The sequence below is a fragment of the Aquila chrysaetos genome, chromosome Z (assembly GCF_900496995.4).
Source record: "Aquila chrysaetos chrysaetos chromosome Z, bAquChr1.4, whole genome shotgun sequence".
NCBI classification, from domain to species: Eukaryota; Metazoa; Chordata; class Aves; order Accipitriformes; family Accipitridae; genus Aquila; species Aquila chrysaetos.
The window spans coordinates 71,946,271-72,070,457 of record NC_044030.1 but is presented as its reverse complement, the minus strand read 5'-3'; the positions used below and the strand labels follow the sequence as shown (position 1 = coordinate 72,070,457).

Sequence of the window (124,187 nt, the reverse complement as noted above, 5' to 3'; positions counted from 1 at the left end):
ATTCCAAATGAAAAGTTTGAAGTTCACAGCTAATTCAAGTCTTTCAGATTTTACTGCCTAAAGTTATAGTCCCTTTGAATAATTACTCTATAATTATAAAACTCATTAGTGGAAATTGACACATTTAGTACATGTTTAATTGTAGAACAGACTACTGTAAAAAATATATTTTATATATAAGTGTTTTATAACATTTCAGCTATGACCATTTTCCATGGCAGTCTTCACCCTTGTCTTCTTCTTACTCTTCATCACTAAGTGAGTAGAAAAGAGAATGGACAAATGGGTTTGAGGTCTGCCTAGCACACTTGAAATTTTCAGAGTGAGGGGAGTTAGGAACAATAAATTTTACTTTCCTCCCATTTCCAGCCCCCCGGTTTAACCACAATGACAACACTAGCAGAACATAAAGGCACAGCCTGTGAGGGCCAGCAGCAGGAAGCACAGTGCCGTAATGGCATCTGGAGCATTATCAGTAGCACAGTTGTGAATAATTGCATTAATTGCCTTTAATTACACTCTGTGACCTGAAACAGACTGCTTCCAAGAAACATGACACACTACCAATCGTGATGGATTTAGAAAGTAACTTGAACAAGTATATGGCTAGATCTTTCTGATCAGAGCCGCAGCTGGAATGACAGGCGTGTACATGCGTATTTGTGTGTTTGTTTTACAGGTCACCCACAACAGAAGCAGAGGAACAAGAAGCAGTTCCTTCTTCACATAGGAAACCCTCTATAAAGTATTCCCAGAAAAAGGGCAAATCTGGAAATGGTACTTTGCTTTCCTTTCCCTGGGACTAAACGTCACCTCTACCTTCTGCCATCAGTGTCCCTACCGCTACAGAAACGCTTTAGAGACGGCTGGTTACACCACAGTTGCTGCTGGATGGTAATATCTTTGCCATGGGCATAATGAGAGTTGTAAGTCATCACAGCTTTCCACAAATCCTGAAAGCAATTTTGTCTCAAAGTCAGATTGTCCCCTTTTTAGTTACAGTTCTGCAAACATGAATACAAATTTACATTTATGTATTTTTGTGGTGAGGCAATTCTGTCCAATGCTGGACAGAATTTACTGCTGAAATCCAAAAGTCAAAGGAGGAGTTGCATTAGAAAGGCATGATCTCAGCTCTCCCCCTAAGCCTTGGGATGGACCTAAATTCCTGGTCCAGCATCCTGGCAGCAGAGCCAGGAGCTGTGGTTGTAGATTTATCTGATGATGCTTTTTAGGTGTACACATGCCTCCATGGCAGGCAGACAGGCTCCTGAAATGGCTCTGCTGATGGAGCCGAGATGATTGTTTCTCTGTCAGTCCCTGTGTCCTATAGTGGGATGGAGTTGGTGGTGTTGCCATGCGATCTTTACATCACTCACCTGCAATTATGGGAGCTGCGCTCTTCTCCATGACTCAGAATGTTTTATTCATGATCCATTTATGGTAAGACAAAGCACAGGGGACTCTGATGGTACTGAAACTCCTTTGCATGCTAATGGCTAGGTTTACAGCTGTGGGTCTCTAATTCTCATGCCTTACGCTGACATTTGTGTGTCTGAAGGAGAGTTGCATGCCAAACTTTCTGCAAGTCCGTTTACCTGCATGTGACCTGCATACAGAGCACAGCTGGCTGTGCAAATTTAACATGCATGCCTCTGTATCCAAGGATAACTGCGTGCATGACTCCTTAAACACCTGTATGAAGATGGGAGAAAAATTATATCCTATGTCACATGGCTCAGGCAGTCATTCTGCCAGACACCCTCCTTCTCAGCCATCCCACTGAGCTCCTTTAGAGTGTGTGGGAGACCCTCAGGCTGACCCAGCTCCCAGCTTGACTGCATCTGGCAGCCTTAATCTCCTGAGCTGCACTACAAATCCTTGCATATCCAGGAAAATAAAGGGTGATCTCCATTATGCCTACATGATCTACTCACACTGCTAAGTCCTCTGTAGCAGCCATGGGTGGAAACTCACACTGTTAGACTGATGAAGAGGGAAAACCAACTCTTTCCTTGCTCCCTGCTGTGGATGTCTATGCAGTCACAGGCTGTCCCTTCCCCTGCCCAAGGTGTCAGTAGGTCCCCAGTGAGTAATTTTTGAGTTTATGATCTTCAGCCTTACCTGTATTAACACATTCTGAGGCATTCAAGAGGTGGATCCAGTAAGTCATACTGTGATTTTGTTGTAAGTCTGTCACACAACTCTTAGTTTTACATTTTTTTTTAAATTGTCTTAAAAATGTACTGCAGAAAGCATATGTACGTACTTACTTGTCAAGGAGCCTGATGGCTGTGTTCAATGGCCAACAAATACAACAATCAAATGACAGCTCTACCGGGGTCCACATAATTCTTTTGACCTCTTGCTTGCAAAGCGAATAAAAGAACTCCAAATTCCCTAAGCCACCATTTACAAGTAACTGAGATCTTGGCTTTCCAAGAGGTTTTGAAAACAACAACATTGCGCTGGAACCCAGCAGTGAGTCTCTGTCTCCCTCAACTGTCCTTGAAAATCCCAGCCTAAGGTCTTGCTCCTGTTCCCACTGAAGTGATTAAATTAATGACATTCAAGATACAGCAGCAGAGGGAAGCGTAGTCCAGACAACCAAACACAAAGTTAGGAACTATAAATTACAACACCCAGTCCCATGCCTTCTTTTCTATGGATTATGCCAACTCACTTACTTTTCTTGCCCTTTTCCTCTTCTATTTTCAGACTCAGGGGTTTATTCACCTATTTAAAAAAAAGATTTGTTGACCTCTAAAACCACTACACAATCTTCAAGTTACTAATTTTCTTGGATAAGGACATCACTGACAACCAGCTCTGCTTCTCATCACACATTGCAGCACAGCCGGGCGCAGCCTGGACTCCCCTCTCTGCTCCCTGCTGTCCGCATGAACTCACACTGGAGAGAGAAGACAGCGCTGTGCAGAAGCAGGGAACTTGCCAGAAGGGTTTTTGTTCTGCACTTGTGAGCCACGAGGATGCAGGATGGAAGAAGGCTGCTGATGGAGGAAGCTGGTGAAGATGCAAGCCCACACTGCCCTCCGGGATTTAACTCCACAGGAAGGCAGTCTCATGACTAACGCACCACTCTTGGGCCCCTGGTGCGTCAATGTTGCTAACTGCAGGCATTTTGAGGCTTGGTTTTTCACCCACATGTTCTCCACTAAATCCTCCCATTCCCAGTGCTTGGGCACGGAGAGCCCTGGCTTCCAGCTTCTGTATACGTTCCCGGTCCATAACCACCCCAGCTGTGACACTCACCTTTGCTTGTCCAGTTTACAGTGCAGCAATGACCTGCTGGTCCCGTTCTCTCCATCCCTCCATCCATCTGTCCTTCCATCCCGCCTTCCCTACATCCACTCACCCACCCTGTTTGCACAGAGGCTTGGCAGCATTCCAGGCTGCCCTGGTTATGGCTTCTCCTGCACAGGCTGCTCCAGACGGCCATCATATCCCTCTCTGCTGAGGCACCACAAGCTGCTTCACAGCCAACCAGAGGGGCATGTAGGTGACTGTGAAAGCAACACCCCAAGATAATGGTTTTGGCTATACAATTTCCCATTTCAACCTTTGAAGTCAGACTTGGTGAAAGAACTTGGAATGAGCCGAACACTTTGTGCAGCACGAGCATATTGCAATCACCAAGACCCCTGGTACGTTACACGAACACTTGCTTAACACCACCTTTGCCCTGTAAAGATACTCATAATGAGAAGTTTTTCAGACTGCTAATGATGGCGGGCCGTGTGAAGAAAGCTGACCGCACCACTGCAATAATTTAGCCCAAGGGAACCTGTAGAAACAAATTAAGCAACATATATCAGGGATTTGCCTTCTTTTTTCTGCTATTCAGACCAGCCAAGAAGGTCATGCAAAATATCTTTCATTTCATTAAAGGAAATTTAAGTCATTAATGTCCAGCTGACACTGTAGTGTTAATTCTGCTCTGCAGAGGTAAGAAAATGGCCAGTGACCTGAATTTTTTAAGCTGCATAAAAACAGCACAGTGCAATTACAATGCTACAGCCATGGTTAGCTCCATCTCTAGGAAGAGAGGCTATTTCTTCAGACAAAAATTAGAAGAGGTAAAACTTAAAAGCAAGGTCATAAGCAGAATATTGGGAAGAACAGTAAAGGACTCTTCATTTTGAAATTCTTTTGATATTTTGTGATCATAGTGGCTGGAGGTTTTTTTAATTTAAAAAAAATTAAGAGCAAGTCAGGTGAGAAGCTTCTCTTATATGAAATGTTAGAAAGACTCAGTGAGTGTAACAGAAGGTGAGTATGCAGAGAAGGAATTAGTACGGTGACTAGATCTGGAAGTTTGGAGAGGAAGATGATAGCAAAGAGAACTGTGTTGTGTATGACCAAGCCCATGAAGGAATTTTCATTGTTTTTGAACAAGATACCTAAATAAGAAAATTAGGGGTTTGGTATCACCACATTAATTAAACTTCATTTTTCTTATGTATAAGCGAGGTGAGATTCAGCTTCACTGACAGGAATTTTGTTTTATTTTGTTTGTTTTGATGATTGTAAAGGTCTTGTGGAAGAATTAGAACAGTTGAGAAAAAGAAGGATCCATTGCCTAAAAAAAAAATTAATTACCCAGAGTGTGCACTATCTAATTAGACATGATCCAGCTGATATCTCATAGCAGCTGTGCCTAAAGACTTCCCATTTCTAGAATCCTCACAATCTGACTAAAATGAGAGATGATGTGATCCAGAGGCAGTTTTTAGGGTTACTAAATTAAATAAAGCAAAATAGTGCCAGAACTATACATGGTGGATTTGTAGGACACATTCAGCTACAGGTGAAGCTAGAGAACAGTGCTGTACAACAGGGAGCTTGTGCTGAATGCTCTCCTAAGACACATCACAACTTATTTAATACACATATTGCCTCATGTATATGTGCATGCATGTGTGTTTATTATAGCCAGGCTTACTATTTTCTGCCTTACACGAGGCAAGAATGCTGAAGAGGTACTACTAAAATATTGATTTAATTTTTTAAGTATCACTTGAAGCCTAATTGCACTATTCACTTGAGAATTTACAAACATGATCAATAACTGATCTTTTTCAAGTCCTCAGGGATAACCATGAAAACTAGATCTGTGTTAATTAAATTACAGCAGGACCTTGTTATCTGCATTCAGGTGAGTGATTTGCAGCTGCACCATCACCCCTTGTAAGGGGGAGCAAATGCTGCCATTTAAAGCTGTAGTATTCAGTGCTGAGTCCAGGGCCGATAGATGCTGAGACCGTGTGGATCAGTGTTGCAGTAAGAATTATTGTGTTTTATAATTCATGACAAAATAACTTTTAGATCACAACACTGCTTAATCAAGCTGCAGAGACTTACAAAACAAGTCATGCCACCATTAACAGCGGCTGCCACTGGAAATAATACACTGAGCACTTGCAGAGCAACAGTTATGGACTTCAGGACAGGAAATTTATGTGACTTATGTGACTTTTGGGCAAGGAGGGGATGGGGAAGGGGGTGACTCTGTCCTGAAAGCGGATGTTTTCATGCCCACCTCCCTGCCAAAAAAAGTCCATGCTAGACTTGTGGTTTGAAAACAGAAGGACCAGTAGACGTGTTTGGGGATAGTTCAGTTCACAATTAGCCACTGCAAAATTCCTGTAAAACTCCCAATACTAGTGCAACATTCTTCACATGGGACTTGTAGGTCAGGCTGAGTGGCAGTATTTTGAACCCTTGATGATTTGCAGGTGGTTGGATTCAGTGTGATTAAACACAAAGGAGACAAACATAGATGAGCCATGCAATAAGCTGGTACATATGCTGCTTTGTAACTGCAATGGGACCACACAGATTTATAGTAACCAAGAACTCAGTCCTTAAAGGGTGAGATTTATCCAAGCCCCAGGTCTGGTCTAAAGAAGGAGCTCGTTTCAGAGTCAGATGTCTCTCCTGAATTTCCTGAAAATTCTTCTTTCTTTCATCAGTATGCAAATACACTCAGAATTGCACAGTTCATCACCTTCAAAGTAACAGGATTAACGTAGCTTGCAGACAGTGTTTAAAGGAAGTATTCTGTCTGCCATTTGGGGACACAGCTGCAACACAGAGGCACCCGGACATGTTGTAGAGCCATGCTTATATCCTGACATGCCTAGGAACTATTGGGAGGGTGTTACCCATACAGGAGAGCCAGCTACACCTTTGAAGGCAAACTTTGAGATACAGCAAAGAAATGGAAGAGCCATCTCCATCTCTCATAAAAATGCAATTAATGGGATCTCAAATAACACAGCTTAGACACAACAGTCAGACAGACAAAGAAAATGCTGTTGTTTAAGAAGAGCTTGAAGGTATGGAAACTGGCAGTCATACTGTAGTTTAAAAGGGAATCCTTTGCAACATGATGTAGCGGAGGTTGCCTTCCTCAGTGGATGGGAAGGCTGTTTCTGCTCACCCATGGGCAGCTGGGCACATGCTGGACCCCAAGCTTCCCACCACTGCTGTCCCTGGCTACCTGCAAAATCCACAGAGAAACTCCCATTCCCAAGGCTTTATGCTTTTGCCAAGTGAATATGAAGTGCCAGCAAATTAGAGCACAAATGTCTTACCTTTACTTTGCAGAGGTATAAATATCAGGCAAGCTCCAAGGTAGTGGCGCAAATAAACTGAGAGCAGGCAAAGCGGAGCAAAACCTGTGCACATCCTCACACTAGAAATGCTGTCAGAGGCAGCACAAGGCAATCCCATGTTAAAAGATGGCACCTGACCTCCAAATAGCTGTACATATGCAAATACATATAACACAAACAGGGAGAATCAGCATCTGGTTTTACTCAGAAAAGAAAAGCGTTTTCTGTTTGGAAGGTCAATGTGCTCTGAACCATCTGCCACACAGGTTTTGTATAGCAATTGCAGAAACGATGCATGAGGAACAACAGGACACAAACATGTTTAGTCTTCTTTTCTCCTTTACTCTTCTGAAGCTACCCATCCCCTTTATAATCACAAAAGTAGCATCAGAAAAGTCCCCAGACCATTATGTTCCCTTCCATTTTGTCCAATTGTTAGAGGAGTATGGACCTGAATCAAGATACTCTATTTTCCACATGTCTGTTGGTATGTAAGTACTCTATGCAACATAAAAGAGCCCCAGGAGAAGAAAATGGAAAAGCTGCAGACCAGCCGGCTCATGGATCTGTTCCTGGGGAGCTGCCTGGGGCTGGAGCCCAGGGCTCCTGCACTGCCAAAGTATTTGGCTAACATGATAGATATTAGCAATTTTGTGTTGAAAAACTGTTTTGGGAAACAAACTTCAAAAAAGAAAAAAAAAAAACAAAACAAACCCTTAGGCAAGTTTGTAAAATATAAAAACACAGGATGATTCGTCCTTGGAGGAGGTCCCCTCTCTCCCCTTTAAGAGCATACTCATAGGCAAGTGCTCCCATGTATGCACGTATGATATTTATGGGGCTGAATCACTCTTTCTTTTTTCTTAGAGAATAAAAATACATAGATTTTCTGACAAATCTTTGTAAACATAGTTTGACTCAGCTCCTTTACATGGGCTTTCAAAAAAATCGACAAAGTTCTTGCAACTCAGTATCATAAATCCTCAATTCATCAAAGCAGCACTCAGATCATTAATACTACAATATTTACCACTTGCTTTGAAGTAAGAGAGAACTTGTGCAGACCTGTGAATAACTCCCATTTATATTTATTACCAAACTATTTCTGAGCATGCACTAGGTCCCACAAGACACACAGGACCAAAAGTTACCGATATTCTGCTCCCACAAAGGTTCCACTAAACCACTTCCTTCCACTCACGTGATCTGACTGACGCAGCAAAGGCTGTATTAGAAGCTGCAGGACATTGGCATTAAATACCACTGGTTAACAGTATCAAGTTTTTCTCCTGGTTTTGTCCACGATGCCCAAGAAAGAGAAAAAAAGAGCTCCTTGCAGGAACAGCAGGTCAAGCATTTGGTTTGATATGAAAAGTGAGACATTCCGGACCAATTCTCTATTCTGCACAATGCTATGGGACTAAAAGTTACCACAAAATTGCCAGCGTAATTCTCCAAGCTATTTATTTAGTTCTTCTAGAAGCTCAAGAGTTTTTTCTGAATGTCTGGAAAAAGGGCAAACTAAAAAAAAAACCTAGCAGGATGTTCACTGAATAATTAATTAATTTAGTAACGTACATACAAGTGCTCACATCAGTAACTTGGTCTTCTAAATTAAGCTCCTTTTTTACTCTAAAAGTTGTATTTATTTAATCCAAAAGATAATCTTAGCTGCACAAAGAGAACATCAGGGAAAAAGCTCGTCAGAGCTCTACTGCATTAAACGTTATGATTACAGGCAAATTAACACACTTTACACTTACTTGTTAACTGCAGCCTTTGCACAACTGACACTTTCAATGTATAGAAAGAGCAGCCCTGAAAGTTGAAAAGCAGCTTCATCATAAATTGTTGATTTACATTTCCGTTTGTCAAGTCCTTTTAGCAAGCTCTAATTTAGGACTCAGGCTTTGTTAAAAAGAAAGCAGAGAGATGACAAACATTTGAGGGCAGCAGCAGCCGTGTTTACTCCCTTCACCAGCAAACAGCCTCCTCTTAGGAGGCTCCAGCAAGGGTGGGGTTGCGTTTGCTTTCATCTGCTCCTAGTTTTGGTTTTAAGCTGTCAATTTGATATCATCATGCTAAATTGCAGCCAAATTTTATAAAAGCAGAACCATTTAGTTGAACACTTAGAAAGTTGAGATCATACCTGATGTGCTTTCTTCTGGACTGAGTGGTGGGGTAGCCAGGGCACCAGCTCTTAATAATTATTGCCAATAAAACCCAAAGCCTAAATTTCTTGTATCTTAAGTACTTCATAATGGCTGGCTGGGTGGTCCATGTTCCTCTTCTGCAGTAAATGGAAGGGGCCTTAGTCCTCACTAAAAAAGCACATGTACTTCCAGCACTGGCGATGCGTGATATAACAGCCCCCACCAATTTTCACAAGCCTGGAGATACACCAGCTTTGCCTTGCTGCATTTCAAACATGAGGCAGCTAATTGCCCCAACCATTCCCTCGCTTTCAACTTTGATTTTGCTATACACAAGCTAAAATCCCAGTGTTCAGACAATATAGTTGGTGCTTACAGCGGTGCTGTTGGATTTTCAAGCAGCTTTTTGAAAGAAGTTCCCCCTCCCTCCCCTGTTACATGCAGACCGATTATGCACACGTACAAAAAGGTTCAGCTGAGTTTAGCTTGTGCATTTAACTGTTCTAGTAAGGAGAATACAGATTACCTGATTTTCTTGCAGAGTACATTGTCTTCACAAACAGATGTACAGAGTAATAATCCTCGTATTATAAAAAAGCACCTGATCTGACCATATAAGAGCTTTAGTAATGCAGTAATTCAAGCAGGCGACAGACTCGTCTCTAAATAGTTTGATTAATTGGACCACTGCTATTTTGTGCAAGTCCATGAATTGTGGGTGTGATTACCTACTTGTATAACTGCGTAGTTAATCATCCCAAAGCATTCAATGCGGAAGCTTGCTTTTCATCTGGAAAAGGCTATTGCAGTCTTTATTTCATTGAACACAGACCATGAAGACACAATAGCTTGTTAGATTGGACTATGGAGACAAGGCATGCAGGTCGGTTTGATACCAGGCCTTGTGACAAGCTGTGACTCCAGCTAATAAAGTACTCCTGGCTCTCCACTCTGCTGTAAATTATATGTGCAAATCTTTAGCCCACAAAAATACTGGTACACAAATGAGGGTTTGGGTGAATAGCCAGGCAGTCTTAAGAAAATCAGTACATCAAATAGATGAATGAAGGCACAGCAGGATCTTTTCCTCCAAGATAATGTTTTCAGGATCTGATAATCCTGTCTCGCCAAGGGTATTAGGAAGGATTACATACAGAAATAGATGAACCTGAATTATTCTGTGACCGTATGATAACAAATCAGTGGGGTGCTCAAGAGTGAGCTATCCAAGCAGGGTTTACCTTCACTTCCCTGTAACATGAATTAACTTTTTTTCTATTCATCACTAGACAAGTGCTATCGGATTTTGATTTGTGTGAAGGATTACTCGTTACCATCATAATTAGTAATTTTTCTTTCTGTTATGAAACAAGAGCTCCTAAGCACCCTCTCAGCCCCCAACAATTCGCAGCTAAGGAACGCCCTAAGATGACTCCACTGTCTGTGTATTTAGTAACCTTCAATAAATTTATTTTTCATGAACTTGCCTAGTCTTCCTTTGGGCTGATGAAAACATTCAACACCCACCCCAGCATCTGGTAGGAAGGAGCTCCCCTGTGTAACTACACAGCAGATGAAACCCCCTCCTTTTGTTTGCTCTGAACATGCCTCCAGCAAGATTCAGCTGATGCCTCTTTCCGCTTGTGGGCCACAATTTGCAGTCCACCCTTTCCATGCCACTCATGGTTTCATAGCCATCTATCATACCTCCTCCTATCAGCCTCTTCTCCCATCTGAAGAGTCTTGACCTAGTCTTTCCTGAGGTGGAAGTTAGCCACAACTTTGCTCATCCTTGTTGTCCTTTTCTGAGTCTTTTTCAGATCTGTCACATCCTCCTTAATACCTGCGAACCAAACTGCACTCAGTACATGAGATGCAGACACTGCTTAGATGAACACATAATGATGTGTTCTGGTTTGTTCCTATTTCTTTCCTCATGATCCCTACTGTGATTTGCTTTTTTGACCACAAAAGCAAATGGATTTTATTGCTCCATTATTTACAGTTTGTTTCAGTGCTGATACTAACAGTCATGACAGGATCGAAAGGTAGACAGATGACAAATAAATATTTCTCAATAGCCCGGAGAATAGGCCACAGCCATTCACTGTATTCACTGCCAATGGCATATTTAATTTCAGTTAAAATATAAAACCAGACACTTATTCTTGAAACAATCCAGTGCCAAAGGGATTATTAAAATGTATTGGCTGCTTTGGGAGCTTGCAGTGACTATATATAAGCTACAAGGCTTGAGCATGTAAAAGTAGATGCAGTATGCTTTATTTCTGACGACTTCTCACACTTTCTATTTTTTAATGCTGTAATTAGAGGAAGAGTAGACATGAATTTAATGGGTTAGCAGATACATGAGACAGTGGAAAAGGAGTTTGCTCGGATTTTGGGTCAAGCGTTTTAATGTACAGGGGCAATCTTCCCATTACTGCAGGGAAATAGATCGTGATTTGCTCTCAAGAAACCCACCCTCAAAAAATTTTTGCAAGATCTTTGACGACTCTGGTCAGATGACTGCCAGGTAGATGAGTACAGCACTAGAGAAAGATGAAAGCACTAAACCCTGGCTGGTGTCAGTGCTCTCACCCACAGAGCTAGATCGGCACCAGGGCAGGCAGGGCTTGGAAGCTTGGGAATAAGCTATTCGTTCAGGTATCACCTAGTAACATAACGTACTGTCCTCCTGGATTTGAATGCAAACTGACAGATGGGTTTAACATTTTTCCTGAGTTACTAGAAAAGCAAAGCCAGAGGACTTAGACAATTGGCTAATAATAGGCTTTTGTACTCCAAGGCAAGATCTATTCTGGCAGTTTCATCCATGTGGTACCCGACATACCTAAAATACACCCCAGCTCATGCCCTCCAATTCTTCCCTGAAAATTGTACAAGCTTTGTTTTAAGATGTTTATGAGTTTCAGATATGTGACGGCTACTCGGGGAATGGGAAGCGGTTTGGTCAGACAATAGTTTTGCTAATGAGGATGACACTTCCTCACCTGTGCAGACTGCACAGGAACAAGAAAACTGAATATATCTGCATAGATAGTGTGGCATTAATGAGCAAGGACTGCGTGCATCACATAAATCAAGCACTGTAGTTTTTTAAAGCTTTCTTCCTTTTAATCTGAATGCTGTGATGGAGCAATGGGTTTCCCGAAGTCCTGCAAGCACCTATCTGCCTGCAGCTCATTGTTCAGTCTTAATGTTCTTCTATTTCCATGGCTTGGTCTTGCTTGAATATGCTTATTTGAAGGTGAAGGTGCTCAGGTATGTCTCTCAGGCCATATTGGCTGGGCTGAATCTGTTGGATCAACCAGGCAGGTTATTTACATGTGCGTCTCCCAGAGAAACAAAACACCTGGGGCATTTACTGTTGCATTTTACGAAGCAGCAGACCCAGTCCCTTCCCATGTGATGCCTCCTGAGGCAGTAGTTCACCTCTCAGGTGCACAAAGGCCACCTGTTCTTAGATTTTCCCACTTTCTCATTGACTCTCCCCAAAATACATTTCTTTTTCCACACCACAGCCCCCAGGACATCCTGTTCAGAGCCATCCTGTGAAATTCAGTCCCGCGTTTGGGTCTGTTCCAGCTGATCAGCTCCTTCTGCAGTTTGTGCCACCCCCACCACACTTCTCTCCACCAGCACGAGAGTCAAATTCTCCCTCTCTCCCAAGAGCACCAGACTTTATTCCAGCTGCCCTCACTTCTGGGAAGGTTTGCTAGCTATTAATGACTATATGAAAATTGGGTATCACTTCCACCATTTTAAAGGGGAGATGGAAGCTTTGTGGATCAACACTGATCCAAATTAAAGACTACATTTACTATTTAGTACTGCAAAATAATTTCCACTTTGTTCACACTGAAACACGGACAAATGTAAAAAGGTGAAATGGTTGAGGTTCCCAGCTCTAAGCACCAAGGAATAAAGTTTCTTGAAGTGACCGACTTTTTTGGCATGTGGGATCTTTGCAGCAGAAATCAGTAAGTTTTCCTCTCTTACTAATTAGTTTTTTCAGAGCTGAAAAAAATGGATTTAAAAGCCAGGAAGATGTCCCTTTTCTGGTCATCTCTGAATAAAAAGTGTATGCATGCTTTGTGGGCCTTTTGGTCCTAAAGAAATAAGAGAATTTGATAATTATATAAAAAAATAAATCCTACTCAAAGCCTGAACTCTTGATCAAACTTTTTTCATTTAGTAAATGACTTTCCATAGATTTCAGTGTTGATATAGATTTTCTTTGGTATCCAGCATATTTAGCTCCATTTTATTTACAATACTTTTGTTATTAGCCATAGCGCTGATTTTGTATGTGTTAATTCGCTCTCATCATTTTCAGGAGACAGCATGAAACAAACTCAAAAAAATTGATTTCCTAAGTAAGAAATACCTTTTGCTGTTTTCTCACAAAACAAAAGAGGAATCAACAATCTACATGAATGTATATTAAAACAGATACTTGTCTACCCATGTGTATAGCTTACCCTCCTGTTTAGCAAAGACATACCAAGTCTAATATTCTATTCCACTTAGTTGCTAATTCAGGGCTTAACTGTTCTGCCTTTAGACAACAAAAAACTATGATGAAAAAAGGGAAAGCAAGACTTTCATTATTTAAATTACTGTTTTGTACTTGAAGATTTAAACCTGATTAAGACCAGTTATTTAAGTTACTTTGATTTCAATCAATACATTTACAATGTAATTATTTTTTCCTCAGAAATTTCACAGTTGCTGGGAGAGAAAACAAAAATAAATGAATAATGGCAGAAACTGCAGCTAGGGCACTAAGGGGCAAGAAACTGGGCCAAAAATGTCGAAGTCCTATTTAACACTTACACTGTGCCTATGCCCATAAACAGCTTATTTCCATAAAATCTATTTAAAATTGACCTTCCAAGAGAATAGTTGCATTTTAATTGAACTCTCTTATCAAATTAAAAACATATTAGAGTAGAATGTTTTTCTTTTTTTTTTTTTTCCCCTTCCTATCAAATCCAGTGATTCAATATAAAATTTCTTTCTGGAATCAGAACCATTTACTAAACATGTCTCACCTAGTGTTACACATGCTTTCTTAAAAGCATCAGCACCTCAGCTGGCTGTGTTCTCACATATCATCAGACCACTGTATTAGTTAGGACAGAGGCAACCCATATTTGAATAAAGTAGCTATTGCAACAGCAGGATAAAGTTGGCCTGCTGATTCTTTTATTGAAGTAGTTTAGGAAAAAAAAAGGAGAGAGAAGAGAACCACTTCTGCAATGAGGAAAAATCATTTTGTGTACCGAGCAACCCATATGCTCCCATTGGAAAGACAGTACCTCTGGGGTAGGAAGAGGAGGTGAGACATTTTAAGCAGCAGGCAAATTTAATGCATGGATTTTTGCAGGGAGGCAGTGACAGACAGGTCTCCCTGGCATTGCTCATCTTTCATGGCATCTTCTTCTGCAACCCTGGCAGCCTCCACCTGGCTCCTTGGCTTCAAACTGGGCCAAGTGAGAGGGCATGAAGAGTGCGGGAGCAGAGCATGTGGGCTGGGTTTGCCTGTGACTTGGTAGGAGAAGTGAGCAAAAGAGGTCTGTCCTGCAAAACAACACTTCCAGCCTCACTAGGAAGAAAAAGTAATATGAACCTTAAACTCCAAAGGCTTTAGCTTCTAACATGCCACACTCCACTTTTGCAGGACGCTGCAAAGCCCAGCCTTGCTGGCCGTGTTCCTGGGTGCAGAGATCTTGGTGGGGGTCGCCTGTGTCCCACTCTGAGGAACAGGTCCCCAAACCCCACAGGAGGCACCGGAGAGATGATGGAAGGAACTCACCTGCTGGCAGGCATGTCCTGGAGCCAGGCTTGAGGCACTGGCTAGTCTGCTCCACCAGGACGTGCAGGCAAGCTGAGTTTGCATCGGTGGTGGGCACTCCTCACCATGCCCACGTGAGCTGCAGGGCCCGGGGGAGCAGTGGGACAGACTTAACATTTCAGAGGTCTAGACCCTGCTTTCCATCTCCCTCCTTCTTACAAGATACCACCAATGGCAAGAGTAGCAGCATGGGCTCATGCAGGCTACTGAGCTGGGTCGTACACTTTGGTGCTTGAGGCAAATTGGGGCTGGAGGGCCCTGCCAGGGAAAGAGGAAGCCAAGAGCCTGCTGTGACCCTAGCAGCACGAATGCATCACACCGTCCTGTGGTATTCAAGGGTCCCACAATAACCATGTGGAAATGGTACTCCCGCTGCAATGCCCTCACGGGGTAGTCCACGTGTCCTAACATAACAGCACAGCTTGGGTCTAACATCTGACTCCACCCCGTATCGCAAAACTGTGTTTAAGAAGCTTCCTACACGTTAAGGCTTGAATGCAGCAATGAAGCCATAAACGAACGATACAGGTACCAGAGCTTTATTAGATGTTTCACTGGGTACAAAGAAACTGGATTTTATATTACTCTTTTTTTACATTAAATACACATTCTTGTCATAAAAATTCACATTTGCTATACAGAACTGTAGGCATTTTTTACACAACATTTATTAAAGTACCATTGAATAGATCCTAAAAAGAGAAGGTGCAGCTCTGTGAACCTTTGTGGGCACAACACACAGGGAGCTCCATGTCCTCAGTGTTACACAATTGTCCTTCCCACCAAAAGGAGGAAAGTCATTCAAATGCATTAATGCTCACTGGGAATAATAAGGCTTCTGTACAGAGACCCTGAACAGTGTCAGGAGGCAGTGTGGCACTAACATTCTAATCATCACCTACGTGATCCTAAAGCTACTGATGACTGAGGCAGTCAAAAACGTAACAACTGTCCTGGCAAGCCCAGATATTTCTTCTTTTTCTTTTTGAAATTATATTTTTAACTATGTATTTTTATTTTCAATAATAACAATTACACATAAACCCAGGATTCTGCTTTAAGGATCCCAGCTTCACAGCAAAACTGACTTCAGCTACTCAAGGAATCTCTCCCTATCAAATTGAATTTTGTAGGACCCTGAGCTGAGGGAAGACACTAGTATGTATCATCTCACTGCAGAAAAAAAAGCCTAAGTGTACCTCCATCTCAGGACATACTCATTGGCATATCATCCAATCTGTTTTTAATTGGGAGGGAGAAAATTTATAACTGAATGCTCATCACCCAAGGTCAGGCCCACACAAGAGGACATGTGTACATAACATGGAGTGTGGAGATAAACCATCCTGGAACATCAGATGTGGGACACCACCATCTTTTAGCACCATACTTAACATCTTATAAGAACTTGTGGATTGCTATGGTGTACTGAGGATGACAAATATGTAATACTCACTCTGAGCAGTGTTGCTCACAGCTGGCAGTTAAAGGGATGCATATGCAGAAGGTGAGATAAGGAGCACTGAGCAGAGGCAAAGGAGAAGAGTGGGAAGATGCTGCATTTTAACTAGACAAAGATAACAAAGAACAGGGTCTGAAATGAGACTTCTGCCTTCCCTCAGTCACTGTTCAGGTGTGTCTGACTGAAGGTGACCTCACACCAAACATACCGTAAGGCAGGCATGCCCTGACTACTCCTGTCCAACCAGTCAGGCATGAGGCAGACCCTCTCTGAGTTCAGTACATCTTTCAGCATTACCCTTGGCATCAGGCAGAGGCATCTCAGACAGAAACCGTGAAGGGAGACCTAGACCTGGCTGTGGGAATGCTAGAGGGGTCATACCTGTGGGCAATGTAGCGATTCCTAAGTAGAGCACTAGGTCCTGCAAGACACTGGGAAATTATTATAGCTTTTTAAATTAAAGCTGCCATGGCTCCTGAAAGCAGAATGCTGTACATGGGCAGGCCCGGCCAGGCTGCTCAGCCTTTGACATTTATCATTTTTACATAAGAATTTTTACAGTCCAACCTAGACTGGAGCAGAGTTCAAAGCTCCTCCTGCGAATTTACAGCTACTTTCCAGCACTGGACATGAGCAGTATTGCACAGCATCCAGGCACTTCCCCAAAGCCAGGGTATCACCACCCTCCTATCATGATTGTATTCCAGAAGGTGAATTTTAGACCATTTAATTACATGTCCACAATTCCCGCTGGCATCAGCAGGAGCTGTGTGTGCACAGAAGTGATTTGACCTGTATCATACTGAAAACCACATCTTTGCCACCTTGTACAATCAAGGTAGTAGATCAGGTGAACATCCTATTCTTTATTTACCAATATGTAAGTGAGCTCCAAGTAACTTCAAGCTTAACTCCTTAGTGCTGAAAAGTGAGGGAGTCAGCCTATGGACAATCCTTGTTAATGTTTGAAATTAGAACTGATAATTATGGGATTTAAACAATATTATGTGAATGCATTAAGGCAGGTTACATAACTGCCCTTTTCCTTTAGGATTAATTATTTCCTTGTACACTGTAGACAATCCATACTCCCATACACACACATACCTACAAAACAGCAGCACAGTAAAAACTAAACAGATCACTGAACTCCAACATACTTGTAATCAATACATTGCACATACTATACAGCATATTTTAACCTCATCATTGGGTAAACATACACAATTCAGAACAACATTGACTGTATGTAACACAGAAGCTACCACTGAGATATGGCAAATACATCATATACACTATTAGCTTTTACATCACTGAAAAGGAGTTTAGAAGTTTAAAATGGTGTTACCTGAACTCCTGAAGTCACCAAACAGCCTACTCAGTTGCTAATGACTAGTGCTCCATATACTATATTCAGGATTAACAGCACTGGAGCTGTGTTTTCAGGACACTCCACCTTTTTGATATTGTGGAGTTAAGCTCCATGATTTTAAATTTCCTTTGCAATACACTGACTATCTGCTCCCCCTCATGCCAGGGTAAAGGTTTAGTAATTACTTTGACGTTAGTGTAAATGGTCTAGATTTGTATCAGTATGACAGAAAGACTTAGCCCAGCATACAGGATCATACTTTCTTTCTCATGCACATATGCATATGTATACACACACGTGTATGTTTGAAAAAACAGCTTGAAATGGCAGGACCTAGAAAACCACTAATGTAACCAACAGCAAAGGAATGCAAATAACCCACTAATTTTAAATCTGGGCTCCTGTGGTCTGATTCTGATCTTACCCCTCTCCACACAAGGCAGGAATCAGACCCCAGGACCAGCTGCTGTTTGGTCCGAATCACTGCAGGTCGGATCAATACCAAACGAAGACATCTCAGCTTGTGTAAACTGAAAAATGGAGCCAGGTAGGTTTACACCAGCTGAGACACTGCTTGGGTTGTGCAGCGCAGTCACAATTTTTCAAGTATGACTGAAATGAAAGAATCAAGTAATCATGTGAAAATGTCAGAAAACAATACTACTTGATGTGTATACAATGAACATAGTGAGGAGGAAGATAAGTACAGGAAGAAAAAAAATGTTTTAGTGGAGAATGACATGACAGTTTGAGTAAATAGGTGCTTATGAAGATCCATAGTGTAGACAAGTATTTTTCCTCTGATGGGCTGATTACAGTCATCTAATTTCTCATGCAAGATTCCTCATAATACATGTGTAGAAACCTCCCAAATGAATCAGGACAGAACAACTCATCTGACCCAACCCTGCAAGCACATTTCTGGTTGAAATCGAAGAGAGTTTTAGCTGCCTATGGGTGGCAAAACGGGGCTCTTGAATGGTCCAGTTGTGCTGCATAGTCCCTTCTGGCTTGTTCTTTTCTGGCAAGATCTCCCAAACAGTATCAACAGGGAGTGCATCCCTATCAGGACTTACAGTTTTGGGGCCTTGCAGATGAAATCACCAGAAAAGCACGGACAGTATGTCCCTCACACACCTTTTTGTTTTAGTGATTAAGGCAAGTTGTTTACCTGTCCCCAACATAAAGTGCTGTGCTTCTCCAACAGAAAGGAGATCGACAGCTAAATGAAAACATGATTTTTCTGATCAAAATATAGTATTTTGCTAAGATTTTTTTCCCCATTAATGAAGAAACTATATGATTTGGCTATTCTTCTTTTCAGAGGATTTTTTTTTTTGCTTTACTTTTATTTTCCAGCACCCCAATGACAATTAGAATAAAACTGATGCTAAGCGAACATTTCATAACAACACTAACAAGCTCAAGATAGCTCTCTATTTATTCATATATACAGGCACGTGCACACACACAACACACACACTTTTCTTAAATACAGCAGAACATTTGCCTTGAGTACATCTCTGTGTAAGCGAAAAGCTCAGTGTGCCTGGTGTGTGTTTGAGCTGGGGGGGTCCCAGGAGGAACTCGGTGCTGTTGATGCTCTCAGATTCAACAGAATTTCAGTCAGAATCCAAAAAAAGAAAGCTAGTTTTTGCTCCACCCAAGGATTCAGATTACTTTACTATATTACAAGCATAGGTTAACTCTTTTGACTATACTTAAGCAGCTGAAGGGTACAAGAAGAGTCTGGAAGCAAACAAATCCAGCTAAATGAAAAAATGGAAAGAGCATTTCACACCACATTGCCAATAAATAAGCCAACATTTTGATGTTTCTATGTGGGACACTCACATAGGGTGGGTTCAAAAGACCATACATGCTCATGTTTCATTTTATGTGTCTGTTGCAAGACTTTTGCTTGGAGAGCCTGTGGAAAATGCAAACAAAGTGCATCAACCCACCCCGTATCTTGTTTAGCTGTGGGTGAAAGCACTAGAGTCCTACCCCTTGTTCAATGCAAAGATGGGCTGCGACTCTTGGTAAATTTTTGAGGCAGTTCAGGTAAAGTTTTAATACTTCAAAAAACCTAACTGGCTTAGATCACAGATTACACTGGGGATGAGTCTTACAGTCCTAACCTATACAGAAAAAACTGCTACTGAAGGAGGCATCATAACTTTGTTAACAGCTGCACAGTTTTTTTCAACCAAATTTATAATACTTCTGTCCAGAAACCTGAATATCACTATGCAAGTGTGCATGGATGTGTTTGTGTCATATACATACATATAAATGTGTCATTATACTACACATACACCTAAATGTTTCTTTATAGTACACACACACACAGACTTTTTCCAAGGCACCCTCTCAGTACAAAATAGCAGCAAGTGTTCATTTTATTCCACTTCTTCCTAAGCTAAAAACAACAACAAAAACCCTATAACCCCTCCTGTAACCTACCGGTTTGATAAGACCATTTTTTGTTTTTCTAAACTCTGATGGTAGATGGTATTCCTTATCATTTGATAGAAAATAGCCATGCTCTTTTCTCACTCAACCAAAAGTTCTGGTAGTATCAATGGAAACTTGCCCTTAATCTTATCCCATAAAGCCCTGCAATATTTCAAAGAGCATTTTCCTTGTAAGACATTATAGCATCTATTGTTTTGCACAAATGAAATGTTTTGCTTTCCAAAGTTGTGTGCCTGTGCATTGATGTGTCCAGGAGATATGACTGATTGGATGGTATCCAGTTAGGTGTCATACAGTGGCAATGCTCTCATTTTATAAATCACTAAGTTTTCCATATATTTGAGTTTTATGTATGTTTCATTAGAAGTAGGATGATCAGCAATTCTGCTGCTAGAACAGTACCATTAAGTAGACTTCCAATCTTGTGTTATGCAGTATTATATCGCACAAACAATTTAAGGACTATAAAGTATTGTTATTAGCTAGAAATTGAACTACTACACTCTTTAGTACAGCAATTTTTCACTGATGAAACTGGCACTGATGTTTTTTGTAATCAGCAGAGAAGTATTGTGTTCGTAGCTGCCTTAAAGAGAAGCTTCGACTGCACTTATTCTTTTAAAGTTCAGTTTTAATCCTGCAGAAAGTAGATTTCCAGTATGGGACAAAATCCTGCCCGCCTTACAGTACACAAAGTTACTGATCCTATGCCCAATCCATGCCAGCTCCATGCTAAACATAGGAAAATTTCCTATTAAATTCAGTGGGCGATGGGTCAGGGCCTTACATAAGATTAATCCCAGGAGGAAGTGGTGCTCCAAGCTGGCCTAACTTTGTTCCTGCTAGAACCAGGGAAAATTCGCACTGGCAGTTCCTAGTACAGAGTTAGGCCAGCATCACATATCTGCTGACTTGACCTGGGCAGAGACATAGGAAAACCCCATTTTGAGAATGAAAAGCAAGCAGGATTTAATCTGTGCTCTGTGCAAGCTACGTAATACATCATATTTACTGTCCACTGATTATGTGTGTGTTAGAGGCATGGCTTTGAATTTACTTCACAAAGACATTTAAACCTGTAGCTCACTGATAAATACAATCAGTTAAACCACCTAATAGATGAAGTGTAGCAGCTTAAAATTTTCAGGTCAGATATACTGTCCTCAGTCTCCCTGGTGCACTGCTCACACTGTTGGGAATCCTGCTGTGGGCAGGCAGAGGGCAATATACATCCCATTGCTCCAAAAGCAGCAAATTTATTGGCACTGTTCATAACCATAGAAGAGACATGAATCGCATTTGGTACCTCATGGAAAACATGTATATGGCCTTCTTTTATCAAACACTGTAAACATGTTTAGTTTTGCTCTTCACATGAAACACAAATGTAAAAAAATGATCATAATTGATTAAAACATTTCCCCTACGCCCACCCACTAAAGTCCTAAACACCTCAGTGTGTTATAGGAAGATTAGTGTTTTACAAGATAATTCTTTTAAAATGTAATCTTTTTTTTTCAATTCTAAATAGCACAGCAACACACATATTATAGTACTATCAAGTAGTGTCATCTTCACCTTCATCCAGGGCATAGTTGAGCTTTATGACTGTGCTGATAAAGTCACCAAGTTCTACAAAATCTGCAGTGATAATATTCACACCACTTTCTCCTGGTTTCTGAGTTCGGACCCACTGCATCATTGCAGGCAGAGCCCTAAGGAGAAAACAGGAACAATAATTACTTATAAAGCAGTGAGACAAATGCATCAAGGCAGGATTTACCAACAATGACTCCTATTGATCTTACTAGCTTTCTAAGGGAACCATGTAAGAAAGGACACAGGTTAGTGCTCAGGCTTTTTGAAAACCCTTCTTTTTGTAATTTTCATTTTCTATGCAAATAGTATGTTGATTGCATTTCAACTTCTCAGTAGAAAAGAATGAAAGGAAGATCATGCAGGTTCACAGTAATTATTGATCTTGCCTAGGGGCAAGGGCATGGACCAGATACCTTTCCGCTATCATTTGGCCTTATGACTCCATGGGAACTGTTTATGGAAAAAGAATTAATGGAGAACTCAAGCCATTTGCAAAGCATGCCTGACATTCAAGGAAATACCAAAAATAATATTTTGGGGGACACTGGAGCAACCATGATTTCTACAGTAGAAGTACAGCATTTACCGAATACCCTTTCTTTCCCAGTATTAATATCCTAGCCATGAATTATATTTAATCATAAACCAGTGGTTAGTAACTGAAATAAAAAGCACCACAGTCATATTGACTCTTTTCTAACATGGTGTATTTTTATTATGTCAGACCCTAAGCACAGGAATACTGAGGTGTAAAAGATGTCTGCCTAACTGGGTTTGTGAGTATAAAGAAATTTTTCTGATCTCATGAGAATATAAGCTAATGATCACAAGAAATATCTGTGGGAAAATAAAGGGCTCTCCAGTCCTGCTGAGGAAGTCAAGCAGCAAGATCCACTTTTCAGAAGACAGAAGTTAACAGAGCTCCAAAAAAAAAAGGTACAGATTTTTCAGAGGAAGGGTATTTTTGAGAGAAAGGGTAATTGACCATTGAAACAAACTCCCAACGACTGTGACAAACTCTGCAGCACTTGGAGTCTTAAATCAAGCCTGGATGTCATTCCAAAAATACACTCTCGGTCAACCTCAAGCTGCTGAGTTAAATAAAAGAACCTATGGACTGGGCAGGGCCACAGTCAGTTTAGGTGAACATTGTGTTCTCCCTCTGCTCTAAAATCCATAAATCTGTGATTCCCCCTCAGCCAGCATGTTGTACAGCCTTTTTCACAGAGGCAAGGTACATGTAAAATTTTGGTCAGACAGGAATTTAAAACAAGCTGAACATGCTGAACCTAAATCTGCTCCCAAAAGCTTTAAGAAAACACATCCAAAGAAAAGAGAACTAGTAGCAAACACAGATTGTACTTGTCAGTGGCCACCAGAATCAGTCATTTTTTAAAACAGTACAGAAAAAACCCAAGCAGTTATAATTAGCCCCCTCTATGATTTTAGAGGAGAATGCAAAACTCCAAGGTTTTGCTTCAGCTTAAATCTACCTTAAGAAAGATCCACGTTTAAGCCCAGCAACACATTTTATTTCACTCATTGATTCAATATTACTGAAGCACATGTATGTATGCATACCAGGTCATAAAACTGAACTTAAGCACTCTGCTATATAAGAAACCAGCCAGCATCTTTAGATTTAAGTTTATGTAATCCTGAAAAGCTGCATTTTGTGTAACTGTAACAGGTACAGGTCAGGTGTTAAATATCCAGCAATGCCTGGACTGTTCGAAAAGATCTGTGAGCAACCAGAACCAGGTCAGATCTCAGCAGAACAGCATGGACCACCAAGGTGATAAAAAGCAGCTCAGAGCAGTTGAAAACTCCACTGCATCTTCATGTGCAAGAGATACTGCTAACACTGGACAAAGACACAAGGCTGAACTTCTAAGATGGCAGTATGTTGTCTTTGTCTTTAATATCACCCTGTTTAAGCTCAAAGACTTTCAGGTTTAAAGGTGAACTGATTGATTGTAGGCAGGCACAGATTTTTTTCTTCCTTCCTTCTGCGTAAGTTGATACCCTTGGTATTTTATGCCCCTTTGAGGCATAAATAATTTCTTTTGGTGTCCTTTATTTGTTCTGAGGCTGGTTCTGATGTAATTCTGTCACCAGACCATAGAGTTTGCTGTCTATACACTTAGCCATATAGACTGAAATTTCTTTTCCCTACTGTGTTCTTATTAAGCCAGCCCTTAACAGATAGTCATGCCTCCTTAAACTCAGTTTGCCCTGCCATTTCATCTCCAGTTAGGCTTGGTTGTTAAATAGGTTATTTATATTTTACTGATACTTCACACAGGACACAGTTGCAAGAGCTTTTGCCCATATGCAAACTGTTAAAGTCACAGGAACCTTTTGTTCATGAGACTAGAGAGCATTCGAAGATAAGTCAAAAAGTGAATCATATTATCCAACAAAAAGTTTATTTGCATAGCAAAGGCAAAGAACACAATCCTGTAAAAAAAATACCTGAACAAAAGATCCCACTGACTTTAAAGATTTGATCTAGGCTATACAACTCTGCTTATGATAGAAATTCATGGAAAAAGCCCATACAGATCATCTTCCTCCCATAGTGCCATCCTGAAAGTGCATTACATCAATGACTGTTAAGAAACCACACGTTGCTCAGTTTCAGTACAAATATTTCACATGCTCACAATAATTATTAGAATAAGCCTGCTTTAACATTTCTCAGGGTGCCTTTGTGATAGCAGCACAAACCTTGCTCACGCTTCCTTGTAATTTCCAGTCTCTGCATGCCTCAAACTAGTAATTGTTCTCATTAAGGGTTTTAGTCAGAGGAACACAAACCATGCTGTGTGGCAGCCACCTACATGACTGTGCTCACAGAAACCCAGTACATACCATGGTCTTTGTAGATATTCTTGCAATGTTGATAAGAAACAATTTTGCACATGAGCATAAGCAAGCTTCTCAGCTTGCAAAACCTAATAGCATCACCGCCCCTGTGTTAGGCAGGTCCTGCCTCTCCTACGGAGGATGTTGATGTCCGTGCTTAAGGGTCTCACCAAAGCTCTGGCACCAATGGTTCAGGTCCCAACCCTGCAAGGGCTGAGGACAGCCCAGCCATGTGAGTATGGGCCATGCTTGTAGATACTCAAGGTTATAATCTCTGCTGTTACCCCACTAACTACAGTGGTGTAGTCATACTGTAACTACATCCACAACTGCATTGTGCTAGCGTAGTGAGTTTTCCTAATAAAACACTGTCATGCTGGTAATAATGACAGCACTGCCACTATTGAAACTGCATGCAGGACAGGCTCTTGCTCTCCTGAGGGCAACCTCAAGTCTTCCAGCCCTCCTGTGCCTCAGCTGCCTCCACTGTAAATGAAGCAGTGAAAGTTGGATGAGTTGATCAGGAGTACTACTGGCCTCAGACATATGTTGTGAGGTTTCAGTGCTGTGAGTAAATGTTCTGAAGGGCAAACAAGATGAAAAGTCCTACATTAATGTGCTACAAACAAAGAGCCAGGCAGCTGCGAAAGCTGACAGACACAGAATGCTGTCAGTCCTTAAACTTACTGAAGTTGGCTGCGTCCCACAGCTGTGCAGTCCAGCCCTTGCGGCCACAATCCCGGTTCTTGGAAAGAATCACTTCTAACTCCTAAGGGTTGCAAAAGCCACCATGTAACACTGAGCCACACACACAGAAGAGTGCTGCTTGCCTTAGCCTAGAGCCAGGGAAGAGAGAAGGTGTGCTCATCAGCAAAACCTGCATGGGGAGAAAGAGGAGTCTCCTCCTCTCACCCCCACTACCTAAGGCACTGTTTTCACCCCACTGCAGCTCCACTGACCTGGGTCAGGGCTGGCCAGGTCTGACACCCCCAGGCCAGTGCAGTACTGCCCTACAAACCAGGATCTGAAGTTGTCCCCTTTTTCCATGTCCCTGGCAGGAGGGGAGGGCTATCGGCATGAGCAGGGCAAGGAGGGGAAAGCCACAGGACTGGGGGGCTTGAGCAGTGGTGGGGAAGGAGGGGAACGGCATGTTACCTGGGTTTGACTACAGATTGGGATCAGTAATCTTGGTGAAAAATCTTCTGTCCTGAAGGAGTATGTAGAAGATATCATCTATTTGCACTGACTGGGAACTAGGAGGTACCAGACTGCTGCCCCTCACACCCAGGAGGGTGAGAGCAGGGGGATGAAAGCGATGTGACCGACTGCGAGGTGGAAGGACCTTGTGGGAAGGGCTATGGTCCCATCCCAGCCCAACACCACTGCACCCCGCCACCCACGCTACCCAGCAGCCTCCCGTAGGGCTCCCCGACTTGCCAAAAAGTCTCCATGAGAAGGGGGAGAGCGGAGGAGATCTAGGCTGTAGGGACCTACCTACGCTGGACAACACAGTGTCATGCAGAGATATTTGATGTGGCTATATGTCTTCTGAGACTAGCTTTTATCTCTAAATGGCACCTCATTAGGTCAATCAGAGGTACTCGTCATTTGGGCATGGCTTGGGTATCAGGATGGCTTACATCATGCATGTAAACGTACCCTACATCACCGTTTCCAGACTTTTTTTGTTGAGAAGCCGTGTACTTTCTCATATAGCATGGCTACAGCTATTTTCATTTATAACCCAGTAAAACCTAAAAGTCTCAGCTTTGACAGTTGTTTTATTACCCCTATTTTCCCTGATCTGTTTGCTTGCTTGTATAAACAGAAATGCATGCAGATTTCTTTTTAAGTTTTTCACTTCTTTCAGGAACCATTTTCTGATGCATTAAAGAACTCAGCTGAGAAACACTGCCCTGAACTACAAAACATGCATAGCCCTTTTCAAAGCTATTGAATATACAAGACCTCTTTTTTTTTTAATCTATCAAAGATCTCAAGCAGACTCCAATGGTATTGAATTGTGTTTAAAAAATAATAATTAAACATCCAACTAGGTTCAGTTCAAGCAGCAAAACTGTGAGTCCCACTACAAGCTTTCAGAAAGAAAATATGACCTAACTAATTGCATTAAAATTTGCTTTAAAAAATTTGCTCTTAGGCTATTTTAGTTCAGAAAGAGGGGTGGTGTTTTGGTTTTTTTTTTTTTAATGCCTGAGTCATCAAAGCCTGACAACGTGACAGAAGACTAACGACAGCAGCGCTCTAAGACAGGACCTCCCGTGGTGAAACAGCCGTTCCTCTCTGCAGAGCTTTCAAGGGAGAGGAGGAGGAAAAGCAACTTTGTGAATGCAAAACAAAAGGGCTGTTCACTGTTCAGTGAGTTTGATCACTAAAGGCAGAGAACAGGTTTTCTTCTGGAGTGCATGGAGCCAGTACAACCGAATCCAGAGTGAGAAACTGGTCTCATTTACAGAGTGCGATGCTGCCTAGCATTCAGTGCCCATTACCAGTAACACCAGCGAGAACTGAAGCAAGTCCACTTGCTCAGGGCAAAGTGACATATGGTATTTCTTCCGTCTCCAGCAAAGTACACACACTGCCTCCCTGCAGCCTTTTGCAAATACGTGTTACTGTTCAAGAAAAACAGCACTTCTCTGCAGGACAATGTACTCACACAAGCCTGAATCTGAAATCCTCTACTCTTTAACTTTTCCCCCCTCCATCCAATTCTACCCACACTCACAAGCACACTGATTAATTCTGGAGCCATAATTCAGCACACACTGACTTCGGCTTTTCAAGGATGCTGAGAATTCATCGCTCCAGTGGGAGCAGTGGATGTCTCGCGTGTCACTGAATCATAAAAAGCATGACTGGAAAGAACCTTGAAAAATCATTCAAGTTCATCCAGCCCATCCTTGGCAGCATCAACTACACAAAGATAACAATACAAACCACTCCTGGTAAATGTTCAGTTTAATCAGTACTTACAAGCCCCAGTGATGGAGGTATCACAACCTTTCCTCAGTATTCAGAGCATCCCTATGTAAATATCCTTATACAACCTCATTAGTTTCAACTGGAGTACCCACAAATAGATGCCACCAAAAATAATGGCATTAAGGTGTGCTGCTCAAGAGTGGTCACCATGTCCTCACTCTGATCCTGCTAAAGATTTACTGTTCATCAGTAAATAAGCTTCCCTGCAGAACATGAACCTTAGGCACCATTCCACAGTACATCATTCTACCATAATTTTCTCTGTGGCAAAACTAGTTTAAAAGGTCCTTTTCTTTCACATGCCAGCTGTTTGTTTCTGCTCCCTGATCAAAATTTACCATTCTCTCAGTTGTGCTAATAGACCTGTAGGGACAAAATAAAAACCAGCACATGAAAATAGTCTGGATTAACAGAAACAAATCAACCATTTTTGCTCTCCCTCTGTCCCAAATGGCCCAGTTCATTGATGAGATTTGATTTATAACAGGACCTCCCAAATTGTTGGATCAACACAACCAAGGAACAAATGAACTGAAGCATAGAGATTTACATGAGCTCGGCATGAAGGGGCTGGGAAGGAACTCCTTAGACTTACTTCCTCACCCCTCAGATCCTCTCTAGGCAGCAGTAGTGTGGCCACAAAATTGGCATTACCAAGGCCAGACTGACTAGAATAGGAAAATTTGGGCAACTCTGGGTGAAATTTTATTATTAATAGTCTCGAAGGCACACAGGTGGGAATTCCTTTCCCCGGATCCTGAATGGACTTTACACTGCCCATGAGCAGTCGTGTTGCAAGAACTACCTACATTAACGTCCAACAGCCCTGGATTTATTCTTCTGAAATGGTTATCTATAATTCAGTCATCTCCAATTGCTTTATACAGTTTGGAAATGCATCTAATCAGATTACACAGACTACCGTGCTGGGGTCAGATGAATATTTTAACATAATTATCATAGTGCTGTACTCTGCAGAGTCACCAGGGGCCAGATGTCTTCGCTCTCCTGTTGAGCTGTTGTTGGCTTTCTGGGTTTCATTTTTAAGGGGAAGCAGAAATGAGCTCAAAAGGGCCATTCCTGTCCTCCCTTCAAAGAACATTTCAGCTGAGTTTATTGAACCTACACCTCTATGCCTGTACAAAAATGCAATGGAATATTTAATACCAGCAAATGATGGTTCTGGAGGTGATTAATGTTCAACATCCTATTTTTCCCCGATTCAGTGTTTTTAGCCGTTGCACCTAGGGCATTAACTAATAGCATTAGGAATGCAGACAGCAGCAAAAGGACTCAGCAGACCCTGTAATATAAAAGATCTCATTAATGAGGCAACTCTAGTATTTTGGCTACTCTCTTGGTCAATGTAGTAGGGAATTAAAGAGGGCAATGCCAGAGCTAAAACCGTCAACTGCTACCACACAAAGTGAGGCATTTAGCTTTTACATCATGACTGAAGAAGGCCTTATAACACATGTAGTTATGCTACTATGGACAAATACATGATAGTCCACGGATTAACAGGAAAACTGCTGTCTGCCATGAGGATGCCTGTGTTCAGAGGCTGGCTTTTTGCAGTGATCAAGCAGATCAAGTCAGACAAGGTCATCAACTGCTCTTCTAATCTGGACTTGTGCAAAGCATTTGACACCGTCCGGCATGACATCTCTAAATTGCAGACACAGGGATTTGACAGATGGACCACACTCGGTGGATAAGGAATTGGCTGGATGGTTGCACTCAAAGAGCTGTGGTCAATGGCCTGATGTCCAAGTGGAGAGCAGTGACGAGTGGCATTCCTCACAGTTGGTACTGGGACTGATGCTGTTTAACATCTTTGTCAGCAACACAGGCAGCGGGATTGAGTACATCCTCAGCAAGCCTGGCAACGACACCAAGCTGTGTGGTGCAACTGACACACCTGAGGGATGGGATACCATCCAGAGGGACCTTGACATGCTTGAGAGGTGGGCCTGCGCAAAGTTCATGAAGTTCAACAAGGCCAAGTGCAAGGTCCTGCACCTGGGTCGGGGTAACTCCCAGTATCAATACAGGCTAGGGGTTGAAGGGATCAAGAGCAGCCCTGCAGAGAAGGACTTGGGGGTGTTGGTTGACAAGAAGCTCAACATGACCTGACAATGTGCATTTGCAGCCCAGAAAGCCAACCGTGTTCTGGGCTGCATCAAAAGAAGCATGACCAGCAGGTCCAGGGAGGTGATTCTGCCCCTCTACTCCGCTCTTCTGAGACCCCACCTGGAGTACTGCATTCAGCTCTGGGGCCCCCAACATAAGAAGGACATGGACCTGTTGGACCGAGTTCAGAGGAGGGCCATGAAGATGATCAGAGGGCTGGAGCACTTCTCCTATGAAGACAGGCTGGAGAGTTGGGGTTGTTCTGCCTGGAGAAGAGAAGGCTCTGGGAAGACCTTACAGCAGCCTTCCAGTGCCTAACGGGGGCCTACAAGAAAGGTGGGGAGGGACTTTTTACAAGGGCATGTAGTCATAGGACGAGGGGTAATGGCTTTAAACTAGAGGAGGGTAGATTTAGATTAGATGCAAGGAAGAAGTAAGTTCTTCACTGTGAGGGTGGTGAGGCACTGGAACAGGTTGTGCAGAGAGGCTGTGGATGCCCCATCCCTGGAAGTGTTCCAGGCCAGGCTGGATGGGGCTTTGAGCTACCTGGTCTACTGGAAGGTGTCCCTGCCCATGGCAGGGGGGTTGGAACTAGATGATCTTTCAGATCGCTTCCAACCCAAACCATTTTGTGATTATATGATAATGTCATCTCTTTGAAGATCACATAGGGGAGTGTCCCGGTTTCAGCTGGGATAGAGTTAATTTTCTTCCTAGTAGCTGGCACAGTGCTACGTTTTTGAGTTAGGTGTGAGAAGAATGTTGATAACACTGATGTTTTCAGTTGTTGCTAAGTAGTTTTTAGTCTAAAGTCAAGGATTTTTCAGCTTCTCATGCCCAGCCAGCGAGAAAGCTGGAGGGGCACAAGAAGCTGGGACATGACACAGCCAGGGCAGCTGACCCAAACTGGCCAATGGGTATTCCATACCATGGGACATCAGGTCTAGTATAGGAACTGGGGGGAGTGGGGGTGGGGGATCGCCACTCGGGGACTAACTGGGCGTTGATTGGTGGGTGGTGAGCAATTGCATTGTGCATCATTTGTATATTCCAATCCTTTTATTATTACTGCTGTCATTTTATTAGTGTTACCATTATCATTATTAGCTGCTGCTTTTCTGTTCTATTAAACTGTTCTTATCTCAACCCATGAGTTTTACTTCTTTTCCCCATTTTCTCCCCCATCGCACTGCAGGGGGCGGGGGGGGAGTGAGCGAGTGGCTTCATGGTGCTTAGTTGCTGGCTGGGGTTTAAACCACAACAGGGAGAAACATCTCCCATTTTCTTAACAGTGGTACAAGTCTTAAGCCATGAAAAATGGAAGGGAACAGAGAGATCCGAGTGCTGTTCAGACATCATTCCTTTCAACCTCTTGTGGCCCAAACAGAGATAAGCCTGAACACTCATTCACACAAGTGCCTGCATGTGGCATAGCTTACCTGCTTGAGACAGCTGGTCCTGGTCCCAGTTCCACACAGAAATCTGACTGTTCAAGAAATGCCAAGAAATTCACAGAAATTACAATAAGCATGGACTATAAAAATGGGAACTGGAACTTATTCCACTGCCTGTGAAACAGAGAAAACCTCTGCTTTATATAAGAAAACATCTGTCACTGATCAAGGGAATAGCTACAGGTTTGTGGATTTTTCCCCCCTATCCTCTAGTTCTTTAAAAAAAGAGTTATGATTGAGTCATACACTCATTACACTTGAATCCACTGTATTAAAGCATTCAAATCAAGTGTTAGAGGTAACTGCAGAGTGGGAACTGCTTTGTCACAGGTGTATGTTGTAGCCAGTAGTAGACCATTCATGGCCAAGTCTTCCTCCAGCAGACTCAACCAAGGGCTTCGTTTTCTCCAAGGGTGGCCACCATGTGTCATCTGGGACCTTTCAAAGAGCTCCTCCTGCTGAGGAGCTTGGTAGGGGACTCCAGGTACAGACCTGCCCAGCTGCTTCCCAGTTCACAGTTTCACTTGCTGCTGCTGGCTCGGCCCAGAATCTTGGAACACAGATGAATTAGCAGAGTGATTCTGAAAATCTCACTTTGAATAACTGGAAAAATTAGTAAAAATGTAGATATCACTACCAGGGAAAGCAGAGCAGCTAGGTGGAAGGCAGAGTTTATTTAAGAAACTTCTGGCTGCCAGCACTATCACTCCACTGTGTGACCTGTAACAGAACTTCACACATCTTGCACAGTTTCCACTGAAATACATACTACAATAAATCTAAATTACTTAATTAGATAGGTAAAATATGGGTATTTTTTCAGCCTAATAGTGTAGCCTGCAAAATTAATGTTTTCTTCCTGCAGATGCTTCAAAATTAAACTAAATGTCACCTATATTTGAATCCTTTGCTATTGAATGCAGAGCAAAGCAATTTCCATTTTCTTTCAGATAAACAGCTCTAAGTGGTTCTAATTTTTTTGTTCCATCAAATGGAGATATAAAGTCAGTCGGCAGTGGCAGAGAACAGACAACCAAAGTATACGATACTGCACACAGCCGTTTTGTGATAGTACTTTGTTCAGTATATTCTACAATACATTATTCAGACAGACATACTGTGGAATAATTTATATTGAATGTAATGTTGAAAAATGCAAGAAAAATAACCATACTCAAATCAGAGAAAGTTGCAGTAAAGAGATGGGTCTTGCATCATTCCCAGGAATTTAACACTTTCTGATTCTTCAGAGAAGGTGGAAGTCTGCTTCATTCGTGAAACATCAGCAAGCATATTACAATGAAGCAATCCACTCAACAAAGTTTAAATGGAAAATTACAACAAAAATAATTGCCTTTGAAAAAAGGTACAGGGAAATAGTCATTTTTCATCACTGATGCTATCTGGACAGCAAGAAGAAGCAGAGAATATAGTAAGAGCTTCAGGCTGCACATCCAAGTAACAGAAATTGGGCACAGTTACAGCTCTGATTTGAATGATGTAGTGATTAAAAAAAGTCAGGAAATGAGATGGTAGGGGACAAAATTATATAGGAACATCCAGTTTTTCAGTTAATTAAAAAAATTAAATGTCTAGTTAATGTTCAACGTAGCCAATTAAACATTCTTCTCTTACTTTTTGGTCCTTTAAATTTATATAATTTTAAATTAGGTGTCATTTTAAAATAAAGTTATTTTGAAACTGTCAGAACACTTCATTATTTCCAAAACATTAAGTTGGAAAACATCAAGATGAAATGTTTTCCTACATATTTTCCTCAAATACAAGTAGTCATCAAGCTTGACCCAATTTCACAAATAAGATTTGTGAGCACCATTGATAAGTTTGTCCAGCAAATTTCTGTTTAGCATGAAAATTCCTCCCTGCTGTACCTCTCCATCTGAGGCACCACCTCTTCTGCTTCCTGCTGTCATTTCCTTTGATTATATTAGCAACTGCCTTTTTGCATGGACTGAACTTCCTCCACCTCTTTCTCCACCAAGCCTTCATCTGCAAAGCTAACTTTATCATTTCCCTTGCAAGGTGTGTATCAAATAGATACTCAGCACTAAGGATCCTTATTACCCTGCTGTCATTGCCACCTAGGTTTTTGCCACCCAGCCCCTCTGCCCGGACCACAGGCTGGGGGGGTAGGGGTCTAGGGTCATTGCACACCCACTAGCTCCTCCACAACAACTGCTTCATCTCACCGGAGAGGGAGACTAAGCTGCTTATTAGCCTTTATACATTTTCTGGCTTCTAGCTCTGGCCTCACACAGCTAAACCAGTTTTGTTAATCAGCTGTATCCCAGAGGCAATATCCTCCTAAATAGCATCCTGGGCATTGCTGTGAATCATTTACGAGGAGCAGCCTTTGCTGAGCTATTCCTCAGTCCTTCCACTTGTTTTCCTCACAACCCAGTGTTTACAAGCCCAAAGCATTCATATGATAAACCTTGTATTATACCAATTATAATCATGCCAAATAGAGCACCCAGGAGATATTATGGAATAGCCGCTGCTCTTTCACAGTGCGAAATGTTTATTTTGGCTACAGCTGGGAGAGACACGCTTCCCGGGCTACATTCCTGCCAAGGTGGTCCCACATCAGGAGGACTTGTCCCCCAAACACAGACTTCTCTGACTCCTCAATAACCACTGGGGCTATGAACAAATACCGCGAGAGTGCCAGCTTCCCCATCCCTGGGCGGTGGCTGCTCATGTGCCTTGAGACCAGACTGCTCCTGGGACTCCCGCAAGCAACCCAGCAGAGAGGAATGCTGCACCGTGTTGGTCCTGTCCTGCCACCTCCAGTGACAAAGCAAGTGGCACGGACAAGACCGTGCACAGCTGCCTTCAAAAAGGCACGTTAGCAGCCATGACATTCTCCCGTGGAAAGGGGCCTGGGAGGAATCTGCTAATGATCTCTGTTCCTCTTTTCAAAAGCTGACAGAGCTCATCTTAAAAGCAGTCAGCTTTCTCACTGTCACTTTTCCAGCTGTAAGACTGTTGGAAAACTTCACTGCTCTGATGGCAGGGAGCCCTTCTCTCACTTCCAGCCAAAATGTATTTAGTCAGTGTATAACTGCTGCTCTTGTGAGAACACCGGCCTTTAGCCTAAACTATTCTTTTCCCTCCCTGGCATTTATGCCCGTGATATTTATTAACAGTAATCCCATAGCCTCTCAGGCTTCACTGTGCTAGGATAAACAAGACAAGCTCTCTCAATGTCTTCACCAATTCATTCCCTGATTATCCTAGTTAGCAGTCCTCTCTGCATCTGTGCCAATTTTAATCTACTTCCCAGAACATGGATGATCAGAATTGCACAGGATATACAAAAAGATATCCCTATCCTGGACAGTAATATTGCCACCTTTCCACACATGCTGGAAACGCCTCGGTGCATATCAAGAAGATCCCGCTCTTTTTCCCAGATGCTTTCCGCTGAGGGCTCAGCTTTAGCAGCCATGGGTGACACTCCAGCACCTGCCTTGCCTGGCTTCCCCAGCTGATGAGATCCCACCTTACCAGAGCATGCTCCCATGATTATGACCTTGCATTTCATACCACTGAATTCCAGCTCATTTCTAAATACTGCAGGCATCCAATTCTTGCTGTATGTTGCCTCACAGCTGTCTTCTGTTACGGTGATAGCCACTTTGTGTTATCAGCAAACTCCATTAGCAGTCTCCTACAGCTGAATCCAAGGTCCTTCATGGAAATACTAAAGACAACCGGGCTCTCTGAGGAATGCTGCCATTACCTTCTCTTCAGTCTGGTGCTTCCAACCAGTCCCAACTCCATTTCCAATTCCCAAATTCCATTTTGGTTGATAATATCCTACTTAACACTTTACCAGCTGCATTACTGAAATCCCCAAATTTTCCTGTAAAATCTACACAGAATTAGTTACCAATAAAAAAAAAAAATATATCATTTGACACCATCCACCTTTGGCAAAACTTCATCAACATTTACCCTACTTTCCATTAACCTCTGTATCTTTAATTATCACTTCTTTCCAGGTAAGCTCTTAAGTCTCACCTTCTCCTGAAAGCTTGTGGGGGCTCGGACCATTCCCTGCTGTTTTTAGATAAAGGCGTTATGTTTTCTGCTCTCTACCCTAAACCACTGTTTTTATAGGTCTGCTTTAACGTGTGCAGTGCTCATGCTAGTCTTTCAGCAGTTCTGCTATGGAGATTAGACAGATCACTCTCATCTCTGCTTGAACGTATTCACTTCTTACAGCTTTTATGAAACATCTTCCCCAGTGATATTGGGAGTTGCAAAGAAGGCTCCAAGAAGAATCCTGACAATTTAAACACTGGATGAAAAATTAACTTCCAAGCTCCACACTGAATATAGCAGAACTTAACATGAAGCTAAGCAGGATTAATACAGTTATTTTAACTAACTCACAAGGGCCTATCGTTAAGGTAACAGTGGTACAGTTTACTTACTGCACTGTGCAAAGGAATCCACTGAAAGGAATAAAATCTGCTTGTTTCACTCTGGTAGATATTTCTGCTGACCTTTGAGCCATCCTTTTTAACATTCATTACTGGCAGATTTTGTAATCAAATACTAACAGTCATCTTTTAACTCAACCTTATAGCCCACAGTCTCGAAATGTCTCAATGATGCGATCAATGGCAACATAACATGACTGACAGCAAAATTCAGATCAGTCATAAAGCTGAGTCAGAGCCTTCCACACTGCACAGTCCCAAATCACTAACTCCAGACTACATCTACCATCATGCTGTCTGCCTTGACTTCAAATAATTTTAAATTTTAAAGAGGGCAATCAGGCCATTTCACTTTTGGCCAAAATAATGAGGTTGAACTTTCCTAGAGAAAAATAAAAACAGGTTCTGACTTATTTTTCCTGCAAAAAACGTAAAAGTCCTGGAGATGTGCAACAGTAATACTTAGATGATAGTGTCCCCCTGAAGAACTCTGTCCTTCTACAGTGTTTATTACCATGTACACCAGCTGAATTATTATTGTTAATAATACTGCTACTTTTTTTGGCCAGTGGTATTCACCCTATAGCTAATGGATAAAACCGTAATTTCCAATAGTCATAAGCAAACTTAAAATGGACAGTAGCAATGAGAGAAAAAGTATGATATTGTCTGCAGACTGTCACTTGATCAACAGTGATATCAAGAGGCAAGTAAAGGCTGGGTACTTCAGCACTAGACACCCATTGTGGTATTAAACAGGTCTGGCCCAAAATCAAGAACTGCTGTTCTGCGAGAAACTACAGCATTTCAAACTGTGATTTTGTTTCGAATTAGAAAGCAAATACAAAATGTTGGCCTTTCCCATCAAATAAAGTTCAAGACCTATTTCTGAGTACAAAAATGAAAAGCTGGGAATATACAAACAGTATTAAAATATTGCAATTAACACTGCAACATAAATCTGAAGACAAGACAGAATTAATAGAAGTACAAAGTTGAAACGTTTTGACATAAAGTATTTTCCTAAAATAGACTTCTCTCTGGAGAAGAACACTGAAAGATGCATTCCTGAAAACAAGAGTAGACTTTAAGATACCTGCAGTTTTCAATAAAAAGCTGCACCAATGGAAAAAAAAAATAGTTTTGTAATCACTGGGTTTAAACAATTTACAGAAATATGCACTTGCTGACACATCTAGAAAAACTAACAAATGTAGATGTGATGGGTTGACCCTGGCTGGTTGCCAGGTGCCCACCAAAGCCGTTCTATCACTCCCCCTCCTCAGCTGGACAGGGGAGAGAAAATATAACAAAGAGCTTGTGGGTCGAGATAAGGACAGGAGAGATATCACTCGTCACTTACTGTCACGGGCAAAACAGACTCAACTTGGGGAAATTAACTCACTTTATTACAAATCAACCAGAGTAGGGTAATGAGAAATAAAACCGAATCTCAGAACACCTTCCCTCCACCCCTCCCTTCTTCCCGGGCACAACTTCACTCCCGGCTTCTCTACCAACCCCCCCAGCGGCACAGGGGGACGGGGATGGGGTTTACGGTCAGTTCATCACACGTTGTTTTCTGCCGCTTCATCCTCCTCAGGGGGAGGACTCATCACACTCTTCCCTGCTCCAACGTGGGGTCCCACCCACGGGAGACAGTCCTCCACGAACTTCTCCAACGTGGGCCCTTCCCACGGGCTGCAGTTCTTCACGAACTGCTCCAGCATGGGTCCTTTCCATGGTGTGCAGTCCTTCAGGCACAGACTGCTCCAGCGTGGGTCCCCCACGGGGTCACAAGTCCTGCCAGCAAACCTGCTCCGTGGGCTCCTCTCTCCACAGATCCGCAGGTCCTGCCAGGAACCTGCTCCAGCGCAGGGTTCCCACGGTGTCACAGCCTCCTTCAGGAAACCCACCTGCTCCGGCGTGGGGTCCTCCACGGGCTACAGGTGGATATCTGCTCCACCGTGGACCTCCATGGACTGCAGGGGGACAGCCTGCCTCACCATGGTCTTCACCACGGGCCGCAGGGGAATCTCTGCTCCGGCGCCTGGAGCATCTCCTCCCCCTCCTTCTTCACTGACCTTGGTGTCCGCAGAGTTGTTTCTCTTACATGTTCTCACTCCTCTCTCCGGCTGCCGAATCTGCCTGTCCCAACTTTTTTTTTCCTTCTTAAAAATGTTATCACAGAGGCGTTACCGCTATCACTGATTGGCTCGGCCTTGGCCGGCGGCAGGTCCATCTTAGAGCCGGCTGGTATTGGCTCTCTCTCGAACACAGGGGAAACTTCCAGCAACTTCTTACAGAAGCCACCCCTGTAACCCCCCCCGCTACCAAAACCTTGCCAAACTCTTAAAAAAAGGAAATAAAATATTAAAAAATATACCGCTGATGTGATCTCAAATTAGCTTTAAAAACAAAAATGTTTTGATGATTTGGAGAGATCTTACTGGTTCAGATCAGCACTAAAAATAGGCAGACACTGTGAGAAGTCTCATGTTTCCAGTAATACTGGTAACTTCTCAGTTGATCTCATATTTTATTTAATGAGAGAAAACTCCACATTGATGAACTAGGGTTGTTATACCACAGATGAAACAAACCACATCACAGACCAGCAGGGAAAAGGTAGACTAAAAAATGCATTATATAATTTGTAAAAATATAGCAAGGGATTGCAGGGGATGCATCAACAATAAACTAAAATCCTCCTGGAGTGAAGCCAGAATAGATATTTGGTTGAGACACACTATAACAAAGAGGTCATAGAACCATAGAATAGTTTGGCTGGAAGGGACCCAGTCCAAACCCTCTGCAATGAGCAGGGACAACTTCAACTAGAGCAGGTTGCTCTGAGCCCCATTCAACCAGACCTTGAACATTTCTAGAAATGGGGCATCTACAGCCTCTCTGGGCAACCTGTTCCAGTATTTCACCACCCTCGCCGTAAAAAACGTTTTCCTTTTAGCTAGTCTGAAGCTACCCTGTTTTAGTTTAAAACCATTACCCCTTGTCCTACCACAACAGGCCCTACTAAAAACTCTGTCCTCGTCTTTCTTACAAGCCCACTTTTAAGTACTGAAAGGCCGCAATAAGGTCTCCCTGGAGCCTTCTCATCCCCAGGTAAAACAACCCCACTCTCAGCCTTTCCTCACAGAAGAGGTGCTCCAGCCCTTTGATGATCTTTGTGGCCTTCCTCTGGACCTGCTCCAACAGGTCCATGTCTTTCCTGTGCTGAGGACCCCGGAGCTGAACACAGTACTCCAGGTGGGGTCTCATGAGAGCAGAGCAGAGTGGGAGAATCACCTCCCTGGACCAGCTGGCCACCCTTCTTTTGATGCAGCCCAGGATACTGTTGGCTTTCTGGACTGCGAGAGCACATTGCCAGCTCATGTCGAGCTTTTCATGCACAAGTACCCCCAAGTCCTTCTCCACAGGGCTGCTCTCAATCCCTTCATCCCCCAGACTGTATTGACACCAGGGGTTGCCCCGACCCAGGTGCAGGACCTTGCACTTGGCCCTGTTGAACCTCATGAGGTTCGTACGGGCCCATTTCTCAAGCTTGTCCAGGTCCCTCTGGATGGCATCCCGTCCCTCAGGTGTGTCAACTGCACCACTCAGCTTGGTGTCACCTCAAATTTGCTGAGGGTGCACTTGATCCCACTGTCTCTTGTCATTGATGAAGATATTAAAGAGTACTGGTCCCAGTATGGATCCCTGAGGGACACTACTTGTCACTGACCTCCATCTGGATATTGAGCCGCTGACAACTACTCTCTGGATGCAACCATCCAGCCAATTCCTTACCTGCCAGAGAGTCCACCCATCAAATCCATATCTCTCCAATTTAGAGAGAAGGATGTTGTGGGGGACTGTGTCAGAGGCCTTACAGAAGTCCAGATAGATGACATCTCTAGCTCTTCCGCTGTCCACTAATGTAGCAACTCCATCAGAGAAGGCCACTAGGTTGGTCAGGCAGGACCTGCCCTTGGTGAAGCCATGCTGGCTGTCTCAAATCACCTCCCTGTCCTCCATGTGCCTTAGCATAGCTTCCAGGAGGACCTGCTCCATGATCTTCCCAGGCACAGAGGGGAGGCTGACAGGTCAATACTTCCCAGGGTCCTCCTTTCTACCCTTTTTAAAAATGGGTGCAATGTTTCCCTTCTTCCAGTCTCCAGGGACTTCACTTGACTGCTGTGACTTTCAAATATGATGGAGAATGGCTTGGCAACTACATCAGCCAATTCCCTCAGGACTCTAGGATGCATCTTGTCAGGTCCTATAGACTTCAGTATGTTCAGGTTCCTCAGGTGGTCTCAAACCTGATCTTCTTTTACAGTGGGAGGGACTTTGCTCCCCCAGTCCCTGCCTTGAGGTCCATCCACTTGAAATGTGTCAGAAGAGAGGTTGCCAAGAGAGGTCATTCTCTCCTCCTTCACTGTGACATAGAGTTGTGCTCAACCACTCTGTTCCATTGGCACAAGGAAACACAGACCTGTCATGTCAGCCATGCACTGAGCATGAGAATCCCTGCAGTGGCTTATGCCCCTCCTGTGGGATACAGACCAAGCTGCACATTCATCATAGAGCTGCTGCAGTCCCCTTCCTCCTACAGACCTGTTGCACCAGATGCTGATGGTGGTCAGCCTCAGCTGAGCATCTGCCCTGCATCAAGCATCAAAGACCACCCAGAGAGACCTTGCATCCCTCCACCCAGCGTGGACTCAGGGGGGGAGATCTGCTAGACAGCACAGCCTCTGTCACTGTGACCCAATGTGCTGGTATATTGTGCATCAGTGGACACATTATTTAAGAGATGACAAGAGTTCACAAGCATAGGCCTGGAGAAAAATACACACCACTAAAAAAAAAAAAAAAAAAAGCAGATTTGAGCCTGCATCTCAGAAGAGATGTACCCTGAGAAGAGCTGCACAGCCTGTATGGTCAATGCTGGCTGTAAGCAGGACAGAAGTCCAGAAGGTTACTCAGAGGGAATTACAGTAACTGAGCCTTGTGGTCAGCCCATTCAATGCATTATTTCCAGTTACTAGAGAACAAAGAAAAGTTCTGCCTGAGCTGGAAAGTATTTTTCAAGCAACAGCACACATATAACTCTCATGAGAAATAGCTTAGAAAAAACGCCAGATGTTCGTCATATGGATTAGTACTTCACAAATATTCCTGAGACTGCAGAGCTCAAAGGATGGAGCTTTCCACCAACAGAAAACTGTTCAGTTGGATTTATGTCTCTCCTGTTCTAGCAAAGCCAGACAGTAATAGCACTGAAACGCTGTCTGATGGAGAGAGGGAGCCAGCAGCAAACGCCACTAGGTGAGGCAGATCATTATCAGCCAAACACTCTCTCAGCTGAGAACAGCAACAAGCTCAGAAGAAATTACTGTGCCTGGTGTGAGAGCAGGGTGAGAGCAGGGCTCTCATTTCCAGTGCTGCAGCAGTGACGTTACTCATCCCTCTCGGCTGAGCGCTGTCCTTTACCTTCTGTAGAAAGATGCTTAACAGATGGACCAAACTGGGCGCAGACACTCGCCATGCCACATGCTCATATTCTTCAGAGAAGTAGAGCCCATCTTAAACAACACACAAGTACCTTGATGACCTTCCAGCAGTAAGCTTCAGGACCGCTCACCTAGCTCCCGAAGACAGCCTGAAACAGCATCTCTGGGTACAAAACATCGTCTTCTAATTCCTCCCGGCAGCAACTTTAAAGGCTGAGGGTAACACTCTGGTTTCAGATTTAATTATTTCATCTTAATTGTCAAAATCCCAACCATTACTGCACATGCAGGTGAAGTAGAAATGAAACTTGCTGGGCTGACTGCTTGCAACAGCCCATCTGAAGAAATGAAAACAAAGGAAGAAGAGTGTACGTCAGAGGAGAGAGATGGTGAAAGGCAGCTAAGGAAAGGATGCAAAAATAGTGGTCCTGAGCAGAGCCAGGTCCTCCTCCTGATGCAGGGATGGCAGTCATGAGCCCCGCACAACCGGCAGCTCAGTTGAGACAGCGGGGAAGGGTAGCGAGGAGTCGAGTCCTCACTGCTTCAGCATTTTCCTCAATCAAAAGCAGGGAACAATGGTGTGGCCCTGTTCATGCTTTCCTCTGGTAAGCAGCAAAAGCAAGGCAAACCATAATGAACTTAGCTCTGAGAGAAAGCCTGCTCACAAGGAGGTAAGTTTCTTTGCAATATCCACTCAAACCTTGGGAAACAAGGCAGTGAACGCACTCGCTAAAATGATCCCTTCCCAGTTACTCAAGCAACACAGTACACTACCATTCCTGTAGGAATTATTTGGATTACAGCATTGCCTCAGAGCTGTAATCTGAATGGGTGTCACTGGAAAAGGAGAGAAGCCAGTTTCAGACTTCAGAGTATATAAATCCAAGTAGGAAGGGAATAAACATCCATGGCTGTCCCCCTTTGCTGTCCAAAAGCAAAATTAAGGAGCACATCAACCAAGAACTGATTTCATTCTTCATTTACTACACAACAGTGCTTGCTGGCACAACTGAGAGCATCATGGCGGTGTTTGAAAGACAAAGTTAAGTAGGTTTAAATACCGCACCACAAAACAAACGACGGTAAGGTTTCTTCTTTGTGCTATAGCTCAGAAAACAAAAAATTTCAGTGCAAAAGTGCCTGCATCTCACCATGGCCCCTACTCCACTCAAACCGCTCAGTCTCCTTCATATCTTAACACTCTTTTATGATACAATACATTCTGGATGACAGCTGCTTAATTACAAAAACTCTCAGATCAACAGTGACAATATTAAAATCTTGCCAAACATCAAATCTATTGTATGATCATTCAGTGTCTTAAAGACATGTTTTTTATTATTCTTCTTACTGTCTGAGATAAGTACTGAAAGACATCTTACTGTAATAGGCTGTGCTCTGTTGAAGCAACTGTACAGCCTGGGACAATACATGCAATGCTATCATTATAATTATAGGCAAAGTCTTATTATAATCTCTGACTACATGAAGTTTATATCTTATATACCCACCCCCCCAAAAAAAAAAAAAAAGAAATCAACCCTGGAAGAAAATGGAATTATGAAAGGTTTGCCTAGGAGTAAAGTTGTAGAGCAAAGACCAATAAAATGAGGTTAAACATTTCCAGGCTTTAAGAACAAAAGAAATAAAAAATAAGCTTTATATTGTATCAAACCAGCATCTTTCACAGTGACAGTGGCTCCCTAAGAAAGAATTGCATTGCATCCCACAGACATTACTGAATTCCTAGGGAACAAACTTTTATCATCTCTGTTTTAATAGAGGAAACACATGAGCATTTTTATAGCCTGTGTAAGTTCTGCATCATACAGAAGGTGGTACATCACTGAGACCTTTTGCTTGGCTGCCCTCCCTATTTACAAGTCCTTTTCTACTCCCTCTGTTCCAGCCATTTCTTTTGTACAAATGAGGCATCAGGGTGCCAGGATCCCTTATTGCTTGCTCTGCATGCTTTGCCCCAACACAACTGTGGTTATAGCCTGCATGCCTAACTGCTCATTCAGTCCACAAAGGCTACTTGTTTGTAAGCATGGGGAAGCATTTAATAAAATTAATCGCAGGCTTGGTGCACCTTCTGACAATGGATCCCAGGGGCTTTCTGTAGATAAGGCTTCCTTAGCCTACCATCCAAGCGGACATAGCCACTGCAGATGTTGGGGATATGCAGGTGACTTCTCTAGGAGAGTGTGGATTCATTCTCTCTAGATTACAGTTGAAAGCTCTCTATGGCTTTGGAGGATGCTGATAATTGCCCAAATCCATCAGGAATGATACAGCATGTGCAACAAGGTTTTTAAGAGCTGACAGGAATTTTTTGACAATTTCTATCCACATCCTACCACTCCAGGACCACAGAGCAGCTACAGTAGATTAAAAATTCAAACTTCCAAACATATAGTGACTGCATGTTAGTTAGTCCAGAACTGCCCAGTTCTCCATTTAAAAATTGACAAGGATGTGCCTATAGATCTACTTACTCATATAGACCTGAAGGCAATGGTTTGCAGCACGCAAATGCTAATACAACATAGAGACATGGATGTTGCCATACCTGCTGAGTTTGTATTTGCTTGAGTTTGTACTAATGTCTTTGTACAGAAAGTCACTATCAGCTTGAAAGCCACCTAGTGAATAAATCTGGAAAGGCTTGTTTGTGTAAATCTCTTGTGCTCATTTTGTGCCTTATAAATTGAAGACAGGAAGGACCAACCCATCAAGGAATCGTTCCCTTCACAATGACGTAAAAGCAGGTAGGCAGACCCAGGCCCAGCATCAACTAATGCATTTCCCCCGCGGTCAGCACTTGTTAGCATCTATTAGCTGTTGAGTTTCCTTAGTGATCTAAGTAATGTCAGAAAGATCAAAGAAAACCCGACTGACTTAATGAGCCATTTGCAATTTCAATACAGCAGCGGTCCAGATTGAAGCATGAAATCTTTGAGACAAGTAGACATTAGCAACAGCTTACAGCAGTGGGTCTAAGGGAATGAACATTTCCTTTTCGTGATGAAAAACACTTGCTGCTTTTGTATATGCAGGGTCTGACTGTGCTCAGAGTGTGATGATGGGATCATATAAAATATCTTTACAAGTAGTCACACAGCATATATACTGTAACTGCAAGCAGGTGTTTTGGTGCACAACATGATAAAAGTTACAAGCAGGCCAAATAGAGGAGAAGACTGTGAGACACTCCCGCCCCCCACACGAAAACACCAGCTACCCCAAACAAACACCCCAAAGCTAAGCCACTGGTAATGCTGGTGGTCACAGAGCTGGTGATCACCATGCCAACTTCCTTTCTGGACTAAATCCCACATATAATACCTAAACAGGTATGTAGAATAAATACTTTTCGCTAACAAAGTTATTAAAAATCCTGTGCTTTTGTATTTTGTGGCAACGTAATGCTATTCCAGGTTCATGACCAAAGCCATCAGATACAACCACCCAGCACCTTCCAGGGGAACGCTATACTAAAATCCTTGTGCAGATGGATACTCCAGTGATGAAATGCCACTAAAATGCTTGCCTGCAAAATCCGCCTGAACATACACAGCCCATTCGGGATTTCACTGTGCAGGCCTGTTTATACGGCAGATAGATGCTTCAAATGAAACCAAGGTCTCCCTGTGCTGCTCTGTGTGCAAACACAGAGATTGCCTCTTGTGTGGAAAGACTAGAAAAGTAATTAAGGATAGCTTGAAGAAGAATAGAAACACTATGGATTTGGCTGGATTGCCTAGAGTACTTTCAAAGTCCCTAGTATATATACCAGAAAGATAGCTTTTGCCTTCTGGGGTCAAAAACAAAAAAGAAAAGATAAAAAAAGAAAAAAGAAAAAAAAAAGAAGAAAGAAAAAAAGAAGAAAGAAAAAACAAGGAAAAAGAAAAAAGAAAAGAAAAAATAAAAGAAAAAAGGAAAAAAAAGAAAAAAGAAGAAAGAAAAAAGAAGAAAGAAAAAATAAGGAATAAGAAAAGATAAAAGAAAAGAAAAAAAGAAAAAAAAAGAAAAAAATAAAAAAAGACACCTGCCTCCAAAATCAAATGCAGTGAGGGACAAGCATGCTTGTACCATACATATCAGTGAGGGACCAAGTCTACACCTGCCTCTTGGCAGTTAAAGAGCTCACACACCACCTGTGCTGCTGTGGGGTCACAGAGTCCTAAACCCAAACCAGCTCATCAGGGCCTGCTGCTCTCCTGCAGCCCATAATGGAGACAGACACCAAGGTTACAAGCAGGAAAGATGCCCAGACAATTAGCAAAATACAGTAGCCACAGTTGCCATTTCTGTTGTTGTTTTTCTTTTTCACATAAAATAAGAATGGTGTCAGTCAGTACCAAGTGTGGTGAAAATATCATCAAATCCCACTCTTCCAGCAACACAGAAACTCTCAAAAATTCAGCTGGCTGTGATACAGCTTGGAGAAGGAGTGCACCCTCAGTAACTGACTCAAAAAAATCCCACTTCTTGCAACTTCAGGGATTATTTTTCATATGATATCCACCTATTCACTAGCTAAATCTGACCCTACTTAGCTTATGCCTGCACCCAGAGATGGCTTTTCTCCAGACAGCTTCTGCGGCCTACTTACCACCACTTTTGTTAATAGTGTGGCTGTTTTGCCTCCACTTCAATGGTTCATTCTCATGTGCAGGATTTTTTTTTTTTTTTTTCCTTTGGTTGCTAAGGGGGAAGCTTTAGCATGGTAGGCAAGGATTTAGTCACATGTGAGCTAGGAACATTATCCTTAGAGATTAATTTGAAATCAAGTGACAATCAGCTGGGTATGTGTTTATTTTCTATCTCTTGAAAGCTTTAAAAGTATCACAGGATTTTTGCACCCTCTGAAGGAGATCTGTTCTTCTTCTACATTATTCAACCTCAGAGACAACAAAGAGAGTATCATGCTTGTCTCCAATGTCAGGGATAAAATTAGTAATTTCACTGCAAATCAGAAAACAAGCTAGATTATTATTATGAAGAACAGCTCTACACTCATCAAAAGGTTGTTTCACAACGGTCTTTCAGATGTACTAAAGGCAGCTGCCTCACTATGAATTTGATTCAATAAGCCAAGGGAACATAATTCATTTGGTACGTACTGTTTGCTAATCAAAGAGTATTTCTTGGCATCTAAACTGTGCGTGACAGAACGTTAAGCCTGAAAACATATGGTTAGTCCTCAAAGTTTTTCATCAAATCCAAGAAACATAACGTGCATGCATGGAAGCAATTCTCATTCAAGTGATGAAGATGAAAGCTGTGTTACAAAGCTTTGTAATGCTGATCTGTGGTCCTAGGAAGATGTTATGAGAAATGGTTTTTCCCTCTTGTATTTGTGCAGGATAGAAAGCTTGATGACATTACAGTTTCTCCTTCTTTCAAATTATTGTTCCACAGAGCATTACCTGTGATGACAGCAAAACTTATGAGCAAGCACTATCAGCAAAAAAGAGTCCTGCTATATCTTCTATTGAATTCAGTCTTAGAAGCATAAAACTGGGTTTTTTAATCAAGGTTACCGTGGGCCTCCCACCTTGCATGTCTGTACTGTGGGGAACAGGTTGAGGAAGAACATCACTTCTTCTGAAATGTATCACCTTAGGAGACTGCTCTACTGCAGTTTGAACATGTGGACGTCTACCACCACAAGCAGCCATGATAAAAAGCTATTAAATGAACTGTCTTGGCTACGGAGGAATAGTTCACTGTGCTCTTTCAGAACATGAGCTACAAAGCAGCAGGAAGGAGCACGAATTGCTGCACAGTGTCTGCTTGCAGTTTTCCTGGTCTGATGGATGCTGCAACTGAGAGAAACCAGGTTCTCCCTCTAAGGTGGCCACTACTCTTCAAATCGTAAATAATCTCATGACTAACAAACAACTTAAGAGATCAAAACCTGGTATATTTTGCTGGATCCGAAAAGGATCTAAAGTTTGCTCTGTTTTCAGAATAAGTCAATATGTAAATGAAAACAGCCATGGTACAGATGGGGGGAAAAAAGAGACAACTATGGGTTTTACTTGAAAATGCCAAAGGAACATTTCTTAAATGTAATACTTTATTCAGGGGGAAAAAAGCCCACACCAGAATTATTTGAACAATTCAACCTTATTCCACACTTGCATTCAGATCTTTCAAAATTCAATGATGTGAGGGAAAAACCCCACCCAAGTATGGTTACAAAACTGCTGCCAAAAGGAAGATACTGCATTCTTAATGCAAAGTTGTTTGCCAGCATTTATTAATAAGCAGAAAATAGTTTAAAATATATAAATCTATGCAGCAACTGGCAACAAAAGCACATATATTATCTACCTGGACACAGTAGTTGGATTTGATCTATGTATTTATTCTGAAAAGTACAGAATAATCTTTTTGCAAATAATTATGAGGTGGTTCAAAGTAGCAAACACAGCACAACTGGAACATATACCCCAGCTCCTTTAGTATGAATTACATACTTCTAAGTTACTGAAACATTAATGCCGTGAGACTGAAGAGAATTCTGTAAGTTCTACTAATTGTGCTGCATCCTTTGACTGCTCATCTATTTATTTTTTAACAGGATCATCATCAAATGAGGAGCAGTTCTGAGTATACTTGATGTTTGCTTTTAGAGCAGTTAACTCAATATACAAGCTCAGTTTCTATGTAGATTAACACACAGTCCAAGCCTGTGTCTTCCCATGGTGTATTTTTGTAATAAAAATACAAATAAAAATTCAAAATGAGATGCCACATTTGGAAGACTAAATAGTAGCTTTGGAGATAATTTTAAAGCTACATTTCTTTTGCAATGGTTAAGAGAGTTAGGCAAAGAAAGGAAAGGAAGTATTCACGCAGCAGACATGATTACACACTTGTGGCTCACATGAAAAATCTCAGTTGCAATTTCGAAAAACAACATTTCCTGGTATTCCAGCCCAATTATTTACTGGCATTTCAAGTTAGTTATAATCTTAAAATTTGCTGTAGATAAAGGCATACTAAGAGTTCAAGTAATTCGTAGCTCAGCCATATCTAGAATCCATTTGAAGTTTCTATTTTTCCAAAGAGCTTCAAGGAAGCACATTATGAGCCGGAGAAGAGAAGTTTTTTTAATGGCTATTTTATTGATGCAGCAAGCTTTAAGAAGAACGTGGTGGTTTCATGATTATGCTACTTCATGTTCTAAGGAACACTTAGAAAGATGTTTACCAGGGAAAACAAATCCCTGACCAACAAGGTGTTTAAAAGCAAAATCCATCAACAAAGTAGTACTTCAGTACAGAGCAGGGCTCTTCAGACTCAGCAGAAAGGGAGATGCCCAGTCCAGTGGAGCCTATATAAACATATGTGGAGGATACACAAACAGCTGCAAGTGCAGTCGCACAAGCACTTCTGAATCATATTCCACTGCTTATAAAACCTTCTGTGTCAGTGTTTTGCCATTTCAGGTAAAGTTTTTCCCTGTTTTTTCAAGTTAACAGTTGCTTGGGAAAGTTGCCATAAAACTGGCTCAACCTTTCTCAAATATAAGGCATGTTTTCTTTGCAGGTTGCAGTGTCACAGGCACTGCGTCATTCATCTCATAGAAGGGGACAGTGCTCCCAATAGACCTTCCTGGCACAGGCACATCCATGCAGAGAGCAGAACATTAGCAGGCCATTGACCCCCATTATAAATTTCTTACACTCTGCAACGTTTGTTTTTTTTTTTTAAGGGGAAAAAAACATAGCTCTTGTGTCTTGGCATTAAATTTCAGGTTTCCTACCAAGTTGTCAAGAACACATATATGCCTTTAAGGTGAAAATTGGCTGTGATTTATCAAAGTCAGAATGGTATAAATAATGCATGTCTTGCACAGACAGCTTTTTTTGTAATGTAACAACTAATGGCCTGTCAACACACTATTCCAATTTCAGAACCTCTACAATGGTCTGCAGTCTTTTTCCTTTATGATAAATGAAGGCCTGTTAGGAGGCAAATTCACAGTAATGGTGTCCTGAGATCTTTGATATAATGTGTGATGGTATGTAGAGAGAAAAGCCATGCATCTTTAAGGTGTGTAAAAGGATGTTAAGGATTGTTAAGGATGCAAATTCTGCAGTATCAGGCTTTGATGATGAGCCAAAATGAAAACACTATTTTCTCAATACCTGAAGCCTGATGCATAAATAAAAACTTAAATAATCTAGATCATTCTGATAGATTTATCCACATCCAGTAAGGAAATCCGAGGCAAGATGTTCAGTGCTTATGCTAAGAAACCACATTTGAAAAACAAAACAAATGGAAAAACCTACATTCTGAAAAAAAAAAGGCTAAGCCAATCCCATAAAATCTCATTAGGCTTTAGTGCTGGATTTTCTTTCAAGATACAAAAGCTTCTCCTTCAAAGTGTTTCTCTTTAAATATTTTAGGATTATGCCCAAGTTCTGACTAGCCCACAGTAGCATGGAAGAAACACATCTGCTGTAGTCTCTTTAAAAGGAATTAGAAAAGCAGCATTACCAACACACACATTGAGCACGTTACCTGCCAGAAACTTACCTTTCTGTGATTGTTTCTCTGAGACCACTAGCAACCCCTTTCACCACCGTACTAGCCTTTGGCGTCAGCACTACTTGAGATATAAAAAAGGAGCCCTTCTTTCTTCTTTCAGTGATTGATGCCTGGAGGAATTGAATCAGTTTTTCCGGATCTGTTGTGTTTGCCCAGGGAGCTGGCATCATCTGGCCTGGCCAAAGAAATGGTACTTCGAGAGCCACTGGACTGTGGTAGAACACTAGCACTTGGTGTTCCTTTTCCCACAGGTACTGGAGGCTGACTTCATGGGCAAATATAGCAGGACACATTTTGTTTCCGTACGTGTCTTTGAGCATTTGGACAAGCTTTTCATGGTGGTATTTCTGCATCCCGTAGAAGTGATTGAAGTCCAAGAAGACCACTTCTTTTGGGTGATCAGCAAGAAATGCATTGATCTCTTCCAGACCCTCCTTGACTTTGGCACTGAATAAACCATGAGCAAAGTAGAGTTCATTGTCTGGGTCTCTGGGCTTGGTAGAAATTCTAAGATCAAAATACCGTATACCTGCCCCCAGCTGACTGGTGAAGTTCATGGTCTGTGTAGCCAGCCACTTCCTCATCAGCTTTTTAGCCACAGTCCCAAAAACAGACACAAAATTCTGGACCGTCTCTGGCTGTTCAGGCCCAACTGGAGAGGCTTCATCAATGTAGAAGCTAAATGAATCATGAGACCCTAAAAACACAACAACGGAAAACAATCAATATTGTATTCATATATTAAAAGTCATTAGTGATTCTTTCTTAATGAACATAATTTTCTGACCTGTACCAACACTCACCAATGAACTCCTCCCCTGCCCTTTTTCTCAATACACTACATTTGTCTGGCAGCATTTACCCCACCAGTACCTTGCAGGAACTTGAAGGAAAGGTAGTGCCTGTTCCACTGTTTATCTGGGCACTCCCTCACTCTCTTCTAGCTCTTACTTATGCCTTTAAGTTCAGTGAAGTCAGCAGGCTCTGAACATACAGAAATACTGTCTGGGCGCCGGCAGAGCCACGCTACTGCTGTCCCAGCCGGAGGGGATGCTTCTGGTCAGACTCACCACAGCAAGCAGGTCTGCTCCTCAGCCTACCTCACACCACTTGCAAAACTCCTTCAAGGTCAGCAGGACTTGTATTTCTGTAATGGACTGGAGCACCAAGGCTCTCAGAGATCCAAATCCTAGCATCAAAATGAGTTCAGAGCACAAATCTTGCCTGCTGATGATACTTTTGTAGGTGCTTTTCAAAATTACTTTCTAAAGCACACATGCTGTGACAAATAAGTATCCCATTAATGAAATCCTGCTAGTCAGTATTTCTGATGGTGATGCTATTTTAACTGAACTGGAACAAACCCTATAAACTGAAGTGACAGCTATAACATTTTCTTCTTTAACAATAAATGGAGTCACGACAAATCATCTTAGACTCTGGCTTGGATTTGGCTTTGTTTAATCTGAGAAATGTCTTAAAATTTTGTACAGCCCTGCTTTTCATGGTTGTCTCTTTGAACTGCATTTTACTTTTAAATATTAGATAAATTTTCCATTTTGATGAAGCTTTCTACTGCTAAGTGTTGAAGGAATAGCATATTCCTTGCAGAACCTGATTAGATCATGGAGCATCTGGTTACACGCTGATATCCCAGGGGACCAGATCTGCATACAGAATTTTAATGGTAAAACAAATGATTAGAGCTGTGACTTGTGTCTCAACAGTATTACAGGGAAAATCAATGAGATACATTGAATGTTCTGCTCAATGTAACCTGCACTAATCTAGAAACCAAACTAAATCTAGTCTTGTTTAAAATAAGGCATAACTACTGATATTAGCAAGGGATGGATCTTGCAAACCCTCACTTTTTCCATTGAAGTCTCTTTTATTTCAGTAGGATTTTATGTCAGAATAAGTACATGTATAAACATGATCAACTGATTGAAGCAGTAGGCTCAAAATGGTATTAAGATTAATTAAACCATTTGACCTTTATTGTCTGATGTACGGCCACTAGCAACTTGAAGTTGCAGAAGAGGTGGCTAAACTTGACCACCATGGCCAATATACAACACAGTGCCAAACACTACTTGAAACTACTTAAGTCAAGAGAGGCAGCAAAGTTCTCACAGCAGAAAACTAAGGTGAACAACTTGTCAGCAGGTGGCTTTTAGCTACTGGTAATGCAAAACACAGAGAAGAGAGTGCAGTGGGGGGAAAACACCACAGTTAGAAGTGACTGAACATTACAAGCAGGATAGTTTAGAAAAATATTTTTTCTTAATTAAGGTCTTCATGCACATATTTGACCCTAAAAATGGGGATTCCTATGTGGAATGTACAGAGAAAAGCACACAGTGCACTGAGAACCTCCATGTTTTGTAACCCAAACAAGTAAGCCTTATTAAATACTACAGTAAGAAAATAAGGCTTGACTTAACTTGGCTGACACTGAATGAAGCAGATGGCAGCTATTCAAGACTATGTAAAGATACCTCCTGACTGAAAAATACAGCAAATGTTTCAACTTTCCACATGTGTAAGTAGTTTGAACACGTCATTTAAATATTTATTTTCATCATGCACTCATCTACATTTCCTTTTGCCTTCATCCTGCCCTGTTGTCCTAACCAGCTTTCTCATGTAACTTGGAGAAATTCAAAATCCTTACACTTGGCAGAGCAAATTAGAGTAGGATCTTTTCCACTGTCATGCCCCAAATCCCTATGTTCCTGGTAATGAGAGAATACTGTACAAACATACACTTGTTTTTAGCAACCAGGTTTGCTCCCAATGTTGCTTTGGTGCATGGGGGCATTCCAATCCTACTTTGCTACTGGGAAGTGGACTTGCAGGTTCTCTGTATCACCAAATCTCAGCTCCCATGAAGACAGGATGCAGCGTACTTTCAGAAATACTAACGCAATGATGCCTGCAGTCTTTGGAAGGTAGCAGTCCTTGCCCATCAGTTATCTTCATTATAGCAGGGCAGGGAACACACTGACCTGATGTATGGGACAGTGCCTATCACAGAGACTTCAGTCTGAGACATGGGGAAGCAAAGAGAGGGGAAATGACTCGTCCCGGGTCACACAGGGAGGAGGAATAAGCTGATATTCCTCTTGTGTGCAAACATATTTTCTCACCACTTTACTAAGTGTCTAGCACTTTTTAAAAATATTGCTCGCTGTTTTCCCACTATTTCAACAATGCAACATATCATTGATTCAAGGAGTCAAGGATGAAGGCTCGTGGATCAGGATCACATGGTGGCAAACAAGGGGTAAACATGGTGTGCATATGCTACAGACTGCCCAGTCAAGAGAAAGTGGACAAAGACTTCTTTAAACAACTGGAAGAAGCCTCCTAATTACAGGGCTTGTTTTCATGGGGAACTCTGAGACATTTGCTGGAAGAGCAGAACAGCAGGGCACAGGCAATTTGGAAAGCATCAAAGACTTTTATTCTGCAGGCCCTCCTTTAAGTAGACAAGGCACACTGGTGGACATGGTACAAATTAAGGAAGAAATGACTAGGGACATGAAGGCTGACAGCAGCCTTAGACAGAGTGACTACGATGTCATACAGGAGTTTAAAATACTGAGGAAAGCAAGGAAGGCAAATAGCAGAATAAAGATCCTGGACTTCAAAGCAGCAGTCTTAGCTTCTTCAGGAAATTAGTAAGTGGTAGCCTGAAGAATTACTTTAAATGCCGAGAGACTCAGGGGTAATGGTTGAACTTGAAAGGCAACCTCTCTAAAGCATATGAACAGCGTGCAAGAGAACAAGGAGTTAAGGCAGGAGGCAAGTTTGGCTGAATGGATAACTGCTGAGTGAGCTCAAACTTAAAAAGCCATGTACAGAAGGTGTAAGCAGGGACAGACTCCCTAGGAGGAACAGAGGAGGAATGCAGGGAGGGAGTTAGGAAGAGCACAGGTTCGCTGGAGTTCCTGCAAGGGACGGGAAACCTGCAAGGGACAAGAAAGGCAACAGAGAGATCCTGCAGATGTCAGCAGCAAAAGGGAGCAAGGAGAATGCTGGCCCACTACTGAACAGGGCAGGAGACCTCGTAGTGCAGCACAACAAAACTACTGAAGTACTTGGTGTCTTCCTTGCCTTAGTCTTCACTAGCAAGGTCTGCTCTCAAGCACCACATGTGTCTCTGCCTAGTACTTTCTCTTTTTCATACTGCTCCTCATTAGTAAAAAGTGACTGAGTTAAGGACTACTTAGATAGATTAGACACATATAAGCAGATGGGACAAGACAGGATTTATCTGAACATGCAGAAGGCACAGGCCAAGATCACTGTAAGGCTACTCTCTCCCACCTTTGGCAGGTCATGTTGACTGGAGGAGGCAAAAGTTACACTCATCTTCAAAACGGGAAAGCAGGACAATCCAGGGAACCACAGTCTGTCAGATTCAATTCATTCCCAAGGAAGATCACAGAGCAAGTCCTTGTGGAAACCATTTCCAGCTTATGAACAGTAAAAAGGTGACTAGGAACAGCTACCATGGATTTAGCAAGAGCAAATCATGACTGACCAACCTGATTGCCTTCTAGGATGCAATGACTGGCTTTGGGGAAAACAAAATTTTCCTTTTACTTCAGCACTTTACTTAACCTCCTTTAATACGCTTGCAGTCTAACTGGGAAGACACCAACTAGACAAGTGCCCTATAAGGTTATGTGAAAAACTACCTGGACTATCAGGCTCAAAAGGTTGTGGGTGAAGGTTCAAAGTCTAACTTGCAGCTGATTACAAACCAATTCTGTTTAACATCTTCATCAGTGACAGAGACAACGTGATGGGGAGCACCCTCAGCAAGTTTGCAGGTGAAACAAAGTTGGGGGAAGAGGTTAACGCTCTGGAGGCGAAATTTGGTATTCAAAGAAACTTCAGCAGAGCAGAGAAGCTGTATGACAGGAACCTTAAGAAGTTCAAAGGCAAGATGGACCCAGGACAGACAATCCTATTCAGTAGCACCAACTGGCTAGAAAGCAGCTTTGAGGAAAAAGACTTGTTCACTTGGACATAAGGAAAAAACAACTTCCCCACAAGACCAGTTAAGCCCTGGAGTGGGAGCCCAGCAGGGCTGCAGTCTATGTCCCTGATTCTCAACGCTTGGCTCGACAGCCTCATCTAATTTGGAGTTAGCTCTGCTTTGAGCAGGGGATAGACCAGATGACTTCTGGAGCTCCTTTCAAACGTAAATTATTCTGTGTCTGTTTATTCACCCCTCCCCCAAGATAAAAAAAGATTCGTTTCTTGTCTGTCAACCTTAGAAGCAATTATCAAGAGACAAAATGTCTGTACCAGCTGTGATCCAAAAAAACCAAAGTGGCCAGTTTCAACCATTGAGACATTAAATTTTCATGAACTTATATGCGGCCGAACACTATTAGATATTCAAGAGTAAAATGTACAGTATCTCTTAGATTGCAAGAAAACAGCTGCTAGTACTTTTACTAGGGATAGCAGTCTCCTGTTTTCTTTACTGAATTCCTGTAATAGGACAATCAGGAATATATAACCGACTACATCTCAGCTATGGATGTATTTATGGCTTCCCTGGAGGACTAAACCCCCCATTTAAAAAATAATTGGGCTTAGTGCTGAAAAAAGTCCCTCAGGGAGAGTGTGTTTCAGTTCAGAATCATTTCTTCAGTCCCACAGAGGCACAGCAAAGCTACTATTTTTGGTGGCTAAGCTTTAACATACCATTCGAACCAGCAAGTGTAGCTGAACTTCGCTCTGCCTTCCCCTTGCCTCACTGGTGGCTCTAGTCATCCCTCTTAACAACAGCCTGGTAAATAGCACCTAAAATAGAGGTACTGAATAGAAAGCAATGCCCAACGTGCTCCCAACAGCAGCAATCACACCCTGAAGATCCACAAGTCACAGAAAAGCCACAGACAGAAGCAAAGTTTCACAGGTTTTGGCGTGTTTTACTCTCTTCCCCTTCTCCCACAGATCTCAAGCTCCTCTTGTCTCTGCGCTAGGAGTTATCCAAAAGCTGCTGGAAGTGGAGTCTTTTACTACTGCTTTGGGTGTCATAAAAAGCTTTACCTGCTGTAGTCCTCCTATATTTAGGAGACGACATCCCTTGGTGACTACTGCTGAAACGTCACATGCAGTGCAGCCTAACTTTTTTGAAAACATACTTGTCAATGAGAGCTCTACAGTGACTGACAGCAGATGACAACACGTTTCTTGTTGTGGAGAACAGCTAGGACAAATTCCATGACCTTTGGTACACAGCAGACCAATGCAGATGTTCTCTCAATCTCATTTGGTCTGTTCTCACTGTCCTCTTTGGCCTTAAAAAGCAATCAAACAAGAAAAAAGCCCTATGAATCTTTACCTAGCTGCACTGCTATTTCAAGCAATAGCGAAGCCTAGTCATGAACAATAGATTTGGTGCACCTCAATATTGTGTTTCACCTCCTTTTTAAGATGGCTGAGCACTGTTCTCTCCATCAAAGCCATAACATATCTCTGGAAGTCAAAAGGTGCTGCCAAGAGCAATGCAATTCAGACTTCACAGTCTAGTTACCTTTAGCATTCAAATTGCTTGGGTGATACAAGCTTTGTTTCATAAAAAGATTACCCAGGAGAGCAAAACAAAAACAACTGGGAAAAAAAGAGATTATAGATAGTGCAGTGACTCAGCTTCCCCACAGGTAACTGCCTCGCTTATCAGCTGTTCTTTTAGTGTTCATCACCAGTTATGTGCCCCTGACAGCAACCGAAGATCACGGGGCTTAGCTACCTATATAGACTCAGCACTCCACAATCCAAAGGCATGGGAAGAGAGGCAGACACTACCTGAGGTAATGCAAAAATCCAGATAATGAACAAATCAGAGTCAGAACAAGAGTACAGGTATGACCCATTCTTGCATACATAGGCCCACTGGCCATGTATCTGATCACTTTAAGATATGATGTAATAATGTGTACAGACAACACTCTGCTACCCATAAAATCTCTGTCAAAACCCTATGAGAAACAGCACAGTTCTCCAAGCACCATGAAGCAAACAGTTAAAGAAGCACGGACAGCCCCATGCAAGTCAACTTAGATCTGGTGAACAGGAACTGAGGAACTGACGAGCCTAGAATTGCTCCTCTGTAGAGGGACCAGGGAGCTTTCTCCCCGCAATCCCCCAAATTTTTGTTCTATTCTGTAGCTAAATTAAGAAGCCTGCACAGACTGAGCTGGCCACCTCCCAGCTCTTACCCACCCAAAGCCGATGGTCACAACGAGCCAAACCACCACAGTTAGCTAAGGGTACAGGTACCTGGCAAGGAAGCTCATCCACAGCCTCGTTCCCCCACCTCAACCTCCAACAGTCGCATGGGATTGCTGCAACTCCCTACCCACGAGTTCCTGCACTGCCCATAAATCAGCTAGGCTTTTCAGGCAAGGTTGCCTGCAGCACCAACAGGACTGTGCCTACCTTTTGGCTTTCTGAAGGCTCAGGAAACCTTCTCAATGGAAAGTCAGAGCAGTGGGTGCTCCTCCCAGAGTCTTGGCCAGTCAAACCACCACACATTCTTGTAACTTGGTCTTACAGCATGGAAATTGGGGTTTTCATTAAAAATAAAAAGTCGGACTTTTCTTTACATGAGAGGAATATTTTTCAATATATAAGAATATCTGGGTTTTAGTCAAGTGAATTGTCTGATCAGAAAGTAAGAAAAAAATATTTAATACGCCTGCATTTTGTAGGTGCTGAGCTAGCCCATACATAACTCAAATCAAACTGAAACACCCCCCTCTCAAGCGCTGAAAACAGAAGAGCGATGTCACTTTTTGTATATAAAGCCCTGAAGCTTCTATTGAAAAAAACACATAAGCCAAAATGAAGACATTTTTAAAATAAGCCCATTAAACAAACTTGAAATGTCTGTGAGGTAATACGAACGCAAATCATTCCACTTTTTAAATAAAATCTTTTTCCAGGTCATACAGCACAAACAACTTAATATCCAGACAGTTAAATCTTCCAAAGTCAACAGTTTTAACCTGGTAAGTAGGCATTTTAATGCTTACAAACTATAACTACAGGCATGAATTAACCTTGGTTTTCAATGGGAGATTACCAATAAAGTACAAATCCAGAGCCCAATTCTAAGTACGCTTAACTGTTTGAATGATTTTAATTATGTGCACGAATGTCTGCAGGAAAGAGTCCCATTTTGCTTTAGCTTCTTTCAGAAGAATAGAATTCCAAATTGCTTTGGAGTTACATTAACACCAGATAAATTGAAGTCATTGAATATCAGGGAGCAAGTAGAGGCAGGCAGTGACAAAGGAGAAAATTAAATTCTGGTCATGTTTGAGAACATACACAGAAAAGGTGACAGGAGTGACAGAGAATGAAGCTGTTAAAGCAACATTTGTTACATTACTATTAACTCTGCAAGAATTTAGATGTTGCTGCAAATACGGCATAATCACAATTTCCCCATCAGATATCCACTCCCCAGTCTGCCCATATCCTCTGTGCCAGTCCTATCGCCTCCAACAAACTCTTCTCTTCCTCCACGTGTATCCCCTTCTGCCTTGAAGACCTCAGTGATAATGTGGGAAAAGGAAAGGAAACGTTTGCTTCCTTCCTGCTCCTGGTAGCCTCCCCCTCAATCCTCCTCCTCCTCCTGCAGGAGATAAAGGTGGATTTTGCCTCAGCCACCAGGTGAGTCCTGGACCAGCCATTGGAATTGCACATAACCATACCTCGGACCTTGATCCTGTGCCTAGGGACACGGCATCAGGAGTCTGTGCTGTGCTGCCTTATTGGGACTGTTATTGCAGGCAAAGTTCTGTGTCAAAGGGACAATCTGAGGAACCAGATAGGTGCACAGTAATTAGTATGCGAACATTTTAACATGGTTTGCTTGCAAGGGGGAGCAGAACTACTTTTCACTAAAAAACGCTTCAAAGTCATATTTTGTCAACCTCTGCCAGACATGGTTTCTAATACTACATCTGCCATAAGTGGAACTCTGCATTTCTCAGCCACAACATCTCAGCTGGAGCACCTTAATCCACATCGAATGTCACACCACAACTGGAACAGATGCACCAACTACTGGATTCACGGACACAGCCTACAGCTGCATGTGGCAAAGTACAAAACATTCAAAATCCAGCACAAAGCAACTGCTCTTTGATCAACGTGATACTGAACAGAGGGTTTATCCTTCAGAGAATCACAGAATACTTGAGTTTGGAAGAGACCTCTGGAGGTCATCTGGTCCAACCTCCCCTTCTCCTGAGTCCAAAGAGAAGTGAAAGAAAGAAAAATGTTTGCACAGATTACTACAGATAATTGAAGACTGCTCAAAAAGACCTGCCTGAACCAGCTTCTTAGCTAGGAAGAAAGAAGAACAGGTAGTCCATCAGTCTGGAGATGGCATCCTGTATCTAGTGACCAACTTTCAGACCTGGAATGACTCTGGCTTTGTCTTCCCTATAAACAAATAAAATTTTCTGGCACAAGAAAGGATTTTAAGCAACTATTTACTCTTGTTCCTCTGGCATCTCTTTATCACCTGTGAAATACTCCTGAGAGTCATTTTGTTTTGTACTTTTGACCATGGCTACAACTGCTGCCAAGGGGAGCCTACGACTGTTGACATTGCCAGTAATCTCCATGACCGTGACAAACCATTCTTGACTCAGGCCGAAGCTGTTAGCATTTTAAGCTGTTTTTTAAGAGACAGCTTGTGGACTATGGCAGTGCCTGCACTGGGGAAGTGTTTCTGGTCACTAAACTGAGTCAAGATCAGTGCCTCATATAAGCACTGCTGCTTTTTTATAAGGAACTCACTTCTAAAATCAAACAGGTTCGAGGGTGGGGAAGGATCTACTTGGTTTAAGGTCCAAGATAACTGGCAATTATCACAGTATGACAGGCAAGCTTGGCTAAAAATCTGATTAGGTTACTCAGTATTCAATTCATACTAATATGTTTAGTGTACTTAAAAGTAGCCACATTCAGTCTCTTACAGCTCCCTCCTGCAAATACAAAGACCAGCTCCTGTTGCTCTTAGAACACCACATCAATTAATTCCACATTTCAAATTCTCAATACTCTGTGGAAAAGTAAAGAAATAAGAAAAAACAAGCTGTAATTGTATTTCTAGCTCTCCAAACAGTGTGAGCACGTTCACAACTATGGACATCACAAGGCCAGTTCTGCTAAAGAAACTATTCTTTTAACAGAAGATTAGCACATGCTGCCCTCCTGAGAGCATGTTTCCCCTCTCACTTAGTAACTTCCTTACTGTCCTGTAATTATTTGTGTAGGAGGAGGTGCTATAATGTTTTCTGAGACACTGCTAAGTGTAGATAGCCTCCCACCTCTTCACAGTCAAACCTCCTCCAGACAGACTTCCTTGCAGACTTCATGCAGACAGCACACAGAAGACAGCATGGTGGAACAGTACGCAAATGGGGAGGGCTTTCTAAGAGCCCCAGATTACTGTACTCTAAAAGCTCACCATTAAGTGAATTATTGGTTTCATCAAATATAGGTTCTAAACAATCCAGTCATCACTCAGACAAATGTGAGATTACATTGGAAACCTGAAAAAGACCTGCAAGATCAGGCCATACCGCAGAGCAAAGCACGCTAATTCTCGCATTTAATCAGCTCAGTGGAGACCTCGCCCAGTGACACAGTGGCAGCAGGGCAAGCTCTGGGCAGCAGCACTGCTCACCACCTCTCCCCATCTCCATGGCCGCTAGAGCCATACCCAGCTGCTCTGCCAAGCACAAGTCAGGCCACCAGATTTACTGCAGACATCTAAATGAAAACAGCACAGGGAACATTTTTGCATTATAGATGTAGAAGTGGAAATGAGCATGTTGAGGACTGAGAATCAGTTGGTGTGCCTTCCCCACTATTTTTTCCAAATGTGATCTAAACCCCTCGGCTGTACACAGAAGAAAATGTGGGGGAGGAAGGCAATAATAACGCCTGTGCATATACCAAATGCAAAAAAATCCCACCCTGTTGGACGTTTGTGCACTGCACTGAAAATTTTAAAAGGTGCAAAAGCCTTAGAACCTTTAAAACCTGCCCTACAATAAGCCACTAAAAAAGTTATTTTTATTTGGTCAGTCAAGTGAAACTGTAAACATGATTTCACGATGGTTTGTGAGCAGACACATAGCAATCGTTCTTTAATAGGAAAAGGCTCCTTCACCTATCAGGCTGGGTTTTCCAGCAGGGTTCATGGAACAAGAATGTCAACTCAAACTTACAAAAACTAGTAAATCAGCTCTTATTTCTGAAACAGCAAGAGTAACTACCAATTTTTTTAAATAATTTTTTTAAATTTACATTAGGATTGACCAAGGACCTAAAACATACGGTTTAAGATCATCAGAAGTTACAACTTCAACAGCAGACCAGACACAACACTGGCTTGCATGATGCAGGTCAAACACTGATTGAATAGAACAGCCTATATCACATTAATAAGCATCACATACAAACTTGTATTTTATGGACAACTATAATCTGAAGATGAATTAGCTATCTAATCACTTGGAAATAAAATACTGGAGAGCAGAGCTGTAGCTACTATCACCAGCACTCCACAAATGACAATTCTTCCAAGTTTTTGCTTTTTAGGGAACACTGCAAACAAATCTACTATGCTATTTTTTCCTTTTGCTCTGTAAGCTCACTGCTGTGTGTTCAGATGCATCAGGGATGTCTATCAGATCTGACATTTTAGTTAAACGCTAGTCTCAGCAGTACCATATTAGCTATTTTTCTTCTTAATTCAGGGACTAGCACGCAAGAATGTGAACTTTTCAGGGAGGAAAAATAGCAAGAGGTATATCTGATTCTAAGCATAAAATTAATGTGCCAGGAATAGTTTGGGGTATATTTTATTCCAGCACCAGCTCAGTCTGGCTGAGTATGTCATCAGCATCCAAGTCATATCTCCTGGGGCAATCAGCAGCACTTGAATTGTGAGCCAATAGCTTTGGGACTAGCAAAAATCTGTGATGACCCCAGGCAGCTCTGCTGAGCATGCGAAATGGCATCTCCCCACAGTGAGTGCCTTCCAATCATAATTCTTGTTCATAACTCTAATGCTACAATTGACAGGACAGCCTTGGAGGGCAGTATGCAACTGAGGAGGCTTATAAAAAAGAGAGCAGGCCGTTGATGTGTTCATATCTCTTCCTCTCCATGCACACATAAAGCACTACTTATTATGTATAGCCACAAGTAATTCAATGTTCACACTCTAAAATAGGATCAAATCAGACAACCTCTGCTTCTTGTGCTTTTATTTCTTTGATTTTTTTCATGGAAAACATCCTTTAGTACTCTTGCTAACAAGAGTAATTTCCCTTTAAATAATTGCTTCTGATTACACAGATCTCTCTCTTGCCACTTATCGTATCTTTTCGGCAACACAGAACTTTTTGCATACTCGATTTTGCATTTCCCTCATCTCTTGCCTCTCCCCTCTTCTTTGATCTATATTTTCTTCTTACATTTTTTTCTTCTGGCACATACAGTATAGCCCTTTCCTAACTCATGGCTACACTGACACATGTATTAGCCTCAGTATAGTTCTTATTTCATTGTGCTCTCCCTTGTCTCTTTTTTTTTTTTTAAAAAAAAAGAAAACCAAAACAAACAATGGTGCAGTATGTTCTATTAAATCTGATCACCACTACTGAACAGTTCTAGTGATCTTGTAGCTCACAGAGCATATGGCAGAGCTTATGCAGTTTCTGCATCTTTACCCATTATTCTAAGGCCAAGAAAAAGAAAACCAGGAGGCATGGCTGGATAAAATGAGACTGCATTGCAAAGTCAGTGGAAGAATGTTGCCTTAAAACAGGTTTTCTGTTACTTTTAAGATCCCTCCAAGAAAGCTGCTGCCACCTGAGATGGATCTCCACAAAAACTTTAAAATGCAAGATCTTTCAATTGTTTGCACAAGCATCAAACTCTGCTGCCAGGACACCTGCAACGCAGAGAATAAGGATGACCCCCTGCACTGTAATGAGTGCACTGACAGTCAGTTTACCAGCACTCCAGGACGGGCTGTCCTAGGGACGATGTTGATAGAGTTTTCTATTACCATGCAAGAAATCCAGGCAAGATTCTTTTTCATTTTCTCAGTCACTGAGCTTGAAAAGCTGGGGCAAATCTGAGCAGTTCATCTGATTCTTGTGGGAGAAAGCTGGGAAAGCAAGTGGGAGAAATACTATTCCCTTTTCTGAGTCAGTTCACAAACGCTTTCACATACGAACCCTCTTAGAATACCACTTTTAATAAGCTGTCCATATCAACTTAGCTGACTGACCATGCCAAGGCTGAGAGATAACAAAGGGATGTAAAACACTGCAGAGGAAGGGGAGGAAGAGGGAAGCATGTAAGTTGTTATATTTCGACCATTCCCCTAGTTCTGCACCATTCCTTATCCTTTGGTTGCCTCAAATCTTCACATCAGACATTGTTCTACTTTTGTGTATTGCCTGGCACATTTGACAAACTGCTACAAACAAAATAACCCCCTTAGCCACTGCACTGAATGCAAGGCATGCCTACCGAGACGAGATGCTCTAGAAGAAGTTTCTCTCATGCAAGGTCTCCTCAACTATAAGCAAAGACACTGTAATGTTTGACTTCATGTTCACTAGAGGGAAATAATGAAATATTTTCCCTCGGGCCCTGCAATGCGAATGGAAAACACTACGTCATCTTTGCCAAAGCATTTTTTTCCTGCAAAAATCCAGAAAAACAGCCCCACACACTTGAAGCCTGAACTTCAGGAAGTCACCAGCTATGCATGTGCAAATGGAGTATCCCTCTGGCCCAGGGGGTCCCTCACAGTCAGTTTGCTTTGCTGTTTCTCAACAGGGTGCAAGAGAATGGACAACTGGAGCTGTGTCACCATAAGCAAGCACACAGGCTCATTCAGCTGGCCATAAACATAACCCCTCCACCAAGTTACCACACCACAGTGTCACTGGTCTTCTCAAGACCAGAAGTCTGCAAATACAGCCCAGCTCTGCTTTACTACATACAATCACTACTTTACAACATGACTCCCTGGGAAAGTACTACAGAGGAAAAAACCTTTCTAGGAGGCCTCACTGTCTCCTCCATATAATCAGTATTTGACTTTTACATCCAACTGCAGAACAAGGAAATAAACTCATGCAAACATTTTGTGTGTGAGAGTTCAAGATGGTTGTGGCTTTTGTAAGACATCGGCTGCAAGACATCATGAACCATCAGACGACAACACACTCTGTCCTTGCTGGCACCCAGAGCCTGTGGCAGGCATTAGAGCGTGTCCTCCTCGCAGGCAATGCTGCCCGCACGTTTTTCACTACCTTCTTGCACCACACTTTGCTGCTGAAATTCTCATGGAAGATCTCCACAGTCACATGCAGCCACTGTAAACTATCCTTTCTAGGAGCATGTACAGAAGATAAAAATGTGACTGGCTGCATACTGAGTGAAGAAAAGCAACTACACCTGTAAAACACTAGATCAATGCCAGAAAAATAGCCTCTTGCAGTGAGATGACACCAAGACTAGAAGACAATGATCCAAGAGGCTTTATGGAGGGGAACAGTAGGAAGATACACCCAGTTGGAAAAGCAGAATCCAGAGAACAAGTTTAAATAAAACTATTTATTTGCTCACTACAAAATGGAAACATGAACAAAGATAAGCTGTGTTTTTACTCCTTGATTGTGAGGTGTGGATAGACAGAAGACCTCTCTGCAACCAAACAGGAAAGTTTAAAAATAAACCCCATTTAAGCCGGATGCAAGTATGTTTGCAGCCCAGCGCATGGTTCAGGTAAGCATTGTCAGACCAGCCATGGTGTGACGAGGCAGTATTCCCTTTCTGCCAGGGGCTGTACTTCAGCAGAGGTTTAAGAGCCCTCCAGACAGAGGTATGGGATAATCTGCCATGGCCTGACTTCTGAATAAGGTTAAGCCCTAAAATATAAGGTTTAATAATACTCCTTCCAAAGTTTTTGTGCTTTTAATTATAACTCTGAATAATCTTCCTATCCACACAAGTGACTCATTTCATTTTTGACCCTGAAGACCAAGAGATATTAGGAAAGAACAGAAAACACAGCAAAACACCAGAGGCCTAAAAAAAGGTCTCAATCTCAACCAATAGGCAGGAAATGGAACTCACTTGGATGCTATTTTAGCTGGCAGTTCAAATTAAAAACCTCCCATACTAATACATGTAAGCATTACAAATGCCCCTGTTGGAAGAGCCTTACCTAGGATTGAAAAATGTGTCTATCAGCCACACCACCTGGTGCACATCCTCTCTGGTCCAGGAACATAAAGAGACTAATAATTTCATTTTGCAAACAGAATGGCAACAAGTAAAGACACACAAAATAGAGAGGACTCAAACTGCCAATGCCTGCCTTTTACTCATCTCTCCTACTATCACTGAACAGGCAATTTAAAGCCCCACACGATCAATCAACCTAGAGTCCTGTCGAACACACCGTGCCTAGCAATCCAATTTCAATCCAGTTCTTGCATTATTTTTTGCTAACAGTATCCCTACTTGATTCAATACAGCAATCAAATAAGCCACTATACAATACAGAGGACTGTAAGAAATGAATGAAACAAGTTATAAAACAGCAGCATTCCATTTCCTAAATTTCCAGTCTACAGTCCACACCAGATTCCCAGTTGGTATTTATCAGTACAGGTCTAATGACCCATTATGCCAATTTAGACTGCTGCAGATCTGGCTGTTAGTGTTTACCATTTAGCATTAAGAAGTCAATGAAAAAGCACAGGCAGTACTATTGATTACCTGAATGAACAGTCAGCTGATCTGCACTTTGTCCAGGCTCAGAATACATCTAATTTACACTGGATACGCTCATGTCTTTAAAAACAATAATTAGTTTAGGTGTTTCATACTAACACTACATAAATACAACATTTCATAGTAATTTCCTAACATGTAATTGGATACTATCCTCATCCTCCCTCTAACTCATTTCAGCTGTTTTCATCCCCCTGGTTCAAAAGTTAACTTTGATACAGTAAAACTTAGCAATTAGTAAAGGTATTTTAAGGACCTTTCAGAGCATCCAAACGGGGAATGTTTTCAGTCTTGAACGTCTCCAAAAAAACCATGTTTTCTCTGAGCATCATGGCAATGACTGCAGTCCACCTAGACTGACTGTGTTTCAGCTTTAATGTGACACTTCCTCAGCTTAGAAGTCAAAATATTGTTATCTGCAGTAATCCCATAGCTGACGATACTGGTAAAGCTGACGATATTGGTAAAACTGACGATACTGGTAAAACTGACACTGACAGTGCAGTGATGATGCCAGCACAAATTCTTTCATGCTTCCTTTGAATTCTGTAATAAATTCTGTGTCACCCTTTTCTTCTGGGTAGAGATTACCCTTATTACTCAGGCAGGAATATCACAGACCAAACTGCCTTAACATCCCCTTCCCCTCCACTCTCTAGCTCTATACCATCCTGAATATTTATTATTTCAAGACATTTGCAAAGACTTGCTCAGGACGGCCCATTTCTGATCCAGTTGTGAAAGGATGTGAGTGGTTTGTGTGAAAGGAGACACTTTGCTTTAAACCATTAAGTAATTCTTTCATAAATGGCACTGGCAGACAGTGTCTCAGTTTGACAGTCCCACTCCACAGCCAAACACAATGACAGCTGTTCCATACTGCTATTATTGGCATTTTTCAAGGAGACTGTCAAAGCTGAGTCTTTATCAGACAGTCTTTTTTTTTTTTTTCTCTCTCTGCCTTTCTTCCGGTTATAGACATATATATTAATTCAGGAATTTGACAAATTTTGAGTAACTGAGATCTTTTGAAAAATAAAATCCTTCTTACTTCTTCTAGGAGCAGCTGCACTGGGAAAAATACAATCCAGCAAGTCACTTGCAGTAATCTAAAAGCAGACTGAGTTGGATAGAGACCTAGATCTTCATCTTTAACTTTGTTTAAAAGCTTTTTCACAACCTTAACCTCTCTGTTGGATGCAGAACCACCCTCCTGCCAGGATATCACTGAAGCTGTGGAGGACGTGGAGCCAAAGTTCTCAGGACTCCCCATCCCTCTGACACATGGCTGTGACACAGAGAGCAAGCGGCGTGGAAGACAAATTCAGCACTTAGCTTTGGTAGCAATCTCTTCATCACTCAATAGTCACTTCTGCAAAACAGAGGATATTAATACACTCTCTCCCATTAAAAGTCTCAAAGTAAAAAGTGCCGCGTAGGAGCTAGGCATTGCTGAATTTACAGTTGAGGCAGTACCTGGTGCTAGTAGACACTCAAGTCAACAGCTTAACAATATTCTTGTTAATGCTTGTCACGGACCATAAGGATATTCCTCTCACCCACCTCTCAACAGCCAACATGCTACATTGCCACCCTTTCTCCCGCAAACCTATGCGCCACGGGCAGACTGGCAACCCCTTGGTGCTGCTGCCAGTTCAGCGAGCTGAACACAGCCACAACAGCAGCTGCAGAGCCTGTATTTCGACCTCGGAGCCACACGGTGCTCCAGATGGTGCCGCAAGGAGGACATTGTCCTCCCCTCCCGCCACGGTAGGATTGTCACTGATCAGACAGATCCCATGTGCAACACAAGAGGCCTTTTTGCACAAGTTCGGTTTTGTGCTGTGCTCACGACTGTAAAACATTCACCCTTGCATACGGTGAAAATGTTCAATATTTTAAAAAGAAAGTATCTAAAGAATTGAATGGAAAATTATTTCTCACCTATGACAAACACCTAGTCCGTAATCAGCTACAGCACTGACATATAAACAAAGAATAAGTACCTCTTATCAGAGGGCATGTTTTGAAATCTAAACATATTCATCAAAAATTAAAATTTGCAGGAAGCTCCTAAATCTGCTCCTGCAACTGGCAATCAGCCATTTTGTACATTATGTTACTAACATACTTTAATTAACTCTAATTCACACATTATAATCACTGTCTAGAAAATTTGCGATGCACTTGTTATGAAGTAGTTTTGCATCTTTATCAACAAGCAGTTGCTTTCATCTTACAGAATTTACTAACGCAACAAAAAAGACCTCTTTTCACATCATGAATTATGACATAGCTGTCTTCCAATTAAGTGCTCTGTTCTTTTGAAAGCCACTTGCAAACTTAAAGTATTAAAATCTCTCTTCATTGAACAGAATAAAGAAAAAAGGAAGAAATCGTTCCTTTGCTATAGGGACTAGTATTCTTTTAAATACATTTCAATAGGACACAGAAACTAATCTTCTTCAGTTCTTTTGAAAAACCCTCTGAGCATATACTTCTATCTTTGTGTTCCCAAAGACCTTTGAAACTCTGACTCACAGGAGTCTTGTCTGTTGCTGGGAGTCAGTGATATCTACGCTCTTCCAAGTGAGATAGATGAGTTTTAAGCCTGGCAGTGGTGCTTAACTACAACATGCAGTATTGTTGCTATTGAAGAGGCAGGAATTTAAAATTGAAAATAAAGATTTCTACCCTTTATAATAGTGACGTAGCTGTTGGCATTACGGAAGTTCAGATCTCATTACTATACAGTTCTTCAACATCCATAGTTGATTTCCAAGCATTGTTCCAGGAAGGTTTAATGTAGCCCAGTTATCAAGTGTGGAGTTTTATGAATTTGCTGGATCTGCTAGGTGAACTGTAATTTCCCCTAAGTAGTAAGGATAAAAAGCAAACCTGGTGCAGGTGAATGAAAGCCAAAGGAATAATCAGCACAAAACTTTGAGAAGAAAAACTTTTGAATTGCAAGCTATTTTGTCTAAGCAGACTGGCAATACAATGGCTTCTTTATTTGCTGCAGTGCACGTCAAGAACAGGTACTCCTCACTCCAGGTGCTTAGCTGTCAAAAAAAAAAAAAAAAAAAAAAGCCAGAATTGCACTTGATGCCCAAGCGAAAGATATATTCTGCCTTTTGCCTTACTTCACTAACATATTCCTCTCTGTGCAGAGGTACAAATCCACAATAAACACTATTTGTTTCCTTCTTCCACACATAAACCTCCTTTGAAGAACTCCAGAAACAAGATAGTTCATTTATTTGCATACAGAAAGTCAGATTTCATGGCACTGATTTATTTTCACCAGTCAAGCAGCAACAGAGGCACACAAGGGCACTGCACTCTGGACAGTAAATGAAGTATTCAAGGATGACAAGGCAAGTGTGAATGCAGGTGCCAGGCAGGGGTTTGTGTATGATACCACAACATAAACAGCCCATAAAGAGGAATAGGAGACATATGGCAACCAATCTGTGCTGAAATCCATCCTTGTCCGCTGCATGCTCTATTTAGTAGGTTGCACACAGGCACATCACCCCAAAAGCTCGCTCATCCTGTGCACCAAGAGCAGCTGCAATGGAGGCAGAATCTGCCCCTCAGTGTAGGAGGAAAATGAATAGTGAGCAGATCAGCAGTCCCCGCCCTCATGCGACCAGTTAACAGTTTTGCTGGTATGTGACCTTTTGTTTGCCATCAAATCATCTCCCTAGCAGTCAAATCATATGTTTGTCTATTCATCAGATCCTCTGAACATTCAAACCACCTGTTCACATACACAAAGACTGTTTGGATCCTTCCTGCCCTCTATTGTGGCAGCTCAATAACCAAGACAGAGAGCTCCCAGCTGGGTATGAGCAGTGGAGAAACACTGCACAGCCAGAGAGGAAAGAGATGTTGGCAGAGCACACTTATATAGGGAGAAAATTAAAGTCTGGAAACTCAGCGACAAGTCATCCCTTTTCTTGTGACTGTCATAAAAGAAAGATGCTTAGAATAATTACTACAATAGTGATGTTAAAAATCATAATTTGTACAGTACTCTGTGGAGCATGCAGTTCTGACTGACATTTTGGCTGCAAAAAGTAACCTTACTTAGCAATCTCTGCTGAATTAAGGCACTAATAGAGGCAGTTTGACAAAAATGATGTCACCCTATTTGAAACCAAGCCAAAGGAAAGAAACATTTTTATGATGTTGCTCCTGCAACTGTACAGTGATATTTAGACATAGAGATTTCCAGGATCTCAGTATAGGTGGACTTGAACCCTCAGCATTAAAAATTAAAAATGGTGGGAAATGTCTACAAAATTCTAGCAGTAAAACCGCTCCCAGCTGAACATGTGCTGTTTGCAAGAGCAGCAATATGTTGGGTATTTAATTTCATCACACAGATGAACATCCACTTAGCTGGTCCACGTTTATCACGCCGACCACCCCACTCAACTGTAGCTGCTTAAAATTAAGCCTCTCATCTGGTCATCTAAATTCCTGGAGAGATAAGAGAGAAAGAGAGTGACCTCTGGTGTGTACTTACCTTGTCCAGATACAGGTGTCTAATATGTTAGGATAATTCACCAGTGGACGTGATTCTTTTTCTCCACTCTTTAAATGAGACAAACAGCTCACTTCAGGCAGCTAAAACAAGGTGAGATGAATCCCAGCATACATACCTCCACTATTAATGAATGCATCTTTAAGGGGAGGGAAATACTATCTCTGTATTACTAATGGGCAAGTTAGGGTCTCGAGAGGCTGAAAGTGGTACCTTAAAAGAATTTTAAGTCCATCTACATGGAATTTATAAGTTTATAGTCTAAAACTGTGATCCTGAAAACCCCTCTGTGGCAGACAAGCAAAAAGTAGAAAGTCTTACTTCTTACCACAGCATTTTGCAAGCAATGAGAGTTGCCCAGAAATGAGTCAGTCTCATGCATGAGCAGCTCAGTGCCCAAATGGCATATGATCCCTGTTTGGATGCAAAAACTTAAAGTGTCCATGCTCGAAATTCCTATTTAGGAACTAAGCCGTGAGCATACACATGAGAACATCAGAAAGACCTGAAGGTGCTCAGTAACTCCAGACATCAGGCCACATGCTCCAGAAGAAGGAGTATGGTTAAGGGATAAAGAGGGGTTGTTGCGGGGAGCTGAAAACAGTTGAGAGTGCAAGAAGTCCGTAAAATCCAGGCCCACAATATTTCAAACTTAGCACCAGAAACATTGTTTGGTTTGGGGTTTTTTAATTTTTAAATGTACTCTCCCATATTCAGCAATATCTCAATTTCTTTTCTGTCTCACAGAGGTACAATTATAGCAGTGACATCTGTATTGGGATAGCTTGAAGAAGTCCTCACCAAGGAGCATGGCTGCCTTGCTCAAGATAAGAGTTGGAGAAACTTCTACATAGACACATCACAGACATCCTGTATCTCTGCAAGATCTAACTATCTAAGGATAAAAAGAAAGGAATGAAGTAGGAATAAAAATCAAAAGAGGAGAGCTGAAAGAAACACCAAGATAATAACTAACAGCATAAAAAAAGGTCACAGTTCATCAATTGCTTGCTAAATACTTCATGCTTTTACACCACAGTAGAGCTCAATTTTAGGGAAAGACTGGAGTAGGACTCCCACCACAGAAATACAGAAAAAAGCATAAGAGAAAAGGTGATGGTGCTTGTGGGAAATGCTGACTCAAGTTCAAGAGATGGGGCCATTACTATAGGAACGCAGGCAAGAACCAACCCTCTAGGGCTCCCAGGACTCACCGGCTGGGCTGAGACAAGCTGGGTTCTGAAACCAGGGTTGAGCACCCTGTGTTTGCTGTGATGGATAGGGAGGTATGGACAAGAACAAAAAGAAGGAAAGCCTGCAAGACCAGAGTTGCTGTTACAAGTCCTGCATTTTCCCATGAGGAAATGCACCGTTCTCTTTGTGCATTTGCTCTATACGAGTGGTTTAGAGAGGAAGGTATGTAGCCACACACAGCCCAGAGAGAACCACCGCAAACCCTACCTGAGCCCCCTCTGTAAGCTACAAGACAGGCATCCTACAGGGAGACATAGCACAATACTTTGTGTTGGACAAACTAAAACTACACAAGCCATCTTGGTATTTCTCTCCCCACAACATGAGAACAGTGTCCAGATGGTCAGTCCTTGGCAATCCAAGGGAAACCATCTTTTGGGATACACTCAACACAACCCAGGCTGGACTCCATTTGATATCCAGACAGTAACACTTTCATGTTTCACGGATTGACATGTTACTTGGACTGTGTTTATTCCTAGATGGCATTAGCATTAGTGACAGGTTGTATTTTTCTACTTACCTTAAAGTCTACTGCTTCCATTTCAGGCCTGGAGAATCGTTTCTATACCTAAAAGTTTATCAATTTTTTTCCAGTTATAGCCACCAGTCCTCAAAAGAGATTATCTTTTCTATGTGCCTGGGACTATCACAGCCGTAAGGAAACTACCACAATATAGAAAGATACTGAATTTGGTGTCTGAATGAAGATTGCCCAAAATGAAGAAAAATGAAGCCACATTACCATTTAGTTCTCAAATTTACACACCATACCCAGAAGACCTATACCCCCAAACCCCTAGTGTATTACTCAGTTTTAACTACTACACACAACTAGGTAGAGAATTTCAAACATGAGAAATCACCTCTTTCACTCAGCTACTCAACTCCACAGGAAGTAATTGAAACAAGAAATGCACTCGAAAACACTAAAAAAAAAAATTCCTGAAACAAAACCAAGCACTATACAGCAAACCCTAACACGCTGCCAAAATAATTTGATAACAGACAAAACAAAACAAAACAAAAGTAATCTCATTAACGTGATGGAAACACCCCCCGGCAGCAACAAATTGACCTGGAAACCCTAGGAAAGCACCAAGAAAAATAACAATAACATCAGACTGGACACCCTTGGACACAAATTTGGACCAAAGTCCTTAAACAGAATATTTCTTGACCAGCAGGAGGCTAATAAAAACCCAAACATCTTAAACTTTTAATATTTTTGTGAACCCTAAGTTTCTTCATTAAGCTAATCCCATTAACTCCTGATCAACAGGTAACAAACTCAGCTGCCAGCTCTGAACGATACAGGAAATGGCACTTGGCAATCCGTGGCAGTAATTTACCTTTTCCCCTGCCAAGTAAATAACTATTAATGTCAGACTGCTCTAATATCTAAGGCTCCGTCATTAAGATGAGAAAGAAACCCCAGAAGCTGTGTGAACTGTCTTGTTATAGAGGTGGCACTTGCTCAAAGGCAAAGCCTCCTCTCCCCCAGCCACCTCCACAACCCCTCCCTGCACACGTACATAAATTTTCCTTTTGATATGCTATTGGCATCCACAGAAGACACACACGTTAACAGGCAGCTCGTGGTCCAAGAGAAAGGAAAGATGCCTATAAATAAAAAGCATTACACATAGGCAAATGTGCTGATATTTTGTCTATGTGCTTCTTTCCACCTGCACAGCATTGGAAATTAACATTTTTTTAATTTGGTTGAAGAAATGCATAGGTGGTCAGCTCAATCTTGTGCTTTGTATGGGTTACATTACCTGACTCGATTGCCAAACACAGTTTAATATTTCCAAATACAGCCCTTGTATGTATCTACTGAAGTCTCTCAGTGAAGGGCTGGACACAAATTTGGTTGTCCCTGTTCCCAAAACCAATTACATTCAGTGGCACATCCCCTCCTATACACTCCCTCCCCATCCCTCTCCACTCCCCCAACCTTCTGTTAGCAGCAAAGAAACAAGAGAAGAGAGTATTATAACTAACATCAGGCACATTCCAACTGAAGCTTGTTATAGCATTTTCCCATAAATCTATCAGTTATTTCCTAATAATTATTTATTTATGCATTTGTATCCAAACGGGGAATAGCTTGTGTCACAAATGGTGCACAAAACTGACAGAGAACTACACGGTTTCTTATCATGGCTGTATTCCTGCTGCAAAAGGCGGCAAGTCTAACAGGCTTTGGTTTTGCAGAGAACATAATGCAAGGGTATGATGGTGAAGCGAAGGGTCAGTCTGACCTTCACTTTGACAGGTTTTAGACGCTAAAGGTTAACACACACAAAAGATGTTAGCTCCATCTAAAAGACCCCTTCCCGAGCACTCTTTTGTGTACAGAAACAATGTTTCTGCATAGAATCATGGAATCATGTAGGTTGGAAAAGACCTTTAAGATCATGGAGTCCAACTGTTAATCTAGCCCTGCCAAGTCCACCAAAGAGTGGCAGAAGTACAAGTGAGACTTAAGATGTTATTTTAACTGGCTTTAGACAAATCAATGCAAACCTCTCAGAAGACACTTAATATTGATTTAAGCATTCAGACTGCAAGATTGCCTTAAGAGACACCGTGTCCACACACTGTGCTCCGCTCTGCCCATGCCGGGGAGGGTCTGGCTCAGATGGCAGACCTGCGAGGGCTGGCACTCGACAGCCATCTGCAGGGGTGATGCTCCCAAGTGCATCCTGACCCCGGCATGTCCCGACTGCACGACAGAAATGGTCTCATTAGTGATAAATCATAACCTCATTTTTCTTGACTAGGGTTCATCTTCTTTTCATTATGGATGTAGTAATTAGTTAATGAGAAGGCGCTGCCACTGTTAAAAGACTGAGTTGTAACACAAGGCATGGACTGGATTTCAAAACCTGAGTGGAGCCATATAATCTGTTGTTTAATGGGAGACTCTGCAGCTCTCCATCACACTGAAATTTCTGCATTTGCATTTGATATTACAGAGTTCCTACATTTCTCCCCCTGCCCCTCCTCCCAAGCAATATACTCCTTTAAAGGAAACAAGAAGAGGGGATCAGTTTTCAAAGCAAGGTGGAAATTTAATTCCACACGTACAGAGAAATTGTGAATAGAATATTTTTATCTAGGTAATACTCATGAGCCAGAACACTGACAAGGACATATTGTAAACTGCAGGCTCCAAAAAAAAATTCCTGTTCTAAAATAGAAGCAGCACTATTTAACTAATTCACCGATTTCTCTTCTGGCAAAAGCATCAGCTAAGTAAATAAAATATTTCAGTGTAGAGCTGTGATTCCTCATGGCTTTAGCTTTGGCCAGGTTGACAAATAAAACTAGCATAAACCTCAAAACCTGGGAGGCAAACAGTTATCTCATTAAAGTGCAGCACATTAACTTGCAGCCATCAGCTCTGCTGCATGCTGTGCTGTGAATAAATTAAATGTGAATTCAGAAGAATTCTGGCTGGCTATGTCTGACAAGCTTTATTACCATGCATATACCAGCAATCATCTCCCCAGTTTTGCAGGAAAAAAACAATAAGGAGGCAAGAGCAAAAGAGTCCAAGTTTATCTTCTCTGGCAGTGGAGTAACTAAACTCATAATGCCAGAGATGGCCTCACATAAATGCTTCAATGGCAAATACACAAACGGAACCGATCTTTGGGACAACCACTAGTGAAGCAGATATTTTGGTGACCTATGATTAGCAGCTTCTCCTTGCAGCCATACCTACTGAGTGGCTGTTGCTTATGCAAACACAGTCCATGCTCACTCAAAAAGAAATGCAATGTGAGCACCAACTACGTTGGTTTTTGGCTCAGCCAGGCACATATCACAGTGGCAGTCACTGAATAATGTATTTTCCTGGGGCAGAAGGAAACATTTCCCCACCTTCTTCAGTTCTTTGCCTGATAGAAACACTATTTCTTGTAGAGTTATTAAGCTCCTTTATCCTGGCAGCATAAAAAGGCTATAACATGTTAGTTGTATTTCATCCGTTTCAAATGAAACAACATTTGACTATGAAAAACAGGGATTAACATTTCTTTTCCACTGTACTTTGTTAAGTTCTATCCCACTAATGAAAATCCAAATTTGTGACCATCATTCTATATTTCCAAATACAGACATATTAGAAATGTATTAATTCTAATTAGGCAAGACCATCAGACAACCAAAACAGGAATGAGGACAGAAGTGAGACGACCATTGCTCTAGCTGGCTCAGGTCTTTCAAGCCACAAGCACAAATGCAGGCATTCAAGACTGAAGCCATAGCAGGTCTGTGATCCAGTAAAAGGAAGGAATGCATAAATACACACCAACAAGTTTTATATGTGTGCTTACAGGATAGCATTGTTCAGGTGGGCTCAATATTAATTTATTAATATATGATCCATGGCATGAGCTCTTGAAGACCTTATGGCTGGATTACCTCAATGGAAGTGGCATTATGTGACGACAGTTAAAGAATATGCAAGAGCAGAATTTGGGCCATTGACGTAACTATAAATAGAAGCACACAAAACCATTTTCTTGTATTAAACCTAACACCTTGGCCTCCAGGAAAGTAAAATCCTGTAGCTCCATGCTTATTTAAGTGTGCAGATACATTAAACTATATAACATCAGAAGGTCTCTTGGACAAAAGCACTTTGAATTCCAATTAGTTCAGATTGCTGGGGAATTAAAAATTAACCTTTTATTCATCAATATTTCAAAGCCCTATTAGGTTCCATTCAGTAGTGAATGTCCTCAGTACGCATCCAGCAGTGTCCTACAGAGCAATCACAGCAAAGCTCAGGAGGATGACAAGTATTTAACTGAAGAAAGTAGAAGGACACAAGAGTTTGCCTAAAACCTCCAAAGCCAGTGCCCATTTCACTGCCAAAAGTTTAATTCTACATCTGTATTCCACACTTTGAAAAATCTTCTTACCTCTAATGAATCCTAGCAAACAAGGTTCCTGTGTCCATTTTCTTCAGTCTACAGATGTAAAACTTCCACTTAAAAAGCAGTGAAATTAAGTAAGACTCCTCCTTCGGTCCAACAGATGATATGTGAATTTACAGGGATAGCATCCATTTCAGCTTGAAAACATAGTCCATATATCCTTTGTGGACTTCTGACCCGGCACACGTTTGTCATGATATTGTCCCTGGAGAGGTGACTGCTCTTTCCACAACCATCACCATTCCTGAAGGCCTTCAAACCCACCAGAACAACACTAGAACTGGAAACAAACTGTGGCACCGGGTGAATGTGGGTACTCTGACCACATCATCTTACAAATTCCAATCTCACTGTAGCAGCTCTCTTAATTGCTTTTAACTTTTACTCCATGCCTCTTTTCTCAAGAAGGGAGTTGAAATATCTGTGCTTGTTCAGAGAAAGTAATTACTGATCCTCGGCAATGATGACTCCTGGCCAAAGATGACTGTCTTGCTAATGGTTCCCAACCACTGCCCCAAAACCAAATATTCAGCAGCTGAAGGCGGGGGGGGGGGGGGGGGGGGGGGAGGGGAGGGGCAGGGTAGAGAGAGAAGATATTGAAAATCACAACTCATAAATGGAAAATGGAAAAACCTCAAAGAAAAGACAGGAAGAGACAATGCAATAAAGCAGATCATCTATAGCAAAAGAGACTAGGCAAGAACAGAAGAAAAGGCTGTGCAAGGCGACAGAAATAGAAACAGTCATAATAACCTTGCCTACAGAGCAGGAGATTCTCAGCAGAGCCAAGGAAATGTAGTGGAGGTTTTGCATATAGGCATTTGTTATTTTGCTTCATATGACCCACGCTTTCATCTACAGGTAAAATACATGTGTTCCAGGGAAGCTTCTGTGTGAAGTTGCTGTTAATGGTCAGAGTCCTGAAGAAGCCCACTCTACACTGCTGTCCACACACAGATGGAGCTTTGCCAAAGGCATGCTTTAGCTACTGAGAAGGCTTTGAGGCAGAGAGATGGCACGTGACCTGTGGCCCTATATTTTCATAACCTAAAAGGAAGTATCAACATCAAGTTATTTGCAGGGAACATGCCCCCAACACAGGGTTATTGAACTTAAGTGTAATCTTGCAAACATGCAAGATCAAAGCATGAGGCTGTTAAAAGTGCCTACCAGTCACCTGCAGCGGGAAGGTGGGCTGCAGCTCTCACGCAGAGGAGCTGGGGAATTAAAGCCACCCTGCACCAGAACACAATCCCTACTTCTTCAAGTTTGCTTCCCCAGCAGCTTTTTCAAGTCAGATCAGATAGATCAGGTACAGATGTTGGAGAAAAAACTAAATTGAGAGAAAGGAAATAATTGTCATTTATCTTTTAAAAACCTGTGAGATGTCCAGACACTACAGCAGAGTGTCTGTGCAAGGATCTGGCAATTGAACCTAACTTCTCTGAGGTACTTTCATTTACAAGAGGTAAAGATACGAACTATCTAGTAAATAAAAATAATTTGCCTTGACAAATACACTCTTTTTTCTTTGTCAAACAGTGCAGCAATCACTACTATAAAGTACCTGAGCAGACACAACTTATGTCTGTTCTCTGAGAGTACCCACATGGGTTCTTGTCAGAGCAAGACAGGTATTGCTGCTCAACTGCTTCTGCACCACCCGGTGTAGCATACCCATGGGTTCAGCATTGCCACACATGCAGAGAACAGAGGAACAGAGAGAATTGTAGCAGGCAGTGGCAATGTTTACTCTGAAAAAGAATTGTTCAGCTTTTGCAGGTTTCCTACGAAGACATAAGAACTTTCTAAACAAGTTTTCTTTTTCTAGCTTGTTCATATATCACTTGATTTGTCCCATATACCTTGTGCAGCTTGCAAAATAAATTCTAATTTCATCTCTTAGGAACTTTCAACAAGGAGTTGTCACCTGAATGAACAAAAACAGAGAAATATATGTACACATACACACACACACACACATATGTATTGGAGTCAATGCAATGATTAATGCATGTCCAAATTACTCTATCTTCTAACCAAGTTATTACTTTAGCATCACATGAAACCTAGCTCTTTACCCTTTGAAGGGGTAATCTGCTTTCCTGGGGAGGAAAAGTTTTGCCTTGCCTTCAAAAAGGCAGACTTCAAAATAACTAGGATTTGGCCCAGGACAGTTTTTCAGTTCCTGAGACCTCTACTCTTACTCAGTCATCCAAAAACCCCAACAGCCAGTGCAACACCAAGTGTAGTCCTTTATCCTGGGTTTTTTTGGTTTGGGGTTTGGTTTTCTTGGTTTTTTTAAAAGAATTTTGGATTTTACTAAAATTACCCCTGTGTAGAACTTGAGTATGCTAAGCCATGGGCAGCCTCTGCCCTGGACACCATACAATCTAAAACAGGGACAAGAGATGGACAGACAAAAGAGTGCAAAGGAAGAAAAAGACAAATCTGTGTAACACTACTGATGGCAGCCACAAATGGTGAGAAAATTAATTTTTCAAATCCCTGTTCATGTTTATGTTGGGTTTGCATACCTGTCCCAGTGCAGGAAGAGTAACACAGCTACTGCCAGGAACACCCTTGGCTCTCCTACCTGGAGGGTTAGTCTAATGAGGAGCTGACTCACCAAAGTAACACCTGTGCTGGTCTAGCAAGCATTTGATCATGAAGATGTCCCTGCTCATTGCAGGAGGGGTTGGACTAGATGACCTTTAAAGGTCCCTTCCAACCCAAACTATTCTGTGATTCTAGGATTCTATGTAACTGCACAAATTCAACAAGATTTAAAATAACGCATCTCCTAACTACTCTCTTCAGCATGTGAGGCCTGTGCCCAAGTACAGCACAGAGCAAGCCCAGGCTCTTTAATCTTCAAGTGCTTTGAGTATGCACAGCAGGGAGAGGGACAGGTTGGACCAACCTGTCCCTGGGAGTCCATTTTTAACAATGTGTTTCAAAGAGCCAACTTCCAGAATTTAAGAAAGAAACCCCAGTCACTAAAGCATGTCGCTGGAGGAAAGGTGAGCTGGTAGTCTTGAAGTCCAGATACAAGTGATGCTACTACTTTCACTCAGCTTTGAGAAGGTAAGTTAGCTACAAAGCCCTGTGTTTAGCTGGTTACAATATTTGATGAAGAGAAGGTAGCCTTTCAGGTACTTTTAATAACCACCTCTCAGATCAGTGGCACAGCTGGTCTCCAACACAGAGCTAAGGACACTGAATATTACCAGCTCCAACACACCAATTAAGTAGTGATGAACTTGGAGCAGAAAAGTCACAATGCATTTTTACCTCTTTACCCTGAAGACCTGTACAGAGGTTAAATAATTAGGAAGAACACTATAGGTGAAAGCCTAGGTCAACAGCTGGAAAAAAACATGATTGGATGAATCATATATACATATACACACACATACATATAAATGTACATATATATACGCATACACAAATTAAAAAAAAATTTTCATTTGTGTGTATATATATGAACAAGAAAGTGTGCAGGACTCCTTTGAATGGGAGCCTAAAGAGTTACCCTGCAACTTATACAGCCACCTTTAAAAGGCTGTGATGAATCCTTACAATCATTTGTTACATCCCAATCCTACTCACTGTCCTCTTCAGGAATTCAAGAACATGTGGTGAAATAAGGACACCCAGACAGAACCAGACAGTAGTCTGTCCTGCATTAGGGAAGGGGCAAGCATCATGAACACAGTCACATAACGGGGCCACTTTCCAAATGCCCTGAAAACATAAAAAACGTCCTGTCCTCAAGGGAGCCCACATGCATTTACTTATGGTTCAAATGGGCCAGCTTAGGGCAACACGTACATGGACCTCAGCGCTGACCTAATTCTGATTTCTCAAGAGCATGGTTTTGTGAATTCCAGATGCATTTGAAAATCCACACTTAAACTTTTACTAGTTCCTGTGAAAATAAACTCATATACGCATGTTACTTGAGCAAGTGCCAGCAAAAATCCTAAACTGGCAGTATGCACTTTTTAAATTAAATACCACAGGAAAATATTTGCATTCTGTAAATCTCCACCTGACATTAAGCACCTGGAAGCCTTAAAAATATATACAGATATCATTTGCTTCTTGGGAGTCCAGTGCTTGTAGCACAAACAGGGAATTAAAGAATGTTTTCATGCACATTAACTTTACCTTTTGCTGATCACCTATCGAGAAGGTTCACTGGATTTACGTGGCTTATAGGGATTTTTTTCATTATCCTGTAGCTCAGCTCTTCATGTATTTTCACATATTCCAAGCATACAGATTCACTCTTCACATCATGTAGCTTAGTCCACAGTTTGCTATGAAACAGTGAATTTGGCTGGGACTAATAATACTGTCTGCATTTTGCAACCTATTTATCAGTCAGATTCATCAGTTTATTCTGCTATGAGTAGTGGGGAGTAAACTCCCTCAAATTAGTTTCCCACACATAATTGCTTCTTGTAAGACAGGTTATTCGAGTGTTTAGGAAAGTTCACTGGGTCACTGCATTCAAGAAGTACTTTTAATTTACTATATGCCAAATGTTTTCAACCTACTGAACCAGTATCGCAGCCACATTGTACACTATTCACATTATGACTTCTTCTGTTTTGAGCATATGAGGAAGCTTTTAGAATTTGAGTTTTTATAAAACATCCTCAGAACAAAGCTCTACCTAAGCAACTTTGATACTGGAAGGATTATACTTTAGCCAGAAAAACTGAATACAAGTTATAGCTGAAAACAATGTGTTTTTCATTGCTACACCCTGCTGTCTACCCCAATCTACCCCATGACAGTCTATGTTTATAAAATCATTCTAAACTGTCCATATTTCAGATCTTACTCTGCTGCAAGGAAATAAACATCCAAAGGAAAACCCTTACCAACTATTACTTTTTCTGCCAAAAAAAGGATGAAAAGGCAAAAGAAACTACCTAATTCCAACACTACAAAATAATGGTTTGATTTTTCAAAGATTGAAGATGAAAAGTTTCATAACTAACGTCAAAAGACAGTAAGAGTAAGGAAAGCGAAAATTCTGCAAGTCAACAGGATTGCACTATATGTTGTGAAAGTCAATTAAGTAAGTCTAATGACTATGAAGGAAGACATAAACTGAGAAAAAAATCTAGTTGTAAGAGATTGTTGTAGTGATGATGAAACGCCCTTGATTAACTGTGCCACAATTATCGCTCCTTGTTCAATCTGGAGAGCAATAGTGTCTCAGCACACATATTCTCTGCATATTGTCTAAGTGATTATTTTCAGATATCACTGCCTGTTTCTGGCTCCTAAAAACCAAACCTTTGCTCCTAAAAGACTAAAAAAGACTTAGTGCTTCAGGGCAGGTTCAAGTAAACCAGTCATCTAGCCATCCAGGTAAAATTCCTCTGGAAGCAGACAGCAAAATTGGCATAGCAGTGAAATACTCTTTCATAACCTTGTCAGGAGTAGCCTCTGCCTCTTGCAGGCTTTTTTTTTTTTTTTAATAAAAAGAAGTAGTAATGGTTTGCTTTCTGACAGAGATCTCAGAAGCCTCTGCAAAGTGGTACTACCACCACAGTTCCCAGGTCTTGCAGGTAATAGAAAAAGGATTATTTTTATTAGACCTAAACTAACAAGACATGTTGTCGATTTCACAAAATTACTTAAATCAGTAAGAGATAATACTAATTTTTTATGTGTGATGACCTATCCATTCAAGCTTACACTTTTTATTGTTCAAGAATGCCTGCAAGGTATTATTTTAGAGAAAAGTAATCTTACATGGTGGGTTTACAGAACAGAAACACCCAAGGGAATTAACAGACAATATCTACAGATTCACACCAAAATCATACTACACCTCGATATAGCCTGTTCAACAAAAACAGCCTACAACAGCTCCACAAGAGAGATGGATTTAAAACACTGGAGACAGAAACATACATCATTCTCGAGTTTTTCCAGCTCATCTTGGCTCTTTGCCAAAAGATTCCATCCTACAAGTCCTACTTGTGACATGAGTCCACACTCACCAAAAACTGAAATATGTAACATAAGTGGTTTTAAAAAAAAAAAATCTGTATTACAGATGTCACAGAAAGGGAAGCTTCAATAAGAAATCTGTTCATTTTTTAAAATAGCTTTAAAATGTGAGCTTAATATATGTAGTTTTGGTGAAGCACAGCATTCTGTACAGGGGCATTAAGCTCCCTGCAAATGAATCCTTTACAAGAAATGTCTTGTGTGTAAAATGACCCAGACAGAAGTTAGAAAACCCTCAAGATATGGAAAAACTCACAGAATAAAATGCTACTTTGATCTTAAAGGGTTTCTGAACAGAACTAGCTGAATATTTTTCATGGTCTTGAAAAAGCATACATCTCTCCATCCAGCATCACCAGAAGATTTAGAAGATGCACAAGTATTTCAGTGAAACAAAAGCAAAGTTTATGCCATTTTTAGTAGCTGGAAACTGCAAGAGTATACACGGGAAGCAGCAGATCTGGTTGCCCCTGTTCTTGCTCATCCCTATGACTGCATACGGTCACTGCTGGAGAGCAGGACAATGGGGACATTGCAGCACAGCTATTTATATGGCACTTTAAACATAATATCCTGGTTTGAAACAAGTCGTTTGGGTTTGATATATCTTGCCATTCCTGAATTAATACATTTAAATTGTTTCATGACTTAAGTAAAACTTTTTATTTTTGAATGAGAAAATGCCTATTTTTCCATCTCAAATAAAGTACTTCTTTCATTGGCTTTTGTCAACTGCTAATGAAGAAAAACATCTGTTACTTTCCAAGTTCTTTTCCCGAGAATATGGAATTTACTGCAAAATAGACAATGACAGTCTTAGGGGATTTCATATCAGAGTCTCTTTACAGATGTCTAAAGCCACAATAGGTAATGGTTATTTATGCTGGACTGTTGCATTGCACAGAAGAAGAAATTGGTTCAAGCCAGAGAGTCATTCCATTCAAGAGACTCTACAGCAACCCCAAAACCTCATGCTGAGATGGAGTGGTTTTTTCTGGAAAGAACTCTAATCTCCCTTTAACAGATTTCACTTCTCAATCTATCAGTTGTGCTAGCAGTCTCACTGGTAAAAATGCACAGTTTAATTCCAAGCTGAATATATATGGAGTAAAAATGACATTTATATTTCACTTCTTGACTACCCCCAGAGCATGCTGTGATGGTTATGTTCCTACTGGAGAGCCATCCTGAAAAAACATTGCTCATATTCTTTAATCAGACTCAGAAACATTTTCATACTCTGTAGGAAGAGACAGTTCCATCAAAAATATGAATCTCACAGGGTCTCTAACACCAACCTTCTTCACAGTCTTGATGTACCAAATGGTCTCCTCAGAATTTCATAAATTCTAGTGTCAGAATGAAATGTATCGTTAAAAGCTTTAAGAGGGCAGCTCATGGAATAATTTAGAGGACATCATCTTCAACTGATCCCCAAGGATGCTGAGACTGAAATACACAAGAGCAGCAAAGATTTCAGCCTCTTCTCCTGATGTCACCAGCTTCCCCCTCCTCCCTTTGGCCGAGGGAAGCAATTCCTCACCATTTGCTCTTCTTGAGGCTTTGAAATCCTACTCCGACATATTATACAGCAATACCCTCTTCTTAGGCAACCAGAGAACTGTGATTATGCAGCACAGTCAGAAACACACTTTCATACAGAATGACACTGTCACAGACCCGAGCCTTAAATACTCTTTGAAAGGCATAATGTCTTTACGAGGGTAAAAAGAGGACTGTATTAGGGCTGGAAGGGCTGTTCAAGTAGTATGAACAGAGTAACAAATACTTGGTAATTGTGTGGATTTTGGCTTGGTTCTTTCTTTCCTTTGCAGATACTGGGACAGCTCAGAAAATAAGCATCACTCTCTAAAGGAGATGAGGGTAATCTGATAATCACATGGGCTTCCTGCTAGGCATCACAGCATCTTAACACACACATTCAGGAACTATGTGAATTAAAACAAACAGGAATTCTTTTTAAGTATTTATTTTTACAATATATATTGTCTGCACCACAGGACATGACTAGCACCCCAGAACCACACATGGAGAGGCCAAATTTTCTCTCTGCCTGGATCCTGCAGACTGCAGAGGTTCTTCATGTGGTTAAAGGCTGAAATGCTGACAGAGCAGTAAGGACAGTGTAGGCAGTAGCCAAAAATAATGGTTCAACATGCCTATCTCAAGACCGATGGGAAGTGAGCTACAGGCAGCACAGCTGTCAGGGAAATGCCCTGGTACAGTGTTTGGTCAGATGTGTCCCCATGGCTCTGGGACAGCTAACCTCAAGCTATTACTGTACCTTGGAAAGTAATATTGCATTTAATTGTTAATATATTTCCTCACATCTTCCCTGCTTTAGATTTTCTTCTAAGACAGAATGTGCTTTGATTCCAGCAAAGCATTAAGGCATTAACTTAATTCTCACCTGAATTACAACCATGACTATTTAAGGCTCAACTCTGGTTGTCATCTTCCAGTTTGTAAGAGGTTTCTTAAGGTGTAAGCAGTCCTACCAGTGGGCTTGTTCATGTAAAAAAACCTTACTGGTAAGAGAAAAAGAATTCCAATTTTGCTTCTTAATGAGGAGTGATTTCTGCATAATTATCAGGCTGTAATTCAATTGGCTAGGCTCTGCCACACACACCACCACCTAGAGAGATGCTCCGAGGTTACAGATCTCGTCTTCTTACCAGACGGAGCTACTCAGCACAAAATTTCACTGAAAAGGAGCACTGCATTTTGACAGAATTTAAGATGCCCCCTGCAAGAGAAAAGCTCAGAGAGCAGGTCATGTCATTTAAGAAGATCCACTCTTCCAGTGCTTGCCTAGACTTTTTATACAGTATGGCAAAAATAACCTTACCAAGCCGTTAGCAGCACCAATTTTTATAGAGCAACAGTTCCAGTAACTAACCCGTGGCCTGCACTAGCAGCAAACTCTCTGAATTTACAGTACCCCTCCAAACTTGTCCCTGATGAAGAACTATAAAACCATCTTAATTGCTACTCTCTAAATTACTTCTCCTAAATATTTTTTGCCAGAAGGTAATCTCAATTCAAGAGAAATCAATGAGGCATGGATGAACATTCTTCATCTCTGAAGAAGTTTCTAGAAGTGTTCCGTGGAAGGTTCCCTCAGGAATAAACCATCACTGATGTGCTGCCAACCTGCAGCAGAAAGTCCCCTGCGCAGCTGATGACTAGTGCTCAGTGGAACCCATCTGATGATATCTACATGCAGCGTAACTTCCCCAAGAGCCCTGACAGCTAAAGCTGCTGGAACAGAAGGGAAATTTGAAGATAGATGCAGGTGATGGTGAAGATGTGCCAAGCTGCAGCTTCAAGAAGATTGCATAAGCTTGATCCCCCAGGAGCCCTCAAGTCTTTACAGATGAAGTATAGTGATTAATCACTCATTACTACAACTGAGGCTGGTTGAAACCACCACATTTCAACTTAGGTTTCCTGAAGATGAGTAAAGGATGGGAAGAAAGGGTTTCTTATGTGAGGCAGGGCACCCACCTGGTAACCTGCTAACTTTCTGTTTTACAGCGAGGCACTCCTTCCAATCCATGTTTAAAGGAGCTCAAATGGATCATACCTCATTTCTTTTCTTTGAATCACACAGTAAGCTAATCCACCATCGATACATTTTCCTGTTGTTGTTGCCTCTTGCTGATCTCAGCCCCATTTCCAGAGCTCTACCTGGGTGCTTCACTGCTCCTCACACTGACAGCCTATCTCAAAGGGTTTTTTCACTTCACTTCCAGCTTCCACTTCTGTCTGTATTTCCAGTAACAATGAATACCATACCTCATTTGCAGCCACACCAGACTATGATCACTACGCTACACACCGTGCTTCTGAGCATGTGCCAGAAGCCTGCAGTGGTGACTTCTTCCCAGCTGCCTCACATGTCAAAATCCTAGCCACCGCTACCCTCCAGGTCTCATCCTGAATTATCACGTTTTAAATCCCTCTTCTGAAAAAACAGCTGCCTTTTGAATAATTCTACAGTTCAGCCCCAGCCTATTAATTTATTTTTATCCAAACGAAGTTCATTTCACTGTGGTGCAATATGGGCTACTGGTTTCCTCCTGTGCTTCTTTCAATTGTTATTACTCACGTATTTCCATAATGAGCTTGTTCTCATCTAGGTTATTAATGAAAAACGTTAGATGAAACATGACCCAAACATTGCAGCAGTGCAAAAACACCCTGTCCAGAACCCAGTTTTACCAATTCAGTGCTGTCTTCACCTGAAAGCCACTCACATTGATTGGATGCAAACACTACTACTAAGATTTTTCTTTTTTTTTTTTTTTTTTTAGCAAGTATCATACATAACAGGACAATAGGAAACAAGCTCTCACCTGTGGTTTTGCCAAAGTCGTTCATCAGCTCCCCCTTAAAAGACATTACTTGAAGCTTATCTCTCTAAAGTCAACATAAATTCTCTGTCAAGGAGAGCAGCAAGGGGTGTGTAACAGCAGGCACAAGTCTACTGGCAAACATAATTTTAGGCCCTCAGCAATTCCATATCCTGATTTAAATTTGGTAGCTACAAAAAAAAAATCTTCCATCAACAGTTTTCACTTTAAATATCCTACCTTGGCACTCATGGAATACTTCAATACTGCAAAATATCTTGATCTCAGCGCTGAATCGTCAGAACACAGCCCCATTACGCTGGGAGCTCACAAAAACCTTTTTCCTGCGTGGTTTATCATTTGTTTTACTTAAAGTTCTCCACAGCAAATTCTGTCACTTTCACATTTTTTTAAAGAAAGGCTTGGGCTGCAGTGGTATACAGACAGTTTTTTTCAAACAGAGGTCCTGAGGACAAAATTTAATAGATAGGGATATTGCAACGATACATATTTTTGGAACATATGCAAGAACGACAGAAGTAAAGCAGCCTTTTCAGAGCCCACAAATTAACTTAGCAGGTGGTGAAGTGCCTGGGTATATACTTTTATTTAGCAGTAAAATGTGGTTTTTGTTACTGTAAATTTCACTTATTTTCCCAATAGCAGTGTAATACCTGTGCCTCCGCTTTTTGAGCACATGTTTTCTTTCACTTTTGCTCAAGCCTTAGAAGCGAGATCAGTCAGCAAACCACTCCTGGGCTGCGCTCTAAATGCTTTCTGAAGCAATGCTTTGCAAAAAGATGGAGCTAAATCTGGCAGCACTCACCCCCTAATCTGTGGGCAGGGATTCAGGGTAGTAACCTAAATGGCTTGTCCTCATCCCAACAGCCTTCAGTGTATTTATTCCCCTTTTAACTTTCTATATTTCCCTCTCTTGCATGATTTTGGGTGAATCAGTGGAACTACTGGTGCCTTCGAGCTTTCAGACAGTGCTAGGAGACAGTGCTTCCACTTCAGGAAGCAAATCCCACACTCTGGTTCTTTGCACGGGTGACTGAAGGACACAGATAAAACCAGCTGGCTATGGTCCACCTGCTGAAAGGGGAAGAAGTACTGCTGGATGGCACCAGGAAACACCCAGTGCACTGGCAAGGCAGTATTTGCATGTAACTCCAATGGACAGCACGTGCAACCCTTAACTCGGAATTTGTTGTTAACTGGCCAGCCCTTTCTCTGGAGACCTTGCAAACCTCCCATTTAGCTGAAGCTGCTGTGACACTTTCTTTGCTTTTCAAATGAGGCCAGGAACTTCATCTCCTGCAGCTCACCATCTAACGCGTGAGGATGTGCTGCAATCACTTATGATCTGGTCTCACCTCTGACTGGACCTTCTCTTCAGAGACCACCTCAGAGGTGGGTGATGCAATCTAGCACTCCATATGCCATCACACCCTCTGATGATGAATGAACCTGTGTTGCTTTCCTGTAGGAAACATTTCCTTTCCTTCCTGGTATGACAAAGTGCAAACCACACAAGTCTCATGTACAAGACATCAAAAACTAATGTGTCAGCTGTCACAGGAAGCTTTGGATACTCTCTTTGTCCTCTATTATACAACACTGTAATTCACTGTCAGAGCAGAATACGTGAATTCTAAATTACACTACTGTTTCAGAAAAAGCATGGTTCAAAGGCTAAGTCACTAAATTAAGATCTATAAAACTCATGTTCATTTCCTACTCCTGCCTCAGCTTCCCCCATTTTAAGCAAGCCATTTAGTTTTCTGGTCCATGAAACATGGAAAACATCCTGTCGTAATACAGAATATGAATCCTTTACAATTTGTGTTTAGTACGGAGGCTATGGAGATGGTTAAATGATGCACACATTTTCAATGCTCTGATTGTTTCTTTTAGACAAGCTTTAAGTACATGTCTTTTGCTCTAAGTCCACTTCACTGAATCTGATCTCACATCTCCCTCTGGAAGCATGAGCAAAAGCCAGAAGTCAGAAGCCCCGTCCTAGATCAGCCATACCACCAATCACCAGTGTTTTTACACATTGATAGAGAGATGTGTCTGCTGCATGCTTTGGCTGGGCTAATATAAAAGTCACCCAGCCTGGTTACTTGCACTGTGATGTCTCAAGGATCTCCAGCTCTACTGCTCTTCTCAGCACCCAGTCCAGGCATCAAAAACTCCATAAATCCTTACCTTTAATGAGATACACAAATGCACACAGTGTTTCTGACAGCTGCTTTTCTGTTCTCCACTTGCATCTCAGTATTATTTAAAATACTTGTTTTCAAACTATTCCACAGTTAGTAATATGACATGAAAATCCAGCTAAGATCAGACACCAAAGCAAGAGGATTGGTCTTTTGTAAGAAGCTGTTCAAAAGAGATATAATGAGCCTTGGTGTTCCAGAACTTGAGAAAACAGACCAATACTGCTGTCGTGAAACAACCATACATGGCCTCAAGTACACCACGGACATTTTAAAGCCCTTTCTTAGAGAACATTCTCTGTTTCTACGTGTATCTCAATTCCATAGTAATTCCAGGAACAGATCACTACATCTGAACTGGGAGACAAAAACCAGAAATTACAACCTTTACTTGTCCCAGTAGTTCTCCAGACTTCAATTATATGAACATCTTAAAAGATATGTTAAGACTTTGAAAATAAGCTAGCTTGTTTTTGAAATACTGCTGCCTAAATATTAAAACATATTATTATAAATAAATGTTAATACATTTGAAAGCCTCATATATTTTCTTAATTTTACAGTAAAAATGAGCAAGTCTGTGAAAGGCCAGCTGGCTCCAGTATCATTATAATGCAGACCAAAACCAAAATACTACTTAGTGGCATTTCAGCAGCGCACTGTCTCAAAAAAGATTAGATTATATGCTATTTCCTCCTCTTCTGCATGTTCCTTAACACACTACAGTAACAGACTAAGAGCCTGATCTAGCGCTATTAGTCATCACTGTGGGTCTGTCAGTTGACTTCAAAATGCAATAGGCAAAATCCCAAATCCTGTTTTTCTCTAGTTGTTCCCTAATTTATATTTAGGTCATAATCAAAGACAATGGAATTTCTGGATAAGGCTGAATTGTAAAGCTTGCAATTTTTTCACTTTGAAGACAGATCATCTTTTCTTTCATGCAGGTATTTAATAATGGTTCACTTAAAAGACTGGAAGCAACATAAGTTGGTACTCATCTTTCTGACAAATGAGTTGCATTGGGTATTTTAGATAGCCATATTTAAGTCTATCATCTAATGAGCATTGCTTTCTTCAGCTGCTCAGAACAATTTATTCACCAAGAGCTAACCAACACAGACTCAGTTCCACACCACACAGTGCACAAAGTAAAAATACAGAATAACTGCTCTGATTTAGTGACATTTCATTATAGCTCTGCATTTACACATGGGACAAGGCAGTGGAAAATCAGGTCCAGTCAGACTAATGTCAAAATTTCTCCTGGCAGTTGGTGAATTCTATTATCCAATAAACTGTCCAAAACCAATAAACTGTCCAAAACCAAACCAAACCAAACAAAAAAACCAACACCCAAACTTAACTGTGAACTGGGTTGAACTCATGCAAAAAGCTTACTTCAAGCATAACGTTTCCTTCTCTCTGTCCTGGATCTTTCCTGGTTTGTCCATAAATTGGTGGGAGTTTTGAAAACACATTAATTTGCCTCCTAGATTAAATCAGTGCTCACAAATTATTATCTAACACAGAGACATGATTGCTAGCCTATCCCCACTTACTTTTAAATGTGATTTCCATGTTAGAAGAATGCTTCTCCATATTTCTACTGGCTTTATATAGTCTCTAACAAAGTGTTTCTGGCCTGTATCCCACACTTAGGACAGCTGAAATGATACCTGAAGGAAAGTGTGACGTAAAAGGGATTGCGTTTAGCTTCTTGGCTTCTGTGCTCCAGAACAGCATGCTCCTGTAGACAACAGCAATTTCAAAAGGAAAGAGCATTACCTCTCACTTGACTCGGAGAAGTTGCTTTCAAGGCATTAAGTTTGTTTATCGGCACTTCTGTATACCATTTGGAATACGAAAACACCTATTATTAAAACCTTAAAATGACAACAAAACACAATGACCTCCCCTCTCCCTGATAAAATTCAAGCTGATTCACAGCCTATAAAGGTGGTTTAAACATTTAGAAACTCTTGGCACATCTGGGAAAGCAGTGCCAAAGAGAGATAAAATCCAGTTCTGAAAATCATACTGGTGGCTTACTGTTGCCTCAAGACTTATCTGAGAAGCAGGCTGGGCTGGAAAGAGGCCACCACAGATGTTAGTTCCTCTAAGGTAGGTGGCACAATGCATGTGATTTGGAAAAATACATTTCATCCAGAGCAGAGAAATGTTGATTTATATGGATTATAAATAGCCAGAAACTACTCAGCATTGGGAGAAAGAAGAGGACATCCTCCAGCCATGCCCCTGCATCTCTGCAGCTGTGAGCAAGATTCACAGGCCCCACTCAGGAGACCACAAACAAGATGAACATCCATGCTCGGTTGGGAAGGAGGGATTCAGGCTGCATCCACTGCCCCCAGCGCAGGTTCTGTTGCTCCATCCAGTATCTATTCAGTGTCAAAAACCTAAGCAGTCCCAGAAGCCGGGACCCAAACTTGTCTCAGTCCTCTCTTGTCCCAGTCACGCTCTCCCAGCACTGACCCAGTGTCACAAACCCTCTTGTGCCCACTCCCATAGCTGTCCAAACCTTGTATTCTCCAGCAGCCAAGAGGAATAGGGAAAGTCCCTACTACAATCTCATTTACAGACTAAGGGACACAGCTCTCCCTTGAAAGCCACTGGAAAAGCAGTCCATCAGGGGTTATATAACATAATTTGGATGCAATATTTTGGCTCAAGAAATCCACAAGCCAGAAGAGTAAATGGGTACATAGCAGAGGGGGAATATCCCTTTATTCTCACCTCATCCTTAAGCCCTTTCCCTGACACGGGCCAGAGAAGATGCCAGAGCCAGGTCACTAAACCCACTGCACCCTTGATCTCCTTCAGCACAGCACTTCTCACCCTGGCCTTAGATCTCCACCTTTGCATCTCCCACACTATGTAATCCTGGCTCGGATTAATCCTCGTTGTGTTTATTTGCCCGTCTACCAACAGGGCTCTGCTGCAAAACTGAAGTCACTTTCCAATAGCAGAGATTACTCCTGTTTTTTAAAGGATCCAGCCTCAAAGGAAACTAAGAATTTTGTGGTGTAGAAAGTACATTAACAAACAGCTAGGAGTTGAAACCATAAGGTGGACCAGACCAGCCAACCTTTCACTGACTTGTTCTGCTCCCTGCAGAACAGGAGGATGCAACAAGGCCAAATACATAATGGCACAAAAGCAAACCATTTCTCGGCAGTACCACCCAAGCATCATCCTGGCTCAAACAAGCCAGTGTCTAGTTTTATCAGTTCATACTTGCATTGTTTCCACCCAGAACAGCCTGCATCATTGACAGCCAGTTCATTAAAACTGATCTTAGAAATCCTGGTTTTCTCCATATTCCACACTGTGATTTCTAAAGGGATTCCTGCCTCTTGCACACTAGAAGCAACAGCATTCATCTGTACAAGCACTGTTCATGTCTTTCGCAGTGTCTCTTGGCTTGTTTCCCCTATAAGACAGCTACATCCAAAAATTACTGAAGCTGGCTTAATTTCTCCTTATTTATTGTCAACTTATAAAATGTTTCTCAAAACACTCACTAGGCACATGCGCTAAATAACACTTGGCTAACGGCACGAGTCCAGCTCCCTCTCTCAGCAAGAGCCTGCACTACTAGATAAGCCTTGAAGCATGACTAGAAGGTCAAAATACATGTGCTCCCTGTTCCCAACTCAGACAGGACTCTTCTGAGGGAATGTCTCCCACTGGAAAGCGTGAAGGCTGTCAAATTTGCATCAGAAGCAGGGTAAGCCAGAACTCCAACCAAGCAATGCTCTGAAGATTAAAATTAATCAAAACTGAGCATCTCTGTGCCATTGGAAAAGCCTGCACTTCAACCCTGGAGATGGTGAGAGAACTACACCAACTGGGGGAAAATTGAAGCATTAAAAAAAAAGAAAAACCAAAAAACCAACCCACAAACACTGCCCAAACCAGAAGATTCCAGACTTGGATTCACATACTTACATGGCCCAAGTAGTCCTGAATTTAAACATACAGTTTGTTGACCAAAAAAATACACTGCTGACTGCTATGGTGTACTCCAAGGCCCATTATGCACAGGCAGTGAGCACAGCTAATTCCAGCATGCACCTGCTGAGAAGAGGTTCTGGGGATCCAATGGTGCAACTCCCTAAAAGCACTTTTTTTAGTGCAGTGAAGATACAGAGATGAATGCAGAAAAACCCATAGCATCTCCTCCCCCTTTTTGTGGCTGAGGATAACCAGGGAATTTCTGCTCAAAACCAGCTTAAACCAGCTTCATCCAGCTCCAGCTCACCCCTGTGCACTAATGATTCACTCCTACTGCAGTGCAATACAGAGCACCTCTTTGCTTTCCAGCAATGGAAAAAGCAACTGGCAGATGTCTTCTGCAGTAGCTTCAAAGTGATCTCCTGATCTGTCCATCATACACAGTTAAGCCACTTTTGAGATGTCAGAGCAGACAGTTCAAGTCTGAGGGAACCAATGCAAAAGACGCACATTTGTGGATCCCATGATGAGAACGTGAATCTGCATATGTGATATATAAGGAACGCCACCTCCCTAGATCGCATGACTTCTGAGACAATATCTGTGAACATTATCTAAAGAACTAGAACAAACAGTCTTGCAAAATTTAAGGGCTTCAACAGAAAGAAATAAAACTAATCCTAAAATGACAAACATGTTGGGATTCCTGTGGTAGCAACTAGAACCAGTACCTACTCAAACTTCTCCTCTACTGACAAAGCAACTTCTGGGTAGCATTCACATGGTTGGAGAGCAGTACTCCACCAAAAGCTTGTGTGAGCTTTGCAGTGTAAAACAAACAGCTTTTCTCCCAAAGGACTGCCTAGGGGTCAGTGAGATGTTCCATAACCCATGGGGCACACTTCCTAAGCCAGCTCTCCTCCTAAGAACAAGGCCAGCCTCAGTATCAGTAGCTCAGTCTTCTTGAGATTACCAACCCCAGTCTACAAAGAAGAAAACATGGCAGAGATTTCTAACAGCTTTCTTAGGATCACACAGCAGCTTCACAGATAATGAAAATTACTAAGACTTCTCCATCTTCTTCTTCTACCTTTTGATGGCAGGCATCTGAGTGAAACACGAGAGGACAATTCCAGTCACGCGCTGGTTCAGGACATGTACAAACATGTGATTTGGCTTTGGTGTGAACATCCATACTAGTTCAAAGTGTGTATTTTTGAAAAATGCAGTTTTAACAAAAGGATTTAGCAAAAACAACAACCTAATACACTTTGAGGCCCTAAGCCAACAATTTGATTGCATAGCACTACATGTAACTCATATACTGTACATTTTTTCTACTCTCACTGAAGTCCCAGTTTAGCAACCTTTCGTAGTTATAAAACCAAGTTGCATGGCTGCCAAAGTATAAATACATGCCAAATGTTTAATAATTTTTTTTTTTTAAAAAATCTTCTATCAAAACACAAATACATTGTGGATGATAGCATGACAACAAGGTAAAGCATAAAGTATACTATTCATCTCACTGGGTTTTGTTTTATTAAAAAAAAAAAAAAAAGAGCTACAGAATTTATTTAAAGGCCACGTTATTTCAGTGCCCTTTATCCTAGCTTTTTTAAATCACAAGCAAAATTTATAATCCAATAAACTTCATGGATAGTTGTCACCTTCATAGTAGCAGCACGTCATACATCTCCAATCGTCTGAAACATTCTAACTGTCACAAAGAGGAGCAAAGCCTGGAACCACAGCTAAGTAAATCCATTTTTTCCTCCCTCCCTTTCTCTTTTTCTAGCTATTCTGCAATGTTTTATTTCATAGTTGAAACACTAAGATGAAGTATTTAAGCATGAGGGATGCAAGCCTAACCAGATAAGAGATTAGATGAAGCAAATATTAAACTTTATTTAATATGAACAGAAATGTTTTAAAAGGTGGCAGTGCATCAGAAAACTCTTCTAGTGATTTGTTTTAAATTAGATCACAGTGAAAACTATGAGATGGTTTTAAAATAGAAAAAGACCAAATCTGTACTTCCAAACAGAGGAAACAATATAATCCCTTTCACCTTAAGAAAAACAACTTTTAAGTAGCTATGACATTTTGCTACAGTAGGAACATCACACAGTGATGATTTTCTTTGGATACTTGGACCTGAGCTAATGGAAGACTGAGGACTCTCAGCTTCCAAGGGAGCCAGCAGCGCTCAGCACCTTTCAGAGTTTAGTCCTTATCTACCAGGCACTAATCTACAAGGGAAGAAAGATCTTCAGCTTTGCCACAAGCATTTGGACAGATGACAGTTTAAGGAGGGGTTACTATTGGTATTATAAACTGTAATTTCTATTTTTGTTGTTTAGCTGTTCTTCCATATAGCCAATGATAGAAAAAGAAAATATTATTTCAGAACTCCACATTAACCAACCGCTTCTTAGCACAAACTATTTCTCTGCTACCTATCTATACCCAATAAGGAAACTGAACCCTTACTATAAAAATGTGAAACATGACCCCAAGTGGTCTAGCTGTGCAAACATATGCAGCACTGGTACAGTTTTCTATCAGAAGCATAAATACATGAAAATAAGTGCACAAACTATTAATCACTGAAATCACAGAATCATAGAATGATTTAGTTTGGAAAAGACCTTTAAGATCAAGTCCAACCGTTAACCTAACACTGCCAAGTCCACCACTAAACCATGTCCCTAAGTACCACATCTACATGTCTTTTAAATACCTCCAGGGATGGTGACTCAACCACTTCCCTGGGCAGCCTGCTCCAATGCTTGATAACCCTTTTGGTGAAGAAATTTTTCATCATACCCAATCTAAACCTCCCCTGCCGCAACTTGAGGCCATTTCCTCTCGTCCTACCTCCAGCCACCTGACAGAAGAGACCAGCACCCACCTCCCTACAACCTCCTTTCAGGCAGTTGTAGAGCATGATAAGGTCTCCCCTCAGCCTCCTTTTCTCCAGACCGAACAGCCCCAGTTCCCTCAGCCGCTCCTCACAAGACTTGTGCTCCAGGCCCCTCACCAGCTTGGTTGCCCTTCTCTGGACACGCTCCAGCACCTCCATGTCTTTCCTGTAGCGAGGGGCCCAAAACTGAACACAGCACTCGAGGTGCGGCCTCACCAGTGCCGAGTACAGGGGAACAATCACCTCCCTGCTCCTGCTGGCCACACTATTTCTGATACAGGCCAGGATGCCGTTGGCCTTCTTGGCCACCTGGGCACACTGCTGGCTCATATTCAGCCGGCTGTCGACCAGCACCCCCAGGTCTTTCTCTGCCGGGCAGCTTTCCAGCCACTCTGCCCCAAGCCTGTAGCGCTGCATGGGGTGGTTGTGACCCAAGTGCAGAACCCGGCACTTGGCCTTGTTGAACCTCATACAGTTGGCCTCAGCCCATCGATCCAGCCTGTCCAGATCCCTCTGTAGAGCCTTCCTACCCTCGAGCAGATCGACCCTCCCTCCCAACTTGGTGTCATCTGTGAACTTACTGAGGGTGCACTCGATCCCCTCGTCCAGATCATTGATAAAGATATTAAAGAGCACTGGCCCCAAAACTGAGCCCCGGGGAACACCACTTGTGACCAGCCACCAACTGGATTTAACTCCATTCACCACCACTCTTTGGGCCCGGCCAGCCAGCCAGTTTTTTGCCCAGTGAAGAGTGCACCCATCCAAGCCATGAGTAGCCAGTTACTTCAGGAAAATGCTGTGGGAAATGGTGTCAGAGGCTTTACTAAAGTCTAGGCAAACAACATCCACAGCCTTCCACTAAGGCAAACAACATCCACAACCTTTCACTAAGTGGGTCACCTGGTCATAGAAGGAGATGAGGTTGGTCAAGCAGGACCTGCCTTTCATAAACCCATGCTCACTGGGCCTGATCGCCTCGTTGTCCTGTACGTGCTGTGTGATGGCACTCAGGATGATCGGCTCCATAACCTTCCCCGTCACCAAGGTCAGACTGACAGGCCCGTAGTTCCCCCGATCCTCCTTCCCCCCCTTTCCTTCCCCTGAGGAAATCACTAGCTATTCTCATTTCTGGCAGGCTACTTGAGAAGGGAAGTGTTTAACTGCATTTGTTTACATTTATTTACCCCAGCATTTCAGTGTTTCTGTACAGTTATTAGCTGATACCACACAGCTGTTTAAAATAATGGAACATTTAAGATTAAACCAAGGTATGCCATAATAGGTCAAACGAAAAACCATTCAACTTTGCAAAAGATTAGAATAAAATGCAAACTTTCAGATTTTGACCATCTTTCTTCCAAATTATATTCTTTGCAGTGTCCCATGGACTTTACTGTAACGACTGCACAAGCAGATCTGTTCACAAATTAGGCACCTATAATTTGTACCTACTCTGGAGAAAGGACAAGATGGGCATGGAGGTTATTCTCCCCGGAACTGGCTGCTCTTTGAAGACCAGAACTGTTAAACACAAATCTGTTTACTAAATTTGAAAAGTATTTATTAAAGATATACAATTAATTTCTAATTAAGTAGCTAAAATGTAATTTATCTCTCTATGCAGAGCAATAGAAGAGATTACACAGCCCTCTTAGGGGGCTTAAAGTTATAGTCTCTGTTATTTGCACCTGCATTTTTCATTACTTGCACAGCTGAGTGTGTCTGAGCGTCTTCAAAGCAAGTATCATTTTGTGTGAAAGATACAGTACAAGTTGCACTATATTAAGAACAGTAGAAAGTTAGCAAACATAAAACACGTACCAAACACAAACTTAAAAATTGTCGGAATGTAAGGGCAGTTTGGATACACAGAACAGTTACGAAGTTTTCAGCCAAGAGATGAAATGAAACAGAAATTCAATGAGGTGGAAAGAGAGGAGCAATTCCAGATGGCAATAAAGCCGTTCCCTCTGCCGCACCTGCCATGGTGGTGGGATGCGAGGCAGGTCAGAGAAGAAGCCAGCTCTGCTGGAACTAAGCCGCAGGAGACAGAGTGGACAGAGATTGCTGGATTAAATAAATAGCTCCTGTTGGGAAACCAAGCAAAAGCAGTTTCAAATTACTTCTTGTAGCAGATGGGCAAGTAACTGAAGGGCTTGAACTGTTTGATTTTTATGGCAGTGTGAGGGAGCAAACAGCTTCATTCTGTGCATGCTAGAAACGTGTCACAGCAGGGGAAATTAATGGTGAATGCCACAGGAAACTGTATCACACAGAAATATTTCTGAAAGTGTTGGAAATGACACATTAGCATGTGCAGGGCCACTGAGAGACTGTTTTGTAGATAAAAAGTGACGTAAAAAGAAGACCATCAATAAGGAAGAAGAGAGCTATCCTAAAAAATTTAGGAAGGTCAGTTATGAAGATCTTTGCTCATTTTTCTGAGTGGAAAATAAAGCATAAAGTGCTTATTTCAGGTAGAACACTGAAATAGAGTACAGGGTGCACTGGAAAAAGAAACAGTTCTTCCAGATGCATGCATGTCAAAAGATAATGGGCAAACTGCATTACAGGTTTATTTATAAGTTTACCTGTATCATCAGTTTATGGCTCTAGGCAGAGCTAATTTTGTACAGAATCGGACCCTGGCAAGCAATGCAGAGGTACTCTGTTGACCACTAGTGGACAGACAAGGACGAAACAGGTCCCAAGTGCTTCCCAAAGACAATCTCTCTTCACTCTAAGAACATCCAATTTATCAGCTATTCACACTCAAAATTAAAGAGCTCCCTAATAACATTTAAATAGTGAAAATGTTGTTTATCTATGTAACCAACAATGAAGTATTTCTAGGCATTTTTAAGATGAAAGAATTTCCCTGTGGGGCTGAGAATGAGAAGTGTCCACCCAAGAAGTAATGACTTGAGCATTTGCAAGGTATTACAATGGAAGACAGGAATTCAAAATATTTGACACAGACCTGTTATGTTACCTCAGCAGTGCTGTCATAAAATGGCTAAAATATTCCAGCTACAGTAATATGCATGATTTTCCCAAGTCTCCCCATACCATGTCCCATCTCTTAATACATCTGTGACCCTAACATGCATCCTCCCTCTTCGTAAACTACTTCTCTATGAGGTCTTGCTCTTTCTTTTCAAAGCATGATGACAGTGGGATAGTGGGAAATACAAATTTCAAGTCTCAGAGCATCCTTCTAAAGATCGGTAGCATAAAAAAATTCCACCTGCCAACAGCTTCTTATTTAAAATGAACCAACTTTAGCTCTGCTGTGTCTAGTAATTGCTTTCTGGTTGATGGAAAAAGAACTTTATAGGTCAAAATACAAAAAAAAAACCCCTCTCATCTGAGAAACAAAAGAAGCCAGTCAGGTCCTGTGCATTCCTCATAAGGAACTACATTAAACAAACATACCTGCCAAGCTGGTATCACCATGAAAATAATTTTCCCTGATAATTGTATTGCTCATGGTGAATCCTCTAGCGACAAGAGCACATGCTGAGGTTTCATCTGCTCAAAGAAAGTAGAAAACTCTCCGATGAAATGAAAGCCTGAAGAGTCCCAGCTCTGAAAATTATGCACTCAAGGGATATTTTGGGTCTCCAATTCATCCAGAAGATTTCATCTACATTATATGAAGGACAGACATGTCCCTAGCACACATCAGGACTCCTCATACAGCAGATCTTAGGCTAGCATCAATTTTGGTGGAGGGATTAGTTACTTTTTTCCATCATAAATTATTCTTACAGACTTCTCAGAGGCTTGGAATATTAGCACCAGGGGAAAAGGCAACATGTATTACACATAGTATTTGTAGAAAAACTCAGACTGATATAAAACTAGATATATATTTACACATTGTCAATAAGAAAGCTAATTGATCAGTAAGTGGGTCAATTCATAAGGAGATGCTGCCTACTGATGTGTATTTTACTGCATTGCACATAGCTTATATCCTCAACTTGGATTAAGAAGATGGCATTAACACAGCAGAATGCGTAGGCTCTCTATACTTCACCTTCTATCCTCAACTTAGGGGCATAAAGATTTCAGTTCTATAAACGTACATTATCTACAAAAACTGGTTTTTATCACGGTCAAAGAGGCACAGGCATTGAACAAAACTACACTTTACCAACTACCAAAAGACACACTCCTCCCCAAACAAGAAAAAAAATAATCCAAAATCCTCCACCTTTTTCTTAGCCCGGACTGTTGTCAGTTTAGCCAGGCAGATCTTTTAACATGAGAGGCAGTTTACAAACACTAGGAGACATACACCTTGGGCTGAAATCCTAAGAATGTATCCTTTCATTGTTCTAATTGTCATAGCAATAGAAGATTAAATACGCATGGTGTTTTCTGGAAGCTAAGAGATTATTTTAATTCCAAATAGTGTATACTATTATTTGCTACTGGTATCCTTCACTTGAGGAGAATCTGCCATTTGCAGTGCAAGAGCACACAGACATAGACAGCACAATGAAAGAAGAAAACATCATGATATAACACATCATCGTCATATTTGGAAGAAATCCAAATGGAAGAGTGTTTCTGATTGACAAAGCTGGCCCAAGTTATATTAGAGATCTCTGCCTCATCTACTGAATTCCTGGTCTTAGGAAAACAAATATACCTGGCTTGAACGAGAGAATGAAACGAGTAAATGAATTTACTGGAATACTAACAAAATCCAGCACTGATTATGGAAGCATAAGTGGTGATAAATAGTATAGATTTGTGCCTGCATAAGCTTAACAACTGACCAATTAAAAAAAGAAAAAAAAAAAAAGGATGTGTGATCAATCGTGTTTTTAACGTAATATGAACATAACATACCTTCAACAGTATTGTTTAAATAGTATCATGACATAATACTAGGGGTTTTGTGCTTCTCTTTGCAGCAGTTAAAATATTACACACGCCTGTGCAAAAACACCACAGTGTATCATCTCAGTTCCAAGCACTCCTTCTAAACAATGAGAAATGTACTGATGATTTTTAATAAAACAACAACATTTTTCCCCTAATACAGTGGAACATCCTCTGTATTGGATAAGTGATGATACATTCATTTGGAAAATTCATTCTAACATTTTCAAGCTAATAGTTTGATTCCTTCAACATTAGCATTGGACTGTTACTCTGGCTCCGGAACCAAGTTCTATGCTGCTAAATTAAGGTCAAAATCAGTATTCCTACTGCACAAGGGAAGTTTACAATCTGCTGGAAAAAAATAAAACTGTACTGTTAACTTCTTTTGGTAAGGAAAATGAAAAAGGCAATGTAAACAAAATGCTGTTTACAAGATATAGCAGTAATTCTATGAATACATTAGTAATTAAATGTTAGTTTCCAAAACAGTTAAAAATTCGCAAGTGAAACTATGAAGATTTGACATATGAGGTTTTGGATTCTACACTTTCCTTGCCTTAACTACTTGAACAGCAGTTATATGTTAATAGGTATTATGCACACATAGCGTTAATGTTCACCTGTGGTCATATGGGAGGAAACTTCCAAATAAACATTATGAATGTCTCAAAGGTCATTTCTTCTTAAAAGATGAAACCAATCCCATGTTCACCTTTGTACTAATACTGTATATTTCCATATTGTATGTTGAATATAATAATAAATCTACTGTTAGAAGATAGTATTTAAACTGCACTGATACCTATAGCCTGTGTGCCAGGCTCCCTAATTGACAAAATTCCTATGAAGTATAGTGCCCCCGTCTCCATACGGCTCTATTTGCCAAAACTAGCAGTTTAAAAGTGAGATAGGCAGATACGTGACCTTTGTGTCAATTTACAGTAACAGAAGGGCAAATTTCAAGGGTCTTAACACTATGGCCCTCAAGTCATAGAAGTTTTGCTGCTAATTTCACAAAATGCAAGACTGTGCATGGCTATTACATGAATAAAACCCTTCTGTCAACGTAAGGGGTCAATCTCTGCACTTACAGGCTGCAGAACTTGTCCACTGCTTAATGCTGTACTGGGATTAACTGGCACTTACAGCCCACAGTAGGGTTTGTTTGGGTTTTTTTTTTTTTTTTAATTTAAACATGTTATCAAAGTGTGAGAGCTTATACTACCACTGCCAAAGCTCTGAAGAACGTCCACTGTGAAAAACCATCCTGTATTTTACAAAGAGGCTGTGAGAAAGTAACTGAGATATCTCGGTGAGATATATGCACCAATAACAGCCTCAGGATGCTTCAGTCAAGGAAGCCAGTTAAAGGTCATACATATCAAAGGCAGTTTCCTGTGTCTGGAAGCAAGCAAGTTTGATCATGATCTCCGCAAACCCACGAAAAAGTCTCTAAACCAACACATTTAACCTGTAAAGGCCCAGTGAATCACAAACAGACTAATTTCTCATCATAGCCAATATTCTGCAAGAACATTCCACAGCTTGTGGGTTAATGAAAAGTTATTAACAGCAAAAGCTTTTACAGCTCCAACACAATTTGACGTAACAGTTATAGATGCTGAATTCCTATGCCTCGGAGGGACAAAATTTTATACAGGATCTACTCAACCAATAGCAAAAAACAGTGTAGCAAGTAAAATATTAGACATAGCTTGTGTAAACTGTAAGAAACTAACAGACACAGGATTTTAAAAGGGCACACCTGTGTTAAAATGAAACTACAGAAAACACATGCCAGCAAACAGTTGCTGCAATTACAACATCTTAAAAAAATATCTGACTAGTGTTATAAAAATTGCTGTAACACCAGCAGCTGCTACACAAAACTTGCAAGAAGTGAACACTTCTCATAAGGAGCTTAAGAGACATTTGAGCTTCAGCATCTCTTGAAACCTCCTTCCTGTTAGACATCTCAGAGGGGACGGGATGCTGGCAAAGAGGTCTTGCAAAATGAGGTGCTCCCTCAAACCAGGAATCATGCAAAATCAATTAGCGTTTTGGATTCTGACATGTATTTTATGTAAGTCTACAGTTATAGTTAATACCTTACCAAAAAAAGGCGGAGGGTGCAGGAAAGAAAGAGTTCAGAGTCAGAGCCCCATAACCTGCCATTTCCCATCTTACTTAAATTAGTGTTGAGATCGAGTATTTTCTGACGGCGACAAGAAATGAAGTCGCACAGCGGTGCGATCCGTCTGCCCTGGCAACGGCCTGCAGCCCTGCACCCTTCCCCGGCTCCCCCTGAGCTCAGACCCGACCTCACGACACGAGTGGATGAGGAAACGGGCAATTCTGGCACTTTGGTCGTACGTGAGGTCCAGTAAACGGACTGTAAGGCCAGTAAAGCTCTATAGGAACACGCCACTTTCCCACGCAGGTAACAGACGCAGCCCGCGCACTCTGCCACCCGTCACCTCCAAGTTGGTTACAGTTTGGGGCCGCAAGAACCGCGTCCTGCAGGCACCTCTCCGCGCATCGGCCGCGCTCGCTCACACGGGAGGCAGCGCCCGGGAGCACGGTAAGGCATCTCCGGAGGAGAGCCACAGCAGCACAGCCCGGGGCTCGCTGCCTCCTCGGCGGCATGAAGAACGCTCCGCTCCCCTCTCCCCGGCGCATCCCAGCCCGCGGGGACGGCGGACGGAAGCGCCTACCTGGGATGGCCAGGTTGGTGAGCGGGGTGCGGTGGATGCTGCCGGGCAGAGCTGCCATCCAGTCGGCGAACCACAGATCGTTCTTCCCTTGCGACGAAGCCATGCCGCCGCCGTCGCCGCCGCCGTCCCCCTGCCGCTCTCCCGCCGCCGCCACCGCCGCTCCGGCTCCCTCCAGCCCGGCCCGGCCCCGGCCCCGCCCCGCCCCGCCTCCCCCCGCCCGCCCCGCCCAGCCCGGCCGCTGCCGCCCACCGCCTCCCTCCCGCCGCCCGCCCCGCCGAGCCCGGCCGCTGCCTGCGGCGCGGCGCCGGGTGCCGTGAGACCCCTCGGGGCTGCCGCCGCGGCCTCCCCGCCGGTGCCGCCCGGTGCCCTCTCAGCGGCGTGTGCTGGCGGGGCCGGGCGGCGTCACCGGCGGCGCGGCCCGGGCTGCTCGGGAGGGCGAACCCGCTCGAACACACACGGAGAGGGGGTTTGGGGGGGGAGCAGGCTCACTGCCCAGGCCCCGGCGGGCAGCCACATCCGCACCGGCCCCTCGCACCCGCCAGCGTGTCCCGCTCCCGCCGGCCGGCTCCGTAGCCCCTCGCCGCCCCCCCCCCCCCCCCCGGTCGGGTGGAGGCAGCAGAGCCCACCCGAGAGCTCGGCCTCGGCCCTCGGCCACGGAGCCGTAGCCGGCGAGGCGTCTGCTCCTGGGACCGCGGTTAGTCGCACTGGCGGGCTTTTGTTCCCCTGGGTAGCCCCGAGACTTTGCAATAACGGCCCTGACCTTGGCGATTAGTTGGCGGAACGGCTGCTCCGCTGGGACGCGGGCATGTCTCGCCCCTGATTCCCGGGGCAGGCTTGTCCGCCTCTGGTACGAACTTGTCCTTTTTCGGTGGGTTACTGACATTAAAAAAACATCGCTCCTTACTTGAACGCCCCTTGGTGACCTCTGATTTCTTTGGCACTGATTCTTTATTGTCCGTTGAGGATGATCCAAGGCAGCATCTTCCATTCTCATTCCCAATCTAACCATCTTTGGAGAAGCATCTTAAGTGTTGGCATTAACAAAGCATTTACATTACTGCCTCCAGATCAATGAATGAATGAACCTGATAAGGCGCTGTGAGCCACCTTGAACTGTTACAACAAGTCTGATCTTTTGACTTCAGCATGACCCATGACTGGTTTTTATCAAAGTTGTTGATACCCGTGTGGAAGTTCACCTGGTAGATCTGCCAAGAACAGTGCCATGCCTCAGCCAGGATCAACTATCTGTTCACCTTGAATTCTCAGGAGGGTCAGCTGTGGTCCTGTAGTTTGTGTTCGCACACAACATCTTCTGTAACAGCTGGCTTTGGAAATAAAAATGCAGGGAACAACTAATAATAGCCCTCTTTTGTCTTTCTGTCCACGTTTCCAGAGCAAGTATGAAGAAAAGCTCTTCCTTCAGCCACAAAATAAAGGAATGATTTCTTGAAAAATGAGTGAATATTTCTGAGGTATTTAAATAAAGCAAATTTTGCTGAATCACTTTTTGCCGTAGAAATAGCACTTAAGGTGGGATTTGACTGGGGAAATATGAACAGGTGGTTGACCTTGGGGAGATGTCCAGTCTGAATCGAGTAGTACATGAAAAAGGGGGAGGAGTAAGCAAACAGTCACTGAGACAGGTTTAATTTTTTTGCAGTATTACATCCTGCCTATTAGGATGCTAACCCCCTACTTCCAAAGTCACTGGTATTAGTAAACATGGGGGAAAAAAAAAAAAAAAAAGACTAATCCACATTTTGGGTACAAAGACTTAAAGCCAACTCATGACCTAAAGATGGAAGATGTTAGTTTACATCATCTTCAAAGGACAGGAAAAAATTACAGTAAAAAAAATTTAAGAATTCTAAAGAGCATTCAAGCAAGGAGTAATGAATGTTTTTATCAACATGACTGGATCAAATCAGTTTAAGTGGCAAAGTTATTAATGGCTTGCACTGGTTACCTGGAAAACTGCTGCTGAATTTTTATCCACTCTGCTATGGGTTCTATCTTTTCTGAGATAAAACTGAAGTACACAGCTTTTTGAAAGGTTAAACAAGTTGTTAATACTGTTGTTGATCTCTTCCAGTCTCTAAAGCTTTGGGTGTAGCTCAGAGCAAAATAAAACAAATACCTGCAAAACGCTGTCATTTTAAAATGTATTATTATGTATAATAAAGCCTAAACTATCTCATATCATTCCAGGTCTCTCAGTAATGCTTTCTACTTTATTGGAGAGCTGTAAACATCCCTCTCTGAACTGACTAGAAACTTGTTGGCCTTTGCTTCCACAAGTAATTAGAGCTTTTGTATCCTCTTCTCTTTCTTTTAATGCCCAAAGTAAGATCCTTCATAGTCTGGATTTTCAAACCATGGATACTCTGCTTTGTAAAAACCAGTCGCCTCTAACATGTCTCACACTAATCATGTTTGAAGAGGTTTGCCTCTGTTTCTAATGCACTGTAACTGCTAAGATAGCAGGCTTAAAATCTGTCACTGGGTCTGTGTGAACTTGTGGGAATGCAGGCTTAAATAATTTGAAGGGAAGTGGGATAGGAGAGGAAGCTTTTATGGGTCAGAAAGTAGGAAACATTTCTACAGCAACCTGGAGAAACATTTATATGGAAGCTTTGCCTTAAAATAAAAAGGTAGCTTTTTGGAGCTTTTAAGTGGTTTGAAACTTCAACGTTTACCTATGTATCTGCTTGTGAAGAGTTTAATAAAAAACAGAGCAAACTCTTTGCATGTCTTGATTGTAGAACAGCTTACTGTGATTTAGCTTGAACCTGCTGTTTTACTAATTTTAACCGATTTATAAACAATGGCAGCCTCTAAATCAAAATCAGAGTGTCCATACAAACTTTTGTTCCTGTTTAAAAAGAGTAAAAAAATAAAAATCACATTTTTGGACAAATTACTGAAATCCCTACACATAACAAGTCTGAACTGTCAAAGAAAGTGGATTCCAGGAATCAGATACTCTAAAAGCTTAAGAGAGGCCAGGTACAATGAAAATGAAAGGCAGTGCCAAGATACTGAAAAATACCATCTTTGCTCTTTTATTCACAGCAATGCTGAGCTCACTGAAGATGCCATGAAGAGAAAGAAAATTGAAATTGTACTATCTGTTCATCACATATTGTGTTCTCTCCAGTCTGAAGCTATAACAGCATGGATGAATAGTGACACCTCTGCTTCTATAGAACAGAAAAACAGAGTAATTTAGCCAGTAGGAATGTCGCTTCAGCACTCAAAATTAATGTCATTTTTAAAAAAGGCGTTCTATTGTTTTTATTCTCTTAAAAATTAGCATTATAATGGTAAACATTCACTGTTATACTTTGTCATTTTAACAGTCAGATACTTTGCCTTTTCATATGTCCTTGGCATCTAATTTAATCATGTGAATAACAAAGGAGTAACAGGATCTCTTTCTCTAAATTACATAGAATACATTCCACTCTGAAAGGTAAAAGAAAAAAATGGCTTAATGGGGCATTGTCTCTCTGTAATTTTGCTATTATATCTGATTTATTTGGAGGTTACTTGAAATCTGTTGTTGCTGAATTCAGAATGGGGCTTTGAATAGAAGAATTACTATTGTTTAAATATTTGAAGTTTTTCAGTGGATTCTGCTTCTGAGGTTTGGTCTCTTTCTCCTTCTTACTGCCCATTTCTATTAATAGAAGTTTTTCAGAACAAATCCTGGCTGCCATCCCATGTTTGCAGCCCTCATGGCTTTAAGTGACACCAGCAAGTCACATCTGGGCAGCAAAGCTCTTCTAGTTGTTTGCAGCTGAGTTCCCAATTATCTTCTTGTTACCTGAGAATGCAGTGGATCCTTATTATTCCCAACTTTACTCCTTAAGGCTAACAGGTGTAAAAAGTAATTTTTACTCTGTAAGACAAGCACATAAAATCCTAAAAAGTCGAAATAAGTAGACTGATTGAATGAGATCATTTTTTAAATGACAACATGGGTAAAGAGGTGATAAGTATTTTTGTTGTCATTTCATACTTCATCTGGCTACTTTGACAACCTCGCCTTGCATTCATTAAGCAATCTCTATTTAGCAGTATTCATCCTGTCAAAACAGCTTACAAAATTGCTGAGTAGACAGAAAAAAGGCTTGTAGAAACAGGGTGAATAGTCTTTTCTTCATTTTATGGGAAAGAATATGTCTATTTCTGCTTTTTAAGCAAAAGAAAATGTGGTTTATTCTGCACTCTGATTTGTTATTCTCTACTAAGAAAATCTGAGCATCCATGCTGGTGCTGATATTGAGTCTGAGAAGGAGTGGTATTTGTTCTGACAAATGTCAGGATGTTAGTTATCCCCCCTCTTTGTTGTTGTGAACTAGTGAGACTGTGAAAGTGATGGCTTAATATAAAGAACCAACATATGTTTTTATTTGCATACTTTACAACCAAAGCAGAGACATTACAATAATATACAGAGGACCCAAGGGAGTATATGTGTCTTAATACAAATAAAGATCAAGTCCAAAATGCATACTACAGCTACTATTAGAACAGAATAAAATAATTAAAGTGTATAGAAAGAAAGTTTGTTATAGTTAATCAAATTCTGGAAACTTGAAATAAAGAGGCTAAAAGATGAATGATAATATTTGTACCCAGTCCTTAGGTGGAAATCAATTTCACCATAGCTGCTCCTTTCTGAAGATTACTTCCAAGGTTTCTGGAAGAAGGTTTGTTTTGTTTTTTTCTTTTCTAAGTTTGTCATGCAGAGTCATACTATGTCTCACCTAAGAAGTTTGATTAAAACCACAGCAGTGGCTACTTTTTTACCTGGTTAAAAACAAACAAGTTTGGTTATGTTGGCATTACTGCAAAGACTCTAATGGCATTACAGAGCACAGCGATGGCAGAACATGAAAAGCCCTATTTTCTAGCCGGTTCTATAAGACCATGGCAAAGTATGCAGGTTTTGTACAGGGAAGGATGAGAGGTTGCTTTTTACTTCTAAACAGACCTGACAATGTTCAAAAATCTTCTGTAGAAACCATGAATGTTTTGTCATGAACAAGTGTCTCTGTGACTTGAAGGCCCCACGTTTAGCTTGGCAAAGAACTTGCAGAGAAGGCTTGACTCAAGCATTTAAATTTCTGCACATTCTCAAGGTAGAACACCGTGTTTTACCAAAAACAAGAGCTAAATGAGCTAGTTTAGTGGTGGAGTTACCACAGGCAATGCAGAAGCAAGCTCCAGTGCTGATCATAATCCATGTAGCCACCCAGTGTACTGTTGACATGGTCACAAAAGACTATCAATATGAAAATATCTACCTTTGGTTAAAAAAAAATAGATTTGAAAGCCCCAAAACAGCCTCTCCCCTCCTAACTTTTAAGTTTTCCAGCAGCAGCAAAAAGAGAATAAAAAGTTTTCAAGGCAGTCAGATAGTCCCATGACTCTACTTAGTTTTGTCAGAAAACAGAGCCCTTTGTGTGAACAGAAAATTTTGACGAGTCTAACTAAAATCTTAACTAAAAAGCAATATGATAATAAACAACACACTCCAGAAGAATTCAGATTGTCTGGATGTTGGGATCTTACCTTTGGGGTTGTAGCTAGCATAGACATACTGGGAATGTTCAAGGCAGGGTAAAAACTGTTAAAAATGCAAGCCAGAACCAAGTCAAGAGAAAAACTATTTTCGTTGACAATATTGATTATGTTATCACATAGTGGTAAGAAAAGACAAACCCATACAAAGAAAAATCAGTGAAAGTAATAGGAATGAAATGGATGAGATAATCAGCAGTGGATAGTTCTTGCAAGATTTTACAGTGGACCACCAGAAAAAGGAGATGCAATCAGTTTGTATGTGTCAGCCATTTAGGATGAACTCAGACCTACTGGGCAGGTTATTTAGCAACTGAGGGAGAAGAGGAAAATAGTGTTTCTAAATAGATAGTAAAGTACTTTTTAATTTGTTAAAGTATGGAAATTATGTGCTATAAAAAGGGACTCAGATTTTACAACTGTTTCTTTACCATCGATATATTCAGAATGACATCGTGTAATTGATCTTGGCTATGACTGAACAGCACATATGCACTATTATGTAGTTACCATTTCTTTGCTGTAGGATTATTTTTAAAAGAGCAAACATCAGTCAAACCATTCATGGTCTGTAGTAAGTGTTACTTAGAAGAGGCTAAAAGAAATGGGAACTGCATTAAATAAGAAAATAAAGGAATCAAATAAATGTATAATGGCTGCTTAAGCAAAGAATATTAGGCAATAATAAGCAAATTATTTTTATTTCTGTCCCTATTGGAGAACAGTCCAAAATCAGTGAAGATAATGAAAATACTCCACTGAATTCAGTGGGATTTGGATCCCTGGGTGGAAAACTAGTATCAGTTCGTTAAAAGCGGATACATCTACTGTACTTATATCCTAATCCATTGGAGGTGAAAAGTCTTTTCTATTTTTAAATAGAAAGGATAATGCATGACACAGAGACTTTCCAAGAGGAGCTGCAAAGTGTTAACAGTGGTCAGTTCCATTCTTGGCAACTGGAGTCATGTTCCATGAAAGATGCATTTCTGCCTCCTGGATAAGGCTTTCCAGACAGGCTCTTGCTGCTTGCATGGTAATGAAGCACTCCAGAAGGTGTTGAAAATAGTCAGCAGATCCAATGAGATTTTAGCATACTACTCGAATAGGTATGCTAGCCCCATATCACAGGCTGCTGTCAGTGTCTGCTGGCGGGATGAGAGATAATGTTCCTTTTTAATTATACACCCCCCATGATGGGTGTGAGCGGTGTAGTTGTTCCAGCTTAGGATTTGCACATCGGGTAGTACAGGATGCAGGGCAGTGTCTCAACCCCAAAGAAAGGGGTGGTGCACCTGGCTTCTGTAGAGGAAGATGTAGAAAGAGGTCAGCACAGGCGCTAGAGAAACAGAGATGACAACTAATTGTTGGAAAGCAGCATTTCCTTGGTGTGCTCCACTCCATCTTGTGATATTAAGGAATGCTACGTGGTCGTTGCTCGAAGGTAATATCCTATGCAACAACATAAAACTTCTTACCTGAAACCAGGGATATTTCTTCTTCCAGGTCAAGCAAATGAAGTGAGAGAGAAAGAGGGATAGAACAAGTGAATGGAAAAAGTGTGTGGTAACAAAAAGAGGAATAGAATCCCCCAAGGACATGGAGAAGGTTGATGTCCAAAGGTGACCGTATCACCAAGAGGGTAGAGACCAAGTTCTGGGGCTTACCTCTGCCCCTGGACCTCCATCCCAAGGGGCAATGAGGTGGAGGAGCTGGTCTTGCTTTTCCTTCACAGACTGTTTGTCCCTCTGCTGTCCAGCTACTTCTGATTCCTGTGGACTCTGCTCTGCTTCTTTCTGCTTTGAATTGCTGCCTCACCCTTGACCTACATGGCAAATTAAATTATGCACCTAAGACCTTAATTGCCTGACTGCACTGTACCTAATGAACCATTCCAAAGGGCTGTAAATATTTCTAGCTAGAGCTTGGAAATCAGGCATCAGTTTCCGAAAGAATTTTCTGCCCACAGGATTGGGCCCTAATTGCTGTGCATCACAACTTGCTACCAGAATGAAAAGTTGTTAAAAACAGTTTCATTAAACGCAGTGCAGCTCTGGATTGTAAAGATAATTAAGTTTGAAAATGCAATGATCTGTATGACACTGAGCAAATAAGATATGAGGAATTCCTAATAAAAATACAATCCCCTTAAGATTAAAACTCATTATTTTTTGCACCATAAAGTCACGCATTTTAGCCGCTAAACTGTAAAATATTTGCATATTTCTCTTGGGAAAGAACAGGATTAAAAAGGCCATCAGAGACTTCTCCCCACATAACCCACAAGCACCATAAACCAACGCAAAGGGCAAAAGGTGCAGTCTGGCTCTGACCAGCCTCCTCCCACTGCCCTCGAGCAGGTAGGAGAGCCTGCAAACCGCCCTCCAACGCACTGCTAGTGCTGCACGCTTCCAGCAGCTCATACAGGTTGCAGCTTTAATACAGTGCTCCTCACAGCCTGCCAGTATTTTAGCAGTGTTCTCCCATTTTACCAATTTTTAACTGTTTTTTGTTGGATGCAGTAGCTTGGAAATCAGAGTAAGACCTTGATCCACTGAAGGTCCTACATAGGGTCATAGTCTGACAAAGAGGGTTTCAGCACCTGCTTTTTGGATTCAAGACCTTAAAGTCTGGTTGCTTTTTCCTGACATCCAGAGCCCTGTTGAAAAATAGACATTGGCCAAATTAAAATCATCCCTTCAAAAGTCATCTTTTGCCATCAACTAAATGAAATAAGGGGTGATGGATCCCAGCAGGACAGCGATAGGAGGGATGGGGCCATTTGGGATGAGCAGCTGGAGGGAAAGGCAGTTCTCGCGTCTTGGCCAGCAGGACCAGCACTGGGGCTGGGAGCACAGCTGTTCATGCCTTACCTCCACAATGCCCACTGCAAGCACTAGAGATGATTTTTTTTTTTTTTTTAAGGGGAGAAGGAAATCTCATCAAAAGTGGAGTCTAAATTCAAAGTGTCACTTGCAAATCCAAAGCGGCGCTTGGATGGCAAAACAAAGCCACAGTGCTTCCCACAACAGTGCTGGGCAGCTCCTTTCTTTTACCCATAGCCTGAACTCAGCGTACCATCACTTTGCCTTAATATACATCTGCTCTTTTCATTGTTCTGCTTTTTTTCAGCTACTCAGTCTTCTCATTACAATTTTTTGGGGCAATAGGGAAAAGCAACCCTTTACAGCAGTAAATATTCCCTGTCCTTTCCACAAACCTGCAGCTTTCAACGCGTGTTTTTGCAAGGGCTGAGCCAGTTAGAGCATGACTGTGCGATAATGTGCAGCATCTGCTCTTCCTCATGGCGGCTGCAGACTCTGTGGAGGTTGGTGGGGGCTCGCACAGACAAGACAACAGAAAGCAAAAGAATTCTGCAGCAATCTGCACACAGACATACAAACTTCATTGAAATACCCTTTCTTGTGTGTGCAAAGCAACAGATTTCCAATTTCTGCTGCTGCGGAAAGCAGAAACTTAATCCAGCCAGTGCACATGCTGTTTTCTTTCACCTCAGGGGAGATCCAGGGTGTTTTCCTCGTGGTAATTCCAGCTTTATGAAGCCCACATACCTAAGCATGAAACTGAACTAGCCTCAGGAGGAGGCTGGTGGGAGCAGTGCTGGGAATGTGGTGTCAGCAGGCTGTGGCGCAGAGAAAGCTCCTCAGCTGCTGGGGCTGGCACGGAGCCTGGCTCTGGAGAGCCAGGGGACGGCTGGGTTGTGTCCGCAGCTGCTGTCAGGGCAGTCCCCAGCACCAGCAAGGGCACCATGAAACGAAGAAGGTGCAGATAGACTTGGAGAAGAGGAAGCTGGAGAGAAAAGAGGCCTGGTGTTTGGTTTCATCGCTCTCCCAACAGATGAAAAGACCTTTCTGAGCAGAGCATAGTGGCAGAACAAAACAGAGTATTTACATAGGATTAATTGGTGTAATTTTAAGTGCTAGGTTCAATTTGAAGATTTTTAAGTAGCCTATCATTTTAACAGGATTCTTGCTGGGTTGAAGTGTGGTGAGATGAAGTTCTATGTAAATCAATAGAGTTATGCAAGTGTACATATGTAAGCATATCAAAATCAGACAATACGTATTTATGAATGGAAGAAATTGTACATTGATTCAGGGCATAACTATTTTGTTGAAAATCTCTGTGTGGAAATGGTATTCAGCAGGAGCTAAATTGTAAAGATAGACTTGATAAGGTCTCCTCACTTATATTAAGCATATGCCATCTGAGAAAGAGGAGTGTTGATGCATTATTCCACTAGCCATATGAAGTGAAAAAGCCAGCAAAACTCTGTCCCATTTTTAGAATTTCATTTTTGGAAGAATTTTCCACTGCTGAAAGGGAAGAGGTAGCGGGAGGTTTGTGAATGGTCTGGATGATAAACAACTTGAATCGCACACAGACTGAGGAGACACAGTGGGTAAAATCCTTGCCCCTTTGAAGTCAATGGGAGGCTTGTTGTCGAGCGTGAGGGAGCCAGCCTTCATGAGCGCTCTTTTGGCTTTCCCTGGGATGTTGCCAGAGTTTTGCAAGTCACACTGTTGGCTAAACAGCCAGAGTGTTGTGGAAGGAGGAGGAGAAGCAGGAGCTACTTTCTCCATTGCAAATGAGAGTCAGAAATACACACTGATCTGCATCATTCTTCTTCCCTGGAAATAAACTTGGGATTCCAGGTTCAAAATTTTCTTGACCTGTGTGGAGACAGATGTCCTTAATCCCCCAAACCAAAGCATCCCAGAGGGCAAATGAAGTACTTTGAAAATCTACTGCCTCCAGGAAAGGCAAAGCTTTTTTGAGAAACATGCTTCATGCATGCACGTTTGAAGTTGGAAGTCCAGCTGGGACATGGTGCATCACCTGCTCTAGAGAGATTTCAACACTCAGAGAGAAGAATATCTATTAATCACCTCCCCAACTCTATTCTCCATTACTTCTTACCATAAAATATTCTAGAAATTCTCTTTATTGGGAGAAGCTGTTTGAGCGACTTTCAGTAAGTTAGGGAAGTTCAGCTGAGATTGGTTTAAAGTGCCACCTTCTTTCTGCTGCGTGGAGAAGAGCTCTAGGGCAATGAAGAAGGATAATTAAGAAAAATATAAGAGCAAAGGATTTCAGAAGCTGTGTGTGTGCCAGCAGTGGATAAATCGTTTGCCAACCAAGGAATAATACCTTCAGAAAACCAAATCATCACGAAAGTACATTGGTATACTCTGAACATCCTTTTACTGTGCACCTAGTCCTTGAAAAAAGGAAGTCTTGCTAGATACAGAAGGGAATTCTGGCATTTCATGTACACATAAAGAAAATATTTAAAACATAAGTATGAAAAGGCAATGAATCTGTCTGCTAAAACTGCCTGTGTCTGTGAGAGATAAGAGGGCAGGAGAAAGAACAGTAATTTCTTTTAAATTCTTCTTGTAATCCACTTACAGCACAGCATCTACAAAACACCCTGTAATGGTTAGGCAGACGCACTGGCAGCACTATGTACTACCCTGACCCTCACTGTTTCCTCACTATTCCCTCTCCTTGCAGTTCACTTTCTTTACTATAGTAGTAAATTATTCATCTCAGGTGTTGTTCACAGTGACATGCTAATAGGGACCCCTACTCACTAATGCAACACAAATTAATAACCTGAAGGAATGATTAGCATACTAGTATTCAGGTGGTTAAATGTGCAGGTTTTTGCTTTGGCATTTCTACAGCTTGCCTCAGTGACTCCCACAGCTCCAAAGTCCTCCATCGTGGGAAAAGTTGCAGGACCCACCATCCACCTGACCCTCCACCAGTCATCACCAGGACCAGCCATTCAGGCCATCAGCCTTGCCCTGCATCAGAGGGGAGGAATTACTGAGAAAGATTTGTATTGTTCGACATTTTTGTTTCGCCTAAAGAAAGGCATTCTGGGCTAGCCTACAAAGGCCAGGTCTGTTTCCTGAATTTTGAAGGCAAAACTTCTCAGGAGGATAAATAATGAGCATTTAAGCTGGCATCTGTAAAAGATTCACAAGAGGGAATAAATGTTGTTGCTTGTGATTTGTCTGATAAAGCTTGGGAAGTCTAAGACACATCTAAAAAGTTATGAGGAATGCTTAGGGACAGGGATAGGTTCTTCCTTTATTGGTTGTATAAATCAAAATAAATAAATGAGACATAAAGAAATAATTATGAGACCTGCAAATCAGTGCCAGTACTGGTAACGGACTCTAAATGTTTAGGTACCTCTAAACCTCTTAATACCTCTCATGAGTAAAGCTTCCAAGGATGTGTTTCCCTGTAGTGATGAACTTTGTTTCCAACACAATGCAACACGTAGATTTGGTATGCTGTGCTGATTAGGGACTTACATGGATTTTGCAAAGGATAAAAGATGAGAAACTTTGTCTTATTTGAAAAAGGGCAAAATAACACATGCTGCACATTGTGAAGTGGTGTTTACAAAATGGTAGATATTTGCACGCCACTTTCAACAAGGGGAGAGAATAATTCAGAGCAGAGGATGCCTGACTCCTTCCCATTGCTCTGAGGGACCAGCTGCAGCAGTAGGTCTATCTGACCAGCCTTCATGCTCATGCCGCTTCCCAGTTTCCTCTTGGGAAAGAAGCCTAAGGGAGAGCTGGGAGAGACTGAAAAATGTGTTCACAGATTCTCTGTTGTTCCCCAAATATATTTTCTTAGCTAACTCTTTAACGAGCATTTTGTCAAGGACAACTGAAGTATGCATCTGTGATTCTTCATTAGCTTGACAAATTCATTTCTTTTATGGTATTCCTGAAGGAAAAACTAGCTTCTCGAGTCCAATTTTCACTTTTACAGTCAAGCTTTTGGTAGCAAAGATTTCTTGTTTTTTTCTTTGAAGCTCTATGAATATTAGGGTGAGCAGCAGGCACCACTCTGCAAGTTTAAAAACCCTCCAAAAAGTTTATTGAGTTTTTATGCCCCAAATCCAGATTGTGTCTAACTATTCTCCTCCATCACACAATGTGTTTGAATCCTGTGCTTCCAGTAATCACCTCCAGAAGAAAGAAAATGCTGTATTTGTTCCCCAGGAAAGCTGTTACAGATGTGCATTATGTAGTTTCCTTTTCACTTTTGTTAAATTAAAGCAATATTTTAAATATCCTGAATACAAATTTTGTTTGATTCTCTTATTGCAAGGCCTGAAGGAAAAGCAGGAGACGGTCTTATTTCCTTAGCAACAGAGTCAGGTGTGATTTATGCCACCGTGCGTCCCTGCAGCTGTCTCCAAGCAACAAACCAAACTGCAATGCCAACTCTTGTACGCGCAATATACAGAGGGGGCTGAGGGAAAACTCTGGAGCCCAAATACCTATCACTGGTATCAGACAGGAGGCAAGACTGAACAAACACTGGATTATCATAGAAATGGAAATCAATCACATGATCTAAGCATCTCAGTTCAGCCTGCCAAATGCTCAGTATGCAAAGAATAATCTATTTTAAATTAGTCAGCACTTAGGTGACAGCTGTAGATGTCTGTTAATACTTGACCGAGGCTTTGCCTTAGCTTACGAAAGTAGTACCACTGCGTCTGCTGTACCTGAGCTGGCTCAGCAGGAGTTCTCATGGGAAACAGAGTAATTGCATAGCAAAAGAATATTTTCAGTAATAATTCAGTGTTAAAGTAGTTGCCAAAATTTGCCAAACTTCATTTGCCATTTCAAAGCTGTTTCCTCTTTGAAGCAAAAAGACTTGCATCTACGATTGTATCGTGTTGGCCAACACTACGTTTCTAAACAACTGTAAAGCTAGTGGGGCTTGCCAAATGCAATCATGACAGATAGCACTATTTTCCTGGAAAAAAATACTGTTTGAGTTAAGATGAAATTTGCTTTGGAAGCTGAGGTTTTGCAAGCAAAAGCTGCTGTTTATGTATCAGTCTCCCTGAGCCAAGGCTTTTTAGGTGCTTTTCAGGTGCAGAGCTAACACCACCTGCAGGTTACAAAAAGCAAGCAAGCAAGCACTCCCTCGTGTCGACTTTTCATCCCCACACCTGGTTTACTCTTACTGGAAATCCACAAAACCTCTGAAATACCAGTGTTCATTCCACTGCTGAAAAGGCAGTGGTTTGTGTAGGAAGTGCCAGATCCTGTAACACTAAAATCCAGGAAGACCTGCTGACCAACAGGTGAGGATGGAGCATGGAAATGCTGGGATCTCCCGTGGGGTCACCACCCGCTGGTACTGGAACCAGTGCACCCATGTTTCACATCCCTAAGCACATGCTACCCGTGCCAGGGCTGATGCAGAGGCAGAGTGGGCAGAGAGCATCACCTCTCCTTGGGCCTTCCCTGCTACGTCAGCATTGGGATGAAGTTCTGCCCTGTGAAGAGGGTTTTCTTTCAGTGCTTTGCAAGATGGAAAACTCCACCAGGCCAGAGCCTCCCACCCACCAGCATCTACAGCCTGGAGGGGAAAGACTTTGTAAAGACCACTAGACCATCCCTCATTTTTAGGGATCAGCTCTGAAATGGCAGCAACAAAGTGGGTGCATGAAGGTGTCCGGAGAGGTGGGTGGCTGGGGTCAGGTTTGTATTACTACTCCTGGCAGTACCAGTCAGGGTTTATCCCAGCCCGCTAACCAGAGTTAACTACATTTCCTGCCTTTGCCAGGCAGGAATTCATTTACCATCCTTGTTTAAGCTTTCAACATTTCACTTCTTGGAGTGCTATCTAAGCGGTTGTACTCTGAAGCCAACCTGCCTAATTTCAGCACATTAGGCAATACCCACCTTGCCTTGTACCTGCTTCTAGACTGCTTGGGTTTTTTTCACTTGCATAGGTTTGTGCTAAATGGTTTCCTCCTCTTTTTTTGGCTTTTCTTTGGGCCTCATCCCTTTGGAAAAGTACCAGTAGAGTCTTACTGCGGAGCATTTCCTAATTATTAGTCCATCCCCCTTTACATCATGTTTCTGTCCTGATTTTAAAAGTTATCTTTCCATAGAGCTTCTTTAAGAGACCTCTCACTTAAGAAAATTTATTATAATCTACCAAAATTCTCATCAGCTGGCAGCTGTTCCTTAATTTAAAAAGAACATAAAACTGTAAGGCATAATGTTGAAAATTTTTTTTTATAACAATTTGTCCTAAAGTGGTAAATACTTGCTGTAGTATAAGCCTGGATTTATGCTAAATATTGGATCAAAGAAACTTTAAGATTTGTTACCTGATTGCAGATATACACTTCTGTTGACATTGCTTCTGTAGATCAGGTCTCATTGCAATTTTGAATTTTTAAAAAGAAAATGCAATTTATCTTTGAGGTTGTCCTGGTTTCAGCTGGAATAGAATTAATTTTCTTTCTAGTAGCTGGTATAGTGTTATGTTTTAGATTTAGTATGAGAATAATGTTGATAACACACTGATGTTTTCAGTTGTTGCTAAGTAGTGTTTGTACTAAGTCAGAGATTTTTCAGCTTCTCATGCCCAACCAGCAAGAAGGCTGGAGGGGCACAAGCTGGTACAGGACACAGCCAGGGCAGCTGACCCAAAGTGGCCAACGGGGTATTCTATACCATGTAACATCATGTCCAGTATATAAACTGGGGAGAGTTGGCCAGGACAGGGGGGTGTCCTGAGTTTGCTACTCATTGGCTGGCATTGGCTGGCAAGTGGTGAGCAATTGCATTGTGCATCACTTGTTTTGTATATTCCAATTCTTTTATTATTACTATTATTGTTATAATCATCATAATCATAATTATTTTCTTCCGTTCTGTCCTATTAAACTGCCTTTATCTCAGTCCAGAATTTTTACTTTTTTTTCCCTAATTCTCTCCCCCATCCCACTGGGTGAGGGGGAGTGAGCGAGCAGCTGCATGGTGCTTAGTTGCTGGCTGGGGTTAAACCACAACAGAGATCTAATGCAGTACCAAAATCAGGCTTGTTCTCCCATTCCCCCTTTTTAACCCAACATAATCAAACACAGATATTTACATCAAACAGCAATCCCTCAGAGGTTCAAGAAATGCTACCTGGCCCTATCACTACAAAATAGTTAAACATGTGTCTAATTTCTTTTATGAGTCACAAAAGAACTTTAATCAAGGAATCATAGAATCATAGAATGGTTTGGGTTGGAAGGGACCTTAAAGATCATCTAGTTCTAATCCCCCTGCCATGGGCAGGGACACCTTCCAGTAGACCAGGTCTCTCAAAGCCCCATCCAGCCTGGCCCTGAACACTTCCAGGGATGGGGCATCCACAGCTTCTCTGGGCAACCTCCTCCAGTGTTTCACCACTCTCACAGTAATGAATTTCTTCCTAATATCTGATCTAAATCTACCCTCTTTCAGTATAAAGCCATTACCCCTTGTCCTACCACTACATGCCCTTGTCAAAAGTCCCTCTCCAGCTTCCTTGTAGGACCCCTTTAGGCACTGCTGTAAGGTCTCCTCAGAGCCTTCTCTTCTGTCCAGGCTGAACAACCCCAACTCTCTCAGCCTGTCTTCATAAGGGAGGTGCTCCAGCTTCCTGGTCATCTTCATGGCCCTCCTCTGGACTCGCTCCAGCAGGTCCATGTTTTTCTTATGTTGGGGGCCCCAGCAGAGCTGAACGCAGTACTGCAGGTGGGGTCTCACCAGAGTGGAGCAGAGGGGGAGAATCACCTCCCATGACCTGCTGGTCACGCTTCTCTTGATGCAGCCCAGGATGCAATTGGCTTTCTGGACTGTGAGGGCACATTGTTGGGTTATGTTGAGCTTCTCATCAACCAACATATGAATATATCACCATGTGAATAGTATCACCAAATCTGTGGGACTAATTGCATGCCTGGTGCTATCAACAAACTCAAATATCTTTTTCTTTAATTTGAGATGCAAATTCTGGTTAAGTTTTATGGCATGCACCTGTCTTCTGCTCTCTGCAGAAAGGCATGCTGCTTCCCCCTGTGAAGTGGCAAAAGGTGCTAAAATCAAGAAGCTGATCCTTTTTAAAACAAAAGGAAAGGCTGCCTGGGCCCTTCTTATCTGGGCAGCCAAAGGGTCTTAGGTTCTTCTAGAAAAGTGAAAAACTTAAATGTCTTTTTTTGTATATGTAAATACATAGCTGTGAATAAGGATTTTCTGGTATAAAACCTCTGGAAAAAGGGAACCAGACCCGTGTAAAATACACCATTTGAGTTGTTTTAAGGCTCATCTGCTTATTATTTGTATATGTATTTTTACAAATTTGTATATGCTTTTAGTATGAAATGGAAGTAAACCTCTGTATTTTATGCTTTCCCTGGATTGCAGCTTTCTATACTTGAAAGAGTAAAAAACATGGTTCAAGGCACACAATTTTTTTTTTTTTTTTGCTTTGATATCCCTTCCTCCTAGGAGTATTTAAAGGATGAACTAGAAGTGCCAAAAGTTTTATTATTCATCGGCAGTCTATCCTTATTATTTGCCATTATGCCTCATATGCACTCGTTTGCTTCTGGCAAGCTCATTTTAAATGGCACAAATTTATTTTGGTTTGTTATTGTAATTAAAAGAAGCAGCCTGCAATTGTTAGAGAGAAGGTTTTTTGTCTTAATCTTTTACTCCTTAGCGTGTTCATAAATACCGATTTCTTCAGTGTCCTAGTGAGGCTGCTTGTGGTTTTTCAGTGTACAGTGCTGCACAGAGAAGCAGACAGACTATGGGATAATAAAAGACTGATTTCAACACTGCCTTCCATCAGTCCTAGTAAAACTAATTAAATTCAGAGGCAAAACAGGCTTTCAGTGGGTCTGCACATTGTGGTTCCCTTAGAGGAGTTGGAGGCAGTCTCTTCCATCAATACTCTGCAATACCACCCCAGTTCTAGGAGTAAGTGGATGCAAAATAGTAATGACTAAATCCATCGTCTGGAAGCCGGAGGGGAAGATGAGTTTAAAGAAACCCAGACACAGCCATGGGGTCTGCATGGAAATTGTGGCACGCGGAGCTGGACGGCAGTACCGGGGGACCCAAGCACTGGCCAGCAACTGCAGGTTGGCAGATGCCCTCTCCAAAAGTGCATGTTCTCCATATCCCTCCCTTTCCTGTCCTGAAAACTCCTGAAACAAACCTAAGGTCCACCAGACACCCTTCTCTTCCTGCAAATCCACAAAGCTACAGACTGTCACGAGGGGAGAGGCCAAGAGAAGAGCACAGTCCTATGTCCCTCTCTTTACTGGACCAAAAAGGTCAGATGGGATGATGGCAGACAAACGCTCCCCCTCCCAGAGTGACTCACCACACCTCAGGAAAGAAACAGTGAACAGGCCGTGCTGCTGGACCCTTTGAGGCAGCTCATCATTGGACTCTCTCTGTCCTGAATTCTACACTTTCTGCTTTTCCTTCCTTCCTTCCTTAATTGCCATAGAAATGGAAAAGCATCTGTGAAGTGTCTAGGCTTGACATTTCTGGGGTGAGTTTCCAGCCATGGTACACCTCTTCCAGCAGCAGTTAAGTATGTATCCGGGGGGTTGTTAATTTTATTATTATTTTTCTCTTTTTCTTTGGCTCCCATTGAACTGTGTTGCAGATCTGCAAATTTCTCTCCTGAACATTTTTCTCTGGCCTCTGTGACTTGAAAAAGTGCCTAATGAAGTAGTCTTCTGTGCCTGTACTCTGCATCAGAAACACACGTTAGCCCTAGAGGTAGCAATTCCCAATCGACGTGCAAAACCCATCTGTGAGAAGTTCCTGCTTCTTTACTCACTAGCTAGAAGAGTCATTTCTCATTCCTTGATGAAGCTTTAACCAGTAAAGGATCACAACAGCTCCATTTAAAATTTCCCTAAACAGCAATAAAATATTATTAATCCCTGCCTCCTCTCTGGTCCCAGATCACTAACCGCCATCATAAACACAGCAAACTGGGCTATTTGTCTGTGCTTCAGCTCATGCAGGAATAATTTTCTGTTTGATTCTTCAATCAGATCTGCAGACTTTCCATCAGCTGCCTCTTTTATTCTCAACCCACACAAGTCAGTAAAATTATCATCTTTTAAAAGCAAATATTGTACCTTCCCAGTTACATTTTCATTTAAAAAAATAAATCAATAGAGTTTGTAACTGATAACCAGATTATGATTGCTTTTAAGATTCTGGTATCTTTCCCATGAGATAATCTGACAGCACAATAAAATACATCTATTTATTATGAGGAACACTCACATATTCAATCGGCCTGTTTTAAAAAAGACCATAAATGAGACTTAGGATTTTAAACAGCCTGGATGACTTTTCTTCCTCTTAATTTCCAGCTGCTAGATTTTTATTAGTCATTCTTCCCTGAGAAAAGTTTTAAGAACAATTCAAGACTATTTTATATATATATAAACATGTTTATACATCTGGACATGTACACCCCTACCCATATAATGAAGCAAGAAACTTCTTCTCATGCTTCTTTCACAGAAACTAAAAGGGGATGAGCCACTTCATTCTCTACAAAGCTCATCTGAAGATGTTCCTCTCTGTGCTGTCCCTGTTTCCTCTCTACAGCCTTCACCCCAGCCCTAACACAGGCACTGATCCTTATCCTTGCCTCAAAAAACAGTTCTGCAATCCACCCGAAAACAGAGACAAAGAGCATCACTAAAATAATTATATCCAATAGTGCCCCAGCACTGTTTGTCTCACAGTGTGGGGCTGTTGTGTTTTCACAATACAGGGAAAATGTTCTTTTCTATCTGGGGCTGGAACTGAAAAGCATAAGATTTGCCTCATCCCCCTGGGAAATACTGAGTGTTATTATGCTTCATGAGGAGCATGATTACTGCCCAGGTGACTCTGGGGTTACACTTTACTACTAAGAACATGCACCAAAAAAAACAAAACAAAAAATTACTGAATGAGCAGTGGCAACGGGGGCAAACCCAGCCGGGCTGTGACTGCGGGCTCGTGGACAGCGCTGCCCTCATGAGCATGACCCCTCGCAGGTGGGAAAAGCAATCCCAGGGGAGAGGCAGTGGCAGCCCCAGGGCTCATCTAAAGTGAAGGCACAGAAACTCGTGTGCTGGTGGAGAGCAGCAGCAGCCAGCTTTTCTAAGTGTTTATGCTGCTCAGAGGGGGAAAAAGCAGCCAAAACCAAGCTGGAGTGCCATTACCAACACATAAGCAAATAGGCAGCAGGTGCTTGTGTGTACCTAGAGGTGATATTTATTGTATGCCAGCATAAAAACATAAACAATAAGAAGGAAATATTAATTGTATGGCCAGATTCAAATCCGTGTAGTGTCCTTATTCCAAAAATGCCCTGATATTGTGCCTATTGCATTCTCATTGAATTGGAAATCTGTACACAGAATGGAGGAAGGATACCATTGCTTTTCAGCAAGCTAAACCGCATTTTATTTCATCATGTTTTTCAGTTTGTGAACTTGTAAGTGCTGTCAGATGAAGTAAAATAGTCACACACAACCTTCTACTAATGCAACTGCAATGACAGCTTAAAAAGCTTAAATTCATGTTACTCACACATAAACAAAACCTGATAGTGGTGTTAATTTTCAGTTTTTCAGTTGGCCCTGATCTTTAAGAAAATTTTAGGGCTTCTGAGATTACCATCTAAAGCAACTGTTGGACTTGCAGTCAGCACCAGGTTAGCAACTGCCTAATGCAACGGAAAATGTCAAGAAACAGCAGCATGTTACCCAGGTATCGCCCAAATTCCCAGCCTTCACCCCCGTTTGGTGCATCCCTCGAGTGAGTCCAGGGCGGCTCTCAGCTTCTTCCTGCCCACACCTGGGCATCCTTCAGAGCCCTCTGAAAGGAGACAACCTCCTTGAGCATGTCCTCTCTCCTGGGCACCAGGCTGCCTGCCCAGCAGCCACCATCCTTCACCTTCCTCGGGGAGATCCACGTTGGCCAGGCCATCAACCTTGTGGATTCACAGGGTGTGTGTGACACTGGGACACAAAAGCCACAGCAGAGCTTTGAGGGCAGGCAGATATTGCAGCTGAAAACCAAAGTGGGCTGTCGGAGAGCCTGCTCATGGCTGCAGTCCCCCAAGCAGCACAGCTGGCAGGCTGCAGCCTCCTGTGAAATCAGCCATCGTTTTTCGAGCTACCACTCATTTGTGTGTGAAGCCTAACTTTGCTGTCAACATTTTTCGTGAATATTTAGGTACCATAACAGCATGAAAAGCAAGATGGCAGATGCATGCATATATATTTTAAAAGTTTTCCTGTAATGCTTT

At 41.8% G+C, this 124,187-nt stretch overlaps 1 protein-coding gene across 1 annotated transcript; it reads right to left on the bottom strand.

The window, feature by feature from the left end:
* Nucleotides 1-15,195: 15,195 nt before the first annotated feature.
* PLCXD3 (phosphatidylinositol specific phospholipase C X domain containing 3) lies at nucleotides 15,196-103,582 on the bottom strand. Its single transcript, XM_030005086.2, has 3 exons — nucleotides 103,413-103,582; nucleotides 49,592-50,300; nucleotides 15,196-21,699 (listed from the first exon to the last, which is right to left on the bottom strand). Exons 1-3 carry the CDS (start codon nucleotides 103,513-103,515, stop codon nucleotides 21,543-21,545), a joined length of 969 nt encoding a protein of 322 aa, XP_029860946.1. The 5' UTR covers nucleotides 103,516-103,582; the 3' UTR covers nucleotides 15,196-21,542.
* Between the last annotated feature and the right edge of the window lie 20,605 nt (nucleotides 103,583-124,187).

Bases quoted from the DNA above. Each gene is read 5' to 3' on its own strand.
- PLCXD3 (XM_030005086.2), bottom strand. From the start codon at position 103,515: ATGGCTTCGTCGCAAGGGAAGAACGATCTGTGGTTCGCCGACTGGATG. The intron at 50,301-103,412 runs GTAGGCGCTTCC...TTGTGTTTTTAG, and splicing joins CACCAACCTGGCCATCCCAG to GGTCTCATGATTCATTTAGC. The intron at 21,700-49,591 runs GTAAGTTTCTGG...TTTTCTCCTTAG, and splicing joins AGAGAAACAATCACAGAAAG to GGCTCTGCCTGCAATGATGC.